Consider the following 144,179-nt stretch of genomic DNA (forward strand, 5'->3'; position numbering starts at 1 on the left):
TTGAATCTGCTCCTCCCCTGCTGGGATCCAAGGCCGTTTCCTCTCCTCCAGAAAGGATTCCATGCTGATCCTTTGGCATTTTGTCCATGAGGATCGGGCACACACAGGAGGTGTTGCTCCCAGGACACAACCTCGCAGTGCTGGACTGTGACACACCCAATTCCTACAAAACCAAAGAAATTTAGGTTTAAGAAACAGTAGTAGTAAAGAAATAGTAGTAGTAGTAGTAGTAGTAGTAGCAGTAGTAAAAAACCCACACCAAAAAAAGCACAAAACTCCCCCAAAAACCATAAAAAGTATAAGAATAGGAAAAAAAAAGTAAGAAGAAGGTGAAGCAGATGAAAAAGTAGTAGTACTACGAAAGAATAAGGATAAGAATAGGCATGTGAATGTTGTCATCTTATTGCAAAAGTCCCATGCCTTCTTCCTTGCTGGTGCTTTCTCATGGGCAGCTCCTCACAGCACTGATTCCTTCTTCTCCACAGCACAGCCAACAAACTCCACCTCTCTCCTCACCCAGCTAACCCTTTTGTAGTACTCTTCTTCTTATTGGACACAGCTGTGGCTTGTTAAGGGCAGGCCTGTTCCTAATCTTTGGTGATTGGTACAGCTGCAACTCCTCAGGTGTGAGACTACCTTTGCACTGTTTTCTTACATTCTATCCCTCCACATGTGAACAGGAATAATAATAATAATAGTAATAGAAATAAGAATAAGGGTAAGAAAAATACGAAAATAATCAGACTAAGAGTAGAAATACAGAAAAGAATAAGACAAAGAAACTAGATTGGGAATAAGAATTGAAAGAAGTATAACAAGAACAAGAACAAAAAGTATAAAAAGAAGAGCAAGAAGAACAAGAAGGGTAACAGGATGAAGAAGAAGAAGAAGTATAACAAGAAGAACAACAAGAAAATGAAGAACAGGAAAAGTAAGAACAAAAAATGAAAGAGAAGGAGAAGAAGTATAAAAAGAACAAAAAGTATAAAAAGTGGAAGAAGAGCAAGAAGAACAAAAAGTATAACAGGATGAAGAACAAGAAAAAGAAGAAGAGCAGGAAAAATAAGAACAAAACCAAGAAGAACAAGAAGAAGAAAATGAAGAATAAGAACAAAGAAAAAGAAGATCAAGCAAAAGAAGAACAAGAAGTATAAAAGAAAAAGAAGAACAAGAAGTATAAAAGAAGAAGAAGAAGCAGAGGCAGTGAGGATGTGTCATAATCTCCCTGAGAGCCCCAAAGCTCTCTGCAGGCTCATTGCTGAGACCTTGCAGCACAGCACTGCACAGGATGCAAAGCCTTTCTTTTTCTTTTTCTCTTTTTTTTTCTTTTTCTTTTTTTTTTTCTTTTCTTTTTTTTTTTTTTTCTTTTTCTTTTTTTTTCTTTTCTTTTCTTTTCTTTTTTTTTTTTCTTTTCTTTTTCTTTTCTTTTTCTTTTTCTTTTCTTTTTCTTTTTCTTTTTCTTTTCTTTTTCTTTTCTTTTTTTTCTTTTTCTTTTTCTTTTTCTTTTTTTTTTCTTTTTCTTTTTTTTTTTTTTTCTTTTTTCTTTCTTTTCTTTTTCTTTTTTTTTTTTTTTTTTTTTTTTTTTTTTTTTTTTTTCTTTTTCTTTTTTCTTTCTTTTTCTTTTCTTTTTCTTTTTTTTCTTTTCTTTTCTTTTTCTTTTTTTTTTCTTTTCTTTTCTTTTCTTTTCTTTTTCTTTTTCTTTTTTTTTTTTTTTCTTTTTCTTTTTCTTTTTTTTTTTTTTCTTTTTTTTTCTTTTCTTTTTTTTTTTCTTTTTCTTTTTCTTTTTCTTTTTTTTTTCTTTTTCTTTTTTTTTTTTTTTTTTCTTTTTTTTTTTTTTTTTTTCTTTTTCTTTTTTTTTTTTTTTTTTCTTTTCTTTTTCTTTTCTTTTCTTTTTCTTTTCTTTTTCTTTTTCTTTTCTTTTTCTTTTTTTTTTTTTTTTTTTTTTTTTTTTTTTTCTTTTTCTTTTTCTCTTTTCCTTCCTTCCTTCCTTCCTCCCTCCCTCCTCCCCCCTCCCTCCCTCTTGCCAATTTTTATGTTTTCCTTATTTCAAGACTAACATTTTCCCTTTTCCCTCACATTCTCTAAGTGCAACTGTGGGGTAAAAACATGGGGAAAATGTAGAAGGATGGGAAAAAAAAATTAAAACTGATTTTGTGACACTGATTGAATTTTTGAAAAATAATGTGTTACTTCTAAGTAACAGTCATCCTTTAATATATTCTATTATGTTTGGCACAAAAAAAAAAGATTGATTACCCATAACTGAAGAAATATTGCTTCCACACTAAGCAATTCAGCATCATCGTGGTTAAATTTGTCATTAATTTTCAGGTGGGAAGGGCTCCCATTTTGTTCACATTTATACACCACAGACAATCCAGGTCAGTTTCAAACATACAGCAGACCAAAGCCATTCAAAGTAGCTCAGAGGGTGCAGTGTTTACAAAGTGAGCCAATCCAGAATTTTCTTGATCACCAGCAACAGAGAAAAAGAAGAAACCAGCCAAAGTCAGAAGGGCTTGAATTTGCATCAACTTGTGTTTCCCCAGATTTCCACTATATAACTCAGCTGGAAAGGAAGACAAAGCAAGATATTTGTGTATTATCTCAGACAGCTTTCAAAGCCACTGCAGAATTTGCCCATTTAGTGATGATTCCCATTCAAGTGGGTTTGAAACTTGACAGACTTCCACTTTGGGTCACATTTCCTGAGGTGGCCCCAAAATGCGAATTGTCAGATTGCACAACCCTGCTAGACCTGTTCCAGCTGTGGCTGCAACTGCTTGGCAGGGACACTGCAGCCTGGGAACACGTGACAAAAAAATATGCCAGATAGTGCCCACAAAAGCAGAAAATGTATATTTTCCCCTTTGGGGAAGATCTTGTCAGGATGGTGGGCTGTACACATCTCAGGAGCATGCAGATATAAAGAATATGAAGGAAAATATATAGAATAGATAAAAAATTAATAAGAGAAAACACTGAACTCTTTTCTTCTGGCTAGTCCTCTGTTGTCTCCTGTAATCAGCATTTTGGGGACTGAGATAATGGTTGCCTAGGTGCAGTAGTCTTAAGCAGCCTTTAAATTATATATTTCCCATTAATACATCTCAACCCTTAGAGAATTCATTTCTACATCTGTCTTCAACAATGCCCTGCAGCAACCTGTCCAGTTTTTGGGGAGCCACCCAAAAAATTGCCAATGCTTTTTTTCCTGATTAATAATAACTACATTAATCATTTGTCTTTAGTGTAAGTATAGTGAGGGGATTTGCCTATAGGATTAATATCATCAAGTTTCCTAGTAGCCAATCTTGAAAAATATTTCCAAAAATTTTTGCAAATAGGTATAAATTTAGCTGCCCAGAACCAACTGCATATCAGCAAACCTAATTATGTCATTTATTGTTCCTTTTTCATACAATTAATGGGTAAACTGAAAAATCTGGATCCCAGCACAGACATGGAGAGACTTTGTGAAAAGTTATCGTCTGTTTCTCTTTCTTTCCTATCTTCTTATTGCTTGAAAAGATTTAGGTTTTTATACCATTCCAGACCCATTTCACCAGGAAACTCCAGTCAGGGAGCAAAAGTTAAAATGCAACATTTTCTTCCCCAGTGAAGTTAAACATATTTTAAAACATTGAAACTATTTTTTTTTTTTTTTACTGGCAGGTGAAAAAACCTTTGTCAAAGTGAAACAGCTTTGGAGCTTTTGAACTCTTGTGTCATTTGTCTGTTTAGTGTCTGCATGGGTCATTTTTGCTAGGCTAAAATTCTGCAAGAAGGAGACATGAAGAGAGACCTTCCTACCACTCAACATCTGAAAGTTTTGAGATACTCGGGGGGAAAAGGCATCATACAACAGAGGAAACAACAGAAAGCAATGAGATAAATATGTAATTCAGTAAACAAATTTAGACATTTCCAAACTTCTGTCTGCTAGTCTTCAGAAGATGGCTAAATGACTACAGATCCACATTAAAATTCGCTTCACTTATCCCATCTCTAGAGTGTTTTCAATTACATGTTTGATGATAAGGCTGCAAATCCACAGGAGAAATGATGGAAATTGCCTGAAAAAGATTGATTCCAAGCTAGTCTCTCTCACACATGTTAAATCTGGAGATATTCTGGTAACTGAGAACAGATTTCAGCTTCATCATTAAGGCATATTCTGTCTGAGAAGGAAATTACCAGAGTCATTAAATATGGACTCCAAAAAGCACACATATTGCTGTGTATTTGCCCAGTCACCATATTAATGTGATGCATGGGTTTTTGTAAGGCAGAGGCTTTTTCATAAAGTGTTTCAAACTGCCTTTTATTCCTCATGCTGGCTCTCCATGTAATGAAATGTAATGATCACCATCTACACTCCAAAACCACATTTAGACCATGAAGGCCTAAAATTACTGTAGTTTTTTTGTGTAATATGAGTATGACTATAGCCCGGTCCTTTTTGTGTCATGAGAATGAAATAAATCATACTTAGAAATTATTGGTGCTCTTATTGAAATTCAAGTACCTGTTAAAACCCTGTGGAACAAATAGAAAGGTAACAGCCCAACCAATCACTGGAGCTCTTCCTACCTGAAAAACACCAGATGTTTATCAGGAAGAAGCAGCGGTCCTCACTAAATTTTTGCCATGATTCTACAGGGAAATGCCCTAAAAGATGCCTTCAATAGTCCATGTGTTCTCAAAGAAGTTGCCACAGGGTTAATTACATGAATAAATTTACATGAGAAAGTGATTTCAGCCAAATGCAGAGAGGCTCCTTTGGCTGTAAGGTGAAGGAGAGTAAATTCTTTTTGGATATCAGGAAGAAATTGTTCCCTGTAAGCATGGGCAGGCCCTGGCACAAGGTGACCAGAAAGCTATGGCTGCCCCTGAATCCCTGGAATTGTCCAAGGCTGAGTTGGACAAGGCAGGGAGCACCCTGGGATAGTGGAAGGTGTCCCTGCCATGGCAGGGGGTGGGACTGGATGGGCTTTAAGGTCCCTTCCAACCCAAATAATCTCATGGTTCTCTGATTTCAGCTACGCCAATAAAACCATGGGCTAGCTCAGATAAAGTCAATACTTTTTTAACAGCACAGATCACTCTGACAGGAGATATATCCAGAAAAACAACACAAATAGGGAAATGTGAAACCCAGGTTATAAGGAAGCACTCCTAATAACTCCAACCAGCCTCTGAACTGTAACCGGGCAGAATAACAAAAACTCTCCAGTGATTTAATCTTAAACATGGATCTGAAGAATGATGCATTTCACACCAGGTTCCCCTGTGTATGTTCAGGTCCAGCTTTGATGTATCAGCAAAACAAGCTCAGCTCAGCAGCTGCTGTGGGGATGCAAAACACTTGTGGCCCAGTGTCACCGAGGCAAGAGGTGACACGGGGCTGTGCTGGAGGGAAGGGAAGCCCACCTAGATGCAGCCAGCCTGGACTCTGCAGCTGCAAAAGCAAGAGGATTGTCCCTGCTGCAGCACAGTCTGTGCCCCCCAGCCTCTGCCAGCCCCCCAGCCTCAGGTCAGGAAATTTCCTTTTTGCCTGTGGTGCAGAGGAGCCTTGAACTGTCTCAGCATGGATCCGAGTGCAGATGGAGCTGCTCCTGCAGCTGTGCTCCAGAAACTTCCAGTGGCTCTGTTCTGCTGGGCATGTGCTCCACAAGGTGGGCGCTGCTGCAGCCATGCAAGAGGAGAAAGAGGAGCTGCTGGGTTTACAGCCTGAGCTGGGAGTCTGGGAAGGAGTGAAACTCAATAGGCAGTCATCTATTCCAGCACACAATTTTTCCTCTGTTGAAGAATGACCTGTCTGTAGACTGCGTAGTTCTTCCTCATGTTAAGAGGCTGGAAACTTTCCTCCTCCTCTATAATGCACTCAGTCCATAAAGCTGAAGGGAAAAAAAAAATCTATTGTCTTCAGTGTGCTACAAAACATGCAGAGGAAGAAAGAAAATGCTGCTTCACATTGGGACGGGGAAGGAGAAATCAATTAAAGGAAAGAAAAAACATATGTGGATGTTTTGGAGAGGGACCAGTTTGTTGAATAAGTTATATTGATAAATTAGGCATAGATATATTATGCAAACCCAGTAGTAAATCATGATATGCCACATGTGTCTTTCGTCCCAAGTACTACAAAGGCTTTACAGCTCACGAACAAACCTGAACACCATCAGCTACACAGATGAGTCTGGGTTGAATTTGGCAAAATTTGGCATTATAATGTGTGCTAACCAGTGGAAAAAGGTATCTCAGTTGCTTTAACCGATTATATCAGACTGTAACTGGGCCACTTTGTAAGAAAGTACTCCCATCTTGCAAGATTTCTACAACTAGGGTGATTGTCTGAAATAAGTATAACACAAAACAATGGTAGAAGTAAATGGTAAATATATGGTAGAAGTACCAGATGTAGATAAAAACTCAAAATGACTGTGTGAATAGGAAGTAGGGAGTGACTGACTGGAGACCAGTGAATTCAGGAGCTGGGGATTGTCCTAGGCCACAGATAAACTTGAAAGCTGAAAAACTGAGATGACAGAAAAGAGAAGATGGCAGAAAATAAATTACTTCAATGGTGTAAATCTCTACCCTTTCCCCTTACATGTAAGAAATATTGTTATATCCAGTAACAATGGAAAATGTAGACTAAGGCAAGTGGGGAAAAAAACAAGAGGTAGTTTGGCCCAGCCCTGACATAAATTGATTAAGGATGTTGTTTAACCTTCAATTCATAAGGATATTAAAATGAGTTTAGACTTATATTACTGGAAAGAATTTAAATATTGTGTAGGAAACTATCTTTTCCCATGCAGGTTTTATGAAGAAATTTCACACATTTCTGTTTCCTCTGGCTGAGGTTGGAGGGATAAGCTAGAGATCTTTGGTAGATGTATCTTCCAAAACCAGGTCCTAAAAAAAAATTGCCTTCTGTATGCTGAGTATCAGCATTTATGGGAAGAATTAATCCTTCAAATACATTCACATAAATAACATACCTTTTGAGGTGATTTCTGAGTGAGTGGTGGAAAATAAGCAGGTCAGAACACAGCTGAATAATGACAGGGGGTGAGGTCTTAGAAAAATATTCTTTGTTATTCTGCTGTGTTTGAATGACTCTCTTTCTTTTTTCTACTTCTTGACCTTTTACCAGGTGCCACCATGGAAGGATACAGTTTATGAAATCCACTGTTTAGGAAACACAACAATGTGGAGTTACTCCACATGTGAGCCACAGCAGCAGCTACATCAATCAAGACCCTTATTCCTGGGTTATTTGTACTCCTCAGTGTTTAAAAGGAACTGGCCTCCATGATTCTCAACACCCCGAGCACAAACAAAGCTGTAATAACTCAAAACTTAATGAAAGCAAACTCTGTATAATACACACAGACCCTGAAACTCACAGGGTCTTTCAAGAGAAAATCTTAGTTCAGCCAAAACACGCAGACAAAAGAAGAGGTTTAAATCCCTTCCAGACGCGGAGGCATGAGACACAAGGATATGTTCTGTTTATTTAACAAGCCAGAGCTGGAGCAAGAGCCCTCACAATACAATTACAGTGGTAACAATAAAAATGCAGCAAACCAAGTGCTGCAGCCCCAGAAAGACGAAGCCAGCGGCAAGATTATGGAACCTGCACACCCAGACGTTTTAATACCTATGCCAGACATAGAGCTGTATGATAATACGAACACAATAAAACATGAGGAATCTAAATCCAAGGAACAGATGGAAAGGCATGACTTCTCTGGTGAAGCTACTTTTCATTGGAGGCTCAGCTCCCAGCTTTGTGTGGAGCAGCCACCCATTCCAAGTCGCCCTCGGTTCATCCTCCACAGCAGCTTGGACATGCTGCTCCTTCCTGTTCCATATGTGAGGAAGGCCAGGATTAGATTGTTCTCATGTGGAAAAGACAGAGTATTCCTTGTATGATGTCAGGATTGACCCTGGAATGGCAGCATCCACGGGCAGCATGGCAAACACATCAGGAAGGGCTGACTGGAGAATGCATGCAAGATGAGTACATGAAGCCATTGCCACAAAATACCTCCAAGAGACCAGCCAAGGGCCTGGCACAACAGAAACTCTGCTGCTGTGACACAGGATTTTACCCACAGCCTTTCCTCACAGCCACACCCAGGACTGGAAATGCAAAGCAACAAAAAAGGTGGGGCCAGGGGAAGTTTAGACCTAATGGGCAGCTCAGAGAAATTAGAATAATGCTCCTGGTTGCTCCTGAATGATACACAGCAGGTTTTTTTCCCCAGAAATGTGAATCATAGAGAATCATGGATCAGATTATGTAGAGAACTGTCATTTCAGAACTGCAGGTAGCTAGGCTGTGCCTGAAGAACACAGGTCTGATGATGGAGCACTGGTGCTTCAGATGTTGGATTTTGCTTTGTAGAAGAATGCAAGGAGGGCATTTCTTACTGAGTCATGTGGATTAACTCCAGAACAGTAACTGGGTTTTAGTGCATTCCCATTAGTGTTTGAAAGACATCGTTTTATACAGCATACCAAAAAAAAAAAAAAAAAAAAAAAAAAAAAAAAAAAAAAACCCCCCAAAAACCCAAAAACCAGAAATGCAATGGGTTTGTGATAAAAACATTGTTTCTGGACATGGTTTCCTTGACAATAGTTCCAATTTAAGGGCATTTTAACACTGTTGATGCAGAGACTTGCTTTAAATGGCCCATTCTTGAGCTGGTCAGTTTAGAACGAGAAGCAGCAAGAAAGATTAATTATCTTCTTTCAGTTCAGAGAGCAAGGAGAAACCAGCAGCAATACAAGGTGGTCTTCTCAATGCCATCCCTGATGAAGTCTGAGGATCTGAAGGCTGAAAAGAAAAAAGCAGCGTGAAGAAGAAAAAAAGAAAGAATGGAGTGGATAAGTGCTAGCGGTGGAGGTTGGTCACAGTCTCACTTTAAAAGCTTGACTCCACATTCATCATAGAATATAATACATGTCTCCATATTTAAACACCATGTAAAATTGTAAAGGGAGAAGATTTGGCCTCCCACCCCTCCATAATTTTTTTTTTTAGTCTTTCTTCAATTTCTTTCTGCTTTTTATGTTCACTTACCACTGGAGATGGCTCCTGCAGAACCAACAGGGCACACAGTTAAGTGAAGCTCACAACAAGTTTGTGTTTGGGGTATCACTGCTTTAATCACAAGGGAGTATTTCCTCTTTTCTACTGGTCAGCACCAGACCCAAGGAAGGTCTAAACTCCATGAGGCCTAGATATCAAAAGTGCACTTTCAAGAGGAAGAACAGTAGATAACTGTGAAGGAAGTTACAGCTGTTTGCTATTTAATGAAGTCAAATGCACATGTAAATGTTTATAGACTCCAGGCTGAACTCAATTTTTTTTTTGGAAGCAAGACTTTTGCAACATAATTACATGCCCCATGATGTTTTCCTGGTGGATTGTGAGTTATGTATAATTCCTTGTGATAATCTGTAAATGGGTCATGGATCTGAAGCAGCTGAGACACCCATTACCTGACTCATTCACATGAGCACTACTGTTATTTATTCCTGAACATAACATTTATGCAAGCCTCTCACACTTAACATGATTGGTTTGGGGTTTAATCTTATATTTTTCCTCCACTGACAGTCAGATACTGTTTGAAAACAACAGCAGCAACAACAAGGAATCCGCTCACGCTTCTGCGTAGAGTCCAAGCACTCCTTGAGGATTGAATGAATGGTTTCCTTAAGCCAGGAAAACTTTCAGTGTCTCATCCAGGAAATATTATGTGAGCAAAAGCTCAGGTCAACTGTTACCTGCCAAGTCTGAAACTGTTGATTTTTTTATTCTTTCACATGGGGGTGGAAGCAACACACACAATTAAAAAAAAAAAGAGTTGAAATGGTCTTGGTAACCAGGTGAGTGTAAAAATCTCAAGCAATTTACAAACCACCACAGAAACCTGTTTTAATTTAGTTAAATTCAGGGAAAATATTTTAACAATATGGGATTTTTTTCATTCCTCCATTCTCTAAACTCTGTGTTCAGCTCAGAGAACCAACTCCATGTACACTGAACCTAAGATATTTTGCAAAGAGACCTCCAAGAAACCCCCACCAGCCCTTCTGCACTGCTGCTCAATGGTTTTCCTGTAGGCATGCAGCTAGGAAGAAAATTTCCATAATAGCTGTGAGATTAGAGGCATTTTATGCTTGAGGAGCCAGAATGCATAGCAGGCAGCACTAAGGTGAGTGTCTATAATTAAGTAACAATGATATCAGGTACCTGAGCAAAACTGACAGTAAATTTCTCTCCACAAAAGGCTGGTTAATCCCAGTTACAGCTACTGTAGAAAAATCAGACAGGCCTCTGTTTTTCCCATTACATCTCACTCTTGGCTTCTCTCTTAAAGCTTTCTGTGCTCTGCTTCCATGTGGTTCCTCTGTCAGAGCCCCGGCACGCTGTTTGTGGGCGAGGAAAACAGTCCATCTTTCATCAGAGTGGCCGCAGCAGTGAAGAATTGCTAGCCCCTGCAGTGGCACTGGATATTTCATGCCACCCCTGTAAAGGAGAAGGAGAAGCTGGCTCCCTTTGAGAGGGCTGCAGCATCCCACAGGATGGGGCATCTCAGGGTGTCCATGCGATGCATTAGGATTTAGGTTTTATATTTTTTTGCTTTATTGTAAAATTCTAAACTCCACACCCTGTTTTCCCATTTTATTCAGACTAAACAATTCCTCTCTAGGCCTGAAACTCAAGGACACCTTATTGTCTCAGATGCAAACAACAGTGAATTGAGGGGGGCACACCTGGAGAAAATGACTTCATTGCGTGAAAGTGTAATTGGAGGATTAACCCCTGAGATACATATATATGAGACATAGATACATAGATTATTTATATATGTATATATAATAATTGTGTGAATATATACATTATAATTGTGTGATATATATATATATTATAATTGTGTGAAAAAGTCATGATCATTGTCCATCTTGTGTGCAGCCTCTGGGAGGCTTCTGACTGCCCAAGGTGTACCTATTGAAGGCCTTTAATAAATATCCACTTTATTCTCTTCATCTTGTCCAGTCTCTGTTCTAGGCAGCCACTCCAAGGCCTCACATTTGTGGCCACCCTGTGGCCTCCATTTGTGTCCCCACAGCCTCTGGACACAGGCCCGGCTCAGTTCCAGGGCCTGGCCTGACAGGCCTGTGTGAGACCCACAAAATATTTTGACCTTTTATGCCTTTTTGGGGCTACCTAAAAACAGAGGCCAGACAGGATTAAGAGAATAAAAAGCTGTTATGTTTATTGAAGGGCCTTCAGGTACATTTTGGGCAGACAAAGCTCCCTCAGGGGCTACACCCAAAAATGGACAACATGTCACAGTTTTCACACTTGTATAAGTTTCATCCATTCGTATCTATTGGGGGGTTAATCTCCAATCACAGCTTCAGCTAATGAAGTAATTTACCCCAAATTTAACCACCCAACTCATTTTTGTTTAATTTCTGGGCCCTGAGGCAGTGAGGTGTCCTTGGTTGCCCGGCCTGGAGAGAATTGTTGTGTCTGCCCAAAATGGGACAGCAGCAGCTGACACTGTGGAGTTTGGAGTTATACACTAAATAACTTCAGGATCACAAATACATGGAAATTATAAAAGCGAAAATCCCAAGGCATCACCTTGACCCCCACCCCCAGCAGAAGGCAGGAGAGTGGCTCCACCACCACCCTCAGTCCTCTCTAAATTCCCAGATCTGCAAATGGCTTTGCCAGTCCCAAACAATCACCCCAGCTCTGCAATGAAACACTTCCCCTTGCCCACCCCCTCTCCTTCCCACTCACCCCCCGAAACAAAACACCCCTGTGTCTCTTTCCCTCAGACCAGGAGACTACAACAGACATATTTAAACCCAGATAAAATAAAGGCACGTCCCTTATGGCCAAAGTGTAAAATGTCATTTAAATAAACTTTCACCAAAAAAAAAAAAAAATTAAAAAGAAAATTACAAAGTGCCCTGCCATAAATGAGTGATTCTTAACTCAGCTAGTGATCAACAAACTCACTTCCTAATTAAGTGTAGGAGCATAATGAGGAACAGGGCATCCTTTGTTCCTCCAGCGTGTGTGAACTCCAGCCACAAGTCCCCAGACTCCCCTAACTCCTGCGTTCAGAGCTTGTAATTAGTACACAGGGAGCCAGGTAGTGCAGCAGCAGCCCCTCGGACAGTGGCTCCATTCAGCACCAGCCAGATGTGAGGGGCGTTCAAAGGGCGCCGACTGACTCACACACAGCCTGGTGCTGTGTGACACCATCATCTCTGCTTTCCAGCCCCACAGTCAACAGCCACTGTCATTTTTTAATGCATTCTAATTAGCTGGTAGGCTTTACAGAGAGGCTCAGCCATGCAAGTGGAGCTACTGCTGGAGGGCAGGTTGGTTAGGGTGCCTAATATTTCTAATTTCTAAGATTTCCTAAACCCCGGCTTCATTAGGTATTATATATTTGTGCCAGCGTGATAAAAATTGGATCGTGGCATATGAAATAATTTTAAGGCACTTTCAGATGTGCCTGTTTTAAAAGTTAGCCTACAAAATAAAAGGGAAAATGGGAAAAATATACACAGAAAAGCATCGTGAGCAGCAAAAGTGAACCTCCTCCTGAGGTACCAGGGAACTTCACTCAGATGTCCACCTCTTTTATCACTCTCTGAACAGTAAGCCACTGTTCCCCTAAGTTTCCATCCCAGAAAATCCAACCTCTGAGGCAGCAGACAACATTCAGAGGTCAGGAGCCACTCTTACCTCCCTTGCAGCGCATCTTAGCTCAAGGGTTTGGATGATCCCAGTAGACTCAGCCAGGCTGGCAGCCACCAGCTAATGGGCATATCCCCTCAACCAGTCAGTAGAAGGTGGTGGTAGAAGGTAGAAAGTGATAATAAACTACTTTATTAAAAAGTAATATTAACACTATGTGGTGTAAACTGCTCCTCTGGCAGCAGGAAAATGGATTCCTCCTGTATCTGACAGCTTTACTGCCCTCCAAGTAAGACAGGGTGTGTGTGTGTGTTCAAAGCCCTTTCCCAGCCACAAAATCAGCAGCTTTCTCTTTCTTTCTTTTTCTTTTTCACTAAATAAAATTTCTCATAGAGGAGTGCTGTGATGCAGCACTTAATGAGCTGCGTAACTCCCTTAAATGATTTGCATAAGCACCTATAAGAGTAGCAGTCCAAGACTGACCTAAAAGGGGATGTTACAGAAATGTTTGTGCAGATTTCACAGGCCTGCTCTGGTCTGGGAAAATATTGTCACAGGGTATAAAAGAGCAGCAGATAAATTCGTGATAATTACGGAGAACTATTAACAAATTATGAACTGCAAATGAACTAAGTTAGCAAATAGACTGAGGGGCCACTGGCAATTACATGTCCACATTAATAATTTGCTGAATTAGTCAGAGTATAATAATAATACATTCAAATAGAAATATAAAGTTCAATTGTAAAATAGGACAGAAAGCAAAACTAGATTTGCTGCATGTTAATTGTACCATTTGATTTAATTCTAATTAATGGTGAAACAGAGATGTAAGGGAGAACATTTTCTGAATCTGTGTGCACATATCAGATGTCATCACATGAAAAATCCTTTTTGAAGAAATTAATTCTCTATTCTTATCATGTGTTGCAGCAGCAGCCCAGTACTCGTACTTGCAGACAAGCAGGTCATTCATCCAGAAGCAATCTTCAAACTGTGAAGCATTATCGAGTTGTTCATTCACTTTGTTCATTCACTTTTCTTTTGCAGATGAATGAGCTCAGGCTACCTCTGGAGTAATGTGGTGATAAAATCTTTCATCTGGTCTGTACCTCTCAGCCACCCAGAGATAAATTGCATTGCCCCTTACCCAGCTGCCCCAGGTTAGTCTGATTTGCTCCAGGCTGCTGCAGCACAGAGGATCAGAAACAAAAAGCTTTCCCAAACACCATCCCTGAAACCCACATCTGGATGGAGTCTGAGCAGGAAAGGATTATGAAAAAACTCACCACTCCCATCCTTGGCAAGACCCATTTATCCTCTTAGCCAGGCATACCTGTGCCTCAAGCAGCTTTCCTCCAGTGATGATCTAATGATTGATAACACAAGTGTAAGGGTGGGGGGATGCAGTGATGAGGAAGACAGCTTTTCAAGTAGCACCTCTCTTCCAGAGAGGTGATTACACATTCTCCACAAAGTGAATAATGCTGCTTATTATGTGCTAGGCAACAACAGGCACCACTCAGATGCATCACTCATCTCTTTTTCCAGGTCAAAATAAATGTGAGGAAAAGTGATGTGAGATGGGCATTATAGACTTTTTAACAATACTGATACAGAGGAATTATTAATGACCCACCCACTGACCTCAAAGGAGACTGGTGTTTGCTCTCAAGATGCTGGTTTGAATGCAAAAAAGAGGTGGGCTGCAGGAGCTCAGAACACATGTTTTCAGGGTCTGACCTGCCTTTTTCTGGAAGTGTTTCCTCCTGCTGTAGTGGGAGGACATCAGAGGCCCACACCCAGATTATCTGGAGCTAAGTGATGGCAGGTCAGAGCTCTGTATGGGAATCCCCTGACCTGTCCCAGCTGCCACACAGGAATCATACTCAAAGAAGCCTAACACATTAACAGGAATTTATATTTTTTGTCAAAAGACAGGTATCCCAAAACCTGGCACAGTTGTGTGTTCAGTAGATGGTGAAAGAAAACAAATTTCTATAAAATGAAACAGGCACAGGTTTGTTTAAATCAATGGGTCTGCACCACAGAGCTTGGCTGGTTTTCCTCTTGTCCCTTCTTTCCACATCACCTGTCCCTGCAATTCACATTGATTGGCTTCATTTGGTCCTGTCTCAATATTTCCCCCCTCTTTTCTAAAGTGCATTTTAAACTCAGAAAAGTTGGCATTCAGGATGTGCTCATGACTCACAGAATCACAGGCTGGAAAAGACTTTCAAGATTATCAGGTCCAGCCCTAGACAGGGCACCACCATGTCACTAAATATGCCACAAAGTGCCAATGTCCACTCTGAACACTTGCTAGGAATTGTGACTCAAGCATTGCCATGGGCACCCTGTTTCAGTGATTAACCACTCCTTCAGTCTAAAAAAATTTCCTAATATCAAATCCACTTGATTTCATATTATAAAATATACTACAAAGTAATTAAATACATGAAATTTCCTTTGTGTTAAAACCAGCACAGAAATCATAGACTTCTGTCTGCCAATGACTAATTTTTATTATCCTCAGTGCTGCTGTTGAAAACTTCAGCTCAGTGGATGAGATTTTTGCAGGGCTGGATTTCCCTAACCAGGAATCCTTGAGACAGGAGGAAATCTCCATCCAAAGTGAGCAGAAAGCAGGGGTGGGCTCCCAGCTCAGTTTATGAACAGCAGATTGATGGATCTCCACTGATGCCTTTTTGTCTCACCCTAAAGATGTGAGTCAGACACAGCTAGGGTGATAAAAGGGATATTTTTATATGAGGATCCTCAGGTGCACAAATTTGTCAGGTAGAAAAGGCCCAAAATGCACATTCCACATAACACACGTGCAATTTTTATAGATTCTGCAAATTAGCATATCTGACAAGAACCCCCCAGTTAGAAACCCTCCTGGTGAAGTAGTTCTCCCAGTTCTAGCACCTTCTAGAATTTTCCCCCTCAGGATGAGATCCAGGCCCTGTTTACAAAAGTCTATCTTGGAAAGGCTGGCTTCAGCCTTGGTTTCTAAGGACAGCCAAGACAGCACAGGGATCTTGGAATTTGTTTCGTTTTTCTGCCTAGGAAAATGTTGAAGCTAAGCTAAAATATGAGGCTACAAAGCTACAAGTGTATGAGTAAAGGACAAAGAGAATATATTAAAGAAAAAAGAGGGTAAAACCCAGAACAGCATCACAACCATTCATGTGGAAAAGCCTGGAGGGCATGAAAAACAAGGAGAAGGAGACATCCCTGACCTGGAATCCTCCCGAACCCATTTGGGGTGTGCTGACAGGCAGTAGCTGGGAGGGAAGCTGTGGTTATTGCTATGTTAACAGGTCTCTGTAAATCCATCATGTTCTGGGGGTCCTTATGCGACGTGTGGGAATTGAGATAGGTGGAAAACAGGAAATACACACCAACAATAAAACGGCGTTTTAATCAGAAACATACTTGGTGAGAGCAAGGGGTGATTTCAGCCTGGAGGACTGCATGCAGCCCCAAGCTGGGCTTTTTGAAATGAGCCACAGCAAACTTTAAAGATCAGACCAAGAAAATATCCCACCATGTGGAGACAAAATCCCACAGACAGGGTTAACCACAGCAAATCTAAACCAAATCTTTATTGTTCCAAACGATGCTTGCAACCTGACTGAAGAAAACACAACTGTGTTGCTAATAATTTAATTTAATTCACTTACTACTGCATTATTGAAACTTCTTTTGTACAAGGCACTTGAAAAGCTCCATAGTCAAGAATGGCTTTTGGGAATAAATCATTAGCTGTTAAATGTAGTGACAAGTATTTTTTGAACTGATTTCACAGCTGTCATTAGCAGGGAAATTCTGCTTTAATTTGAGTTGTTATTAACAGATTCATATTTAAAAATGCCACATTTAAATGAGCATTTTGTGAATCCCAGTTAGTGCCAGATTGCAGCCTCAGGGAGTTGCTTGTCATGGAAGTCCTTCAATGTTTTTAATTTCCACACTCCTTTAATGTTTTCCACATTTTAATAGACACAGGTACTATTAACTTTGGGGCAATTTAGCAACTGACAGATATACTTTGCTGGTAAAAGTTAATTATTTTACCCAATAGCATATGCCCATAAAAAATAGAAACGGCAAAAGCAAAGAGTAAGGAAGGAAGAGACATAGAGAAGGAACAGAAGTGATGATTTATGGTAAAATGAGGTATGAGGCTGGCAAAGAAATTATATTGGCATATTAATCTATACAGGTCTTCTCTTGACCATAACTCTCGTAAAGAGCTGCTATGGAAAGAGAAGGGTGAGGTTCCCAAGAGATTAATTGATCACTAAATGAAACAAAATAATTCATCACAAAATGAAACAAAACAAAATGCTGCAATCACAACAGCAGCCATGCTGATGAGTCACACTGAAGGCGCCAGAATCTGCAGAATTTAGTTAAGAAAATAGATGTCACTGAGGAGTGGGGTTTTCAGGATCTCTTTATCCATCAGTCATCACCAGGAGCCAGTTGATAACACTGTGGGCGTGGATGTTTATCTGGCATACCCAATATCCAGACACACAGCAAGGTTAAGCTACTCTTCAGGGAACAGCATAAAAGTACATTGTCCTGACAGAAAAAAAAAATAAAATTGAAAACACACACACAATGTCATATTTCTTGTCCTGAGTCAGCTGCGTGCAGAATTCTGTAAGACCACAGCTTTATGTAACTGTGCTTCTGTGCTTGAGATCACAGTTCTGAAACACTGCAGAAAGTGGAAGTTTTAAAAGTACAAACTAGCTCCCTGAATCTTCCCACTCCCTGCTGGAATTCCTGAGGGACAGCCTTACTCTTCCAGGCTGCTCCAGCTGTTTGAATAGACAAAAGAGAGATGCAGAAGCACAGCTGGCATGGTACATCCTCCTTTTAAATGACAAGTCATATCTTCACATGATTTCACATCATTAACTGATTGTGCACCCACAAAACTTTTCCTGCACCCACAAAGCTGCTGTTCCAATGCCCACAGGAACAGTTGCAGGCCCCAGAATAATCAAATTACTGATTTTCTGAAGGCTTATGAGAAGGTATCTTTTCCCTCGTGTCAAGACAACCACACTCTCCCAGGTTTGGTTTTTTTCACATTCACTTTTCCACTTCCCAAAAGACTGGAGAGTCAATGTCTTCTTTCAATTTAAAAAATGGTCATTTTAATCAAAATGGTGTCTTCCCAACACCCTGTGCTGATTTAAATGCCCATCTCTTCCCACTTGCCTCGTATTATAACCACAGACTGCTTCAGTTTGGAAGGGACCCCTGAGGATCACGGAGTCCATCTTCCTGCTCCTCTCAGGACTACCCAAAACTAAGCCACGTGCCTCAGAGTGTCATCCAGATGCTCCCTGAATTCCCACAGCCTTGGTGCCACGACCACTCTCGTGGGGAGCCTGGGAACAGGGACATCCCTGGAGGAAGGACTGGAAGGGAAGTGCCGACTTCTTGGGGTCACTCAGTGTTTTGTCCCTCCATAATTAAAAAGGGAGTTCCATTCAAGGCACTGCAGCCATCTCTGTTAGAGAAATTTTTGGAAATCTCCTGGATTTCCATTTAGGAAATGGGATTTTCAGGAATTGGAGGGATGGGTATTTAAGCACGTGCTGATCAGATGTATGGGGCTCAGTAAGCTGGGGCTAAACTTTCAGGATCAGCATCTGGAGGGTGTGCAGGCTCCCAGACAGCTTGCAGGAGGTTCCCTGGGGGGTGACTCTCTGGATTGCAGCTCCTGTTTTAGGAGGAGTTTATGCTGAATTGCTTCTTTCTTGCTTTTTTCAAGGTTTTTGTTGATAACCCTGGAAGGTCTATCAAGCATCAGAACAGGGCTCGACTTCAATAGTTATCTCATTTTAAGGTTAGTGTGTACATATTGCAGTGTTCTCTAAGGATGGTAGAAAAAAATTGGCTATAGTGAGGGGTATTCTAATACCATACATTGGTGAGGAGAATGCTACTGGTTTTTTCTGACAGATTCACCATCTACTTGATATCAACCTTATAATTTTACTGATATTTGCCTTTTCCCCCTGTGATCTCACAGAACATCCCTTCTAAGACAGTAAAAAAAAATCACATTTCTTAAAAGCTTTTTATGCTGTGCTGCAGGCACAAGGAAATCACTTCCAAGAAGCACCAGGAGGGTCCCTTGCACAGAAGTTTAAGAGCAAAATTAAACCAGGAACTCACAGCATTGAATGTGCTTGCCTGCAAATAATTAATTTAAGATACTCAGAGGTGCTGTTTCATACTAAGGCTAGTGCAAGGTGAAAAGCATAAATCCTATCACTGATTAAGGTGAATGATCTAAATCATTAAATATTTTCTTTGGCTCCTCATGGGGATAGAATATCACTGAAGATAAAAATGACAGGACCACTGCAAAAATGGCAGATAAATTTTCCAACCAGTTATGCAAGAAGAGCAGATATTGAAAAATAGCTCTGTGTAGTTCTTTAAAACAACTTAGGCTCCTTGTGATACCTCAGTGTCCACACCACTCTGAGAGACTTTTTGGATGCCAGACTGTGTGATTGTCTGTTATGAATTGGAAGGCAGAAGTGATGAGAACTTGTAAGAAGAATTATCCTTCTTGGTAGGATTAATTTTTAAGCCTTTATGTTTCTACATTTGGCATTTGCTCATGTTGCCTTGTGGCTTTTAGGTACTCCAAGTAAGCGGGTTTGGAGATTTACATTATTCAGGAGAGGGAGCCAAGAAAATGTTGGTGCTGTAAGGAGAGGCAACAGAAGTGTATTTTTTTTTTTTTTCTTTGAATTTGCTTTGAGTGATAAAATCTACTTGTAGGAAGGGACATACATTATTGAAAGTTTCATCTTTCACATGGTGGATAAATCTGAGGCATTAACCACATATGGTTATCAAATAACTCCTGTGACTTTGCACAGGAGCCTCAGCATTAAACTGCCCTGGGTCTATTGTGCCTGAGGAAGAGGGGAAAAAATAAAAATCCTAAATGTTTGACCTTTCAGCTTCTTGTGTGAAAGAGCATTTGAAGGACTCCTGACAAGGGCCACAGCATGCACCCTGTGACCCTGGAGCTGAGCACAGTGTCTGACCACATCCTGTGGTCCACCAAAGGTGGGGTGTGCCTGGGTTATCACACTCTTTACGGGGATTTCAAGTGAAAACCTCTCCTTTGGGTGCTTCTGGAAGGCTGGCACATCCACGTCCTGTGGCGTTCACGTCCTCTGAAAAAATCCCTTCACCCAGGATTTTTCCCCTGGGAAGCTGAGAAGCCTCAGAGAAAAGGAAAACAATTCTTATCTCGTTTGCTTCTCCTGTGTTGTGCTCATGTGGAATGTGTTTGGAGATTGTTTACCCACAGGTGATTGATCCATTGGATTCTGCTGTGAGTTGTTTTCACTCTTTGGCCAGTCAGGGCCAAGCTGTGTCAGGACTCTGGAGAGAGTCATGAGTTTTCATTATTATCTTTTTAGCCTGCTGTAAGTATCCTTTCTGTATTCTTTAGTACAGTGTAGCATTCGTTAGTATAATATAGTATCATAAAATAATAAATTAGCCTTCTGAGAGCATGGAGTCAGATTCTCATTCCTGCCTTTGTTGGGGCATTCCCTGTAAATACAATAACCTCCTCCTTCCCAGTCTATAGCAACAGCTCGAGTGTCAGGCATGGGGCTGGGGATCCTTTCACAAGCACAGCTGGAGGACAACAAAGAACTGAAAATAGCTTCAAAAACACGAGGCAAATCTGAGCAGGGTGGGCTGAAACCTTAGACCCATGAAGAAGTGTTCACAGAGGGCTCCTGGGTCTCTCTTCAGTGATGGCACCAGCATGGACGTGGCACCTGTGCCCAGTTTGTGATGTGCTCCACATCAGGGGGAGGTGGCTCCTTCCATGGGGTCCTCCAGGCTTCCCCAGGCTGCAGAATGAGAGAGGCAGAGCTCAGGGAGGGCAGGGTCGGGGCAGGGTGGGTGGCAGGGGTGTCCCAGGAGTGAAGGATGGTCCCAGAGATGTCCCAGGGATACCAGAGCAAAGCCACAGTGCTGGCTGCTGAGCAGAAAGTCACAGAGCTGGCCCAGAGCCGGGCTCACAAGGAGGGTGAGAGGCTGGTGGCAGCCTTGTTTAAAAACCTTTTTATTCCTACAGCCTCCTCCCTAGCAGCTAACACTGCTTAAAAAGATACATTGCGCCGTTTCATTTTCTTTTTATATTCAAATAAATACCAAAGTCTTGTTCTTAAAAGCCTTTTTAAGGGAATTCAGTACAAGGGAATGCTCCAAGCAGACCCATCTCAAGCCACAGATCGTCTCACGACACCATGAAGGGACACAGAGTCCTAGAGCTGATCCAAAGTGGATTCCAATTAACAGAAGCAATTATTAGCCACCCACCCCTACCCTTTATTTAACCCGATTAAAACTGCATCTCAAGTAAGTGAAAAAGAGAAATCTGTCGATGAAACACTATAAATAGGAGATTCTTGTGTCTTTAAACTGTCAATACAAGTACAGTAGCTGAAGCAGCAAGGGAAAACAATGGCAACAGGAATGCAGCCATCTCCTCTCACAGCCCCTCACTGATCGATCCCTTCTCCTATCTTTTCTCCCTTCTGTCATCTCTTTGCTATGCTAATAGCCACAGCCTTCAGCTGTCTCTGGTTTCTGAAGATCAGCTTAAGCTGAAAAACCTTTAGATGTTTTCCCATTTGAAGAGTTTTTCTCTGCCAGGGAAAGAATTCAAAACATATTGTATTTGACTGTTTTAAATTGAAAATTACCTCATCCTGTAGCTTCCTCTCTTGTTCCTCACTCCAGTAGTCCTGGGCTGTGGTTGTGTGGCAGTGATGAGCGTGCTCTTATCACACTCAGGACAATAAAAAATTCTTTCTAATTTAATAATATTTAAAATTACTGAAAAAGAAATTAAAATGAGGATACCATCTCAGGAAAGGAGGGAGACAGAGGTACCTCCAAAAGGAGAGAGAAAAAACAGTAGTGAAGCTTTTCATGCACTTATAATACAAACACCTCTTTCAGGAGGGTTTGCCCCAGGCCTTGCAATGCCCCCAGAAGCAGATCAGCAATTGTTCTCACTGCTACTCTGAGTTTTGGGAGAGGAGAGAACTCCTGAGCTGTATTAGCACAGCAAGACAAATTCCAGGCTCCTGTCTCCCCTGTGCCACATGTGCTGACAGCCTACAGACAGGTCCAAGCCTCCTCCACCTGTGTTTTCACAGGAGTTCCTACCTGTACACCACGCACAGAGGGCCAGCAGGGCGGTAAATACATATATTACCACTCTTCTCACCCAGTGCTGGCCCACAGAAAATGCAATTCCCTGCAGAACTGGAAATCTGCTGTTCCTGTTGTGAGAAAGCATGAAGCACGGACACCATTAGCACTGGCACTCACAAACAGCACCAATATAAAATTAGACAATAAAATTGTTTAACCTTCAAAAAGTAGCTAGTGTTTCCCCATCCATCCATCATCCATCCATCCATCCATCCATCCATCCATCCATCCATCCATCATCCATCCATCCATCCATCCATCCATCCATCCATCCATCCATCCCCCATCCATCCATCCATCCATCCATCCATCCATCCATCCATCCATCCATCCATCCATCCATCCATCCATCCATCCATCCATCCATCCATCCATCCATCCATCCATCCATCCATCCATCCATCCATCCATCCATCCATCCATCCATCCATCCATCCCATCCATCCATCCATCCATCCATCCATCCATCCATCCATCCATCATCCATCCATCCATCCATCATCCATCCATCCATCCATCATCCATCCATCCATCCATCCATCATCCATCCATCCATCCATCCATCCATCATCCATCCATCCATCCATCCATCCATCCATCCATCCATCCATCCATCCATCCATCCATCCATCCATCCATCCATCATCCATCCATCCATCATCCATCCATCCATCCATCCATCCATTCCATCCACATCCATCCATCCTCATCCTCTGTTGGGATGAAGAAACAAAGCCCCTGGTGTTGCACTGTCTCATCTCTGCACAACACACAGTAATTCTGCAGCTTGTAATGTAGCAAATAATTTGGCTTGTGAAAACATGAGTTTCCAGAAGCTCAAGCCATTTGACCCCAAGATACAAATTCAGACAACAATATAATAATGAGAGCACAACATAAACCACATAAACCAAATTCTGTTTCCTAGGCTAGATAGTTATGGAAGGGGGCAGGCTCCTGAACTGGAAAGGAGACAGCAGATTTGCTAAGGGCTGAATCAGAGTGGGGAAAAATTTAAATGATAGATACTACGAGTTGTAAAAGAGCAAGAGTAGCTCTTTTGTCAACAAAGAACTTGTAAGACCAAAGCAGACTGTCAGAAACACTCAAAAAGTATTTCTCAGTCCTTTGAAGTGCCACATTTAATAGTTTCTTATCAGCAGAGGGAGAACCCCAGGAAAGACAAGATCAGCATGTGGATGTTGGAGCTGGCTGAGGAGGCGACCCACTGAAAAGAGCCTTTGTGCTGTGACTGAGCACAGAGACCTTGCTGCTGTCTGAGGAGACACAAAAACCTGACTCCAAGGAGGAGCTGAGGAGAAAATATGATGCTAGACATACATTTTTGTATCGTACTCAAAGTCACAGAAGCCACTAGAGCAGCCCTGCAGTCACTGACAAATTGCTTGAGCTCATTATTTATGTGGAACTATATCCCCAAGCACACCAATAACAGGGGTCATGGTTCCAGTGCCTAAAACTGAGGAAATAATGTCTGGATATGGAAAATGCCAAAATATTTTCAAGCTCTCATGCCAAAGGTAAAAGCTGCACAGCAGAGTTACAAGTTGCATAGGAGGAGTAGGTGGAGCAAGACACTCTGGGGACTAGCCAGGATGAGTGATTATGCATTTTGTAACCCAAAATCACAGCAGAATTGAATCAGTGGCACCAGAGGAGATGTCACAGAGCTGTCACAGCCCATGGTGTCCCGTGACTGAGATGGGGCACTGGGGTGACTCAATTTGCAGAAACTAAAACCTCACCCCAGCCTGCCTGCAGGACACAGGGCAGCAAGAAATGAAACAAAAACAAGTCCATGTCAATGCTGTAAAGGTATTCCATCTTTGCTACTCTGAGGGTGAACACAGTTTTAGGTGTCCCCTGCAGCTTTAGAAAAACAGGATAATAAGACCCACAAAATTTCCACTCACAAATGGATGCAGCTGCCTGAGAGATGTGCTCTTCTGACCCTGAGAAAAAAGAGAAAGACATTTTTCTTTAGCTCTGAGGCTTATTTTCCTTAATTCCTGCTTCCTACTTCCGTGCAGGAATTTGCTTTACTCTCTTTTGGAGGGTTTCTTCATCTCAGTGCCTGCAGGGAACCTCCAGCACACATGGAGACATCCCCAGCTTCATGCAAACTACTGACAATGAGCACCTAAAGGAACAGGAGGTGGTGAATATAAAAACGTGCAGAGAAAATTTCAAGCACAGGAAGAGGCTATTGTTCCTGTTTCACAGGAGAGTGACAATTCTCTCTTTCTTGGTAAAATGGAGTGGAGAGGTTACTGAGAAAAAGCTCAAGATTAATTCAAAGTTTTGTCTTGAAAGCTAAGTCTCAAACAAAATACATAACAAGATAAATATAAATGAATAGGGGGTTGATGTCTTTTTTTTTTTTCCTCCCAGTGAGGAAAAAAAACCCAAACAACAATAGCATCTCTTAATTAAACACTGATGTTTTTTCTCCCTTTTTATTTACTGTGGTTTCTTGAGATCCTGGGGTATTTTGACTGCAGACAAATCTCTGGTTTATAGCACAGACTACATATCAGGGCTGCCATCAAAACACACCTACAGCCCCTCTGTGCCCTGCTGAAGGCCAGGTGTGCTGGCAGCTGCAGAGCTGTGTCCCCCAAGGAATAAAATGCAGATGTGGGGATGGTTCCTGCACGGCATGAACTGATGAGACACAGCCAATCTCCTCCAGTTTGGGCAAAATCTTGGGGGTTTTGGCTGTTGTGCAGTAGGCAGGCTGTCCCAGGCAGCTTTCAGAGCAGACCTGCTTTGAGGAGCAGCCCAGAGCTGAGTTGTGTCCTCTTGGTGCCTTGAGAAGGCTGACCTAAAACAGAGACCACACAGAGTTACAAAATAAAGCAGGGATTTATTCAAAGGATCTCCTCCATGGATGCACCTTGGGCAGCACAAGAGCCCAGCCAGGGCTGCCCCCAGGATGAACCAAAATGGCCCCAAAATGAACGAACAGGGTCTGTCACGGGATCAGTTCTGCTCCATTTGCCCCTTGCAGTTCATTGTCCCATTCCAGCTTTAGCCCAGGCAGTCCCACCCTGCTTGTTTTTCTCTCTCCAGCCCACGGTGTTTGTGCTCTTGGGCTGAGATTTGGGTCATTTGTCCTTGGTGCCCACCTGGAGCAGGAATTGTTTTGTCTCCCTGCTCTGTGCACAGAGCTCACCATCCCCTCATGCGAAGCTCACACGCTAAAGCAGCACAGAGTCTGAAAAATATCAAAGCTAAAACCTGAGGCATCACTCTGAGTCACTGTCTGAGTGCTCCTGGGCTGGATCTCTGTCCCCCAGCCCAGCGCACAGGGTGGGAAGGGATGTGTGACACAGCCGGAGTCACCCACGACCCCCCTGCCCCTGCAGCTGCCACACACCAGCCTGGCAGAGCCCCAGCTCCCAGCCAGCCCTGCCTCTGCCCTGCGCTTGATCTCTTGGGGTTGGCAGCCTGACACAAGGAGCCAAAACAAAGCCACGAAAAGCTGGGAGGGGCAGCATTAATTGTGCCACAGCCACTGGGGACAAAACAAGGAGAGAAGTGATGAGAGCAAGGTGGTTTTGCTGCCTCTGGTTCTGGCTGTGCTGCCAGTCACACATCCTGCCCATGGGATCTGTCCAGGACAGAGGTGACAAACCATAAAAGAAGCCATTTGAGGTTGTTTTTCACCAAAAAAAACCACCCCTCCATCTGACTGAACACATAAAGAGTGAATCTCCCAACTGTTAGAAAAATCAACCCACAAACAGCAGAGGTTTATGTCCAAAAAGGAGACACAGGAGTCCTTTGACTTTATTCCAATCAAGGCAGAGGCCATGGGGCATTCCCTGGGGTCTCTCACATTTTTGGAGGACACAGCCTCCTTTTTATCCCAATTTCCCAGCCACATTTCCCTTCTCTCTTTCCCCATTTCTGAGGCACTTGAGAGGTTCAGACTTCCCAGAGCACCTGATCCCAAAGATTTCCCTGTAATGTACAACCCTCCCTTTTCATTTTTAATTCTTATGGAATTCAGGGGTTTTTCTTCCCCATTGTTTCTTTCATTTTTCAATGTCTAATTTCATTTATCAGCAAACCTAAAGTTTATTTGTAAAAGCAAAATATCTTGTTCCATTCATCAATCAGTGGAATCCTTTCCATTGCTTCTTTTCTCTCCCAGTGCTGGTTTTATCTACCAGTAGACCCATAGCTTGTTTGTTTTATTCCTTGCAGAACTCTGGTTATTTCTTTTGTATCATGTTGGACAGTAATTAGGGTTTTCTTTCTGCTTTCTTTGGTTTTTTTTGCAAGATTCTTAGTAGGTCTTGGTGCATAATTAATTGTTTTACTAATGTAAGGTCCATTCCAATAGGAGTAGGTGGTAATTGTGTAATTGGTTTTAATCAACAGGTGGGATGTCACTGGGGCAAAGTACGAAAAATCACACGCGATAATCTTAACAAAATTACAAATACTAAAATTAGAATGATTTCTGCTAGACGAAATCACATCGTTGTTATGAATTTTTACAGCAGCACAAGCAGTTCTCAGTCTTTGTAAAGACAAATCCACTATTCCTCCCACAACCTTTAATTCAAGCCTCCAACCCTCAAGGTTTTCCATTCCTAAACAGGAAGCTCCTCCCCATCCAGGTGTTGGCAGGTGCCAGCTGTGCTGCTGCTGGCGCCCTGTCCCAGGGCACAGCTCTGCTCTGACTCCTGCCCATCACCCTGGGACCAGGAGAGGGGAAGGGACCCCCCAGACTGACTCAGCACTGGAAGCAGAGGCACCACCAGGCAATTCCACCCTGCCTGCCAGCTCTGGCAATGAGGCTTTTTATATTATGGATGGCAATTCATTAAAATCTGGACCAGGACCAGGCAGATGCAGATGGAAATGCCTTTTTTTTTTCTTTTTTTTTTTTTTTTTTTTTCCCCTTCTCATGGACTTGTTCCAAACCTGAGCTCTAGGTCCCAGTGTATACCCTCTTACCAGCAGGTTCCCAAAGAAAAAGAATGGCTTACAACAGTTTTATAAATCCCAGCTGTTTAGAAAACTCAGATCACTCGCTGCAGCCCCCAAATCCATGGATTACAGCCCAAACAACATATGTTTTTTCACTAGTGACAATGCACAATAGGCATTGAGATAACCAAGAATGCTGCACTGGGTAGTAGTTCATTTGTGGGTGAACTTTTAAACCCAATTCCCTGCTTTGTTACACAAGCTAAACACAGCTATTACACTCCAGAATTACCTGATATCAAGTTATCCCAATGAGATTTGGCATGGAACAGCAAACAGACAGATGCTCCTCCATATGAAAGGTCTGACATGAAGCAAGAGTAAATGTTAACTCCTTGCTTGAATGTCGAACTTCTGTTTCCAGCTGCAGTAAGCAGAAATAGCAGCAACTGGAAACCAGGGGAAAAGTCATAATTTTTTATTTTTTTATTTTTCTTCTTTATTTTGGAGACCTTGTCTACCTCTTGGGTTGGCCTCATGTGCTAGTTTAGGATTCGTACTCTCTGCAGGATAATAAATGTGTTCAAGGCCATAAATATCCAGAAAAGAGAAGGAGACACGTGTTTTATGAGGAAACTTCGTGCTTAATTGAGGTTTTCCTGTGTCAGTAGAAATCAGGATTGAGACTTTTACACAAATTATGCTCAGATTGAGGAAAGAAGGCAAGAAAATGATAGATTTGCCAATCCCTGGAACAGCCAGACATGAGGCTAAAAAGGCTCATTAAACACATTTCTCCAGAGAAAGGTGCAAGTGCATTAAAATCACCAGGGTTTCGAGATAATTAATATCTCTTTCTTTTTTTTTTAATGGGGGGGAAAGAAAAAAGAAAAAAAAAACAAAAAAAAAAACAACAAAAAAAAAAAAAAAAAAAAAAAGAAAAAAAAAAAAAAAAAAAAACCCAAACAAGCTCAGAACAAAATTTGAATGCAGGAGGAAGGTTCACCACAGCATGCTGCCCTGGATCCTTATTCTGGGACAGGGAGCACCAACCATCACCCGGCTGCTCTCCTCGCTGGTGTGCTGTGAAAGAAAGGGTTTAATGAGCCTCAAATTGTGCTTTGCTCTCTTTATGGATCACGGCAGCGAAAGTCCTGCGGGTAAAAGCGGCCGGTGTTGTTTCTGAGCCCTCGGGGGTGCATTTTCACCGCTGCTCGTGTGGATTTGGCTGCTTCAGCCCCATTGATGTTGATGTAGCTAAAATCCCACCAAGTGCTTGCAAATGTGTCCCCGAGTGTCTGTAAAGCACCCTTGTCTCTTCAAATAAAATTGACCGACCCAATCTGGCGGCGGTTCCCATCCCCAGGCAGCTCTGGGTGCTCTGGGGGTTTGAGGATTGCACAGGGATGCATTTGGGAATTCCTGCTGCACCTCCCTCTCCAGTCCTGCCTCTCCCTGGCCTGGTCCTCTGGGTCAAGGCAGCAATAAATGCTGGAAGAAATGCCAAGAGATGATGACAATTTGCTTCATACAGGTCCAATTCTAGTGTCTGGAAGTGCCACTCACCCTGGATGCAGCACTAGAATTTTACTATATCTATCTATATCTATATCTATATCTATATCTATATCTATATCTATATCTATATCTATATTTATACCTATGTCTATATAATGTATATATATACATATATATACACACACACATATATACACATACATTTTATATATGTATATATAATATATAATATATAATATATAATATATAATATATAATATATAATATATAATATATAATATATCTATTACATGTAATATATATAATATCTATTATATACATCCATACATATCATATATTATATAATAATATATTATATATTATATAGTATATTAAACATAAATATTAAACATTATATATATAATGTTTAATATATAATATATAATAGATATATATATATATAATATATAATATATAATATATAACATATAATATATAATATATAATATATAATATATATATTTAGAATAGATTCCAGAATACCACAGAAAATATGAGCAGAGACACAATGATGTGCCCAACCCTCTCCTTCACCTCATGGTGGGAAGAGGGGGAAGTTTGATAAAATCTCTCCTTTTGCAGTGGATTGGCACAATGAAATATCTGACAGCAGCCTGAGCATGAGCAGTCCCACTCTGGCTTGTAAAATTTATTTTAATTTGTTATTGACCTTTAAATTGTTATTTTACCTTTAAATTGTTATTTACCTTTTTAAGGACTTAAAGCCCAGCTTTTTGTCTGCTTTCCAGTTTGTCATCATAGCCTACAATAACCAGGATATGACACAGGCTAGTAATGTTAATAATATTAATAATACTTCCAGAGCTGATTGTGTGCTATTCAAAATGGCCAAGCATTTCAGAGTACAGACACTTGTGAACTGTTTAATGTGGTCTCAGGTCTGAATCCATCCTGTATTTCAGGTCAATGTAAGGTTCTCATGCAGAGCTGAGACCTGAAAGTGGCTAAAATCACCGAAAAAACTCAAAAAAGAGAAGGCAGGGAAGGAAGAAGAGGCAGCAGTGCTGGTGTTAGGATAGTGGGGTTTTTGTTAATTGCCCATTTGTCAGAGTAATGTGCACAGAAATGTCCACATGGGGTACACACAGGATGGAAATGTCTGCTTAAGCCTGCAGTGAAACAGCTCATGAGCACATGGTGAGAATCAGTTGTTGCTACACGGGGAGAATAATTGGAAATTAAAGCTGTCAGAGCACAGGAAAGGCCTTTTTAAAGGGGAGGGAGAGCACCCTGAAGGATCTTGAGCTGCTCTCAAGGAGCAGAAGAGGGAGAACCCCAATCCCCTGTGACACTGGGATGGAAGGAGCAGAGGCCAACAGTGGGGATGGAGCTGGAGCCTGGGAGGGTCTCAGTTCAGCTGCACACATTGTACATGGCATTTCTTACACCTCTATCCTTCCTTTTCTTTCTTTTTTTTTTTTTTCTGACTGTTGTATCTTTCTTTGGTGTCACACAAGCCACAGAAGAGCAGTTGGGAGTTGAGGCCGTGACTGTCAGGACCCAGGACATTCCTCTGACTGCTCTGGGTGATTTGAGCCCCTGGCAAAGGCCTCAGAGGCCTTGGCACGGAGTCACAAACACCTGTGCCTTTGATTTTAGCCCATGGAAACAATTACCAACTTTGTGTGAGGAGCTACAAGCCACAAGGTTTGAGTAGAATGACAGTGAATTTGTCACAGGGTGGAAATGGACGAATTTTGGGGTGTTTAGAATGGGGGTTCAGGAGGCAAGATGGAGGAATCTGGGCACGTCCTGCCCTTCTCCTTCTTATTGTCCTCCATCCTCTGCTGTGGTGGTGACACTTTTGGGTTGGTTTAAGGTAGAAACTCACTGTCTAACATTGATGATAGGTATTGGGAAGTTATTGTAAATAATGCACACGTAGTTCTCAGTATAAAATCTAACACCACCCCAAGGGCAGGGACTGTGCCACAACCCAACCTGCCAGAAAGACCTCAGCAGGTCAGAGTAAAAGAATGTTGTAAATAAGAAGAAATAAACAACCCTGAAAGGCAGAACTGATACATCTTGGGTTTTTCTTTGGCCTGGAGGCTGGGAAAAGGAGACTTTCTGACACCTGGGGGTCACCTCAACCACAGAAACCCGAGAATGATCAGGCTCAGAGCACGTGTGAGAGTCACCCAGGGTGAGCTTAAATGTTTGGAATAAAGGAAAATCCACAGCTTTCCCTGACAGCAAAGCAGGCTTGGATCTCAGACACTTTTTCTGAAAAATCATTTTGCTAGGATCTTTTCTCCTGAGAAGCTGGGAAGCTTCAGCTTCTCCATGTTTGGCTGCTCTGGAATGTGATTTGGAGAACTGTTTACTCAGCATGTGAGTTGTTTTTGATTAATGGCCAATCACAGACAGCTGTGTCGGACTCTCTGGTCAGTCACAAGATCTTGTTATCATTCTTGTCAAGCCTTCTGATGAAATCCTTTCTCTTTCTTTAGTATAGTTTTAATATATAATTTTCTTTCAATATAATATATATCATGAAATAATAAATCAGCCTTCTGGAACATGGAGTCAAGGTTCTCATCTCTTCCCTCATCCTGGGGACCCTCAAACACCACCCCAGGCCTGGGTCTCGGGGGGCAGAGTCAAAGCTCCACCTGTCAGCAGTGAATCCTGCTGCACCCACCAGTCCAGCTCCACAGGGGGCTGGAACCCCAGGCAGGCACAGGAATGACCCTCCCCAGTGCTGGAATATTCTTGGCAAGGCACAGGGATCTCTAAAGAGGTGCCTGGCCATATTCTGTGAATTTTGATGGCCTTTGTGGTGGAAAAGCTGGTCCAGAACAAATAAGAGCAGGACTGAGTGCATGCAGTAGTGCTGAAAACTCCTCTTATTTAAAAGCAGACTGCTTTATAAGTAGAGAAAAACTGTAATCTGTGCGCTGCCTTCACTTTCAGACTTCTCAGACATTAAATGTTTAATTGTGGAAGTTTATGCTTCAGCTTTTATCTCAAATTTACAAATGAGGTGTGTGTTTTTTTCAAACAGTCTGCATTGTGGTCCCTCCCATTTTGTGTCTGCACAAAGCCTGGGTTTTGTGGTAATTTCAGTCAGCTGAATCTGCCACACAACTCCACTTTAACAAAGGCAAAGATTATTGCTGTTTAACCGAAGTGACTCAATTCCATGAGTAGCAGAGATGGAACTGAGGAAGAAAAGGAAAGGAAAGGAAAGGAAAGGAAAGGAAAGGAAAGGAAAGGAAAGGAAAGGAAAGGAAAGGAAAGGAAAGGAAAGGAAAGGAAAGGAAAGGAAAGGAAAGGAAAGGAAAGGAAAGGAAAGGAAAGGAAAGGAAAGGAAAGGGAAAGGAAAGGGGAAAGGAAAGGGGAAAGGAAAGGGGAAAGGAAAGGGGAAAGGAAAGGGGAAAGGAAAGGGGAAAGGGAAGGCAAGGCAAAGGCAAGGCAAAGGCAAAGGCAAAGGGAAAGGAAAGGAAAGGAAAGGAAAGGAAAGGAAAGGAAAGGAAAGGAAAGGAAAGGAAAGGAAAGGAAAGGAAAGGAAAGGAAAGGAAAGGAAAGGAAAGGAAAGGAAAGGAAAGGAAAGGAAAGGAAAGGAAAGGAAAGGAAAGGGAAAGGAAAGGGGAAAGGAAAGGGAAAGGAAGGCAAGGAAAGGCAAGAAGAAAGAAAGAAAGAAAGAAAGAAAGAAAGAAAGAAAGAAAGAAAGAAAGAAAGAAAGAAAGAAAGAAAGAAAGAAAGAAAGAAAGAAAGAAAGAAAGAAAGAAAGAAAGAAAGAAAGAAAGAAAGAAAAAGAAAGAAAGAAAGAAAGAGAAAGCAAGAAAGAAAGAAAGAAAGAGAAAATGGCTGCACTGTTTCATGTGAAAATGCACAGGATTTCCTTAAATGAAAACATCCTAACCATGGAAATCTGATTTCCACAAACATTTTTACATTTCTTTAAAAATCAGTTTTAAAGAAATCATTGGTTTTTTCACTCAAACTGGTTGATTGTATTTTAATTTGGTAATTGGAAGCAGATCCCCAGTGTCCAAACTCCTCTATAGGCACAGCAAATATAGTGGGACAGGAGACGCACTTCTAAGCTCCAGACATACCTTACAAGGAATTTCCAATTATTTATCTGATTGGTGCTCAGTTCATTTGATGTAAATGAATATTTATCCTTCACATAGAGGTTTATTTTTTTTTTAATCTGGAAGTGGCAATAATAATTCTTTAGACATGTACTGAACCAAATTTGTCACTGTTTAACCTTTGTCACGAACCTGAAGCTCAGAGCAGCAGAGCCATTTTGGCTTTGGGTCAAAAACCTTTGGAGGGCACTTGGGACAAATGTCTGGAGTACCTGGGCTCAGTGGCAGAGCTGCAGAAAACTCATACAGTATTTACATTTTTCCATGGTGTCAGCAAAAAAACCCCAAAAAACATACACCAAACTGAGCAATTTCAAAAGAGGTCTGCTGTGCATTTTCCTGCACTCAAACTGAAAGCTGTGCTGGGGACAAACCCCAAGATGAGTGGCTTATGTAAAACCTTGATAATCATCTCGTGTGGGTTTTTTCACAGAAATTTGAAATATATTCCTGTATGAAATTTCCAACATACTCAGTCCATATTCATGAGAGTTTGTTGGGTTTGTGTGTTTGGTTTTTTGTTTTTTTTTTTTATTGGTTTAAGTCTTTATGTGAAAAGGCAGAATCTGAGTAAGGTTTGCTTTTGAAAAATGCCCAACAAAACCAACCACTGCCCAAAGACCCAGTGGGGAGGGGATGGATAAAATCCCACTCTTCCTAAATTGAGGGACATCCCACCTGGCATGGCACATGGCAGCAGGGTCAGTTTTCCTCCCTTTGACATGGAACCTGCACAGGGATTGTGCTTCAGAGCAGAACCAGGAAGGGCAGCAAATCCTCACATCCTCCCCTGAGTAACGAGTCCAGGTCTTCTCAAAGCCCTCTTTTTTTTTTTTTTTTTTTTTTTTTTTTTTTTTTTTTTTTTTTTTTTTTTTTTTTTTTTTTTTTTTTTTTTTTTTTTTTTTTTTTTTTTTTTTCTTTTTTCTTTTTCTTTTTTCTTTTTTTTTTTTTTTTTTTTTTTTTTTTTTTTTTTTTTTTTTTTTTATTTTATATTTTTTCTTTTTTTCTTTTATATTTTTTCTTTTTTCCTTTTTTTTTTCTTTTTATTCTTTTTTTCTCTTTTGCCTAGTCTAGCCCCAAATCAATGCTGCAGCCCCAAGCCCTGTGGTGTGACACCTGCTTTGCAAACACATCTTTTACTTGTGTTTATACCCACCTACCACTGTGGCCAGAACAGGGTTTCATCAAGCTGGCCCTTCCTGGTTTGTTTTCTTTTTCCCCTCTGGTTCTTCCAGAACTTTACAAGCTCCTGGAGAATGACTGAAGCACTTGGAAACTTTGTGAGACTCTTCTGGAGGAGGTAAAAGAACATTATTATTCTTGGGCTGGTACAATAGTCCTGAGGTTTGTTCTCACCCCTCCAAAGTGAGAGAATTGGTTTTGCATCCCAAAATAATTTACCTTATTTCCTGTTCCAGCCCAATCCGAGAACGCTGTAGGTGAGAGATGTTGCAGTAATCTCACTCAGAGTTTCCAGACAAAAAAAGACAGATGGGTCCTCATAATGTAAATAAAGTATGGCCTGTCGTGTGATCTTTACTAGAAGGCAAAGAGGTAAAAAACAAAACTTTTGGAAAAGGTGCTTGAAACAGCTTTTTAGATCAAAAGGCATGAGCTGTTTGAGCATTTTTTCTTCTTATGTAAAGATATAAAACCCCTCACCTCCTATTAAAACGTGATTGTCTTTTGGGGGACAGAAACATTGTGTTTGTAGGGTTTCTTCATTACTGCGTTTATAAATCTAATCCTATCTTTTCTTTATTAGCATATGTAAAAATATTTAATGCTGTTGAATAACTATTTAATTTTATTCATTGCCATTTTTTTGTTCAGTTGCAGATGGTCACAGGACTTCTCTCTGACCTTTCAAACCAGCCTCTGCTCCCCATTCAATGCAGACTTGTCAGAAAAAAACAGTAAATTTGAAAGTCCTGTTTTAAATTTGAAAGTCATGTTCTAAATGCTTAATGAAGCTAATAAACAGATAAACTCCAGCCTGTGAGGGGTTTGAATAAACCTTCCACATTTCCTGTCAAAAGTGGCCATCCAGAGATGGATGAACAAGTTCTTCCAAAGCCTGATTTTGTATTATCCCAGCACTGCTGCTAAAAAGAATCCTCACTGAGACAGAACAGTCTGTGATTAAATTAAAAATTTCTCAGTTCCTTTAAAAAAAAACCCAGCAAATACATGTCTGAAAGGGATGACATCCAGAAGGTCACAATCACAAATGAAGGAAAATAGTTTTGGATCTCCTGGTGAAATGGCTTAAAACAACTTCTGCGCCACCACAACAAAATATGTGATAAAGAGGGAGGCAGAAATTTGAAAACTTTCCCCCCCACCCTCCCACCCAATTCAAATAAAGAAAAAAAATATATTCTCAAAATACTCAAAATTGGAAATTCATATATGCACCCAAAAGTCAACAGGGAGCAATAAATGTGTTCCTTTGTAATCACTGACACTGAAATATACATTGAAAATGGATTGTAATAACATTATCTTCCTCTAAAACATTGTGACATTTCTGGCCAGCTCTTCAGAATCTTTTTCAGTGAATATTACGTTTATAAGAAGAAATTACTTTTTATTGAAGAATGCAATGAGAATGACAATGCTGTAGTCTCTTCCATACGTGCCATTGGAAATTGTAATTTTTTGGATTGGTTTTTTCTTGTTTTCTAATTAGCTCCTTTTTAATATTTCAGTGCCTGAGGCACAAAACACCCAACAGAGCAGAGCCCAGCACCTGCACCTTGCTCACCCCTGGCGTTTCCATGCTGGAATTCCTGGGCATGGATGGAAGGAGCTGTGCAGCTCTGGAAGTCTCCAGTGCCCAGGCTTTAGCTGTGCCTCTCTTTCTTTGTTCCACTGTGATCCAGCTGGAGCTCAGAGCACTCAGCTTTCCAGCACATTGTGCGTGGCTGTATCTGCACGATTCGAACCATTTGTTCCAAAATTATGGGGCAAAAATTATGGGGGGCAGGCTTTGTGGGGAAGTGGAATGTGGCCCATTACAGCCTAATCAAGGATCCTCTAGGAGAGATGAGGGGGACATTTGTGTTTGATAGGCTTTTGTCTGTTGTTTGATTTCACAGATTGTTTCAAGGTAGGAGGATGCAAATCCTACTGGGTTCAGTGCCTGACACCCACAGGGGCTTCTGGACCAAGACAGAAGGAGTGCTGGAGTGGATGCAGGTGTGTCAGCCAGGAAACACAGACAGTTGCATGCTCATACACAAAAAGGCACAGCAGAAGCTTCACTTCCTTTCTGGCCCGAGGAAAAGGAAAAAGTTCAGCTGGGATTTCACGGGTCATTTCACACCATCAGTCAAACTTTCAGAGAAGCTCCCTCTGAAACCCAAAACCCCGTGAGTTTGTTCAGCTCTCAGAGCCCAGGCAGTGGGACAGGACTTCCTCGTTTCCCTTCTGCAGAGGAACAGCAATCCCCAGTGCAGCTTCATTGATGAATTTAGGAGCACCAGGCCAGGAGAAGCTCCCAAATCTGGCTGCCATGGGAGCCTGGAGCAGCAGCCAAGCTCTTTGTGTGCTCCTCAGCCTGCACTGAGTCCTGACCCTGTGCACAGAGGAAGAGGAGACCCAGAGGGTGTTGGAACCCTGGATAATGAGAATTTTGGGCTTTCTGAGCTGACAGACTCTGCCCCCCAGGAGAACGCTGCATTGACCTGGGGCTGTGCAGAAGGATCTCAGAATGGAATGGCAGAACTGGGATTGTGGGTGTGGGGTTTGGATAGAAGTGTGTGATATCACAGGGTGGAAAACTTAGAGTTTAAGGGTTTGGAATACAGTAATATACTTAAAGCAAGATGGAGGTTTTAGGGCAGAGACTGGTCCTTCTCCTTCTCCTTCTCCTTCTCCTTCTCCTTCTCCTTCTCCTTCTCCTTCTCCTTCTCCTTCTCCTTCTCCTTCTCCTTCTCCTTCTCCTTCTCCTTCTCCTTCTCCTTCTCCTTCTCCTTCTCCTTCTCCTTCTCCTTCTCCTTCTCCTTCTCCTTCTCCTTCTCCTTCTCCTTCTCCTTCTCCTTCTTCTCCATGGGTTTGGGTGTTTTTGTGTAATTGGATAGAAAAATCCTCATTGCAGGACACGAGGGATTAGTTATTGGGTTAAAAGTGAAAATAATTTAGGTGTAATTTTTTAATTGGACAGTTTATCCTTAAAAGATCTAGTAGAGAGAGGGATGCAGGGCCATGTTTGTGGCTTGTTAGTGGAATGTGGTAGAACTCACGACTTGTAGGACTGTAACATAGATAAGAAGTAATAAATATCTGAGTCTGAACGCCAAATATTGTCTCTGTGCCTTTAATCTTGACCATGATCAAGGGAGAAAAAGAAGATAAAACTCAACAAGAGGTGACCTTATCACTCTGCACAGCTCCTGAAATGTGCCTGTGCTCAGCTGGGGCTGGGCTCTTTCTCCAGGAACTGACACAACCAGAGCACACAGCCTCCAGCTGCACCAAGGGAAATACAGGCTGGATAGCAGGAAAAAGTTTTTACTGAAAGAGTGAGAAAGTTCTGGAATGTTCTGCCTGGGGAGGTGGTGGAGCCCCCATCCCTGGGTGTGTTTAACAAAGCCTGGATGCGGCACTGGGTGCCAGGGTTGAGTTGAGCTCTTGGGGCTGGGCTGGACTCGATGGTCTTGAAGGTCTCTTCCAACCCAGTGATTCTGTTCTAGACCAGACTAATTCTAGTCCTAGACTCAGCTGCAGCTTCCCCTCCACTCATCTCCTCTGCACCCAGGCCTGGCTGTTCCTGTTGAGATGGACACAACACACACACTGGTGCAGAGACAGCAACAGCTTCTTCTTCATTACAAGGTGTTCTCAAGTTTTTGTACCTGTAACAAAGCGTGGTCTTGAGTCATTACTTACATCAAAAAAGCTCATTATATTCCTTGGACAAAGCAATAGCTCATTGGATTTTATTGGGCAAGAGTTTACAGCAAATTATTTAGGCCTGTATGCGGCTCACTAAGGCACGTATCCTCTAACTCCAAATACCCCTTATGTGTCTATTCCATCAGTTTCCATGCTAATGTCCTTGTTTTCTTTCTTGCTACGGATAAACTCATATTTTATCAATTTCTTCATCTGCTAACTCAGTTGTTTAGCCAGCTGCTAAGTTTATTCACATCTGGCCACACTTTGATTCCCTCCAAACCCATGGCATGCCTGAGTCTGAGATGACAAACAGGGTGATGCCAAAATTCAGTCTCAGGATGTAAAAATGGCCATTTCACACCAGTGCTGGAAGCCAAAGTCCTCATGCCTCCCTGCAATTTTTTTTCTTTTCTTTCTTTTTTTTTTTTTTTTGGAAGGTGTATCTTGGTCTCTCTGAGGTCACAAATATTGGTTTATGGTGCCTTCATTCAAAAATTCTCATTCCTTATTTCCTTCCTTTCCTTCCCTTCCCTGCAATGATTTATGTAAAGAGACAGAAAATATCAATTGAGTCCCCTCTGTTGTTTCTTGGATTTTTTGTCCAATCAGGCTAAATTGTCTTGAGCAATGCCTCCTGTGAATGATTATTTTCAGCCAGTTCTACCTCATTAGGAAGCTTTTTATTTTTCCTTGACAAACATCCCAAACCCTCCATTTCTTATTTCCACCCCATTATTCCCGCTTATCCCCTTACACAAGCAACTTTTTGTTCCCCAACTGTATCTCAAATCCCTGTGTTTCAGATACCAGTTTCATACAGAATATCACATATTCAATTAGCTCTTTCCCCCCCTTCTTATATATAAAAAAATTAACCCACAACTTGAATGTGGTTGCATTACAGGAATGTAAAAAAGGCCTCATCTCTAACAAAGCAAAAGGCCTGCAGCAGTAACTGCAAACAGAATCAAGGTGAAAACAATGCCTTTTTGGAGTTTGCAGTCACATAAATTGTGCAAGTAATTTACTTAGAAACTACTTGCAGACTGGTTTAATTTGGTCACTGATTTATTCCAAGTAAGCAGCAATTTCTGAGAGCTGCAGCCTCGTTACTCTGTCAAATTTCACACACAGGAGCATTTCCATGAGAAAAGAAAAAAAGGTTCCTTCACTTCTGCTACTGGCACAAATTCAATCAACAAACCCCAGTATTCCCTACATGAAGTGTACCTCAAGCAGGAAGTTTTTCCCAGCTGATCTGCCCACACATTTTTCAGTCTGGACTCCCTTAAACACCTTCTGTTTGTGTCTCAGCTCCTCACTCACCTGTGACAGAAAACATCACTCAAACTTCTCAAAGTGGCAACTTTGATTCTGGTACCTGTGAGAGAAAAATATCAATTTATATCACAAATTCATGAGCCAGAATTTATAAACCAGGTGCTAAACCTGAGTGATTATGATCTATCAGTGCATTGTCAAAAGGGTGATTCCCATTATTTTATAACCCTAATTTCTAAATCTGACCCCAGATTTTAATCTGAACTCTTCAAATGTGCCCTTTTAAAATTAACTGTTGTAGAAAACAGCGGATAAACAGGTGTTAGCAAAAGAACTCCAGAAAAATTGTCATACACTTTCTGTCACCTTAACTAAATAACAGATAAAGAAACCTATTCATCTGTTCTGATATTATTATTTAGTGCTCGTCATTAATTTCTTCCTTAGCATTAATCAAGGTTATTTTAAATTTTCCTTAAAATAGTTCACCCAAACCTTAGGAGAGGGGAGCTTCCCTTCAAAGCTGCTTTTGGAAAGAATGAAACCACTCGAAACTCTGGAACCTTGACTCATTCAGAGGTTCAGCACAGCACAATTTCACATTGATTCTTTTTTTTCCCCCTCCATGGTCAGGCAAACTTGCACTGATGTCACCTGTAATACCTCATCAGCTGACTCGAGACACGGTGTCCCAAGATTTGTAAATATTTGCAGCCGTGTCAGACGAGTGGCTTTTGGAGCAAGTGGAAAACACCCAGAGCTGCCCATCAGCGAGGTTGTCTCAGGGCAAAACTCAGGCAGGGGAGAAAGGAGAGGTGATACCCTGTCCTTATGATTTACTGCTGCGAGAGAGCTCAAAACACTCCATCCTCAAAACATCACCTGTCTGCCCCCAGCCTGCCTTGCTTCTGAAACCCTTCTGCACTCTGTCAGCCTCCTAGCCAGCAAAGTCAACACAACAGCTATGGAATTTAAGAAAAAACTATTTTAACCTGTTTGGTTTGGGGTTTTTATTTTTTTGTTTTGTTGGAGGTTTTCTTGTTTTGTTTTTTTTTTGGTGGTTTTTGGTTTTGGTTTGCTTTTGTGGGGTGGGTTTTTTTTTCAGTTTTTGCTTTTTTGTTGTTGTTGTTTTTGTTTTTTGTTTTGGTTTGGGTTTTGGTTGGTTTTGGGGTTTGGGTTTTTTTGGTGGTTTTTTGGTTTTTTGGGTTTTTTTTGTTTTGTTTTGGTTCTTGGTTAGTTTTGGTTGGTTTTGGGGTTTGGGGTTTTTTTGGTGGGTTTTTGGGGGTTTTTTGTGTTTTTGCTTTTTGTTTTGGTTCCTGTTTTGTTTTGGTTGGTTTGGAGGTTGGGGTATTTTTGCAGCTTTTTGGGTGGTTTTTTTGGGTTTTGTTTTTTGGGATTTTTTGTTTTGGTTTGGTTCTTGTTTGGTTTTGGTTGGTTTTGGGGTTTGGGGATTTTTGTGGTTTTTTGGGGGTTTTTGGAGTTTTTGTTTTTTGTGGTTTTTTTTTTGTTTTGTTTTGGTTCTTGTTTGGTTTTGGTTGGTTTTGAGGTTTGGGGCTTTTTTGTGGCTTTTTGGGCGTTTTTGGGGGTTTTGTTTTTTGGTTATTTTGTTTTGGTTTGGTTCTTCTTTGTTTGTCATTGGTTTTGGAGTTTGGGGTTTTTTTGTGTTTTTTTGGGGGTTTTTGGGGTTTTTGGTTTTCGGGGTTTGTTTTGTTTTGGTTCTTGGTTGGTTTTGGTTGGTTTGGAGGTTGGGGTTTTTTTGCAGCTTTTTGGGCGGTTTTTTTGGGTTTTGTTTTTTGGGTTTTTTTGTTTTGTTGTGGTTCTTGTTTGTTTTTGGTTGGTTTTGGGGTTTTGGGTTTTTTGTGGTTTTTTGGGGGTTTTTGGAGTTTTTGTTTTTTGGGGTTTTTTTGTTTTGTTTTGGTTCCTGTTTGGTTTTGGTTGGTTTTGAGGTTTGGGGCTTTTTTGTGGCTTTTTGGGCGTTTTGGGGGGTTTTGTTTTTTGTTTTTTTTTTTGTTTTGGTTTGGTTCTTGTTTGTTTTTGGTTGGTTTGGGGTTTGGGGTTTCTTGCAGCTTTTTGGGTGGTTTTTTTGGGTTTTTGTTTTTTGGGGTTTTTTGTTTTGTTTTGGTTCTTGTTTGTTTTTGGTTGGTTTGGGGGTTTTTTTTGTGGTTTTTGGGGGTTTTTTTGGGGTTTTATTTTCGGTTTTGGTTTGGTGTTTGTTTGGTTTAATTTGGTTTTGGGGTTTAGGTTTCTTTGGTGTTTTTGGGGGTTTTTTGCTTTTTGGTTTTTTTTGGTTTTTTGTTTGGTTTTAGTTTGTTTTTGGGTTTGGGGTTTTTGATGATTTTTTGGGGGTTTTGGGGGTTTTTTTTTGGAGGGAGGTTTTTGTGGTGCTGGGGATTTATTTTTTTTTTTTAATTTTTATTTTTTCAGTGGCCTTTCCTTCTGTGGTTGCACGTGGCCTCAGCAAGGACAGCTCTGGGTGCTGGGTGGACCCTGCTGGGATCAATCCCAGACGGAGCAGCTGAGGCTGCAGCGAGCGCTCCCAAAGCGGCACATCCACACACTGCTCCTTCCCTCCCTCCTCTGCAGATCAAGCAAGAAACAAACCAGATCCCCTCTGCCTTTTGTTATCAGCGCTGAGCATAATCCCACCCCTGCTAACAACCCATGTGGCCAATAATCAATCAAAAGGAGGGGATTAACAGCGCTGAGAAAATGCGCCGTGACCAAACACTTCTCCTTGCGCCTTTGCTCCTGCTCAGAAAACTGTCAGGACAGGCACCTTCTCAGGCTAATTGCTGACAAATGTGAGATGAACAGCCTGTTGTCGCAACCAGCTCCCCTCCCTTTCCGAGGGAAGGGATGCAATTAAAGCTCAAATATTACACAGAACGCGACATCCGTTTATTGTTCTTGTGCCCCACAAACGCGGCTTTACCTCCTTCCACACGCCAGATGCTATTGTGAAACACTCACATTTGGGGAAGGCCTGGGAAATTCTGGGCGAAGGAGTTGCAGGAAGGACAAGAAATGGCTCATTTTATTGGCCATTATTATTTATTGGCCATTATTATTTATTTTATTGTGTCAGAACCTGGCCGTGGCAAAAGGTGTGGGATGAGTCCGGGTTGCTGCGGCTTGGAGACACAACAGCCCAAAGCCAGGGGTATTCCTCTCCATAAATTCCTGGAAGAGATGTGCTGTGCTTGCAAAAAAACATGTGAAGAGACAGAAAACACCATATTGGGTGCAACCAGAACTCCGCTCATTCTCACATCAGAGAATTTTCTTCAATGGGCATTGCCCAGCGCTGTAAGGTGAGTTCTCCTAATTAGTAAGGATGAGCCAAAGGTGAAATCCTGATATTTGAACTGTTTGAACAAAGACCAGGATATTTTCCCTGCAATCCAGCTGCTCCTGCGTCTGGCAGCCCATGGTTTGTCACTGTTCATTGTGCACAGCAGCCCTGTGCACTCAGAGGGTCTCAGCCCTTGCCCCACCACCCCACACCACCCCTGGGTTGTGTAAAAACCCCTCCAGAGCCAGGATGTCACACAGATGGACAAGAAATCCTAGTTTTGCACGTATTTTGGGCTGGAACGGGATGATTATCGCTGGCTGGGATCTCTGTACAAATCCCAAACAGGACAGGGCTGCAGGGAAGGTGCCTTGAGCTGTTTGATTTTCCAGCATCACTCTCATTCCATGGTGATGACAATGGGAAGCTGCCAGCAGCTCACATCCCAGGCAGCAGACACAGAACTCAATGGCACAACTCACTTGATGAGTTTTTTGCCCAATCACACAAAGCAAAAGCACACTGACAGTATTTATATCTGTACAGTATCTATTCTATATTGACAGTAGTTCTGTCCAACCACTGTAAGCACAGGTACCTGTGGTTAAACAATGCTTGCTTATTTCAAATGCAATACCTGCTTGTGAGCCTTCAACCACAACACACAGAGCTCCATTATTAAGCTTCAACCTTCCTAATATCTTGCTAGATAAACTTTTCTGTCGCTTAGAGAGTTATTCTAGACAAGTGTTAATACACAGACCATCGCTCCACTTGTCCTTGCTTTTCTACATTTTAAATAATTTTTCTGCTGACCAGTCTCATGGCTGCTGCTTAGCTCCAATCCCAGTTCTGCTGTCTCTGAGGCCTGCCTTTTGCTGCTTTCCCAATTCTGTGGATTCCCACAGATGATCTTTAAGGTCCCTCCCAACCCAAAGCCTTCTGTGCCTTTCTGTCTCCTGTGCACGAGCCACCAGGCTGTTGAGAACAGTGGAAAGTGGGATTTGCCACTTTTTATCTCTTTTAACAACAATTAAATCAAGCTCTGAACTGCTCCATCAGGTATTTTACTCTTACTTCACACAGCCTGGCTCATCTTTGCCCTTAATTTCATGTGTTAATAATCAGACATTTAGAAACCTGGTCAATTTCCCTTTATTTCCATAATTTCTGCTTTGTGATAACAAGAAGAAGAGTGGCTAAATATTATTGAGCAGATTTGTGGCAAAGGAAATACAAATTTTTTAATGCCTTCTTTTAGACTTCATGCTCTGCCTCCTGCCTTTCCTCCTCCACTCCCAGCATGGAGGAGCCCTCAGCAAAGCAGAAGGATGGGTTCATCTTTTCTACGCCTGCTACCCCTTCTAGGTCAATTTATTAAAATAATGGAATATATTTAGTATCTGAATGTATTTTTTAATATGCAACAAAAAAAATGCTATCTTATACCTGTACTTTACACAAAACTAGCAAAGTTATGTTTGCAAAGAGAAGGGCATTTAAAATTTAACCCTCATTTGACTCAAGACTTGGAGAAATCTCCTATTTTATTGCAAGTTATGGAAGACTCTTACAGTAAAATGCTACAATTAAAATCCTTATAGCTGTGTGGCTGATGGAGCCCAGAGCACAGACTCCCAAAATTAATTAAAAACATTTCCAAGGGGCTCATAGACAAACAGGGGATGTCCCCAGGAGGAGTTTTTGAGTTCCCATGCCCTCTGAACACAACCCTGATGCAGGCTCATGATGGGAGATCCCAGGCAAGGAGAGCTGCCTCATGCAGCTCTTGCATCTAGTCAGGTCATGTATTTTCCTTGATCAGCCTCAAAAACACATTGGAAATTCAGAGGGAGCTCTGGGAAGGGAATTTTTTGCCTGTTCCAGTCAGAAGACTTGGGGTGAACAATCCAGTTCTATTCATTTCTCTTTCTGAGAGGGATTCTGGCAGAGGGGAGCACACAAGTGATGGGGTGAAAAATGGAGATTTTAGTACAAACATCCTGCCCCATCCCTGGGAGCGTCCAAGGCTGGCTGGGACAGGGTTGGAGCAACCTGGTCCAGTGCAAGGTGTCCCTGCCCAAGGCAGGGGTGGAATGGCATGAGTTTTAATGTTTCTCCCAACCCAAATCCTTCCGGGCCTGTGATCTTCACTAGGAAGAAATAAACCATTATAATACCTCTGTTTCTTCCAGCTATCTGTGATTCCAGCCTTTGCTGGGAAATTAAGGTTTGCCTTAAACACTCAGAGTGAAGATAAATCCACCATCTCTTGGGCAGCTTTTTCAGCTGCTCCAGTTAATTCAGTAAATTATTATTTTTTAACTCCCCCAAGAAATGTTCAGGCTCTGTTTTAGGATAACCCTAATTATGCTTTAGCATTTTGCACAGCTGAGCATCTATACTGCATAGAGAATTTGCTTTTTTTGGGGGGGAATCACATCAAGCTTCACATCTTAGAGCACCAATCGGTCACTGGAGTTGACCAGGAATTACCTGCAGGTTTGGACTTGTAATGAAGTTTTCCTTCCTTTGCACACACAGTGTGAAATTCCATGGATTTTGGGAGTTGTTATCTGTCTCGTGGTGGGAGTTGTCATCTCTCTCATGTCCTGGGCCCTTTTGCAAGCACATATTTCCTACAGCACAGCAGTTTTTCTCCCTTTCATGGAGGGGCAGCAGGCTGTGGTGCCCAGATCAAGAGGCAGAACACAGCTGGACCCAAACACCACAGCTGCAGGTGCAGATGTGGATTAAACCTGCAGCAAAACACTCCCCTTTTCTGAATGTAAATGGTTTTTAGAGCTTTCATTTCTGGAGAGCCTTTCCTTATTCCCCTCAGCAGGTTTTGTGCTGCCACAAGATAATGTTCACCCTGAATTTAAGAAGAGAAAATCAGAATCTCTCAGGTCAGTGATTTTTTTTACTTCCTCTATTGTTTGCAGCAGGGATTGCAGCTCCTCTCCTGCAGGCTGAGCTCCCAGCAAAGCTTGGTTTGTGGTGATTGATGTTGTGGATTAGGATTTTCCCTTCCTTCCCCCTCTCCCTTGTCCAAGGCTTTCATAAATGGCAATCCTGTGGTCAAACACATCCTCACCTGCTCGTGCTCAGGGCATGTCATGCTGATAACTCTTGCCCAGCACCCAAAATTGAAATTATTGTATTTTAGAGATAGGTGGTTTAATTAATGCTGCAAACTCCTTGGATGATGCTGTTTTCAACATAAGGATAAAATTTCTTCCAGCTTTCAATCATTTTTGACAAAGACAATGCTTCTCTTCCCACCTCCTGCTGGCAGCCTGCAGTTCCAGCTGTCCCAGGCTAACCTGCTTTCTCATGAGCCATGCTCTTCACAAAATAGGCAGAGATACATCTATTTCTTTGGAAAAGAGAGAAAAAAAAGGTTATTTGCTTCTTTATGGGCAAAGGCTTTGGAATGAAAATAATCTGAACCAAGCTTTAGAAGGTTATTAAAAAAATAAATAAAACAAACAAACAATCAAGCAAAGCTGGCTGCAGATGGCTGGGAGCAGCACCTCATTTTTCAACATGGGGGGGGTGGTTGGTGGCTTTGTTTTTCTTGGCCCTGAGAAAGGCCAAGCATTCCTTGAGCCATGTAAATACCCTCGCCCAGTGCAGGGTGAGCACATGATGCTTTGGTGGCTTTTTGTTTTTTCCATCAGACACACGCTGGCTGCTCCCAGGCTGAGCTTGCAGAGGGGTGGGCACAGGAAGGGGTGACAGAGTTCATGGGAGCCTCTCAAGCCCCTGCCATTCCCAAAGGAAAATGTTTTCAGAGAGGTGAACACATCTGTGATGCTGCCAGGGCAGAACCTCAGGGGGAGCTGCTGTCCCATCTGGAACCTTGTCCCCAAAAATCAAAGGGAGGTGCCCAATTCTCCAGGCCACCCATGGAGGAAACTTATCCCCAGCTCTTGCTGGCCAGGTGTGGGAATCCACAACATCAGAGGGTTTTGGGAAAGCAGCAAAAGGCAGGCCTCAGCGACAGCAGAACTGGGATTGGAGCTAAGCAGCAGCCATGAGATTGGTCAGCAGAAAAATTATTTAAAATGTAGAAAAGCAAGGACAAATAGAGCAATGGTCTGTGTATTAACGTTTGTCTAGAATAACTCTCTAAGCTACAGAAAGTTTATCTAGCAAGATATTAGGAAGGTTGAAGCTTAATAATGGAGCTCTGTGTGTTGTGTTTGAAGGCCCACAAGCAGGTATTGCATTTGAAATAAGCAAGCATTGTTTAACCACAGGTACCTGTGCTTACAGTGGTTGGACAGAACTACTGTCAATATAGAATAGATACTGTACAGATATAAATACTGTCAGTGTGCTTTTGCTTTGTGTGATTGGGCAAAAAACTCATCAAGTGAGTTGTGCCATTGAGTTCTGTGTCTGCTGCCTGGGATGTGAGCTGCTGGCAGCTTCCCATTGTCATCACCATGGAATGAGAGTGATGCTGGAAAATCAAACAGCTCAAGGCACCTTCCACAGCAGCCCTGTCCTGTTTGGCATTTGTGCACAGACCCCAGCTAGTGATAGCCAGGGATGGGTCCAATGTTTTGGGGATTCTCTCTGGGAGGACACAAATCCTTTCACCTCCGTGGTGTCACAGAAGCCACCGCGGGCAGAGCAGGGGAGGGCAGGATAAAGTCATTTAAATGACTTTTAAATCATTTTCTGGTGGAGAGTTTGCAAATCAGGCACGGAGAGCACATGCTGCACTGCCCAAACCAGAGAGCTGTTAAATGGTATCACAGCTGGCCAAGGGGAATTCTCCTCTGGTGGGCAGAAGTGCCTCTCCTGGCTGGTTTTGTGGATGTATTCCTCCTCCCTGTTGTTTATTGCCTGAGCCGGCTCTCCTGTCTGTGGTGAGAGATCCAGGCCCCTCTTCCTTGTACAGAACATATGAAAGAAATGAAGAAAACAAAATTACCCACAGCAGATTCTTCCCTAGTACTCTGAATATGTAAAAAGATGTTATTCTTGAGTTATTGTTATATATTGTTATTGTGAATATTCTTAATAGTAAATATATTATATGTTAACTCAAGATGTTATTCTTGAGTTATTGTTATATATTTTTATTCTGAATATTCTTAATATTAAATATATTATATGTTAACTCAAGATGTTATTCTTGAGTTATTGTTATATATTGTTATTCTGAATATTCTTAATATTATATATATTATTGTTATATATTGTTATTCTGAGTACCCTGAGCTGCCTCTCCTGTCCGTGGCGCAAGATCCAGGCCCCTCTTCCTTGCACAGAACATATAAAAGAAATTAAGAAAACAAAATTACCCACAGCAGATGCTTGCCTGATACTCTGAATATGTAAAAAGATGTTATTCTTGAATGGAGTGAAAGCACTTTATCTGGTAATTCTAAGTTAGTGGTCGTTTTTCTTGAAAAGAAGCATCTGGATCGCCCAGGCAGCTCTGCAAAAATCAGCCTCAGCTTAAATGTGGCTGTAAAAATCAAATTCGAGCTCTTGGCAGTCCTTTCTTCCTGGAATCCCAAGAAAAATCTTATCTGAGTATGAGGGCAGGAGTCAGAAGGCAGTGACAGAGCAACTGAACATTTACAGCTGAATTTTGCAGAGTAGGGAAATGTCAGCGTTCTCCTCCACAGCTTTCAGGGTACAAAATATCTCCCTAGCACTTCTTTTTCCCCCTAAGCATTAGAAGGTTTTGGCCAACAAAGCAGTAGTTTTGCATAGGTTCTCTTTTTAATCCCTTGGCTTTGTGTTCAGGAAGACATGAGACAAAGGGAGCTTTTAGTGTGGATGACAGCACAGGAGATCCTAATTACACCTGGGGAAAAACAATTCCTGGCTTTCCATGAACAGCTTTTTCTTAAAAGAGGAAGAAAATATGGTGAGGCTGAAAAGACAGATCTTCAAGCATTTTTTTTTTTTTTAAGGATCACTCAGAAAACTTGACATTTTGAGGCAAGACACCTCTTTCATTTAGCTCAGAAGACCTTTTCGTCTTCTGAACTTACATCATTTGAAAAAAGAAAAAAAGATAAAAAAAGAAAAAAACAAATATTTTCTTTTTAAAGGTCAATATGCTTTGACAATTTTTAAAAATTTGTTTCATATATTTCAACATTTTAAAAAAACCTTCCTTTTCTTAGCTAAATTATCAGCTGGATTTGCCTGCAAGTCCATCCTGTGAAAAGCAACTTTTGACACTTGTATGATTACACGGTTCTATTCCCATGAGTAGAAGGACCAGAGATTCCCCAATGCAACCCTGAACTAAAACTAAGCCTGGTGATTCATTAACAGCATCCACATTAATTGATCTGAACCCGTCGGAACCCTGGGTGCTGAGAATTTTAAATTTTCTCTGCTGAAAGGCACAGACCCACAAGAGAGCACTGCATTTGACCTGAGGCTGTGGAGAAGCCTCCCAAAATTGATTGATAGCACTGGCATTATGGGTGTGTGATTAGTTAGAAGTGTGTAATATCACAGGGTGGAAAACTTAAGAGTTTGGGGTTTTTGAATATAGAAATAAATATGAAGCAAGATGCAGGTTTTAGGGTGGAGGCAGGTTGTACTTCTTTACCTTCTTCCTGCTTCTTCATGGGTTTGGGTGATATTTTGTTATTACACAGAAAAGTCCACATTGCAAACTTTGAGTGATCAGTTATTGAGTTAAAAAGAAAAATAATTAAAGTGTCATTCTTAATTAGATAGTTCAGCCTTAAAAGACCCTGTAAAAAAAGATACTTGGCCATTTTGTGCCTTGCTAATAAAAGACTACAGAACTCACTGCTGTGAAGCTGTAACATTGATAGGAAGCAATAAACACCTGAGTCTGAATGCAAAATATAAGCTCAAATATCTTCAAACCCAACCCCAATAGAAGTTAAAAAAAAAAAAAAGAAAGAAACAAAGAACCCACAAACTGGTGAGGATATAAATAAAATTATGCTATTGCAGGAGTGGGCAAGAGCTGAATCACAAACAAACCTCTTTTTTATTTCACTCCATATCAGCAGCTGGATGTCTCCACTTGAGAACTGGGTGGGTGAAACACAGGGAACTCTGGGCTGAGATAAAGACAAGGAAGGCAGAGCTGTGCACGCAGGCAAAGCAAGAGGAGAATTCATTCCCTGCCTCCCTTCAGCACGTCCCAGGGAGCAGGGCAGTGACAGTGACCTGGGAGGACAAACAGCGCCCTGCCATCATCCCCTTCCTCCCTCTGCCCTCCTCTTCCTCATCAACATCCCCTTCCTCCTCTGCCCTCCTCTTCCTCACCCTGCCAACATCCCCTTCCTCCTCTGCCCTCCTCTTCCTCATCAACATCCCCTTCCTCCTCTGCCCTCCTCTTCCTCACCCTGCCAACATCCTCTTCCTCCTCTGCCCTCAGCACAAACCCAAACTCTGCCCCACTGGGGAGGAAGAGGAGCTCTACCCAGCCAAAACCAGCACAGCCCCAAAACAGCTGCAGCGAGTTCCCAGCAGCACAAACCTGACTCTCACTGTCCTGGGTTTTACCAGGAAGGATCCCTTCCATGAGAAGTCACACTTTCAGGTAGTGAAAATTGTTGTTTTTCCTTTAAATGAGCAGAAACATAACAATTCCCCAGTGTGGCAGGCAGGAGCAGAAAATAATGGGATGGGGTGTGTGTGTTCTGCTCCAGGGTCCTCAGGATCACAATTACATTGGACCTTCAGCTAGGAGGTTTGCAGTCATGCCCCAAAACTTCCTTTATTAATAATTATATTTCAGAGTGCCCCCTGATCTGGATTCAGCTCTGTTTGAAAGGAAGGATACCACGACCAAGGCAGGGCGCAGCGCAAGAACTTGTGCTATTACCATCTTTTTTTGTCTTTTCCTACAGTGGCCCCTCTTATCTGCCCAAGGAGCCAAACCAATCACATCATAAAGGAGATGAGTGTTAAGATGACAGGAGGAAAATCTCACCTAAGGGACAGAGGAAGGGACACAGAGCATGAGCAGAAGCAGGAAGCAAAGGGGGAGGACCCAAGACTGAAATGGCACCAGCAGCAGGAGTCATGTAACAGCACTGACAATGTCACATCAATTGTAATAAGATAATTATTGCATCCCCATTTCCCTTTCCCCACAAAATAACTCTTCTTCTGGCCTGGCATTTGAAAGCTGAGTTGTTTTGTTAGTAATCAGGAGAATGGTGAGAAATTGCAACAAACCTGTTTGGCAAGAAAAGCTCCCTCGAAAAAAATCGAAAACAAAGCAAATTCTCAAGACAGGAGACAAAAAGAGAAGAAGAATAATAAAAGTCAACTGAGAAGTCTCCAAGGGAAAAAGAAAAAAAAAGGAAGGCTTAATTATGCACTAGTTTCTTTTCCTAGCATGTTTCTTGACTTGGCACAGCTGGAAAATGGAAAGCTGGCTGCCAAAATATCAAATGTCCCTGGTGTGGGCTCAGAGCTCGTAAAGTTGTGTGTGTGCCTTTTCCTCGCTCCCCGTGCGATTGCACAGGAGGATGAAGCGAGGGGCTCAGTGAGATAAATGCTGGCAGCTGTCTGGAAGCTCTCTGCAGTGGGCAGGGTCCCTTGCAAGGAGCCACAAGGGGCTTTTTTTGGCTTTTTCCAGCTTTCCTTTGGCCCAGGAAGCGGCGATTTTTGGGAAGTGGGTCCTTTGCAGAGGACGCCGCTGTCAAGCCCCCCGGCCCAGTTGCCATTTCTCAGTGATGGATTGCCGTTCTGTGGACATGCTGCTGCTGCTGCTGAGGGATGTGCCACGGAGTTAAAAGCTGTTTTGTTCCATGAAGGAGTGGGCTCCTCTCCACAGCTTGCAAACAATGAGCTTTCTGTGCAGCCAGCCCTGTGATAGGACTGTAAAAGGATGTGGAGTTTAGCACTGAAACAGGCCCCAGGCTCTCTGGTACAATTCACCCATGAAAGTGCTGACCTTTCCCATTCAAGTATTACACAGAATTTATGTATTTAAATCGGGATTACATACCGTTTTAGCAAGAAGCTGGAGTTCTGTACATGATAAATTTTCCAGATTTCTAGTCACTGGGACCAGGAACAGTATTTTTCTGCCCAATTAGTGTGTATTTCTTCAAAGAGATCTTCCCCAGACTGCATTTCATTTGGCTTAAAATCTTTTGTGACTTCACTTCCTTTTTCACCAGTTGATGGCAGGGAATAGTTCAGAGTGTTACAGCTAAAAATAACATTAAGAAATATTGTGATTTATCTTGAGACTTGCAAAGATGACCATATATCCTTGTGACACTGTGAGATATATAAAAATGTGGTTTTTTAGCTAGTGACAACTAACTTAGCCCTGACTATATCAACATCAATTAATGTGATGAGCATGGTGCAGGGATTTGCAAAATGAGCGTAAAGGGTGCTGAGATTTTTGTCAGGCAAGTTTCAGGATGGGATGGGGAACAGAATAGAATAGAATAGAATAGAATAGAATAGAATAGAATAGAATGGAATGGAATGGAATGAATAGAATGGAATGGAATGGAATGGAATGGAATGGAATGGAATGGAATAGAATAGAATAGAATAGAATAGAATAGAATAGAATAGAATAGAATAGAATAGAATAGAATAGAATAGAATAGAATGGAATGGAATGGAATGGAATAGAATAGAATAGAATAGAATAGAATAGAATAGAATAGAATAGAATAGAATAGAATAGAATAGAATAGAGAATGGGTTGGAAGTGACCCTAAGTCTCCTCTTGGTCCACCCCTGCCACCTTCCATTAGACCACATGGATTGTGCTGCTGGGAACAGGGAGGAAACACCAGCTGGTACTGTGGAGAGGTAGCTTCAGACACAAAATAGGTTTTTTTTATAGGTATATTTCATATATATCTGGCAAGGTTACATCACACACTGCTCCAGGAACAGGATGAATCAAGATTGGGTGAATCAGGGGGACAGTTCAGCACCACCAAAATGTCCTTGGAGGCACACACAGAGGCTCCTCCTCCCTCTGCTGTCACTTTTACAGCCTTTGGCTCCCACTGGCTTGAACAGTTGAGAGTGCACCACTGGTAAACACTCCAAACCATAGGAAAGGCTGGTCAAAGTGCTTTTCCCCCACAATTAAAAACTCCTTTGGTAATTACATTTGTTCTTGAAGCTCTCTACAGAAGGCTTTCCCACCATTATGTGTGACTCCTCTTCATCCTCTATCATGTGGATGTTTTATTGCAGGAACGTGGGCTTACCCCATTTTGCATGGCACCTCCCACCAACACTTGGCTTAGGATGATTATTTTGCTCATATTTTCCTTTCATGTTTCTCAGCCATCCCTGGCTGGTTTCCACTTGAGCTCTGGGAACAATGATGGAACTGAAATGTGCAGAAGCCTACTGAAACAGGCAATCTGCTGACAGGATAAGATGTGATTAAAAAACAGTTTCAAGAGTTTCAATAATCCATTCTTCTGAAGCTTCACAATGCAACAAATGGGATACAAATTTTGGGAAACAAATCAGCACAAATTGCCTGAAAAAAGATAAATGAGTGAACCCACAAATGAGTGAAAAGATCAGCTGGATTGCTTTTGGAACCCTGCAGATGGATCAGAGCCTCACCTGTTTACATTCTGCAGGAGAACATGGACCAAAGAGTTGGAAATGTGGAGTTTGGGACTTTACCAGTTTCTCAGAGGAATTCCCAAGGAATGCCATGTGCATGGACAGACAGAGCACAGTGAATGTGCTTTTATTGGTGGGTGTGATGCCCTTAGGTTATAACTGAGACAACATTTTCAGGGAAGAGCCAATAAATAGCTGAGGTAGCCAGTTAACTTACATATCCAAGATCGTTGCCCCTTTTTTTCTGACTGAAACTGTTATTTTTTTTTTAATTTTTCACACAAACCTGCTGCAGATGTTAATTCATCTCAGGCAAGAAAAGATTTGACGGAAGAAAAGATGGATGGGCTGGGTTGACAGCATGATTTGTTTGTATTTGTATTCTCCTATCTAGAAAAGTTAATTCAGGTGGAAGCTGGCACCCATAAATGCAGTGGAGTCATCCTGCTTCCTCTGAAATGCATCTGGAGCAGCGAGAGGCACTTGGAAAGGAAAATAGATGAATACCCTGTTTCTTTCACTTTTGAATTTACCCCCCTGCATCTCCACCACAAACGAGACACAGCACATGCCCACCTGTGACTTTTCCCACTCAGCAGAATTATCCAGGCTTAAAATATAAGATATGTTGAAAACCTTACAAGCTGCAGACACTGAGCTTGGGGGTTTCCTACTGGGAAGGTATTTCCAAAAGAGGAGATAAAAGATGCAAGGAGTTCCAGTCAGAAAGAGAGAAAGAGAGAAAGAGAGAAAGAGAGAAAGAGAAGAGAAGAGAGAAAGAGAGAAAGAAAGAAAAGAAAGAAAGAAAAGAAAGAAAGAAAAGAAAGAAAGAAAAGAAAGAAAGAAAAGAAAGAAAAGAAAGAAAGAAAAGAAAGAAAGAAAGAAAGAAAGAAAGAAAGAAAGAAAAAGAAAGAAAGAAAGAAAGAAAGAAAGAAAGAAAGAAAAGAAAGAAAGAAAAGAAAGAAAAGAAAGAAAGAAAAGAAAGAAAAGAAAGAAAGAAAAGAAAGAAAGAAAAGAAAGAAAGAAAAGAAAGAAAGAAAGAAAGAAAGAAAGAAAAGAAAGAAAGAAAGAAAGAAAGAAAGAAAGAAAGAAAGAAAGAAAGAAAGAAAAAGAAAGAAAGAAAAGAAAGAAAAGAAAGAAAGAAAGAAAGAAAGAAAGAAAAGAAAGAAAAGAAAAAAGAAAGAAAGAAAAGAAAGAAAGAAAGAAAGAAAGAAAGAAAGAAAGAAAGAAAGAAAGAAAGAAAGAAAGAAAGAAAGAAAGAAAGAAAGAAAGAAAGAAAGAAAGAAAGAAAGAAAGAAAGAAAGAAAGAAAGAAAGAAAGAAAGAAAGAAAGAAAGAAAGAAAGAAAGAAAGAAAAGAAAGAAAGAAAGAAAGAAAGAAAGAAAGAAAGAAAGAAAGAAAGAAAGAAAGAAAGAAAGAAAGAAAGAAAGAAAGAAAGAAAGAAAGAAAGAAAGAAAGAAAGAAAGAGAAAGAAAGAAAGAAAAGCCAAAACCCCACAGCCAAACAAACAAACAGTAAACTGCAGGGAGAGGTGTTGTCCAACAGTAAATGAAGTCAGCATGGATGTGTCCAAATGTGTGATAGCAGCAGTGACATGCAACAGCCTCTGCCCAGAAACACCCTGGAGAGACACAAAAAAATAATCATAATAACGAGTTTGTCATTTCACAGACTCCCACTAGAAGTGGAGGGCCTGCAAAGAATGCCAGAGAAGAGACAAAGAGACCATCCTTGGGTTTTTGTTTGGTTTTTGGTTCTGTCTGGTTTTCTATTTGAGCCTTTACACAGTGGGATGATGGCTGAAGAGGTTTGAGGTTTGAGTCTTGAGGTTTGAGTCTGGAGTTCCAGGCAAGAACCATCTCTCTCTGTGAGTGAAACCTTGGTGCCATGGAAGCAAAAGGGATTTTTGGTGATTCCTTGGGCTTTTAGCTTTTGTCATTTCCATGTGTTTGTGATTCTTTGGTGTATAACTCCAAACTCCACACACGGTGTCAGCTGCTGCTGCTCCATTTTGGGCAGACACAACAATTCTCTCCAGGCCGGGCAACCAAGGACACCACACTGCCTCAGGGCCCAGAAATTAAACAAAAGTGAGTTGGGTGGGCAAATTCGGGGTAAATTACCCCATTACCTGAAGCTCTAATTGGAACAGATTAAACCCCAACATGCAAAGGAATCAAAATTATAAAATTATGAAAACCTGTGACCTGTGGCCTACTTTGGTTGTAGGCCCTGGGGAGCTTTCCCTGCCCAAAATGTACCTGAAGGTCCTTCAATAAACATAACCACTTTTAATTCCCTTCATTCTGTCTGGCCTCTGTTTTTAGCCCCAAAAGGGCATCACTTGCTGGATTTAACAGGCCAAAACTCATCCCAAAGGGTTTCCACGGTTCCAAGCACAGTTTTGTTCTCACCTCAGGTAAGCCCTGCAGCAAGGGAATCAATAAAAAATCACCCATTTCACCACAGGTGCCTCCCAGTGCTGTGCTTAAGGCTTCAATGCTTAAAATTTGAAAACCAGAATCTCTACAAGACCAGTAAAAATTAAAAATTTAGACAGGATTTCTTCTGATGTTCTGTATGTAACATTATGAGAAGAACAGGCACTTCCATAATCCTAAAATACTGCAGCAATAACTAAGAATAAAAAGATGCTACAATTTGCTTTTGGTAAAGATGATTGTTGTTGATTTTTCTTCCCAGGTACAACAACACACCAAAGAGCCAAGCCTTAGGAATAGCATTGCCCGCAGCAGAATATCTGGAAGGGAAGGTTTGTATTTGCTATTTTTAATGAAAAAAATGAAAAATATTTAATTTTTTTCCAACACAAGATATTCTTCTGCTGCAAAACTTTTTTTTTTGAAAGTGCTTTCACACTTTCTCCAAAACTTAAGTTATAAATTGTGATTCAATATTAAAAATGACATTCTAATCCCTTTTAATTTCCACACATATTTTTGGCTTAAAATTATGGCAAAAAATTATTAATGCTTCCTTGCAGTAGGTCATTATATATAGAGCTTAACTTATTATTAAAAAAATTTTTTGAACTCTAAGAACAGTATTACTTTAATGAAGGAGCATTTTTTATTAAAGATTGCAGACAGGTGTCTCCAGCCGACTAAGGTTTTGGGTTTTTTTAAATTTTATTAACACTACCTTCTTTTTTAACAGTGAAAGTGTGCCTTGGGAAGATTAAATCTGAATTTTCTCCAGCATAATTGCATTTCTGCTCCTCTCTGATGTCACCACAGAGAAGTCTGGGGCACTGCTGTAGCGTTAAGTAGAAATTGTGCAAATTGTGTTGATATTGACCAAGTTGTGGGGGTAGAAAATGTTCCGTTTAATTGCAGTTCTTGTCCAAATCACTCCCCTGCTGGTTTTCAGCTCTTTTTCAGAGCATGCTCCTTCCCAAAGCGCTGAGTATCCCCAGGCCAGTCTGTGGGATGGTGAAATCCATGCTTTTACCCCAAGAACAGGCTCCACCTTGAGCAGGAGGTCTCCAAGCCCTTCCCTCCTGATGAGCCCCAGTGTGCCTAGAGCAAGGACAAAAAGCATAAATCTGCCCAAAAAAAACCCTCCAGGCACTTTTCCCTCCTCAGAAATTCTCCTGTGTGACACCTCAGCTGGGATTAGACCTGGCTGTGGGGTTCCCTTCTCTGTGTATTTCACCAAGGGCCAGTAATTTTATTTATTTTTCAATTTTTCAAACATCAACGCCGTCACTTTCCAGAGCAGCTCCTGAATCAATCAACATTTCAGCAGCGTTGGGTGATAGGAAAAATCAGCTGCTGTGCCCTGGCTCTGAATTAACTCCTGCCCTGAGAGGCTCTGCCTCCCCCCAGGAGAATGGCCCTTATAAATACAGAGAAACTTTTAAAAATATTTATCCAGGATTAGGTTCCATTTGCCCAACAAATCGTGCAGCCACAATAGCTGGAGCTTGTTCCTGAGAACAAGGATCAAACTTGTGATTAAACTGCAGGAACATTCTCTGCTTTTCCTGCAAGGGGAGGTACAAAAACAGGAATGGGCTGCGGGATGTGGGTGTTGTGTAGGTACAGGTTTCAAGGGATGGGGTTGGAAGGTTCTGGAATGGCCTCAAGAAGAGCTTTTTGCTTCAAGCACGTAATCTTGACTTCATTAATAGAGAATTTTGGCTCTCTATAGGAAAATGGGTTACTATGAGTGTAACTCACATGAAATTTGTTATTTTTAATTACTTTAATTTCATGGATTAGAGCTGTTTCTCCATTCTGAAGAAATTTTCATTCAGATCAACCAAACCAAAAAAACACAACCCAAAAACAAAAACACAAACAAAACCAACCAAGAAAACCACAGGAAATTAAACAATCCTACGGTCACTAAAGCCCACCAGAGTTTTTCACCACAACTTCATTCATACATTTATTCCCTCATTGCTCTTACACCTCCTTCCTGCAAGAGGAAAAATACTGGACCAACTAAAAAAGTGGAAAAGCTGGGATTTAATGAAACCTTTGTATGCACCAAACTGGACAATAGTTGGAAAGCTAACCTGGAGGAACAAATGTTAAGAAGTTTAAAATGTCAAACGTGGGTGTAAAATACAGGTAACATAATTCATGTAATTTATATAACCTATATATGATGTATAGCAATGCAATCACTGCTACACACCATATATAGGGTACATAAATTACATATTATGATATATATGTTGAATTTTATGCTAAATGTTATCTACTACTCCATATGAAATTATGCATTACAAATTACATGTAAAATAAATAACAATTAATACAGAAATATAATAGCTGCAAATATTGCATATGCTATATAAATGCAAAGTATTATGCTGTAATATGAGTCATATATTACTAATTACTATGTAATATATAATATGTAAAATGCAATATATAATATAAAAATGGATCTATAACATTGTAATAATTTGAATCCTATATATAATATGTATATTATGAGTTATGCAATATCATTATATGTTACATATGATGTATTTTATATTGTAGATAATAGATGATGTATTATTTATTATTAATTTTGACTGATACATTGTATATTATATAAGATATTTTACTGCTCTGGTTTATTCTATGTAATATCTAATGTATAAGAAATAATATATAATTTATAATAACAGGCTTGTTTAATATAGCACAGAGGCCATAAATTCTCTAATGATCCATGGAAGGGGTGCTGTAGTAAAAAGAGACTAAAATGGAATTTAGTAGCACAAGGGTGAAGTAAAACCTCATAAAGACGCTATGTTCATGCTGAAATGTTTTGCTGAAATTTATTTACAGGGAATAATTCTTTTAAATTTCAGTGTGGGGCTGTGCAGAAGAGTTTCAGAAGGGCTGGGCAGTAACACACCAGGTGCCCTGTAAAATCTCACAGGTTAGCTGTGCTCACACAGGGTTTCAAGACATTATGGTATGGATTCCTTGAGAGCCAGGAGGCAGCTGGCTTACAAAAGAAAAAACCTCTCTGGTACTCCATGGAGCTGTGCAGGCCAGGAAATAAAGGCACTCTGAGGATGGTCAGGTATTTAATTCATCCTCAGCCTGGAGTCTGGCAGGGGCTGAGCAAGTGAGGGTCCTGCTCTTTGTCACGGGCATATTTTATGAAAAATCCTTTTGCTAGGATCTTCTCTCCTGAGAAGATGAGAGGCCTCAGAAACAAAATGTAAACAATGGTTATCTGCTGCTGTGGAATGCAACAGGTGCATCTGTGATTGGTCTCATGTGGTTGTTTTTAATTAATGGCCAATCACAGTCAGCTGGCTCAGACTCTCTGGTCAGTCACAAGATTTTATTATCATTCCTTCCTTTCCTTTCAAGCCTTCTGATGAAATCCTTTCTCCTATTCTTTAGTGTAGTTTTAATATATCATTTTCTTTTAATATAATATATATCATAAAATAATGAACTAGCCTTCTGAAACATGGAGTCAAGATTCTCATCTCTTCCCTCATCCTGGGACCCCTGTGAACACCACCACAGCTCTTGGCCTTTGAGCTGGGCTTAGACAATCCCAGGATTATTTTTAGCCTGGAAAAGCCCTCTGGTGTCATCAAGTCCAGCCACATCCACACACTTCTGGAGGTCTCCCAGGGGCAGTGATTCCACCATTCCTCAGGCAGCCCATTCCAACCTTTCCCAGCCCTTCCATCCCTTCCCAAAATCCTGCCCTGGCCCAGCCTGAGGCCGTTCCCTCTGCTCCTGTCCCTGTTCCCTGGAGCACAGCCCGACCCCCCGGCTGTGCCCTCCTGGCAGGGGCTGTGCAGAGCCACAAGGGCCCCCTGAGCCTCCTTTGCTCCAGGCTGAGCCCCTTCCCAGTTCCCCAGGAATTCTCCAGCCCCTTCCCAGCTCCATTCCCCGCTCCAGCCCCTCAAAATCCATGAGGATCGATCCACCACCTCCAACAGGCTCCAGTGTGTGCTCTCCATTTTTCATCTGTTGCACTCTCACTTCCATCCCCAGCACCACGGCAGGTAACTGCAAATTTTACAAGGAAAAGTGGAACTTTTTGATGCTTTTGACCTCTCCTTAGCAGGAAATCCTTTTCCCCTGAGCTCTAACCAACCCTCAGCCTGGCTTAGCCACTAGCTTGTGTTGTGAAGACTGAGAAGTCACCACCAGAACAAACCCACTCCCCAAAACCAACCTCAAACCTCCTCCAGTTCCCATGACACGAGGTCAAGAGAAGGCAGAAAGCTTCAGAAAACTCCCTCCAGGATGTTTGTGCAGACAGGGCACAATCTGAAGGTGTTAAGGGAGGTTTTATTTGGCTGGTGCTCAGCTAAAATTCCTGTTTATCCTGGGAACTCAGGATTTGTTCTACTCCGCAAGGAAAACCCCAAGAAAAAAACTAAAATAGGAGTAAATAAATTGATCTAATAAACAGAATAAACTAAATACTGATAATTCATCTCATTCTGTCCATCACTGCTGTGTCAGAAAAGACAGGGCAGAGCAATGTACTTTTCAAATTATGTGTTCCTGGCAGTGATGTGAAAATTGGTTAATTCTGTTTTCTATCCAGGACAATTATTCCAGTTTGGCATTGGGAGGTAAAAGAGGAACTGATAGCCTAGATAGGCTGAGCAGCAGTGGGAAAATCTGGAAAGGACATCATAAGAAACCAGGAAATAGATCTTGAACCTCTAGTCTTAATTCAGATCTCTTTTACTCTGACCAAGGACCAGACAGTTTCAATAATTTGTGCAACACCAGGGACAAATTTGGCCTCAAAAATGCTGGAATAAGCTCTTAAAGGCAATTTCAGGCTGCACAGGGTGGTAAGAAACGCACTATAACCAAAAAATGTGTCTTGACTGAGGGGTGGATAAGAACACATCTCCCTCACAGTAAGGTTATGTTTTTTAAAAGTACACTTGAAGTATATAACTTTCCAGGCCTAAGGTTCCCTTGATGTTTTGGGATGGTTGGTTAATCTGGACAGAAAGTGATAAGGGCTGAATATGAAATGCAAGAGAGAGAACAACAACAACAACAACAACAACAACAAACCCCAACCAACCAAACAAAACAAAAAACATATATTCACTTCTATTCCAACCCTGTGAACTGCTGCAGGGGCAATTTATTTTAATACATTAATGTACTGGTATTTTAATAAATTACTGTATGGGATTATATTGGTCATAACCAGTATTTTTTCCTCTCTCAGTGACTGGATGAATTTCGAAGTGGCAAACACTCTGTTCAGTGTCTAGACACACATCTTGGGAATTCATAGTATTGCTTTCACTCACTTGCAAAAAAATCCTTATTTTTACTCGTTCTGCCCCAATCTGTGGCTGAGGCAGAAGCAAGCAGAGCTTTGCAGATGGGAACACTTGCAGAATCAGGACATTAATAGCAAAATAAAAAAAAAAAAAAAAAATAAAAATAAAAATAAAATAAAATAAAATAAAAAAATAAAAATAAAATAAAAAAAATAAAATAAAATAAAATAAAATAAAATAAAATAAAATAAAATAAAATAAAATAAATAGAATTTCAAATAGTCAGGTGGGTTCTTGTTGTACCAGCATGGCTCAGAACTGGTCCAGGGAGGGTGGAGGAGGAGGAGGATGGAAGGGCAGAGGCTCTCAGCATCTCCTTGGGTGGGGAGGGAAGAGAAAACCCCCCAGGGGAGCTGCACCAACCTCCAACCTCTGCCTGCTTCCTCGCAGAGCCTCTTGTCATTGTGCTCTGAAATAAAACGCCACAAACAAGAGCAAAATAATCCTGGTGAAGTGGCTTGATTCCCCTTCAAGGCTTTTAGCAAGATGCGAGGCTTTCATTCTGGTTCCAGCTGTATTTTGGAGTGGAATTGTGCACTTGAATCCTTTCATTGCTGGTTTTTGGGGGAGTAGCTCTAGTCTAGCCTGCCCTCTAGTGCTCTCTGGATCCAGCTCCTGGAGTGAAAACCTGGAAATCCTGGAATCAGAGGGCTCAGGATGCTGTGGGCAGCATGCTTGGATATGTTTGGATGTTGTACCGGCACCAGTCTGCCACACATGCCCTAATCAATGCCTTTCCACGTCATTATTATTATTTTTTATTATTATTACCTTATTCTATTTACCTTATTATTATTACTTATCATTATTCCTATTTTTACCTGATATTATTATTATTTTTTTTACCTGATATTATTAGTAGTAGTAGTAGTATTACATTATTACTGCTATCATTATTATCATCATTATTATCATTATCATTATTATTATATTTACCTTATTATTACTATTATTATTATTATTATTTTATGTACCTGATATTAATAATTTTTTACCTGATATTATTAGCAGTAGTAGTAGTATTACATTATTATTATTATTGTTATTATTATTATTATCATCATCACCTTATCATTATTATTATCATTATTATCAGTATTATCATTATTATTAACCTGGAATAGTAGAAAGGCAGACTGTAAATACAGGTTCACAGTTAAGAGGAACTGGCCTCTCCTTTTTTATTAAGCCACAGTTTTCCCAGCTCTCTACAGAAATCCCAGATTTGGCCCCTGCTGGCAAAACACAAACAGGTAATATTTTACCTCCTGCCCTTGTGTACAGGATGCCCAAGCATTTGTGCTCATCTCACACAAAATATGACAGTGCTAAAAATCTTACGTATAACTCACCCAGAACGTGTATCAATGTAAAAACAATTTTGTTCTACAGAATCTCGAGGTTTCAGTGCCAAGGCTGTGGGTGTAGCAGCGCACCGATCTGCAGATATGGCAGAAAGAGGAGTGATAATGAAAGCAGATAGCTGGAGGAGCAAATTTCTGATATCAGCAGACACGAACACACACATTCCTAAATTAATCAGTAAAATTTTGAGATGGGCATCTCAGGTGGGAAATACTTCTCTCCAAAAAAAGGCCCTGGTTTGTGAAAGCATTTACATTGAGTAATGCACGTTTTTGATTTTATTCTTTCCTTATCAGCACTTTAGGAAATAATTTAAATAAATATATTGTTGCCAATTTCTGACTGTTGGTCTTCTTGGTACAATGAAAAATATTACTTTCAGTAAAATAATGCATTCTGTAATCAATTCAGAGGTGGTTTCACCAGTGTTTTCATTATTTTTATATAATATTTAATATAAAGCCATATATACGTATAGAGTCTACAAATCCTTTTGAAAACATAAAATGGATCCGCTGCAGATGATTTGAACTAAACCCAACCCCAATGTTTGATTTTTTAAGTAGGTTTTTGGACCATCTGAAGAAGGACAGATTGTTTCCACTTTTTGCCAGGGAAGCAAACTAGCACACGTAGTCACTCACTGAGGGGACTCTGCCTGCTCCAGATCCTCTGCTCCTGTTTCAGCATCCACGGCAAAACTTATTTCTCCTTTTTTCACCAGCCAGACGAGTGAAACCCACACCAAAAGCCTCCATCTGACCTCATTTTTCCTTGAAGAAATGAAACCATTTAGAAGGGAACTGATTGATTTCAGCCTGTGGCAGATGGTGGCCCTTGGGCAGGGACCTGGGCCGGGGGTCCCAGACCACCCCAGTGTCCCAGCACCGTCCCCTTGGCTGCCCCCACCTGTGAAAATCCCCTAAAATGCCCTTTGGGGCAGGCAAAGTTGGGGTAGGGTTTTGTTTTTGTTGTTTGGGGTTTTTTTTTTTTGGTTGGTTGGTTGGTTGGGGTTTTTTGTTGTTTTTTGTTTTGTTTTGTTTGTGGTTTGGTTTGGTTTGGTTTGGTTTGGGTTTTTTTTGGGTTTTTGGGGTTTTTTGGGGTTTTTGTTGAGTTTTTGTTTTGTTTTTTAGTTTTGTTTGTTTGTTTGTTTTGTGGGTTTTTTTGGGTTTTTCCTGGGGGGGTCTTTTGGGGGTTTTTTGGTGTTTTGTTTTGGTTTTTTTTTTAGTTTGTTGGTTTGTTTTGTGGTTTTGGGGGTTTTTTGGGGGTTTTGGGTTTTTTTTTGTTTTGGTTTGGTTTTTTGGGTTTTTTTGACTGGAGTCAAAATGAGTCTGCAAAAAAAAAAAAAATTTAGGAGTGTTCATAGCTGCAAATTTCAGGAGGAGGGAGGAGAGCAGCCCTAGCAGCCTTCACCCTGCACAACCCTCCACCCATCACCCCAAAAATAAAACCCAACCTCTGAACCCTCCACCTGAACTTTCTCCCTCATCCAAGGGCAGAAATGAGCTCTTTGTGTGCATGTCCACCTCCCCAGGGCTGGGGAGATGGATCTCAGCTCACTATGGCTGGATTTGCACAGGGATCCTCTCCTGGCAGGGCAAGCAGGGCAGAGAAACACCAGGAGGAGGGAGCTCTGTGCTGCCCTGTGTGCAAGAGCTGTGGGAATACATTAATTTTGTGTAAAAATCACATTTTTCACCAAGGACAGAGCCAGACCAATGAGCCTTCAGTGGATGGGATGTAGATTTCCTGAATGTTACAACTCTTCCATAGGAAACAATAATTTCACTTTTCCATGAGCAGCAGGTACAGGGCTTGAGACAGAACATGTTCTAGACACAATTATGTAATTTGGTGTTCTCACCGTGTCCGAGCAGCAAAAAAGAAATTATGTTTTTCATCATTCTTCATGTAAAACATCTCCTTGAGTGTAAGGAACAATCAGAGCTTGGTCCCTTTTGGGGAAGGATTATACAAACATGGCAAATATACATAGGAATAAATTTCATCCCCTCAGAACAGGCACTCACAGCCCATTAATTCCTATTCTTCTTTTCCCTCAGGTGTTTCTGCACCCCATGTTTTTACTTTTGTCTCCACAGAAACTCCCACCACCTTCATTTCAAGGCACACACACCCACACGTGTGCCAGCAAGCTCCTGAGCTCTGGAGGTACAAAGGCACTTGCAGGACATCAGCATCTTCCCAATGTTGAAAATCCCAAATGGCTGAAATCCCCAAATGGTTGGAAATCTGACCAGCCAGTGGAATAAGTTGATTCCAGCTATGACTTATCATTAATTCTGACAAAAATAAGACAAAATTCATAATTTCCCGAAGCGCCAGCAGTCGTCATCTAAAGATCTTGATTTAGGCCCTCAGAGCATTGGCTGCAGCTCCATGGGGATTTTAAAAATAGTGTTGGTTTTTTTGACAGACTCAGCTTCTTGTAAACAGGTTTTTGAGGGTCAGCAATGTACCCTTCCTTCGACACAAAATGTGGTTTCGACCTCAGAGCAAAATTTGGGAGCTGAGTCTTTAATCCTAAAGCTGATAATAACTCTGAAAGCACTGACAAAACTGCTGTCTTCTCCTGCCTTTTTGCAGTTCACACATCCCATAGAGAGCATCAGGGCCACTGACACACTGACATGAGAGATCTTCCTTCCTTCCTTCCTTCCTTCCTTCCTTCCTTCCTTCCTTCCTTCCTTCCTTCCTTCCTTCCTTCCTTCCTTCCTTCCTTCCTTCCTTCCTTCCTTCCTTCCTTCCTTCCTTCCTTCCTTCCTTCCTTCCTTCCTTCCTTCCTTCCTTCCTTCCTTCCTTCCTTCCTTCCTTCCTTCCTTCCTTCCTTCCCAAAGCAGGCTCCCCTGTTTCTCTGCCTATTTGTTTTTCCTGAATCTCAGATCATTATTTGCATTCTCCTGCTTTCCTCAGGCGACAGACAGATCTGAAGTCAGATTTTAAATAGTGGAGAATAACAGCAAGATCAAGTTCCACATCTATGTTGCACTTTGTGTTGAAATAACCACGGGCTAATAGGAGCCTTACAAATGAACGAATGAAAATCAGCCAAAAGACAGAAGAGATGGGGGAAAACGAATCTATTAGCATTATCTGGAAACTTAATCTTGGATTTTGGCTGCCCTTTTGTCAGGTTAATAATATAATCAGATAAGGCTGTGAAAATACAGATAGTAATTAGCATCTTTAACTTGGAATAAATGAACAAGTAATTCAATACTGGAAATATATTCAGTTTTTTCTCCATTTGTGCAGAACATGACAAAAGATTAACTATCTCCAAGCTTTCCCAGTTGCAACCGAGAGCTATTTGTAACAATGGGAGGACTGTGGTATTTTACTCCTCAGAAAACAGTTATGTGATTTCTCCTGTGCTGAGGTACGGTGGTATTTCATGTATAAGGAGTCCCTGTTTGATAGATCACAGAGCACAGCTGGCTGCAAAACTCCTTTTCACCTCACATAAATCTCCATCATGGCAGCTGCTGCCACAGTACTCATTTTTACGTTCTTTGGGAAAAGAGGGGACCTTTACAATGAGAACATTACAGATTTTATATATCTATTTCTTTATTTCCTGCACTAAAAATCCTTACGTGCAGCTCAGGGAGCCCCGTGCCCCTCTTGAAGATCCGTCACTCCCATTGATTCCACTGGCACCACCACGCTGGCTCCTTGCAGATATTCTCTGCTCTGATTTGTCTCCTTTTGCTTAATTTGACATACCTAAACTATTTTGTCTCCTCTCCAGCCACCTCCTTGTGAAAGGCCATCTCCCACCTCCCAGGCACTGGGACAAAGCTCAGTCCATCTGGGATCTCCTGCTCACCCCTGACTTTCAGGCTGAAGGCTGGGATCAGGTCAGACACCCTGCTAAACAATCCCTTTTTGCTTTTCATTTCTAGCAGAGCACTTTTCTGCTAATCTAAACCTGTTTCTTCTCACTCCTGGAGTGGCAGTGTGATGTTTTCCTGGCACGTGAGGTTTCTGTGGCCCTGCTCCCCTGTCAGACATGCTCATGCTGACCTCAGGAACCATCCCTGTTCCCATGTCTTCCCCATCCTTCACAAGATGATTTTCCCTCTCTCCTGCCACAAGATTCATTGTTTTCAGCTGGTTTGGGGCATTGGTTGTCTTCTCCTTCTTGTCCACATGTGTAGCTGAAGACCCCTTCACTTATTTCTGACACTTACATGACAGTAAAAGCTGCTAATGCCTCAGCTGAGGCTCCAATTAACACCCACATTTAATTATTGTGCACAGACAAAGTATAGAAAGAAGACTTTTTCAGCTGGCAGTGACAGAGTAAACTGACTTCTTCATTTATGAAGCTGTTGTTTGGGTTTCCTTGTCCTCAGATCCTCTTTGTGAATTTAAAGGTTAAAATAAAACATTTGGTGAAACAATTCAAAAGAAGGTTTCCTAGTTTTTCAGTGAACACACCTTCAAAATCTGAATGTGTCATTGATGAGCCCAGTATCAGGTTTGCCTCTGTTCTCCTGTGCTTTCCTGACAGAATAGTCAAAGACCTGGGGAAAGATGGGGGGATTTTACTTTAATTTTTGAAAGTTTTTAGGTAAACCTCTCGGTTTAGGAGTAGAAAGTGCACATCAAAAAAAAAAAGAACACACATCTAGAAGAACTGTACATCTTGTTCTGCCTAATTCCTCTCTGACCTTAAAGTTCCCAGCCTCATCTGTACCTGAAATAAAAGCACTGCACGGGTGGAGGCGTGATCCAAGGCAAGGGGATGTCATGAGATGCTGAAATCAAACTGCAGACCTAGAAAGGATTATTATCTGGGTCTGATAAGCAGGGTCTGGACTGTCAGGACCCTAAAGCTGCATCCTGACCTCACTGACCAGCTCCTCTGCCCCTCTGAGCAGTGCTCGCAGCAATCACACCTCATTTATCCTCCCAGCCCCTGGCAAATCAAACAGATGTGATAAAAGGGGAGGCAGATGGTGGGCATGGAGCTGACAGGTCTCTGGTGGGCAAAAAAAAAGCAGCGTGCACAGCCCAGCAGCTCCAGCAGACCCTGCCCTGGCACCTGCAAGAGGCTCTGATGCCTGGCAGGAGCCAGAGACCCTGGCACAGGATGGGGCTGGGGGTCCTGGCGCCATCCAGGCACAGAGGATGCCTTCAGATTTCAGCTTTTATATTTTTCAAATCCTGTGCTGCTTTAGGGTATAACTCTAAACTCCATACACAGTGTTAGTTGCTGTCTTCACGTTTTGGTCAGACAACACAATCTCTCTGGGCCTGAAACTCAAGGACACCCTACAGCCTCAGGCCCTGAAAGTATAAACAAAAGTGATTTGGGGGAGCAAACGGGGGGTAAATGACTTCATTAGCTGAAGCTGGAATTAGAGGATTAACCCCTGAATTGCAAATAAAGCAAACTTAAAATTGCCTGAAAAATGCGTGACCATTGTCCATTATGGGGGTAGCCCCTGTGGAGGCTTCATCTGCCCTAATGACCTGAAGGCTCTTTATTAAATTAAATCTGGTTTTATTCTCATAATTCTGTCTAGCCTCAGGTTTTAGATGAGCCCAGAAAAGGCATCAGAGGCCCCACCTGCCCTGGCACAGAAGTGATGCCCCCTGCCCAAGCAGCTCTGGGCAGCCACAGCCCCCCCAGCACATTTTCTCCCTGGTGTCACTGCCTGAGCCCTCCGGAGCACAGACACCTCCTTGTACCTCTGAAGTCCATGTTTGGTGCAACCTCGTGCCCTCTGACTCCCTCTGGCTTGGGCTGGTGCTGAGCCAATGAGCTGATCAAGGGGGTTCTGTGGAAACAAATTTTTCTGCTGCAAGGAAGGATAGTGAAAAACTGCTATTGTAGCCCTGTGGGGGGGGAAAAAAATCTATTTTATTAGTTTGTTCCCCCTGGACAAGGCTCATGTGCTCCAACAACTTCACATTTTCATATTCACACAATAGAATCAGAGAATCATGTTGGAAAATACCTTTAAGATCACCAAGTCCAGCCCTTAGCCTACCCATGTGTCCCTTAAGCAACTAAACTCCTTCTAGACAGCATAAAAAGGGGACAAGAAAACACACAGCACACAGTGCTAGGGTTTCAATGCCCCCACCTGTTGATATCAAAATTTGAGTTAAAAACCTCAAGGGTAATAAGTAAACTGGGGTGTAAGTTGGTAGTAAAAGCAGTTTTAGTGATTTAATTTAGATTTTTAGTGACTGTGTCATCTAAGGACTTGAGCAACAAGCTTGGGATGTAACTGAGTCTCACAAATGAGATTTTGTGTGGATACAAGAAGAAATTTTGCCAATTTGTCCTCAGCTCCAGTATCAAAACCCTCTTCCAGAAAACATCGGCCAACTTCAAAGCGAAGATGGTTTTGACATGGCTTTCCCACGGCCCTTGCTGCACAAAATAAAACTCAGGAAGCAATTCCTCCGAAGATTCCAGGGACCTGCATAAGGAAAACTCTTCGGGAGTGCTCACAAAGCCTTCTTGTATCACAAGGCAAAGGAAGCTGGTGGATGTGAAACACAGAGAGCATTTTCTCTCATTTTCTTGTTTCCCTGTAAAACAGATGAAAAGCATAAGTAGATTAACACCTGTGCATCTCTTTCCAGAGGGGAGCAGTTATGTGAAGGTGACATTAAAACCAGCGAAGGGTTCAGCGTTACGTTCGGGTTTCCAGAAGTGGCTGCTGGAAGACAGGAAACAATAATGTTTTAAAGAGGTCTGTGAAAGGGTCATTGTGCTGGTGTTTCTCCACATTAAATCACACACATTTGTCAGTGCGTCTGTAGACCACAAACCATCCCAAACCTTCTTGCAGTTGCAACCTGGAGTCCGTATGGTAAAAACTCACGTCCCCGGGAGCGCACTTCACAGGATACCTTTCTTTGTTAAAACAAATATACTGTTACCTATTTTTCCTTGGCAAAACAAAGGTGATTGTTGAATCCACGAGACCTCAGGTTCCAAGGGGTAGACGACAGCAGCCTGCTTGTAAGAGCCCTTCTCTACAGCAAAGCATGCATCCATTCAGCTGCATAGCTTGGGCTGTTTTCAGCTTGGGCCTTCAATGCTCCACAGTCAGCTTTGCCTCAAAATTCCTGTACACACCTTCACGTATGAAAGTGTTGGTTTGTTTTTCTCCTAGGGGAGGCTCAGTGCTGAAAACCCAACTTGCTTAAAGGAATGAATTGGAGGTAAAAGTAATCATTAAAAGGCCAAGATCTTCAATGAATTGGTTTTCTGTACAGTGGACCAGAGTATAATGCCTCATTATTTGCTTGCCTGTGTGTTCAGAGGCAAGAAAAAGGAAAAGAATCATCTCTCCTCGAGTCCAGTGGCTTGGCACTGAAATTGCAGGAATGAAATAAAGCGCAAGTAGCTGCATTCTTCCCCAAAGGCATCACTGTACCCCCCATGCCTTAAATACAGATGTCAATGAGCCCATGCAGATCTAACCCCTTTCTGTCTACTCCCCTTAAAACACCTTCTGGTTTACTGACCATATTTAGACCCTTTGGCAGTCTATAAAAAGTGCTACATGATCTTAGCTGCACTAAAACCAGTCGAGTTATACCCTATTTCACACTTATGGTGAAAAAAACCTCATTTCCTATGGAGGGATTGTCAAAGGTGCCTGAGGGCTGGATCTACAAAGTGATTTTAAGATCCTAAGCCAAATTTCCAAGCGCAGCTGGCATCTACAAAGGGGCTGGATTCACAAAGGGGATTTAGGTTCAGCTTTTCAGCAGCTCACTCCTACCAGGACCCATGGAGCTGTATCTAGGGCCCTCATGGAGCAGAGGAGGAGATCCACAATGAGGAAAAGCTCCTGGATGAGCTCAGGATGAGAAGAGCCAGAGCATCATCCTCTCCCCTGTTCCTTGAGCGTCACAGAACAAGCCCATGGGTGTTGACAAACAAGTGACAGAGCCCTCTGCCATAAACATACAGGCCATTCCCCCACACAGGGAATTTTGTGCTTTCCCCCAGGGAAGAGCACAAAAAATACTAAAAATCTTAATCTACAAAAAAATTTAAATCTGTGTTTTTTGCCAGAGACACCAGAAGAAGAATTCCATGCTCTTTCAAAAGTGAAAGGCTCTTCAGAGCTTTTGTCACCTGTAGTACCTGAAGGCTCTTCATTAAATGTATCTGGTTTTATTCTCTTAATTCTGGTGTCACTGGAGCTAAGCACTCAAAATTCCAGCTGATGGAACCCTCCCAGTGCAGGTTATGTTTATGAAAACCTCCAAATTCTTCTGCTTCGTGGTCAGCTGGCAATCTGTCCAAACCTTACAAACCAGGTTTGAAAACTGCCAAGGAGAAACTAAACAGGCCGTGTGGAAAGGAAGTATTTATTTCTGTGCATTAATGAGAAGGGTAAAGGAAAGATAAAATTTACTTAGCTCAATAGGATTCCACAATTAAATGCAAATAACATGCAACACTTACTCTTTTAACATCTGCCAAGAATTATCTATTTTAAAAAGACTTATCATAGTTCAACAGAGTTAATTGTCCCACAGAGGTGCCATTTTGAAAAAAAAACAGTTTCTGTTTGCCAAGGTTCCTCCTAAAAACTATCAGAATTTTACTGGAGGCTCCTGACTTCAAAACCCAATCACTCCAGGATGAGATTTCCCAGCAAACTGGGGACCCCAAGTATAGCCAGATGCCACAGTTCACCTCAGATCCATGTCCCCCTGCAATGCCACTGTCCCCTGGGAACACCAGAGAGGGATTTATCTCCCTAACTTCAGTTGTGAGATGAAACAAAACCTTAAAAAAAACAACAAAAAAACAAACAAACAAAAAAAAAAAAAAAAAAAGAAGCTTTTTTGCCCTCCTTAGCTGTGGAGGATATCTAAGGTGATTAGAGCAGATGCATGAGTCCCTAATAAAGCAATGAAAAGTTGGAGTGTCCTGGAGCCTTGCAGCATAATTAACCCTGCATCTGGGTGGTGACAGGTTAAATCACCCTCTCCACAGAATTCCCTCCACGCCTTGTGTGGAGGGGGAGCCTGGGCCAAGAGACAAAGCTCTGAAAGAAGATTCTGGCTGAGGTGAGATTAACTAAATTATGAGGCCACTGCTGTGTGAGGGTGTGCAAAGAGGAGCTAAAAGAAACAGGAGCAAGGATTCAAGAAAGGAGGCCAGAGGAGAATACTCAGGGCTAGCAAGGCTGTGTTGGGTGGCTTGGGCAGGTACAAAAGATGATTTTTGGAAACATGAACGATGTTCACAACCCCAGTTAGGGCAGAACAGAGCCAGAAGGCATCCCACAACAGGCACCCCAAATGCTCCAGGTTTGATATGAAGCAGGGCTGTGGAAAGGCACAGATTTCTGTCAGAATGATTACATTTCACACTTTAATCCACAGACACTGTAAAAACAAGAGATTGGGTTTTATTCAAATCTGCTGAGTAAGTCCTATTCCAAGGCATTTCCAAGATCCACTGAGCAGTATCTTATGGAAAGGTTATTACTTTTATGTGGCTTAAAGCCATGGAGAGTGGGGCAGTTTGGAAGTGTGAGAGCTTCTCAGATAGGCTTCCTCTCCCCCAAGGGATGAGTAATCAGGGTTCACATGACACCAAATTTAAAGGGTCACGAATTCAAGGTGCCAGATTACAATTGCACTGAAAACACACAGCTGTTTTCACCCAAAAGCTAGCTTGTGGTTTTTTGCCTATTTTCCCAGAGCTGCCATTGACTGGAAGCGACTCTAAAAGAACAGTGCTGCTCTGAGGCAAACCAACCATGCAGCTGAGAAAGTTCTCCTATCTGATCATCTGAGGGGGTTTTCATCAGTCAGCCAGAAAGATGTCAGCCCTGCAGGGGATAAAATGTGTGCATTAGTTTCTTTCATGCTTTGTCCTTTGCTGCATCAGGAAATGGGAGCAAGCAATCAGGTCTGTGTTGGTGGATGGGCAATTCAGCTCATGTCGCATCTTGCAGCTACCAAAAGTTTAATAGGCTGAACCCTGACCTGTCTTCTGACCAGGCAGTTCCAGAGCTGTCAGACGCACTAAAGCTTTCCCGCACTGGTGTAGAATTTAAAAATGTTTTCTAAGGAGTCACTTCGTAGAGAGATCGCGTCAGCGGTACAGAATTAATTCAGAGGAGGAAACTCACATACCAGAACAGCCCTTGTTGTCTCATCTCGCGCATCAGTCAACAATAAATCTGAGATAAAGCCACAAGAAGCATGAAGGACTGTGTGCAATCACTGGAGTGTACCCCAAGCTCCAAAAATGCCCCCTCGTTCACCTTTAACGTATTGAATTCCCGGGTTGATTCTCAGCTGCACATTTCCTTGACCTCTCAGTCACTTTGTCTCAGGCACTTTGTTTCCATTTGATGATGATGGAATTAATTTGGCCTGTGTGCTGGGATGCTTGCTTACTGGCTGGAACTCCAATGGCTTGAGAAAAATCCCACACAGCCTTGAACTTGAGCTCTCTTTTCATGAGGTGCATGACAGAAGAGCTGGAACTTTTATTTATATAAAAAATATATGTAAGCAGGAGAAAGCCAAAGGGTGGTGACAACTGCAGCTCTGCCCAGCAAAGAGAAGGTACAAATGCTCCTATAACTCGGCCCATCACTTATTTATAGTGTGCATTCCACTATGAAACAACCCCAGTGAAGGGATTTAATAATTTCTGTGAAAGGACGTGGATCTGTTTCATTTTCCACCACAGCTGCTTCAGGACCACTTTTACATCCAGTTCTTTCTTTTTGAATTTTGCCTTCCTTCAGCAGGTTGGCCAGTTCAACAGTGCAGAAAACCTGTCACGTTTGGTTCTGAGCTGCAGAGTAGACATAGTAGAGAAGTTTAGGTCTTTGTGCAGAAAATACTCAAACCTGCTGTGCCCGGTTTGAGTTTCTCACTTTCCTTTCACTGCTCCCTTCAAACGCTGGACCCTGGTGACTGTAGAGGAGCAGAGACAAAGTGTGAATTGCCCAGAACAGCTGTGGCTGCCCCTGGATCCCTGTAAGTGTCCAAGACCAGGTTGGACAGGGCTTGGAGCAGCCTGGGACAGTGGAAAGCGTCCCTGCCCATCAGGATACCCAGCACACCAAATGTAGGCTGATGCTGGGATTTGAAAAACAATTTGTCCTGGCTTTTGCTAGTGAAAAAAAAAACAACCAACCAAAAAAAAAAAAAAAATCAATCACTCTATGGTTGACAATGAGGAAATGAAAATTTATGTTCAAAATTTGCTGAGTGTTGCAGCAGCTCTTCACCATCTCAGGGAAAGGACACAGAATCCCAGAACCATGAAAGCTGGAAAAGACCTTGAGACCATCAAGTCCAGCTGTCAACCCAGCACAATCCCTGTGCGCAGCATTAACCATGTCCTCAAATGTTCAAACATGCTTTTGAACATTTCCAGAGAATCTACCTTTCCTCTGTTCCACGAAGAAATTTCTCCTGCTGTCCAATCCAAACCTACAGTGCTGAGAGTGAGGGCAACATTTTAGTAAAATAATTATTTTGCACACTACAAACAACTTGCTGCTTTGCAGCAGGAGTGGCACTGAAGGGAAGCTAATGCCAAATCAAGGTGAGATTTCCATTTAAAATCACATAAATTGGTTCTACCCCACTGAGGGTGACACAGAGACATATCCAGCCCTGCTGCTTCCTGCCACATTCTCTGTCTGCCTCAGGTTTTGGATTTGTATAAAGTTAAAAAAACAAACTGCAGCTGAATCAAAACTGCTGCATTTCACAGGGCTTCTAGGAAAGCCCTGGGGATTACAACTTCCTTACTATTTTGACACAGAACTTTACCTCTGAGCTGCTTCCTTAAAAAATAGCCTAAAGTTTGCTCAAGAAGTAACAAATGTTTTGATTAAACCAGTCTGAGCTTGAAACCAAAGTATAAACTCAAGAAGTATATGTATTTTCAGATCTCACATAAACATTTCAAATGGATTTTTAATTGAGCTCTCTTTATTTCCTCTCACTTCCTTGAGAAACATACTATTTCATATTTTAGAAAGAAAACTTACAGAAAGTAAGCACTCGAGGTGTCCACAGCCACAATTTCAAATCTTGATAGGACAAATCCATGTTTCTGTCACACATATACACCTGATTTACTTGTGGCAGGTATTTTCACACACCAAAGTGCACATTACTTGAATGCAGAGGGACTTTTTAAATCCTGAAAGCACCAGTGTGTTTCACTTCTGGTGTTTTCTTTCTTGTCCCTGAAACAAAGAGTAACACAAAAATGATTTCTTCCCCACCATCACCTTCTGTAAAAAAAAAAAAAAAAAAAAAGAAAAAGTAAAAAAGGGGGATTCTATTTCGGTGCCTGGTACGTGGGGGCTTTGGAGAATTCTGCTGTGATGGTGTGTGAGCTGAGTTTATTTGGTCATACATTATTCTCACTTGATATTTACGTGCTGCTGTGCTGTGGGGGAAATTAATCACACTGCATTTATCAGAGATAAGCTAATCCAACCAGAGCCCACGGTTTAGCAGGCAGAGAGCTTCAGAGGACAGCAGTAAATTATAGCTGGATTTGATTAAGAGGTAATTAGCTAAGCCTGTTTACCTTAACCTTTGCTGCAACTGTTGTTTTTACTAGGAGAAGAGTGTCATTAGATTGTGCCTGGGATACAAGTTATGGAGCAAACACCACTTCTCACTGTCCAATTTTCATCTGTTATTCAAGGAAGAGGTAGAAAGGTCAGGATCAGATTGCTATTGTACAATCCTCCTGAGATGGGAGCAGAAAGTTTCCTTGACAGAGACAAAATAAGCCATGAAGAACAGTAGTTTATTTTTCAGTAGGATGGAGGGGGAGTCAAAAGAACACATGTCTACAGCCCTAGACAGACTTTTGCAATAATTCAACTGTCTCAGTAGATTTGAGAGCCATTTGAACTCACTGAGCATTTTGCAGAAACAGGGGGGGAGTAATGCCAATTTGCTGCAGACTGCAAAATAGTGCAGCTGAGAAAAGAACTGGGTGAATATATTTTCCAGTGCACTGCATTTTCATAAATTATTTCTAAATTTATTCACTCAAGAGAGTTCAAAGAACCATAGGAAACCAGGCCTTAAATTGCTTTATAGTCATTTAATTGACCAGTTTAGATAACTTGGTTAAAATAAGGGTTTAGATCAGCCTGAATTCTTGGCTTATTCATAGCATTCACCTAATTTGTAATCACATTTGAGAACAGTGTAGATTTCTCTTCCTTGCCTGAAGGAACATCAGCTTCATAACAGAAGTCAGATAAAGGTTGCTGAAGGACAAGAGATAAGCTTGGTTTGCAGCTTTTTTGGTTGAGCACGTGCAAATCTAATTCCCCAGTTTTGATCCCTAGAACCATTCTAAAAGAGCACTCACCTACACACACATATGAGCACAAATAATGGCTTTTTCCATTGAAATATGATGGTGGTTTCAGATCACATCTTCAGGCACAGCTTTTCCCATGAGCTCCCTTACATCCCAGAAAAAACAAAGGAGATTTCCAGCAGGCCCACAAGGTCTCACCTCAGCCAAGCTGTTTCTGGGTGAGGAGAGACAGTTTTAAAGCTTTGAAGCATTACCAACTCAGTAAACCTTTTTTTTTTTTTTTCTGCTTACCCCAACAGGGGTCAACCTCAAGGATCCAGAACCTGTATTGCACAAAAAAAACCCCCAAAAAAACCCCAAAAAACAAAAACAAAACAAAAATCAACAAAACAAAAAAAAGCAAAAAATCCCCCAAAAAAAAAAAAAAAAAAAAAAAAAAAAAAACAAAGCAAAAAAACCAAAAAAGCAAAAAAAGATAAAAAAAAAACAAAAAAAAAAACACAAAAAAAAAAAAAAAAAAAAAAAAAACCAAAAAAAACCCACAAACAAACAAACAAAAAAAAAAAACACACACCAAAAAAAACCACACACACACAATAAAACCAAACCAAACCAAACAAAAAAAAACCCAAAAAACAAACAAACAAACAAAAAAACCCATACACACAATTTTACATACAGTTATACACAGGCTCATGTAAGCTCTGCCATAAAACTGATAACTTAACAGCATTTTTCTACTTGAGAGCAGTGCTGATTGATTAACTTTGTTTTAGCCTGTCCAGCTAAGAAGAGAGAACTGCACAGTGCAGCCTGATTCTCACCCAAAGGAATATATCACTTATTCTTTCAGCAGAAAGGTGGTACACGTCTCCCATCTGCTTTCCTGGAATGTTATTGGCGCCAAAGGGGAGAACTACTTGAAACATGGTAGACTCTTGCAAAAAAAAAAAAAAAAAAAAAAAAAAAAAAAAGAGAAAAGGGGGGATTGACTTGCTGCTCCATGAGTTTCCAGTGTTGTTCAGCCTTTTTGTGGGCTGGGGGAAGCACTCCAGACCTCACAATCAGGCTGCTCCTGATTGTCCCAAGGGGCAGAGTTTTACATCCCCTGGCACAGTGGGCAGCCCAGTTCAAACCTCCACTGGGTAACCACTGACATGGCTAAAGCTGGTTTTCCACATAGCTGTTGGAAATGTCAGTGTTTTGAGCCACAGGGAGGGGTTTATGGGCTCAAAATGGTCTATTAGTGGCATATTGTTACCATTTCTTTGGAGCTGAGAAATAGGTGCTCTGCCTTTTTCCATCTGCAGGGGTTTTGTCATTCCTGGTCAGACTTGCTCTTCAGGGGAGCCTCTGGACAGAGAGAACAGAAAACACTGGAGATTATTTCTTTGTTTGTTTGTTTGTTTGTTTGTTTATTGGGTAGCATTCTCCTTTAAGTCAAAATATGAGACCAAAACTGAGAGGGAATTGTCTCTTTGTGTGTGTGTGCACATGCACAAGTGAGTTGTCCATGCAGGCAGTGACTTGATGTCCTCCTCACTTGGAACTGAATAAAATTCACCACAACAACAGTTCGGAAATCAGGGGGTTTCTTAACGTTGAAAAGAACCCCAATTCATCTCACAAAGTAATTTTTTTTTTAATTGATGCAGGAGCTTCAGTTAACCCTAGAATTATTTTAAGCATCAAAATTCAAAATGACTTGTTCTGAGCTTTCTAAAAGAATAAGGAATGTTCTTAAGTCTCACAGGTGTCAGGTAAATTGCTGATTTCTCACAGGCACTCTCTTCTCCTCAGGAACTGGCATAAAAGTCACTTGATATAAGCTCAGTTGCAGAAATGCTGTGATTACAGGGACTCCTGCCAAATCATACAGGCTTATTTTTTCCTTAATGTGAGATTTTGGAGGGAGAGAATCATCTTTTCATTCTTGGGTTGGAGAGCACTCAGCTCAGAAGTGTTCTTGCTTCTGGCCACTGCCATTGCACAAATGAAAACAATAAAATGGTTTTAAATTATAAACCAAATAATAAATTAAGTATTGCAATATAAAGCATTTTAAAATATTTTATAATTCCATAATTAAAATGCAATGAGACTATCCCTTTGATGTGCATTTTGCTATGACCAGATATAAACAAAAAATAGATATCAGTACAAAATTAATACTAATGTCTTCCAACCCACAAAATTAAACAAGATGCTAGCTCCAAACTTTTTTTTTTTTTTCTTTATTTTTTTGTCATGAAGCAAAGCAATTAATTTTGAAATCAGTTGTGTTTGGATAAAACTCTGTGTTCTTAGAAAGGCTTTCCTATGTCCTGGCATCTTTAGTGGAACAGAAATGCATGCCAGTATGACAATATTAATAAAGTCTATTAAATACAGCCAAAACTTGTTATTCATCATAAACATAAATGTCTAGAGGCAGAAGGGTAGATCTCAATTAGAAAAAGGAGATGTTCAAATGTTTTTTACATAAAATTTTATCATTTATGTTAAGAATTCTGAATTAGTGTATTCACATTGGATTTGATTGCTGGCTCCTGATTTTTTAGGCTATGTGGCTCAAATAAGGAGCTTTTCACTCATTTATAAAGAAAAAATCCTGCTATTTTCAGTAAGACAAATACTAAAAACATCTTGTAAAAGCTATGGAAGTGAAAAATAGATGTTGTGATTCCAAATTTGTGTGTTTGTCTCTTCCATTCACCCCCTGTGCAGCTGAATGGCCATTCAGAGCACCAAATACTACCTTTTGTGTCAAAAAAGTATTGTGAAGGGACATATTTTGGCTGCCCATGAAAGAGGTTTTATGGGAAGCAGTAAGGCATTTCATGCTGGTTCCCCCTTTTTTTAATGTGTGCTCAGCTTCCATTTTTCATTTAATATTGTTAATTATTCCTCACATTGGATGTGTGAACTGCATTTGCAGTTGCTCAGGTCCTTTGAGTGTGTGACTTTACAGACCCACACTGGAATTATTTCACATTTTCCCTTGCATCAGCAATTTTGTGCTGGGTTTTGAAATCCTTGGATGCTTTTATTAGAATCCCTTTTATTTTCTCCTTTGCAAGCCAGATCCTTTAAACAAGATTAGTCAAGGCTGAGCCTGTGCCACTGGCTTCCAGTGCCAGTTCATGGGGATGTCTGGTGGCAGAGTTGGTTCTCATAGACATTTCCACAGCTGTTTTCCACCCAGGAGTATGAATTTGCGAGCCTTGCATTTTCTCTCACATCTCCACTTTTTATGTACTGTTTTAAGGGATTATTTATGGGACAACACCAAGAAACTCTTTCTTACATCAAGATAATCACTGAATGAATTATTTCTCTCCCTTTTAGATCAGTGACCACAGAGCAATCAATGCTCAGAACAAGACAGTTTAGTTTTAAACCATCTTTAATGCATCTGGCAGGAGGCGTTGGATATTTTGCACTCAGAAAATCCGGCACATCATAAAAATATGAGAAAACATCACATTATCCTGGTGAGGGAGAACCCCTCTCCTTGAGGTGTTGACCAATTAAGGGTTCTCTAATTGAGGAAAATCAGGAAAATCAAAGTAGGTGGAGTTGGGCAAAGAAAAGTGGCTGTGGATTTCCATGCAGACACACACCTGAGGCTTTCACAAGTCACGACAAAGTGAATTATTGGCTGCAGTCTCCAGTTTGGTGCATTTGGTACCTGAGGTCCATCTAACTGTGCTCGTGGTGACTCCAGGGGGAGGAGGATGGCTGTTGAATTTAGGAAAAACAAAAAAATAAAAGCCTGCTGAATTTGGGCAAAGCCTGAAAACACCTTTCGATGCTGAGAACCAGATGCAGAGACTCGTGTGGATGCTGTGGGGGGACAGTATGAGTGGCAAGAGGAATTGCATCCCAAAACAATGGCTGCTTTAGGCATTATTAAGTGTGAACAGAAATCTTGTGGCTTCCTGGCTTCCAGGACAGTGACACTGCTTTCAGCCTATTTGCCATAGCAAATGTCATGTATTTTCTGAGGGCAAGCCTCATCCCACCCAATTCCATTCACTGGAAACCCACAGTCCTGCCTAAACCAGCAGCCTCCTCTTCCTCTGTGGTCAGAGGGCAGAGAATTCCCCTCCTGATGACTGATGTGTCCTGTCCTCAGCCAGGACGGGTGTGAAAAATCCCCTCTGGAAGTGTCTGCTTCTCTTCACTTCCAGCTCCCAGCCACTGCAGCTCAGCCCTGTGACCTCCCCTGCCATGCCAGCACTGTCATATGGGAATCACAGATTTATTAAGGGTGGAAAAGTCCCCTGAGACCATTGAGTCCATCTGTTTCCCCAGTGCTGTCAAGCCCACCACAACCCACATCCCCAGGCATCAAATCCACAAGCCTTTTGAACACTTCCAGGGCTGGTGACTCCACCACTGCATTCCAATGCTTTTCAGCCCTTTCAGTGACAAAAAACATCCAATTTAAACCTCCCCTGCTGGAACTTGAGGCTGTTTCCTCTGGCACCTTGATACCAAGGTGAAAAGATTGACTGGAAACTACAAGGACAGATGAACCAATGCATGTGATAAGTGCTCAGGGATAAAAAGTTTTCTCTCACAACCCTTCTCATGCCCAGAGATGTCCCTGAAAATGCCACAGGGATCAAGGAACCTGCCCTGGGTTGCCCTCAGCCCACAGCAGAGATCACCACAGATAAATTCTTTGGGTCAGCAAACTGGGTGCAGCACACCCTGGCTGATGCCAATTATCACAAACCTGAACAATCGCTAATTACATAATGAAAATCACAATATTCTGCAGCAGCACACTATGAAAACTTCAGAAAATCACTCAGCAAGCTTAAAAGGACGTTTGAAAGCCTCTCATTTGCTAGCAAAGAGAGGGTGCAATTAATTCAAAGGCTTGTCAGACTGCAGGCTAGCTCCAGGCTTGGTCTGAAGACAGCTTGTTCACAGGCAGGGCTTTTTGGACTGCTTTAAACAAATATATTTTGTTTCCCACTGGCTTTCCTAGATGGAGAACTCAGATATAATAATAATAGAAGACACATTTTCAAGCAGTCTGGCATGCAGAGATGGGACCCATACTAAAACATTGCTCAGTATTTGTACTGAGGCACATTGCATAAGTGGAGTGGAGTTCCAGGTATTTCAGTCCCTGAGTTTCAGAGGTGTTAGTCAGACTCACTCTCTTAATTTAATTAAACTGCCATGAGAAACTTCAGGGAGGGTGTTGTGAGCCGCTATTTAAGGAGCTGTTTTAATCTGTGTTTCCAAGGCATTCTCTATCCTAGCCTGGTCTCACGCAGAGATAAAACCACTGAATTGCTAAATAATTTGTGGGCTTTCAAGATTCCTTGCTTTTTGCTCCAAACCTAATAGAAGAGGGAGCTGAGCTATGAGTTTGCAAGATTTTATTGTTCCTTTCCTTTTTCTTTTTTTTTTTGTCCCCAAAAATGTAAAGACTCAGCTGTAAGTATCTACCCAATAGCTAATGCTTCTGACAACCAGATCTGAACGGGTTGTGCAGAAAAAAAAGAATATTCCTGACAAATTTTGGGTGTTGAGTTCCACTCACCTGTGCACAGAGTTCTTTTGCTGCCTGGAAGGAGCAGCTCAATTTGTCCATTTTGGTGATGTTTTGCTGCTTTTTTGCAGAAGTCAGCTTCCACGCACTGAAATACAGGACATTTAAATTCTTCCCTGTGCTGCTCAGCTCTGCTGCCAGTGTCAGGTGTCCACAGGTTCGGGCTGAACCTTGGTTTTGAGTCACAATCAGTTTTCTTCCTGTGAACAGATGGTGAAAGGACATGGAGAAAGGGAGTTAAACTAAAAGAGAAGAGATTTAGGCTGGATGTTAGGATGAAGTTCTTTACTCAGAGGCTGGTGAGGCCCTGGCATAGGGTGCCCAGAGAAGCTGTGGCTGCCCCTGGATCCCTGGCAGTGTCCAAGGCCAGGCTGGATGAGGTTTGGAGCACGCTGGGATGGTGGAAGGTGTCCCTGCCCATAGCAGGGTTTGGAATGAGATAGACCTTAAGGTCCCTCCCAGCCCAAACCAGTCTGGAATTCTCTGATTCTTGTGATATGCTGGAATCCCAAATGCAAGGAACTCTCTGATTTTTGCCTGTAAGCCAAAGCTTAGGATTAAACATAGGATTTGATCTGAGACCTTGGAAAAGGCTTCCAAACTCAGATGCTAGAAGTGAGAATATGGATTTATAATTTAAAGCAGGGACATGTTAAACAAAGGAAAGTTTAGAGTTTTAAAGTGTAGTAAGTTTGTGTGCCATAACACGATTGGCTAAGAACGCTTACACTGTAGCACGAGCCCATATTTACAAAATGGAACAAATTATTTAAGGATTGGGCCAAAAGCATAAATATCCTTGTTGGCAGTGTTTTATTAGTCAATAAATCCTTCAAAGGTCTTGTAAGTAAAGGTCTTGTGACCTTCTGAGCCATGCAGTGAAGATGTGAGCCGAACTCACACTTCCTGCCTATGTCGGAGATTAAAAAAATAAATTGCACCATCTAAAACAACTCAGAAATCCCATCTCTAACTCATTCAAAATTTCTTCAAAACTCTCACAGTGGTATTTCTCTGCTAACAATGGTTTGGTGAGACCACGGGGCACTGTGGGAGGCTGAATTTCTGGACACACCCAATGCACGGGCAAAGTAATCAAATCGTGTCCAAATAATTTATATAATAAAAGGAAATACAGCAGGGTTCTTGGGTGCCACCATTCTGGTTTCCCACACTGCTCTGAGAACAGCTCCATGATGTCTGTTCAGAGGAAGTTCACAAGTCCATCCTTGACAAGGCTACACCCACTTCATAACACACTCACCACCCTGAGAGTACCCACTGCTGCAGGTCTATCTGCCACCTTAAACTTCTCAGACACAAGCTCTGATCTTGTCCTCCCCACCTCTTCCTTCATTTCCAGCATCATCATGGGTGGTTCCCCCACATTCCCATCAAAAGCTCATAACCTGAGCACTGCTGTCAGTCCACACTCTGCAGGTCCTGGCCTTCACCTGCCGCCTCCAGACTGAGAATATCTGAATATTAAATCATTCCTGCATACAATTTATTTAGGACTGTATTATCCCTGTATGTCTACACACAGTGGTGGTGTCAGGCAAGCACTGACTTTCCAAGGCATGAGGCAGCTGAGCCTCAAAACCCTGCAGAAGCATTTTAGGAATGCTGTGCCCGAGCTAACGTGGCCTTTGCTGCTGCCCAGACGCCTATGACAGCTTTTCCTGTGGCCGTGGCATCAGCTGTGTCACTGCGACTCACAATTCTCACCTCCACTCAAAATATTGCTGCTGCTGATCATGGCCTGGTACTCCAGCAGCAGCAGCATCCTCTGCATCCTTCTCCTCCTCTTCATCAGACATGAATGCCTTCTTGCAGCCATCATGCCTGACATCTCATCACACAGACAGCAGGAAGGAGTTATTAAAGTTATAAGTCAGACCCGAAATACTCAGGAAAAAAAAAATAGACCAAACGTGACTGTCTTGAAAAGCATGAAATAAATCACCAGTTTTACAGCCACCTCCTCAGCGGTTTGGCCCTCACAGTCATGGAGATCTCAGGCTAAATCCTTTAAAGTGTGCCTTACAGGGCGCTTTGCAGCAGCTGGATGCTTCAAGGTTTTGCTACTTAAAACTCACCCTTTGATTAATTTGGAAAGCTTTTTTTAATTGTACTTTTCTAATATTATTAACCACAAGAACATGTGTGTAAGGTACAAGCAAGCAGCCTGACGCACCAAGAACTTGTTAAACTGCAGATTTTGGATCTCCTTAGGTTAAACAGCTTGCTAGAGCATAGAATCACAGATTCAGAGTCACAAAATGGTTTGAGCTGGGAGGGACATTAAACTCTGTCTCATTCCACCCCAGCCATGGCAGGGACACCTCCCACTGTGCCAGTGTGCAGCCTGGCCTTGGGCACTGCCAGGGATGCAGGGGCAGCCCCAGCTGCTCTGGGCACCCTGTGCCAGGGCCTGCCCACCCTGCCAGGGAACAATTCCTCATTGCCAAGATCCCAGCCAGCCCTGCCCTCTGGCACTGGCAGCCATTCCCTGGCTGCTGTCCCCGCAGCCCCCCTGTAGGAATGTGCCCCCCGTTGACAGAGTGACAAAACTATCCTTTGTCTCCTTAAAAAGGAAAAAAGCCCAGAAGTTTATTTCCTCAATTAGCAAAAAAGACACCCCATAGCACCTGGAGGACTTCACCTCAAACTTAAGGATAGCCAGTTGGACAGAAGGTATAAAGTCTTGACTAAGCAATTTACTAGAAAAAGAAGAGAACAAAGAAACTAATCATTTTTGTGAGGTGTTGTACCAGGAGCAAGAACCTCTTGCACCTCGTTTGGTTTTTCTCTGTATAGAGTTTTGTTATTTTGCCTTTTAGTAAAACGTTTTTGTTTCCAACACTACCACAGAAGCCTTTTTTATGCCTTCTAAGGCAGCCGAGCTATCTTCAGTGTGAAATAGATCTCCAAGAGCTTATGAGACCTGGCTCAAGGAGAGCCCTATTTCAAACCCAGTCCCTCTCCAGCTCTCCCGGAGCCCCTTTTAGCCCTTTTTCCTGAGGTTTCCCCACAGCCTTCTCCTCCCCAGGCTGGACATTCCCAGTTCTCCCCGCCTTTCCTCACCACGGCCTACATGAAAATTAAAACCGATGGGTGCCATCAGCGTTTCCCTCATTTTCTTTCTGAAGGGATAACAGCAGCCACTTCATGTGTTCCTGAGGAGCTCCAGGAGGTTTGAGAGGAGTTTCTATTCCTTTCTCGGCCTGCCTTTTTTCCCCCCGAGCCACGGGATCACGTTGCAGAGGGTTTGCGGCCTTGGCTGGGCGTCCAGGCCTGGAAACAGATGAGTTAATTCCCCACAGCTTCTCATGACATCTCAGTAATTAATGCCCCAGATCTCGCTCCATCTCCCCTCTGAGGAGTGCAGCTCTCATTTAATTGCCTCATAATGCATGCTCAAAATGAGTGCTTGCTTAATTGTCCCTAGGCAGATCCCTGGATGAAAGTCGGTGAGAAAGTGTACAGGCCGCAACGCTGAGTAAGAACCCAAAAAGCACAATAAAGCACCAGCTTGTAACTCTTTGTTACTCTCTAATACGATCAAAACAATAAATTTATTTTTTCAGACATTCAAGAAACAAATTAAGGATAAAATCTTGCTGCATCCTCTGTTTCCTCACCCCCTCAGCTGTATACAAAATAAGACCTTGAGGCGGATTTTATGGAATCGCAAGATGATTAAGGTTGAAAAATATGTTTCTTTAGTGTAACAGCTTCCCCAGGAAGGGATAAAGTTTCAAAGCACAGTGTGATGCTTGAGCTGCGCTACTGCATTTTGTGGGGTGGAATTGTCATTCAAATGGTTTTAATAAGATTTTTAAAGGGCAAAAGTCCCGAGTGAGGTGAGTTACCAGAGATTTGATATCTGCAGCAATAGTGGTCTTATATCAATAGCCTCCAGCCATTGTGCCAAGGCTGAAGGTAAAGAATTGGATATCACACTGTAAATGAAAACCCTGCAAACACCAAAAATTTCAGTAAATTTTTCAATATTCACTAGGATTCAAAATTATTTAAAATATACTCAGCATCTAAACATCACCACAGCTCAAAGATTCAAGGCCTTTCTCTCTGTCTCCAATAAATGGATGCATTAGGGCTATAAAATCACTTATTTCTAGCTGTCTTACTTTGCTCAAACAAGTAATGTTTCCATAATTTCTGTGCTAGAAAGAGTTCCCTCTGGACTGGCATCCCTCTCTGCCCTCATGTCTATGGAAAACAGGGTCCCTGGACCATTATTTTTGCAGTTGTGGGCAGAAACTTACATTAAAATTCCTAATCTATAATGCAAAATCATAATAAAGACCATGGTCAACTGCCTACAAAAGCTTTTAACCAAGTAAAAGAAAGAAAAATTCACCTCTTCATTTCAATTTTTTAAATATTTTCTTTTTTCCTAACAGCACATGTGAATGTTTCACTTTTAAATGCTTTTTTGTTCGCTTGCTTTTTTGGGGGTGAGAATGGGTTAAATTAAATATTAATTAAACTGCTATTTAAGCTAAAACACATTTTCATATTTTTTGTTTGTTTATTTGCTTGGGGTTTTTGTTTGATTTTGTTGGGGTTTTTTGTTTTGTTTTTGGTTTTTTGTGGGGTTTTGGGGGTTTTTTTTTAGTTTTGGTTTGGTGTGGGGTTTTTTTGTGAGTTTTGTTTGTTTGTTTATTTGGTTTTTGGGGTTTTTTTTTGTTTGGTTGGTTTTTTGTTTGGTTTTTTTCACTTGAAAAATTCAAATATATCCAGGCCAAATTTATCCAGCCTTATATTCCCCCTACAAAAAAAATAAAATTGTGTTTTCAGCTCTTCAGCCCATCTGTAGAGGTGAAACACAACCATTGTTGCAGTTCTTCACAGCAAAATCCAGCCTTGGTTGCAGTCCCATCTCACGACCCAGATTTATAGTGACATTTCAGTACGCACTCAGAGTTATAGGATTGCTCAGCTGACCCCTTCAAATCCTTACATGGATGATGTAGCTCATTTCAACACATGCTGAATCACAGAAATGCATAGTTTGGTTGTGCTGCTCCAAACCCATAACTGTGAACAAGTGCAGGCATCAGGAAAACCCAGATTCAGCCCAAAATTAGATCCTGGTGCAGATTCTGGTGTTGACTGATTGCACACCTGGGGACTCCTCTGAAACTGAGTTACAGCATCCCCAAATTGCCATGGGGCAGCAGCTTTGGGTGCTGCTACAGTGCAGAAATCAAACTGTCTTAAACTGGATTAATTTAAAATGTCTCATAATGGTCCTTATGCTAACAGGTTTGTTGTAAGTTTGTTGTTTTGTTGGGTTTTTTTTTTTCTTTTCAAACTGCTTGAAAACCTCATTTCCCCCCATATCATACAATTGAAATAAATCTGCTAAAAGGTAAGATTTTATTAACATGACCTTGGTAACTTTTCAAGGAACCGTGTGCATAATATTTAACAAGAAAACAAAACCACTTGGCCAAGCACTCTTTTAAAAATGGACTAAAACTCATGAATTAGATTTGTTGGTAATCCAAACAGCAGAAATATTATCCTGTCTGCAGTCTGTTATGAGACATTACATATGCTCTGCTGGGAGTCAGATGAATTTAAAGAACAGGGCTTGTAACTCCATTTACTTCAAAATGCAGTTCATGCAGAGTACACATGTAATGTGCACTTACTGTGATGTTAAGTGCTAGAAATGAGCTGTTGCTGTGACTTGGAGAGGTATGAGGAGGTCCTCCCCCCATCCAAAATGAGGATTTTGGCAGACTTTTCTTTCTGCAGTTGTTTCTACATGTGCTAGGAGCTCAGGAGAAAACCCCAAGGAGGAGTTCAAAACAATTTGCAAACACCAAAACTTAGCTCCCTAAATATGAACATCTTGATATGCTGAGCAACATGGGCAGAAGAAAACAGATGTTTTTATTTCTGAACGTTGTATTTATTTTATTTTTGAAGATATATTTGACTTTGACTCCATAATGGCCTGTCTCCATACTAAATTTATCCCAATATCAGAGCACCACCTCATCAAAGAATTGCAGTTGCGAGGGATTTCTTTAAAGAAAATGGTATGACCACGGAAGAGTTTCCTCCAAATAAAGTGTGGACAGTTTTCCTTTTTTTTCTTTTAGAGCTTCCTCTGATAAGTCAATTCCCTATAAGAATTTCCTAGAGATACTAATTATTTTGTGTTGTAAAGTACTGGAATAATGCGAATTGATAAAACTTCAGATTCCTATATTGCAGATTTGTTAATGAAGATATTCCCAGCAACCATTATAGGATTTTAAAGACCAAAAAATTTTAAAGTAGTGATAAAATCTTTGTTCTTCTGAGATACAAAAACAATTATGATTTTGCTTTTGATTTCATTAAAATTTCGAAGAAAATTTTCATTTTTTCAAGGGAAAAAAATGGTGGAAGTATTTTAATCTCAAGCCAGCTCTCAATTTTTAAGGAACAAAAAATACTGAATTTTTAATCTCTTAGCAAGTAGGAGGTATTGTAAAATTGTGTACAGTGGAAAAATACTCCTGCACAGTATATTGCTACCAGCACACAAACTTGGAAAATTAGGAAAGTTTCCCCTTAAGAAAAAGAAGAGGGATTTTGCAAAACTAGTGCCTTTTTGTCTACATTGGAACTATGTTGTTTTTTTTTGTTTTATGCTACTATTCTTATCATAGAGGAAGGGGTTGTGGGGGACAGTGTTATCTTTTTTAATTACTTACCTGGAAGCAGGTTGATAATTGTTGATTATTAGATAAATCGTACATTTAGATTATTATGTTATTATTATTTGTAGAATTATTATGTTGTAGATAATTGAGATTATCTAAATTATCTACAATATGATTTAGGCTTTAATTCACATTTGTCCATTCTGAAGCTGTCGAAAATGAAATTGAAAGCTTTTTATTTAACAGCTTATTCAGATTTCCCACCCATTTTCTGTCTCTGCCCCGAGGCACAGCTCCATCTCCCTTTTATCTGACAATGCCCTGGGTTGGAGCAGGGACACTCTTGAGGGGTTCTGCACCCAGACCCTCCAATAAATCAGGAGAAACTCCAGTGCTGCCATTTGAGGGGCACCTCCAGTCAAAACCCAGCGAGGCACGACTGGAGCTGGGGGAATTCTGACACACAGCACAAGGTGAAATAAATGCAGCTGGACCCTGAGGCAGCTGGAGCTCTCTGGAGAGGGTGGAAACAGAGACCTGAAAGTTGAAATTGTTCTGGCAATCCTGGCAAACTTCTCACTTGAGTAAACTGTTCACAGTGCAAGGTAGCAAGGTGCTGGCACTGCTGATGCCTCAAGATCTCCCTCAAAATAAAATTCCACAGCAAACACAAGACGTGTGTTTCCCAGTTGCTCCAATGCAATTCAGTCTGGAACATTCCACAGTTTTGCTTTTTTTTTAATACTCTAATTAACTGGGAAACTCCTGCAGTCTTCCCTTGCTTCGTTCCCCAGCCAGCTCAGTCATTACCCAGCTGAAAATTAGGTCTACCAGAAACGGGAACAGTTGTCAGTCTAAAGAAGGCAGGTAAAATTATACCTCTCTTGACACTATGCAGAAAGTTAATATTTTATTTAATATATTTAATATTCAATATTTCATCTGTAGAGCAGCCTGTCCTCTTGTCCCCTGGGAAATGTTTGTGGTGTTGCACAAACCACGGCTCTGTGATAGACCCCCAATATTGGCATAAAACAAAGAAATGAATACCTTGAGAAAAACCTATTACCCTAAATTTTTCCATGTAGTATACATATTCAATGTTTCAATAGATTATTTTCACAGGAAATGTCAGACAAGGAGAAGAAATAGTTAGGACAGAAATAGATGCTATTCTGCAAAGGCACTGTACTTAGCAGTAGAGAGCTTTTCAAGAACATCTCTAAAGAAAGAATTCAAGTATGGTAGAAAGAGCCATTAGAAGAGAAAAAAAAACAGTTAGGAATAGAGGCAAAATTATTCCAATTTGCTGAGATGAGAGAACACAGGCAATTTGAAAAAGCTACAGTTATACACCAACATGGCTGGGTGAAAGAGATAACAACCTGTAGGTACTGTAAGAAATAATGTCTTATACATCAGGAAAACAAATAATGGAAAAAAATCTGGTGACACCATGGAGACATCTGTGCAAATATCTTTTGAAATGTGCAGGGACAGATGTGGGGTTTTAAGGATACATAAAGCACATGCACATAAAATCATGCAAAAGGGATTATGGAGTCAGTAGATTAGTGGAGAACTCATCTGCAACACTACTACAAAAAACTTAACAGAAGGGTCTCAAAAGGATGGCATAAAAACATGGCAAAGGCTCCACAAGAAGAGAAACTGGCAATATCTGGCACATTTATTTCAGAGAGGGTACTCAGGGAAGATAACTGATAGATGTATTTCAGGAGTGCATTGACTGAAAGAGCCATTGCCTTGTGTTTTCTCAAAATCATTATAAAACCATAGACTGTTGGATGGCCTGGCAGCAATTAATTAAAGGCTATAATGCTTTATTCTACACAGTATAATAATAAAGGTGTGAAATTGATTGTCACTGGGCAGTAGTGCAGCACAAAACATACCACAGGTCCAAAATGCATACAACTTCCTGCAAATAACGTAATTATCTCAAATTATATAAAAAGCAGCAAAACCACTCTTAGGGAGACTCTCATTCTCCTCAGGATCACAGCCGGTCTTAGAACATTTTTAACTGGTCACACAGCTAATTTTACATCCCTACATTAATCATGTAAACACCCATGGTTAGACACTTACTTATGAACCCAGCTGAGCCCATTATAACATTCCAGGCCAAATATGATATCTTTATTATACAATAAAATTAATAAGATAATGAAAATATCTTGCTTTGTAAATTAAAATTAAAGATAACCAGTAATGATGTTCTACATTCACCACAGAGAGAGAGTAATTTATAATGAGGAGGAAAGGAGTACAAGTAATAAAATTGTTAGATTAATCAATTTATCTTCACTTTGTGTGTATGAATTCTAAACCACTCAGATTTTAAAATCTACAATTACATGATAAATTATAATTACCTGTGGGGGATATTTCTGTTGTTTGCATTTTGGGTGTGTTTTTAATATTGAAGATGTATCACTAGAATTCTCTTTGATTGATTGGAAGAGCAGCAGCAAAATCCAAGGCAAATTTATTTTACTGGACATGCACATATCTACACTTGCTGACTAGTTAAAAATTATTCTGAAAGTACAGTTCTTCAATTTGACCCTGGAAAACTCTTCTTACACATTCAAAAATTACCTGACACAAACCTTCCCTGTAAACTGATTTCAAATTTGTGGGGATTTCTTGGCACATGTAGCAGAAAAGCTGAGCAAATGGGTGCCATGCATCCTCAAAGAAAATTCATTTTATTTTTTTTTCCATTTCATATTTTCATTTTCCTGAAAGAAAATTAATTTTTTTAATTTCATTTTTTCATTTTCGTTTTCCTCAAAGAAAATTCATTTTCAGACACCAAGAAAATGTTGCAGTGCTCACCCACCCGCGTGATATTGAGCTGTCACCCAAACTGCATAATTGCACTAATTCCATGTCCCAGGGACCTCCCAGTGGGAAATGCATCTCTCCATACTAATGAGTCCCAGCACAAAGTGCAACTCGGGAATTTGCATGTTAATGGGGCTTTGTGCACGGGGCTGTTTATTCAGCACGCCAGGATCACTGAAAAGAAGGTGTTAACAGAAACCTTTAGCCAGAATTAGACAGGGTTAATTAGGACATATGGAATAGGATCTGAGTAACGAGAGACATTGAAATTAACCCTGTTTATCCAGCTGTAGCAGGACAAGGGAGGGGGTGGGGGAAAGTCCCTCCTCTGACCCTCACAAAGGACTTTTCTGCCATGGGATTTAGGGGCAGTATTTTCCCACTGGCACAGCTCCACTCGTGGCTGGGAGAGGAGGAGGTGATGTGGATCCATCAGGAGGAGAGGAGGGGGTGATGTGGATCCCTCCATCCCTTGCCTGACTCCACCCAAAAACACTGTGAGAGACTCAAAACACAGAAATGACAAGGTGGAGTTATCTATAAAGGTAGCAGCAAGGTATTTTTGGCAAAATAATGCGAGTTTCAAGCCAATTTTGTAAATATGTGCCTTGACCTGCACACTGTACAGGCATTTTTTGATGTTAAAAGCACTTGAGGAGACCTTGAGGACAATCAGGGGCTCTAGTTAAGAGCCTTCATCCATGCCTGGGTCTTCCAGGATTTTTAGGAGAAGATAGTTGAAGGGTTGTTATGATTAACCTTATGTCATAGGGAAAAGAGAAGGCAAAATAAAATTAACAAAATTATGCCCAATTCTTTTAGCACAGATTGATAATTTTGTAATGGTGTTTTCAGACTCTGTGCTATGACTTTCTTTCAGGATAGGATGCAAAAAGAGCTTTTTCTTCCCTTTTAAGCAGACCATACTCGGTGACTCTTCTCTTACTTAACAGTTTTCCCTAAGTATGTTAGATATATTGCTCTTTGCTGAGTTCTTGGGATAATGACTTCACCCAAGGAATAGTTGACCAGTATTTCCACTAGCTCACTTCTCAGATGTTGCTGCCTTCTTTGCTCACAAATCGGTAATTGATTACTACAATCAAAGCAAGAGCAGAGCATTTGGTTACTCCCTAGTCTGGTATTTCATACTTGCATTTCAGACCCTGAAAAAACTCACTTTTTTCTTTTTTTCCCCATGCCCTGAAGCTTGTTTCTTTTAGTATTCTACCAGTTGATTTAACAAATACTATAGCTCCTCCTATTTCTATTCCTACATCTTCCTACCCACAACAAAATTCTTACTACCATATTTCAAAGCAGATTTTAAAATTGGATGTTCAGTTCCTGTTTCTTGCAGAAGACTGATGTTTTCCTTATCACATCTGGAAAGGCTTGTTAAAAAAAAAACAAACACAGGTTTTATTTTCCCTTGTCTTTTTATTCTGGTGTGTGCCAGTAAATGTATAGCTCATTCAGTGTAAGCAGAACTACATTTGACTGATTGATAAGAAGCCCCTGCTTGCTCAGAGCAATGTATCTGTCATCCTGGAGGAAGCAAAGTGACAGAAATGACAGCCAGCATGTAGGACGAGGATATCAAGAGAGGTGCTCTGTTCCTTGATCATAATGCCATTAAAGTGGAAAAGAAAAAGGGAAAAAAAATTGAACTGAAATATCCAACAGTCACAAGCATCTCTATTTTCAGCACAGAAGCAATTGCTGTGTTGATCACTTAAAAAAAAAATTAGAATGATGCAATGCAACAGCAAAGTTCTGTTAGGAATGGACAAAGGTAGGAACACCTTGCTCCCTGTTCTGTGCTGTACAAAGGGCTCAGGGCTCTGTGGTGTAATGCAAGGACTGGCCATGGGGCCATCTGTGGGGAATACTGATATTATTCCTGTGTGGAATATTCTCTGGGCTAGGTCTGTTGAAACTTACTGTGTTGGACCAACAGGAATCACATTTACACTGCAGAAATGGATGTAAAAGAGAATTATGACCATGTTATTATTGGGACTATTATGTCAGCATGGAGAATCAGTAGATAAAATGTGGAAAAGAAAGTTTCTGCTTTTTTTTTTTTATGAAAAAAACTGCCTGCGTTTCATGATGGGTGGGATGAAAGAGGCAAAAAAGGAGTGTGATAATTAAAAGTGCTCAGCCAGGCTCCTGATGCCTTGGAGCGGCTACCTAGAACAGAGGCTATACAAGGTTACGAAAATAAAAGTGGGTATTTATTAAAGGCCTTCAAAAGGTACATCTTGGGCTGTCAGAAGGCTCTGAGAGGGGCTACACCCAAAATGGACAATGGTCACAAGTGTTCCACTCATTTATAAGTTTGGTCCATTTACATATCAGGGATTAATCCTCCAATTCCAGCTTCAGGTAATGAAGTCATTTACCCCCAGCTTTCTCCCCCCCAGTTCACTTTTGTTTATACTTTCAGGGCCTGAGGCTGTAGGGTGTCCTTGAGTTTCAGGCCCAGAGGAATTTTGTCTGACCAAAATGTGAAGACAGCCGCTAACACTCCATATGGAGTTTAGAGTTATCCACTAATGCAGTAGAGGATCTGAAAAACATAAAAGCCAAAATCCTAAGGCATCACTGGAGCTGTAGAGCAGGACAGGATGGGATATGATAATCTTCCTGCAGCACAGCTCTACCTGCCAACCCCTGCCCACATGGCAACTCCTGCAGAGCCACCAGGAGCCCTGTTTCTTTTAGAAAACCTTCTGTTCTCCCAGGAACCAGAGGCATCTGTTGTATGCTCCCCGCGGTGCTGGGTGCCTCAGCAGCAGAACAAAGGAGACTTTTTGCCCCGAGAATGAAGCCACAAAAAACCTGTTCCCACCCCTCCCTCTGTGAGGAGGGTACATTTGATCCCACCAGCACAGCACCAGCAAACCCCGCTCAAGATTTTGCAACCCTGAGGCGTGTGGCTGCTTGAAGAGCAGGAGTTTTGGCAACATTTGTGGGGAGCTCATGAGTGCAGGATGGAGGTGATTTATGGGCAGCACTGACAGTTATCTGGGTTGCTTGCCATGACACAGGCCAGTTACATCCGTGATAGATTGAGGTCGTGGAGGGGGGGTGGAGAGGGTCCTGTCATATATCCTTCATCAGGTTTTCATTTGTCTGTGAGTTAGGGTTGTGGTAGCAGTGGGAAAAGGGTCTCATCTGAGTGTTTATTTTTCTAGCCTGGAGGGCTCTGTTCCTCAAACATGCTTGTGTTTGATACCTGAAAGGGAGACATCAGCATGAGGGATTTGTGACTCGACTCCCTGACCTGTGCTGCCAGTCAAATTTCAAAAGTAAAATCTAGAGCTTGGGAGCTTAAAAAAAAAAAAAGTAAAAAAAAACTAGACAGAGCATCACAGGTCTTTGAAGAGCCACACAGACCAGCCTTTGAGCATGGTGTGCCCCCCACATGTGTGCCCCATGCAGGTGCTGGGTCAGTGTGCTCTGCAGTGCAAAAACACCCAGAAAAACCTCTAAAGAACAGATCCATGTTGCACGTCCACAGAAAATGCCAACAGTACTACTCAGGGTTTGCAAAATCACGCCCTTCACTTGTTTCTGGTGGATGGAGCATTCAATTCACTACCCTGCCTCACACAAATAAGTACAAATAGTCAGTCAAAGATCTTGGTTGCAAAATTATGCCCAAAACTCAGCACTCCTCATTTCTAATGTGCCACTCCCTCCAGTGACAACTAAATAAATTTTATTCTCTAAAGGGCTTTTTTTTTTTTTCCAAAACATATAACCTCCAAAGCTTTAAGCTCATTCTGCTACTTTATCTTCTGCATCAGGTCTGCTATCCCAGACATGCACAAATCAAGTGGGAGGATGGTGCTTTCAGGTCTATATTCCCAAAAAAATTTTAAGGTAGAATGGAAATGGTGCACAATCACCAGAGGCTCCAGCATCACGGCCCAGGAGCTGTAAAAAAGCACTGGATGCAAAACTGGGGTTTGGTATTTCAGATATCTCCTAGTGAGGGTCTGCACAGCCGTGAGTGTGGTGATCTTTGTGCAATACCCAAGTGAGACCCTTCTGATGGCACAAACAGCTGCAGAATAACCAATAAAACATCAGCCTGTGCCTGACATCTGTCCTTGTGGCTTTGCTTCTTCTTGAGCTTCCCTCAGGATAATGAGGACTAATTAAAACCAGCCCCTTTTCCACACAACTCTAACACGCACCCAAGGCTCCTCACAACCCAGGTGTGTTTCGCTGTTATTAATGACTTCATATTAATTAAGACTAAGAGGGAAGGGGGTGATGTCTCATTAGCAGCAGGCACGAGCTGATGAAGCTGCCACGCTCTGCACTGGTGCTATCCTGAGCAAAAGGAGGGTGTTTTCCCCCAAGGACCTCACAGACTGTGCCCATCCCTTCAGCACTTGTGACCAACAGCCCAAAAACCTTCCCAAAACCCTGCAGCCCCTCAGGAGCAGGAGATCTCCCCCAGTTTGCACAGAGATGCTCCCCCAGAGCATCTCTGCTGGGTGCAGCCCAGCCTCAGCTGTGCCCTCTCACCCCAGCTCAGGGATCCCATTTTCCTACCTAATTAGGCAGCCAGGGAAATATGAAAGCCAAAGCAGCCAGGTATAAATAGGAATCCTTCAGTTACTGAAGGAGCTAATAAGGCCTGAACCTTCTCTCATTTGTACTTTATCAGATAAATGAAAAGGGGGGGGGAAAAAGACACACAGTTTAAACATATGCTTCCAATTTTCTCAGAACTAGTAAATGGAAAATACTGCTCTGCCATTAACCATTTTCATATTTATTCTGCAGTATATAAGGTTAGAGGTGGGTCATGTTTCTGTGGCAACTATTGTGGAAACAAAAATTCTTTGTGCTGTAGTCTTATGTTAATTAAAACTTAGAGCATAAAAACACCTCAAGTACCTCAATAGATATTTAGTTATTTAATTCAAATTTAGGACTGTGTTAGTCATTCAAGTCAAATATAATCTGCAACCCAAGATAAAGACATATTAGGACTTCCTCAAAGAGAGTCACCTTTATTACATTCCCTATTACACGAGAAAAGTGAGTTAAAATACTCTTTTTAAAATAAAACATCGCTTTTATTAACCCAAATGGATATCCAAAAACCTGCCAAACGAAACCAAATTTGCTGGGTTTTAGGTAGAGAAATCAACTTGTAACAATGCACTCAAAAATCTACTCACTTTTATTTTAGAGAAATATCAGGAGTCTTTGATTTTGGGTTTGGTGGGGGTTTTGGGGGGTTTTTTTGCCTGTTGGTTTGGGGATATTATTTCTTTCTTGCGGGAAAAATAATTCCATCATTCTGCAATGCAAAATCTCTGTGTTTTATCCAACATCTCCAGAGGTTTATGTCTTTTCAGCTGGTTCCCAGATTTCCAAACCTCTCAGTTGGTTCCCCAGCTGTTTCTGTCCTCCACTCGCCTGCCCACAAAGTCACAAATTTATCTGTTCACCTCTCCAGTACCAAAACAGTCAGTGCAGGATGGCAGGTTTCACCCTGATAGACTCCAAGGGATACCAGACATCTTGGTGAGAACAGAGCAGGGAGAAAGTGGTTATTAAAAATACTTTCCAATTTAACAAACACATCCACTAAATCAGAATTTAAGAAATTATGTTGAAAACTCTTTATTTGTGTATTTCTGAGAATTTAGTACCCAGAACCTGATCCAGATGAGCCACGTTGCACTCTTACACAAGTTCCTTACTTTTAATTTGCTGTGCTAGGAAGTTCTGGAGGCCGTTGTAGCTGATGGTGACAGGGTTCCGTATGATTTAATGTCTTTAATTCAGGTTATTCTAATCCTCCTGAAGTTATTAGATCAGATTTAATCCTTTTCATACACATGGGTTCAGGAAGCCTCTTCCTGCTTAGACTGCCACAGCATAGGAAACTTTGGGTTCAGACTTCTCTGAGACAGCAACTACATCCTACTGAGGAGAAATTTAACTTTCTTTTGGATTTTCACAAAGACCTGTGAGAGGTATAAGATTTTGTGGGTGAAACACCTTCTTCTGTGGATAAAACACCTCATTTTTTGGACAAAAACAATGTTAAAATCCTAATAATTTTTAATTCTCAATGCCCCCATGGAGAAAAGGGCAGCAGAAACTATGTCCTGAGACTGTTTTCTTTGGTCTTCCTGAGGTTCTTTTCAGTATTTTTTTTAAATCTCCTTTGAAATGGAGATATATGACGTAACATTGACAAAACTGTAAATCCAGTGGTGATGTCATCCAGGAAAAATCCCAACTGTTGGGTACCAGGAGCTGCCCACTTTGCAATGCTGGACAGCACAATGTTCTCAGTGGTTGATTTGCACTGGATATTTCATGCATTTCTTATTTGCTAAAGTAGGTGATCATCAGTTTCCAATGACTTGTTTTGACCTTATTCAATGGAAAATGAGGTGCTATTCCTGGCACGCTTATGAACCTACTGTTTAGCCCTAAAAGTTTTGCAAGAAAAGGGATAATAAATAGTTATTCACTTCCAGTGAATAGCTTTGTAGATTATGTGCTGAGGGCAGTAACAGCTGCTTCTCATTACCAAAAGGCCTCCTACCATGTGTACTGCTAACACACCAAGCTAAGGTCAAGCTGAGTAGCAGGTTTTTTTTTCCCCCCAACATTGTTTAAAAGCTTTTAAATAAAACCATATTAGAAATACAGTCACCTCTGGTAACTGATTTTCAAAAGCAAAGTCAGAAGAGCTGTGAGTTTTTTTTTTTAAATCTTCTTTGTTTCTGATTTGGAAGGCTTTTTCTTTTCTCTGTTAAAGGTTCCCTTTATGCTGCTAAACTCTGGAGATTTTCCCTTGTAGTTCCTGAAGGCTTTTTTTAAATCTCCTCCTTTCTTCCTTTTTTTTTTTTTTTTTTTGTTTGTTTGTTTGTTTGTTTTATTACTCTACGTTTTCTTCACAATAGCACTACCACAATCCAGATGATTGTTCTGCAAGTTTACACATTGCTAATTCTGCCTGCCATGTACAGGGCAGGGTTGGGCCATTCCCATCCCTGTGGTCCTGCATGGTCTGGCTGAGTTTGGACAGGAGGACGAGGAGGAAGAGGAGGAGGAGGAGGAGTAGAGCATCCTCAGAAAGCAAATCTGGCCCCAAATCAATACAGAGAAAACAGAGGAAGACTGTGGCTCCTTTCTAGAACCATCTTCCAGACGCCATCACATCTCCCTGGGTGAGTAGTTTTTCCATCTGCCCCAGAGGAAGCTCATTAAGGGCTGCTATAATTCATAAAATTGTGCAAAATTCATGAAATTGGAAGCAAGAGCCACACTCCTGACAGAGGGTCCAGCCCAAAAGGTACAGCATAAAATCCCCTCTGTCCTGGGGGCAGTTTCTTGTTTATAAATATTTGTATTTGTCCCTCTTTAATTTGCAAGGAATGTGTGAAAATAAAGCAATCCATTGCACTGTGACAGAGAAAGGAAAAGCTCTTTGTACTGATAGGGAAGAGAGAAATCTGAAGCCATGGCTCTGCTGTTGTTTCTAATTATAAAGGGTCTTGCAAGAGCTGCTAAAATCTGTGTAAGCAAGTAGAGATTCTTAATAAAGCTGCCAATTAGTACCACTCCCTTATGACCCATGACATTACCTCTTTCTACATCAAAATCCACTTAATGCTGATATTAACACAAAAGGTCATAATATTTTACCTGTCGTTCCCAGCTGGTTCTCAAAAATGGGAGGAAGAAATAAAATTTTTTATTGATAAAGCAGCAAACATTTTGATGTAATTCCTACCCAGGCCAATATCACTTTTCTATGGGTAAAAAACAACCCAACCAGAAAACTTTTTACCCCTTATTTTTCTGCATTTAAGTTTCCAAACTGCCAAGACTCACATGACAGACATAGAAAAGCAAAGATATATACTGCTTTATAAGTTATTTGCATCTCCAATATCTTTTGTAGGACTTTCAGCACTTATCACTGTGTTTTTATTTGAATACAAATTGTTCTAAAGACGGCTCCAAATGGTTTAGTTCACCCAGCCATGAGTAGGCTGGAAAAACTGTCATAAATTGTTGGATTAAAAAAAAAAAAAAAGAAGAAGAAGGAAATTGGCAATCTGTTCTACTAGAATAAATTCATTTAGGGGGAAATAGAAAAAAAATTAACCAAGGGAAACACCAAATTCCTCATTAGGGAAGGCTTCCCCAGTGCAAATGTAGTTAATAAAGGAGATGGAAGAGAAATTAAATACTTATACCAAATGGGGACACTTGGCAGCAACAAATGAAGAGACAGCCAGGTGATAGAGGTATTTATTCCCTTTAGCCACAATGGAATAAATAAAATCTTACCTTATGACTTTTCCAGTCCCAAATAAGGATGATGTCTTGTCCATCACAGTGCAGGAGGAAAAAGGTCTCATGTCATCTCAGTGCAGAAGTAGATATTGATATCTAGACAGGTATTCTAGAATCAACTATGAAGGTGTTAAGGTAAAAATAACAATTGTTACTCATTAAAACAAAAACGTCAATAGCATCAAGGGAATAACTGAACTCCTTACAGGTAGAGAAAAATACCTTTAACAAAGTTCTGGATGACTATGAAATTTCAAATGTTTAGGGAAAAAAAATAGAATATTGTGCTAGAATTTAATAAGCACACACAACATACCAGAGCCCAGCTAGAATGATTTGGATCGAAATAAAATGTGTGAAAGGCTGATATGAGAGGTATTCACACAGAAAGCAGCAGCATGGTTAATGTCAATGCCAATCATGTTAGTTTTATGGGAAATGCATCTTGGCAGGAAAAAAAAAAACACATTTGTCGTGAGATTATAAATATTACTGGTAAAGGTAAATATATTCACATGACAGAAACAGCTGCACTACAGCAGTTGACATTCTGCCCCATGCCCAGGGCATGAAAACTTGTTTGTTTTTAGCCACAGCTTTGCAGCAGCCTTTTAGCAGAGGAAATCCATGAGGAGGAAAGCAGCAAAATTCTTCCCAAAACCTTTGTTGTACACATGATGTGCCTGGTGGAACCCTAATCAGAAACACGGCCATGCATTTACCTTAGGCTGCATCCTACCCAAAAAATTACAGGCCCGTGGATATTTTAATTTTCTGGTATCATGAAAAGCCACCAGGAAAGGAAATAATGAAGCATAAAAGTGCATGGAAATCCAAGCCACAAACCACAGTACATCTCTCAGTATGTAGCAACCATGTCAAAATCATTTTATAGAAAAAGTGGGGGGGAAAGGCTTGCAACCTTGTTAAGAATTTTCACGGTCTAAATCTTATTTTCTTTTTCCCCTGTGAAACTTCACCAGTGAGAGGGATTCTTTGAAAATTGCTAAGTACAGGCTGGAAAAATCAACTGCACCATGATGAATCAAGATACCATAAATATATTGCTAATCTATGTGGTTTGGAAATTCAATTAGAAGGAGATTACGAATTAATAATTCTTGCATTCCACAAAGCAAAATGTGTTTCTCCCTAAAAATCCCCAGAGCACTCCTAATTTCCAGACATACCACCGCCTTCAGCTCATGCAGCATGATGAGTATGTGGCTTTATTCCTATTTTATGAATTCTGTTACACTCAAGTTTCATGGACTCTCACCAGTCTCTGGGTGTCTTGGAATTCCTCTGAGTTTATTACGTGGGAATGGAACACTGAGCACATAAATATTTATTGAAAGCAGACAAATAATTTATTCTTTTTTTTAATTTTACAGTATTATTGCGGTTTTGGACAAACACTTTTACCAAGTGTTTACAGCTTCTACATAGAATGGTTCTGGAGTCAAGAATATTGTTGCAATAGCAATTGCTGTGAAAATTACTCAGTTACAGTCTTTATTCATAGCTGAGGTGGATCTGAGTTACACATTTTCACATTCTGCACAGATCTGCTGATTCCTCGTTTGATCCTGGAAATTATTTAATTATTTCCTCTGAACGTGTTGTGACCTTACTCTGCACCTGCCCTCACCTTCACAAAAAATATTCATCAGAAAACATATTTTGCTGCTTACCTGGTAATTTATTTTTATTTATTCAATGCTTTCATTAAATACCTTTTGAGATTGCAAATAGGATACACATGTCTGGAGATATACATACCGATGATGTTTCTTGACATATTAAAATCTAAAATTCCAAATTCTGCAGCAGGAAAACGTAGTCAGGAAGAGTATCAGGATTTCAAATTAAATCCTGAAGAGAGAATGAGGTAAAAGCTTTCCAAATATCTCTTTCCCTCTCTACACAACTGAGCAGCTCGCTCGAGAGAGGGAAACCGCAGAGCCGCTGAGCAGAGGCAGATTGGGCTGTGGGAGGAAAATTAGAAAGCAATGTTTCTCCAAAGTGCATTCCATGGCCAAAAATAAACATATTTTCAACTTTAAAAAAATACAGTGTAGAAGTAGTGAGTGGGCCACCAAGCTCAATGTTGGCCAAGCACTCCCAGATCTTTATGCAGAGTATGCAATGTATTCCCTGGAAATAAATCAGACATTTCCCTGTTTCAGTGACTTTCCAGCAGGCGTTTTAAATCTGGCATAGGTGATACCCACCACAATCCACTCCCCCTGTCAACAAACAGCTCTGGCTCTACTGGACAATTGAGAAAATAAACAGCATCCAAAAGCTGAGTTGCCATCACCCAGAGAAGCACAAGGGCTACTAAAATAGCCACAGACTATTGCAGAGAAATGCATTTCCTCAAGGAAATTGGTTTATCATGTTGTTAAATTTGGAGGGTATTTCAATGTGGATAAACTGAATTATTTATCGTTGAATTCACAATGAATCTGGGCACCCACTTTCACAGATAACTTGTAATTGTCAGCTGCAGCCAGACATCACTGCTCAGTTTCTTTCTGGCACAAAACCAAAATTTACCATGCAAATTTAGCTGGTGTTGGAGGCCTGAATAAAAGCTGAACAAAGGAGTTCTGCCATCCTGATGGAAGAGATATTTTCTTCTGGATCATTTAGGGGAAGTAATGTCTCCAAAGGTAAACAACTGCAGGTAGAAACTCGACAGGAAATCAGACAAATACCAAAACCACCCAAATTTACCATGGGCCCTTCCTCCAAATGCTTTCAGAATGATCAAACCCCATTCAAACATTTTCTTGTTTTTCTAGCAGCCATAGAGCTAAACCTCCAGTTTGTTGAGCATTTCTGATCATCTCTGTATTCCACAGAGCTTAGGATAATCCTAAATAGCCAGAATGGATGAATGCTGCAAAGTCCACACCTTGCAATGGTCTGGGTTTTCAAACTAGCATGAATGTAAAAAATGTCATTCCTTTAATTTACACCATTTTCTTTCCCAAGAACAATTCCGTTCTAAAACAGAGGCTTTTGTGTCAATAGTTATGCCAAATAATGCAGAGAATCGTGTATGTATTCCTTCAAAATAGCTATGCAAAGTGAATTCTATTTTATTTCAGATGTGGAGTTCTTTTTTCTCTCTACCTGGTTTTATGGGAAGGGAGAGAATAATCTAAGAGAATAATCGATCTCTTTGTTTTGATGCCCCATAATCTTTCTAATACTCCTTTAAATTTCTATATTGGATTGCCCATAAGCCTTTTTTTCTCTTATTTTTCAGTGTAATCACTCATGAAAAGCATAAGCTCAAGAAAATTTTAGCTTTCACCAAACTTTTAAACTCTGTATGTTTAGGGATGTTAGAAATAAATTAATTTTTTAAAATTAAATTATAATCTTCAGAAAGTATCTTTATGTGTATCACTTATGTAGGGAAAGGTAAACAGGTGATGTGTTGAAAATGTAGCCAAGGAGGTGAGCCCTGGGAATGGGATCTCTTTAAACAAATTGAATTCTCTCATCAATGCATCAGTGCAGCACCCACAGAGGAAGAAGCAAACTTACTAACTGGGTCCCAAAAAGCTAATTTGTTATAGGTACAGGTTTTGTACAACCAACTGGAAACAATACAATTTGGGCCATAAGGTATTTTGAAAATAAGCCTGAATTATTGGGACCTTGGCATACAGCAACACTTCATTCCCTGAACCTTCTCTTCATTTGAATTCCTAAAAACTCACCCGCCAGTGGCCCTGCGTGACCACTATACCACAGGAATGACCTAGCAACATTAATTTTTCCTATCTACATTTAAAAAGCCCCTAAATACCTTCACTGCATACAGCTGTTTGCACAGAACTTCATGAACTTGCATTAAAAGAAAAATTTGCTTCTGGTTAGGTCCATTTCATCCAAACTCTAAATCTGGATCAGGAGATGACTCAAAACACCTAAAATCCTTTGGAACTTTATCTCACTTCACATGATATTTTAGTCATATTCCCCTGCTTCAATACTCTATATATCTGGTTTTCTGCTTTGGTTTACAATTGTTTATTTATTTTGCCTGGGAATAGATTGAAAATTACCCTGAAATGGATATTGAGAATCTGTAACCCCAGATTCTGCCTCTTACTCTCCCTCTGCTCTTGGTCATGTCATCAGTGAAAAGGGGACAAAGACATAATAGAAAGAAATGGTAACTTTCTCACCTTAAGAAAAATCAAGAAATTAGCAAGAAAAAGTTAAGAAAAACCTTTAAAAAATTAAGACAATTTTTTATAAAATCTTTAAATCCTTAGTATTGTATGAAACTACCATGTATACTACTAAACAAATGCAGCTCATTAACAAATCTTTAAAAAACACTTGGTACAACCAGTAGCTGTTGGTTTGATTACTTATAGTTACTATTCTGCAAAAGCAATAATTTTTTACAACAAATGAAAGTTTCTCTTAGCAGCTCCCAGTTGGTAGCCCAGGAAAACCTGCGTAAAATGAGTTCCTAAAAGTATTTCAGCTAGATAATAAAGCATATTAATCCAAATTATAATCTCAGGCCTTTCACACGGGAAAATTATTTTTGCTGTAGACATCCCACAATTGAACAGGAATGAAGATTTTAAAATATTTGTCATGTTCAGTTCACAGATCTTGCAAAGAAAATGGTGAAATCCTGAGCTCTGGCATGGAAGGGTTCCTCTCATGTAGTGATGCAGTGCAGCCTTATTCCCCCACGGACAGCTGGGGCAAGAAAATGGTAATTTTTCCTTCATTCCTAGGAGATGAAGACAGTAAACTGCAGAAAAATTGATTCAATATCAAGTAACATTGTTAGATTCTTTTCCAGTTTCAGAAAATAATGAAGTGACTCTAAGAAGCTGAGTCTTTCCCTTTTTGGGGCTATATCACATAACAGGAAAGGAAATCAAAAACATTTGTCTGCCTAACACGAGCACAAAACATATTTAATGCCTTCCGTTCCTCTGAAATGAATTTGGTGCAGGAGATGAGAAAATACATTTAATTTTTTTTTTTTTGTGCGGATGTGAATCAAATCCTGGTGAAACAAGGCAGAGGGAAAAGCAGGAATGGAGTCACAACATGAAAGTTTGTCTTATTGTTACACACCTGCTGTCAAAAGATATGTCACAAAGGTACATAATTCTCACTCAAGGATGCAACTGTGATTAATCTTACCCCAGCAGTCACCAATGAAATAGTATGTTTCACAAATTTGAAGCAATGCCTCTGAAAAAGCTTTAACAACTGCTGGAAGATTCCCAGAAATTCAATATATGAAGTTTGAAATATTTTTAAATTAAGTGTTGGCAGATACTACACAAAAAATAAAAGTTCAAAATCTGTAAAGCAAAATAACATATTTTTCTCCTGGTAACTACTGTGGCTCAAAAATAAAATCACTGAAAGACCAAGAAGTTTTCAATGTTGGGGTGGAAGGAGTTGGATCATCATCAAAAATAACCTCAACTCCAAGACTGATGGGGAAAAATATCTGTAAAAGACAGGTACAACCTAGAAAATGGCCAAAAAATTATGTGGAATCACAGTTTTAGAGAACACATGTGACATGCTACAAACACCATCGTTTGTGTTATTTTTTGCATATAAATAAACAACTTTAGGTCTATTTCCATATCTGCATATTTGCATACATCAATGCAAATGTGAGGGGCGGAGGGAAAGAAATTAAAGTCAGCTCCCTAAGAGCTGGAAACAGCATCAGAAAAACAGCCAAAAAGCACTTTTGTGGCACCATAATGGAAATATTTTTTTAGAAAGCTACCATCTCACTTTCCACCACTCTTAGTGCAGCATTTTGTCAGAAGAATCTCGAGGAGTCTGAGCTTACTGAGAATTTCAAATGCAAGGGAATATGAATATAATTTTTTCTCTGAGAAAAACTTAAAAGCTAAAAAAATACCCCAAACCTAGCTGGATACAAGCTCAGTTGATTTTTAAAAAACCCAACCTGGAGCAGAAAGAAAAATGTATTTGATTGGCAAAGCCACAATTGAAAACATTGATGAAACGGCAATAATTACAGACCAAAACCTAAGTCTTTAAACTCTGTTGACTTTCACCTCATTTTAATACACCTACTTTAATGGGGTTCTTGCAAAATATTAAATATTTCACAAAATCTGTACCATACAACTCTATTAAGGGAGCCATATTGGCCTCTAGTGGTATTTTTATTACTCTTACTACGTCATTCCTATTATTTTCAGGATCCCTGTTACTTTACAGATCTTTGGGACTTGCTGAAATAATAAAACATCTGAACGACCTCACTCGGCCAAGACCTGGAGAATAGCTTGGACTCTGCACAAAAATTACTGTACAAATTCCAGTGTAAAGATGTTGGTCACTTGAAGAGTGACCAAATCACACTCTTCGAGGTTTTGGGTAAAGAACGGCCTGGAAGGGGTGTGAGACACACCTGAGGGTCCTTTAATAGGAGAAAGGAGTGTAAGGTAATTTTTCTCTTTAAAGCAGGTAATTCCATAGGGAGTCTGTCACCGTCATATTTTCCGTAAAAAATCCCTTTGCCAGGATTGCTTCTCCTGGGAAGCTGAGAAACCTCAGAGAAAAATGAAAACAATAATTATCTGATTGCTTCTCCCTGTTTGGCTGCTTTGGAATGTGGTTTGGAGATTGTTTATCCAACAGGTGGTTGTTTGATTGGTTTCATGTGAATTGTTTTGACTTAATGACCAATCACAGCCAGCTGTGTCGGGACTCTGGCAGCAGTCATGAGTTTTCATGATCATTCTTTGTAGCCTTCTGTCTGTATCCTTTCTCTATTCTTTAGCATAGTTTTAGTATAGCATTCTTTAATATATCATATCATATCATAAAACAATAAATTAGCCTTCTAAGAACATGGAGTCAGATTCACTCATCTCTCACCTCATCCTGGGGACACCTGCAAATTCCACAGGAGTCATTACTTTAAAGGGTTTAATTACATTTGCAAGTAGCTTTCAGAATTGACTAGCTCTAGCTAACATTCATTCATGCTAAATATTGCAGGCGGGTTTTTTTATGGTAAATTTCATCTTTTGGCCGGCTAGAAGTAACAAAATGTCCATCAGAGGCAATGCACTCATAGGAAATAAGGTGTGATAAACCCCAATTCTGAGCTGTTACATTAAACATTAACCATTGCTCTTGCAAGCACATCAGCAAGGTGGCCATCGATGCCTGTTGTTATCACAGATCTCAGAATATCAGACAACTTCCACTGGCTAATTTCATTAAACTCTGCAACAGAGGAAGGCCCTAGCCCCATCCAGGAGAAGCAGAGACCACATCACTCAAGCAGATTTCCTCTCCCACTGGTCTTCCCCTCTTTGAAAGTGAAGTAACCCACGGGTGGCAGTCAGCTTGGGAACCCTCACAGCTTCCATAGAGGTGCATGGAATGGTAGGTGTCACCGTGATATTTCCTGAAAAATCCCTTCACCAGGATTTCTTCTCCTGGGAAGCTGAAAAGCCTCAGAAAAGGATGAAAACAATAATTATCTGATTGCTTCTCCCTGTTTGGCTGCTTTGGAATGTGGTTTGGACATTGTTTAGCAACAGGTGAATGTTTGATTGGTTTCATGTGAATTGTTTTTACTTAATGACCAATCACCATCAGCTGTGTTTGACTTTGAGAAGTCAGTCATGAGTTTTTATTATTCATTCTTACTAAGCCTTCTGTCTGTATCCTTCTCTTTCGTATAGTTTTAGTATAGGATAATATAATAAATATAACATAACATAGCATAACATAACATATGATATATGAGATGACATGGCATGACAATGTAATGTAATGTAATGTAATGTAATGTAATATTCTATTCTATTCTATTCTATTCTATTCTATTCTATTCTATTCTATTCTATTCTATTCTATTCTATTCTATTCTATTCTATTCTATTCATCAGCCTTCTGAGAACATGGAGTCAGATTCTCATCTCTCACCTTGACCTTGTCCTGGGGACCTCACAAATTCAAACACCACAGGCAGGGACTCTCCTCAGCTGCCGACCCCATCCCCTGGGCTGCCCTGGCTGCACAAACCATCACCTCTGGGGCCCCCACCCCTCTCTACCACACAGCCAGAATGAGATAAACCATCCCTGCAAAGAGCACTACAAGCTTTGGAGCTTCCTGTGTTATCGTCCAAAGCTGGACCCAAGCCCTGGCACTTAAATGTAGATTAACTGTCTCACGTGTTATTTATTTGTTGCTTCCTGAGTTATTAATATAATAAGCCTTTCCCACTTAAAGTCAGCACACACAGGCTGAAAAAGCCCAACAAATACCTCTTAAAATGGCCCATTTCCTGAGCCTTCTTTGCTTGATTTCCAGGGCTGGCATAAAGTGATTGATTACGTGTGTACATGTTAGAGAACATACACGCCCATTGCTTTTCCTCCTCACTAAACTCTCACTGCTACCCGAGATAAAAACTACCACAAAATAAACACATTAACATTGAGGAACATGATCCCCCGGGGCCAGAGCACACTCAGAGTGACCAAATCCAAAGATTTTTCATCTCTGGCTCTCTCTCTGCTGTCGGACATGGACAGCTTGAGGGTGACGTTGACTTTTTTCACGCGTGCACCAACTCCTATCAAAAAATTTTGGAAAGGTTTTTGAAGTGCAGAGGGTTAACTCTTGCCAGGTACCTGTGAAGTCATTGTCCCTTGTACAACTGTGCAGGGGGAAGGCTCAGGTTCCTACTCTCAAAGTCATTCCAGTTTTAATGTAGGTGTTATTTAACAGTAAATGAGAGAGGGAGAGAAAAGTTGGAAGGTGGGAAGGAGGGAAGGAAGGAGGGAAGGAAGGAGGGAAGGGTTCAAGGGTTCCACTGTGGGGAATAGTGAGGAGTTCTTTTAAAACTATATGTTCTAGGATGAAATTAAGTCACAAGAGACAACTGTATCTGTGCAGCATTTATTGGTAAAGGAAATAGAGGGAGTTGCTCGAGGAGAGAGGGTGAGAAAAGACAGGAAAGAGGGGAAGAAAAAGGAAAAGAGTGGGGAGAGAAAAAGAGAGAGAGAGAAAGAAAGAGAGAGAGAGCGAAAGAGAAAGAGAGAGAAAGAGAGAAAGAGAGAAAGAGAGAAAAGAAAGAAAAAGAAAAGAAAGAAAGAAAAGAAAGAAAAGAAAGAAAAGAAAGAAAAGAAAGAAAGAGAAAGAAAGAAAGAGAGAGAGAGAAAGAGAGAGAAAGAAAGAGAGAAAGAGAGAAAGAGAGAAAGAGAGAGAGAGAGAAAGAGAGAAAGAGAGAAAGAGAGAAAGAGAGAGAGAGAGAAAGAGAGAAAGAGAGAAAGAGAGAAAGAGAGAAAGAGAGAGAGAAAGAAAGAGAGAGAGAAAGAAAGAAAGAAAGAGAGAGAGAAAGAGAGAGAGAAAGAGAGAGAGAAAGAAAGAAAAAGAAAGAAAGAGAGAGAGAGAGAGAGAGAGAGAGAGAGAGAGAAAGAAAGAAAGAAAGAAAGAAGAAAGAAAGAAAGAAAGAAAGAAAGAAAGAAAAGAAAGAAAGAAAGAAAGAAAGAAAGAAAGAAAGAAAGAAAGAAAGAAAGAAAAAAGAAAGAAAGAAAGAAAGAAAGAAAGAAAGAAAGAAAAAGAAAGAAAGAAAGAAAGAAAGAGAGAAAGAGAAAGAAAAGAAAGAAAGAAAGAAAGAAAGAAAGAAAGAAAGAAAGAAAGAAAGAAAGAAGAGAAAGAAAGAAAGAAAGAAAGAGAAAGAAAGAAAGAAAGAAAGAAAGAAAGAAAAGAAAGAAAGAAAGAAAGAAAGAAAGAAAGAAAGAAAGAAAGAAAGAGAAAGAAAGAAAAGAAAGAAAGAAAGAAAGAAAGAAAGAAAGAAAGAAAGAAAGAAAAGAAAGAAAGAAAGAAAAGAAAGAAAGAAAGAAAGAAAGAAAGAAAGAAAGAAAGAAAAGGGAAGTTCAGAGACGGGAAGTTCAGGGGAGGGGAGGCAGCTTCAGGCAAGGCATGTTTAGGCAAGGCAAAGCAAGTTTAGGCCAGGCATGGCAGGTTTAGGCAAGGCAAGAGGAAAGGAAAGGAAAGGAAAGGAAAGGAAAGGAAAGGAAAGGAAAGGAAAGGAAAGGAAAGGAAAGGAAAGGAAAGGAAAGGAAAGGAAAGGAAAGGAAAGGAAAGGAAAGGAAAGGAAAGGAAAGGAAAGGAAAGGAAAGGAAAGGAAAGGAAAGGAAAGGAAAGGAAAGGAAAGGAAAGGAAAGGAAAGAAAGGAAAGGAAAGGAAAGGAAAGGAAAAGGAAAGGAAAGGAAAGGAAAGGAAAGGAAAGGGGAAAAGGAAAGGAGAAAGGAAAGGAGGGGAAGGAAGAAAAGAGAGAAGGAAGGGGAAGGGGAAGGGAAGGGGAGAAGGGAAGGGGAAGGGGAGTTCAGGCAACTCCAGGTAACACAAGCCAATGCAAGCCAAGCCAAGGCAAGCAAAGCCAAGGCAAGGCAAGGCAAAGTGGAGAGGGAAGGGAAATTCAGGGAAAGGAAGGGAAGTTCAGTGAAGGGAAGTTCAGGGAAGGGAAGTTCAGGAGAGGGAAGTTCAGGAGAGGGAAGTTCAGGAAAGGGAAGGGAAGATCAGGGAAAGGAAGGGAAGATCAGGGAAAGGAAGGGAAGTTCAGGGGAGGGAAGGGAAGTTCAGGAAAGGGAAGTTCAGGGAAAGGAAGTTCAGGGGAAGGAAGGCAAGTTCAGGGAAGGGAAGGCAAGTTCAGGGAAGTTCACAGAAGAGACAAAGGAGGATGACAATTTCTCCCCTCGGTGCATGCCAGCATGTCTGGTTGAGGCTCTCCATCAGCTCTCCTTGGTGCTGAGGGTCCCCCAGAACATGGAGCACAGCACAGGGACAGACCCTGGGGCCAGGGGAGCACCCGGGTGGGTCCCTGCCCTGCCTGGGGGAAATTTGAGACAGTCTCTTGTAGCAGACTCTGCATCTGTTGCATGGCTTTGCATCCCATGCAGTGCTGTGCTGCAAGGCCTCAGCACTGAGCCTGAGGAGAGCTTTGGGGCTCTTGGAGGGATGAAGAGTCATCCTCACTGCCTCTACTTCTTGTTCTTCTTCGCCTTTTCTTGTTCTACTTTATGTTCTTGTTTTCCTTGTCCTTCCTTCTCTTTTTATGCTTTTTCTTCTTCTTCTTCCTCTTCTAGGTATTCTTGTTATATTTCTTGTTCTTCCTGCTCTTCTTCTTCTTTTTATACTTTTTGTTCTTATTCTTCTTTCAATCCTTAATCTTATTTCTTTTTCTCACTCATTCCTTTGGTTATTTCTACTCTTAGGCTAATTATTTTCTTATTATTACTCTTATTTCTATTCTTATTCTTGTTCCTGTTCTTATTCTTACTCCTATTCTTATCCTTATTCTTTTTTGGTACTACTACTCTTTCTTCTACTGTTGCTCAGCGGGGGCTTCCCCGCTGGGTGCCAGCATCTCCGGGCTCAGCAGAGCCTTCCTTTTGGGACGTCTCCTGGTTGCTGCTGGGCTCATTTGGATTTGGAGAACCTGGTGCATTTTCCCCCTCAGCAGCTCCCTGCTGGGCCTTTTTGTCCTTCCCTAGGGCGCTGCAATCTTTTTCTTCTGGCTCTTTCTTGTACTTTTCTGTTTGGCAGAAGTGCACTTGCACATCTTCATCGACGTGACACCGATTCACGACTGGGTCTGGCCACGGGGACAGCGGTCGGCACGGGGACAGCACACAGGATGGGGACGCCGCACGGCACGGGGGCAGCACAGAGGACGGGAGGCCAGGCGGCACGGGGGCAGCCCACAGGATGCGGGCACCCCACAGCACGCGGGCAGCACGCAGGGTGGCACGTCAAGGCACGGGGACACCGCACGGCACGGGGGCAGCACACAGGGTGGGGGCACCACACGGCACGGGGGCAGCACACAGGGTGGGGACGCCACACGACATGGGGGCAGAACGCAGGGTGGGGTCACTGCACGGCCCGGGGGCAGCACACAGGGTGGGGACACCGCACGACATGGGGGCAGCACGCAGGGTGGCGTCACTGCACGACATGGGGGCAACACACATGGTGGGGTCACTGGACAACATGGGGGCAGATCTGGGCATGGGGACAGCACACAGCACGGGGATGGCTCTGGGCACGGGGACAGCACGCAGCACCGGACCAGCTCTGGGCATATGTCGTCATCATCACAGTCCCATTGGCATGGCTCTGGCGCACACGTTGCCCACGGGCACAGCCGTGGGCCTTCCACCTCTTCTTCCCACAGGGACACCTCTCGGCAGCTGCCATCATCGTCACCCTGCACTGTCACACGTTCCCCGCACCGGGACAGCTCTTGCTGTGTCCCATCTGGCCACTCCACTGTCGCACCAACCTTCCAGTGGTGCACCTTCTGCTCTACCACAGCTCCACATGGGCGGAGTTCCTGGATTGTGTCTTCTTCTTCCCACTGTTGAACATCTTGCACCGTCACTTCTTCCCACAGGCAACGCTCTGGGCAACAGACATCTTCATATGGGCAGAGCTCTTTGCACTCCTGGTCCATGGTGACAAAGCTCCCTTTTCTGACAAAGAGAAAGACTGAGCTGCCTTCTGACAGTCTCTGACAAGGGCAGGACTGAGCAGCTCACTGCCCCCAGCCACTGCCCACTGAGGGCCTGCTCTTGCAGCCAGCTGGGAAAGGGGCTGGGGGGCTGGGAGTTGGGCTTGCCTTGTTCTCCTGTCTGTCTGTCTGATGTCCCCTGGCACAGATGAGTCCTGGAACACACAGCCACGCCGCTGGCACTGCCCAGCCCAGGCCCTGCAGTGTCCCTTATATACCCCCAGCCAGGGGGGCTCTGCCATGTCACAAAGGGCTTTGGGCACCACAGTGTCCCACAGCGTCACCAGGGCTGTGACACAGATGCCTGTGTCACAAACTTTGGCACCACATTCCCGCCACCCAGGCTGTGTAGTCTGTGTAATTTATGTCACTTACAGTGTACACTGTGACAAGTTGGTTTTATATAAGCCTGCCATGTCACAAAGCTTTGGGCCACAGTGTACCTGTACACAATGTGTGTACAGTTTGACTGTGTCCACAGTGTATCACTGTGACACATGCTGTGTACAAAGGGCTTTGGGCACCACAGTGTCCCACAGTGTCAGCCAGGGCTGTGACACAAGGTGTCTGTGTCACAAAGGCCACCCCAGCACCCCCTGAGCAGCCCCTGGTTGTGAGGTGCTGATGGAAAAGGTCAGTGAGGGCTGTGCCCGAGGGAAGGGGCAAAGGAGACCTTGTGTCAGAGGCAGTGCTGTGGGTTTGATTGAAATAGGCATGGCAGAGACAAGGGGAGAGGGGGGGAAGTTCAGGGAAGAGAAGTTCAGGGAAGGGAAGGGAAGAGGACAGACCAGGACATGCCTGCCAACGTGTCCCATTGATGCTCTCCATCGGCTCTCCTTGGTGCTGAGGGTCCCCCAGAACATGGAGCTCAGCACAGGGACAGACCCTGGGGCCAGGGAACACCCAGGTCCCTGCCCTGCCTGGGGGAAGTTTGAGGCCGTCTCTTGCAGCAGACTCTGCATCTGTTGCATGGCTTTGCATCTCATGCAGTGCTGTGCTGCAAGGCCTCAGCAGTGAGCTGGAGGCGAGCTTTGGGGCTCTCAGGGTGATTACGACTCGTCCTCACTGCCTCTGCTTCTTCTTGTTACACTACTTCATTTTCTCCTTTTCATCTTCATCTTGGTCTTCTTGGTCTTCTTTTTGGTCTTCTTCTTCTTCTTCTTGGTCTTCTTCTTCTTGATCTTCTTGGTCTTCTTCTTCTTCTTTGTCTTTGTCTTCCTCTTTGTCTTCATCTTCTTCTCCTTCTTCTCCTTCTCCTCCTTCCTTCTTTCATCTTCTTTTTATATTTCTTCTTCTTCTTGGTCTTGTTTTTCTTTTTCTTGCTATTCTTTTTCTTGTTCTTCTTTTCCTTGTTGTTTTTGTTCTTCTTGTTCTCTTCGTTATACTTCTCGTTCTTGTTCTTCTTGCCCTTTCTCTTTCTATACTTTTTGTTCTTGCTCTCATTCTTGTTTTCATTAGGCATTCTTGTTCTTCTTCTTCTTGATCTTGTTATACTTGCTCTTCTTCTTTTTATATTTTTGTTCTTATTTGTGTTGTTCTTTTTCTTCTTGCCATAATTCTTTTGATCCTTATTTTAATCTTATTTCTTTTTCTTTTATTCTTTTCCTAATTTCTACTCTTAGTCTGATTATTTTCTTATTCTTTTTATTACTCTTACTTTTATTTCTAGATGTATTCTTATTCATATTCTTATTCCTGTTCACATGCCTGTTCCTATTCTTATTCTTGTGTAGTACTACTATTTTTTCATCTGCTTCAGCTTCTTCTTATTGGGTTTTTATTCCTAGTCTTTTTGTGGGTTTTGGGGGGGAGAGGTTGTGCTTTATTTTGTGGGGTTTTTTTTTAGGGTTTTGGGGGTTTTTTTCTATACTACTATTATTTTTTAAACCCAGTTTCTTTGGTTTTGTAGGAATTGGGTGTGTCACAGTCCAGCACTGTGAGGTCGTGTCCTGGGAGCAGCACCTCTCTTGGGGTCTCTAGCTGGTCACAGTAACTCCGACATAAGTTAGAAAGTCTCTTTTCAGAGCCCGGTGCTCGAAGAAGGAGTCAGAGCTCTTCATTTCTCGGTCTCAAGGTTGTTTATTGTACCTAATCTATAAAATTCTTTCTCCTGTCCTGCCCAGGTCTGCTCAGCAGGACAGACAGAGGCACACTGCCTGTCCCAGGGAGGTGTTATCTTTTTATACTAAAAACTACATGTGCAATATTTGCAGTTACTTTCCAATACCTGTCACCGATGTTAGACAGTGAGCTTCTACTATAAACCTGAAAGTGCCACCATCACCCAGAAGATGGAGGCCAAGAAGAAGAAGGAGAAAGGCTGGTCACGCCCAGCTTCCTCCATCTTGCCCCCTGAACCCCCATTCTAAAAACCCCAAAATTTCTATTTTTCACCCCGTGACAAATTCACTATCATTCTACTTAAACTTTCGTGGCTTGTAATTCTTCATATAAGGCTGGTAATTGTTTTTTCCAAGGGCTAAATCAAAGGCACAGGGGTCTTGGGCTCTGTGCCAAGGCCTCTGAGCCCCCTGACAAGGTCTCACGTCCTCCAGGGCATCCAGAGGAATTTCCTGGGTTCCCACACACCTCCTGTGTGTGCCTGATCCTCATGGACAAAATGCCAAAGGACCAGCATGGAATCCTTTCTGGAGGAGAGGAAACGGCCTTGGATCCCAGCAGGGGAGGTGCAGATTCAGTATCAGAAACAATTGTTCCCTGACAGGGTGGTCAGGCCTGGGAAGAAGTTCCCGCAGGGAGGAGCTGCAGTCAGTGTCCCTGGAAAGGGCAGGAGCCGTGTGGATGTGGCCCCTGGGGAAGGGTTCAGGGCTGACGATGGCGGTGCCAGGCCGGCAGTGGGAGCGATGCCTTTGAAGGTGCCTCGGCAGCCGGGTGAGGGGCTGGGACGCGGCGTCGAGCCCCCGGCACAAGCGTCCCCCAGGGCCGGGGCTCTGGGCCGGCCCCACGGGTGCCCTTTGGCCTCGGGAGCCGCCCCAGGGTGCCGGGCAGCAGCCGGGGCCGGCCGGGCCGCGGGGGCCATGCGCAGGCCGAGGCGGCCCGCGGCGCCCTCGGGCGCCGGGCAGGCCGCGGGCCGGCCGCCATGTGCAGGCGCGGTGCTGCTGGCAGCGGGCGCTAACGCCGGGGCCGTGCCGCCAGGCAGGGGCAGCGGAACAGCGCCCGCAGCGCCTGCCTGAAGAGCCGGCGGCGTTTCCTGCGGGGCACCCCCTGCCCAGGGCACGGCTCCGCTGCCTGGTGCTGCACCCGAGCCTCCTGTGGGACAGGGAGCCCATCTCGGGCTAACGCTGCCAGTCTTTGCTGCTTGGCCTCCTCATCTCCCTCATTCTGCTCCAGAACGCTGATTTCATCCCTCATTGCCCTCCCACAGCCAGGCCTTGAGCCAGGGCCTCAGGGTGCCGCTGCATTCCCAGCTGTGAGGGGACAGCTCTCAGTCGCTGTCATCTTCCCTGCTGGATTGCTCCGAGGGTCTTCTCTTCCTTTGCCTTTGGGCACCTCCTGGCAAATGCTCTCTTCCCAGTCCGAGTGCTCTTCGCAGCTGCCGCCCTTTCTGGGGAACAGCTCTTGTGGGCTCTGTTCTTCCCAGTCCGACACGCTGGGGAGCTCGGCGATTCTCCTCCGAACAGCCCCTGCTCCGTGCCTTCTTCCCCTACAGAAACCTCTGGTTGGCTCCTGGCTTCTTCCTGGGGCACCTCTTGCTTGACACCAGAATTCCACTCAGACAGTTCCTGTGGGTTTGTGCCTTCTCCTGGGGTCAGCAGCCACTCAGCAGATTCCTCCCAGCCCGAGCATTCCCGGCAGGGGTGCTGGTCTCCCTGGCACAGCTCTTGCTCCCCGACACTCCTCCCAGCCACAGACTGCTGGGCAGGTTCCTTGCTCCCTGCATTCTTCCCACTCTGAGAAGTCCCAGTAGCTCCCACATTCCTCCTGGCACAGCTCTGGCTCAAGGCCCTCATCCCAGTCCAAGGCCTCTAGGAGGCCACAGGCATCTCCTGGGGACAGCTGTGGCTCAGCACAGCCTTCCGCTGGAGTCCCCTGCTGCCCTTTGTCCCTTTCGCAAGGGACAAAGAGACGGTGCCCAGGCAGGGCCCCCCTCCTCCCTGTCCTTGCTCCCCCTGAGCTCCTCTCGGCCTCCTCCTGCGCCCCCACTCGAGGCCTGGGCTCTCTCAGGGCCGGGCGAGGGCCTGGGGGGCTGCGAGTTGGGCTGTGCCTCGTCCTTGTCCATGGCTGCCGTGCTGTGGCACAGACAGGGCCGGGACACGGCGACACAGCTGCTCTGCTGGCACCGACCAGCCCAGGCCCCACAGTGTCCCTTATACCCCCAGGCGGGGGGCTGTGCCAGTGTCACAGGCCCCACACACAGGGTGCCTGTGTCACAAAGGGCTTTGGCATTGTACCCCCAGCTTTGGGGGCCACAGTGTCACCCAGGGCTGTGACACAGGGTGCCTGTGTCACAAAGGGCTTTGGGCACCACAGTGTCACCCAGGGCTGTGACACAGGGTGCCTGTGTCACAAAGGGCTTTGGGCACCACGTAGGCTGTGACACAAGTGCCTGTGTCACAAAGGGCTTTGGGCACCACAGTGTCCTGCAGTGTCACCCAGGGCTGTGACACAGGTCCCTGTGTCACAAAGGGCTTTGGGCACCACAGTGTCCTGCAGTGTCACCCAGGGCTGTGACACAAGGTGCCTGTGTCACAAAGGCCACCCTGGCACCCCTTGAGCAGCCCAAGGCTCTGGGAGTGGCCGGAGCAGCTCCAGCCTTGGGGCTGGCAGCTGGAGACCATCTGGGAAAGCCAATTTTTTGGGTTTTATTGAACTGTTAATGGGAGAGACAAGGCGAGAGAAAGAGAGAGAGAGAAAGAGAGAAGAGAAAGAGAGAGAAAGAGAGAAAGAGAGAGAAAGAGAGCACGAGAGATAAAAGTTGCAGGCAGGAAATGTAACCCCCAGCTGGGCTGGATCACTGCAGTTGGGCTGATTCTAGCAAGACTCACATGAGCTGAACACAAACAGCATTTATATGTACATTGCAACTACAAATTATGTTACAGTCCGGTTAGATTTACAATGATAATAAAGTCTAGCATACAGAGAAATGACCAGCAACGACCAGCAATCAGCATAAAGGCCATTATTCAGCTATAAATCCAGAAAATAATGGGTTTTTTTCCAAACCCCTCTTCAGTTTATTGCAGGAGGTTTTTTACATCCTAGAGATAAATCTCAGGCAAGCAGGAGCAATGCATTAAAACAATTCTCTCTTCCAAAGTACTAGGCAAGTTAGTAAAGGTTACTACAATGACTTCAGGAAAACAAAAATCATACCCGCATTGATGTGCTTGCACTCCAGAGATATAAAGTCCATGTACTGAGCAAGAAAACTTCATATCTATTAATAAAGAACAGATCATAATTTTTTTAAAACCTGCTGATTTTCCATTCCAGGCATTCTCACTGTTATTTCAGTGGTTGTGCCATAAACAAAGTAAACAGATACATGGGATTGGCTGTCTGAAAGAAAATATTTATTGTCCTACTCCTCTCTTTCTACCAGGGATATTTCTCTCCTAATGAATCAAAAGAGGACATGACTGTAATCACTCTCCTGCAGGAAGGTCCTTATAGAAAAGGCTTTGCTCAAAAAAGTGCCATGGACTTGTCCACCTGTAGATAAAACCTCTGTGTGTGTTGTGCATGTAATTACACATGTGTACTTAAATACTTGATAAAAATAGTGAAAAAGCTGTTTCTCATGCAAGTACAGCATTTGACAATGCTCTACTTGCTTACATGTTTTAATTACAATAATTTGTAATTAAAGTTTTAATTACAATAATTTACAATTATCTCTGTAAAGAAGGCTGTCCAGAGGTATTGCTGCAGGGCAGATAGCTCAACAATCTTACATTTGGACAGCAGATCATACTTTGCCCTCTCAAAGGGCATTTATTTGCAGCAAAGAGTGCTAAATGGTACTGACAACATGCAATCCTGATTCTCTGTCCCTGTGTGGCCAATTTTGTAGCATTCAAATTCAGGTAACATCAGTGAGACTCACACATCAGCAAGACTGATGAGAAGGAAACAGAAATCATGCTGATCTCACAGGGCTGAAAAGCAAACCACAGCCGCAATGGCTGTAACTACTATTTTTTGATTACTTATATGAGATTCACCTGCAAGATGATAGGACACTGTAGAAGACCTTATTAGAGTATCTTCAAAGATTATTGCCACATTTACAGGCTACTAGATAGGAAAAGTGTCTTTCCACCTAAGATCATCTGTTTGGATTGGAAAGGACCTTAGAGCCCATCTAGTGCCATCCCTGCCATGGCAGGGACACCTCCCACTGTCCCAGGCTGCTCCAAGCCCTGTCCAACCTGGTCTGGGACACTTCCAGGGATGCAGGGGCAGCCCCAGCTGCTCTGGGCACCCTGTGCCAGGGCCTGCCCACCCTGCCAGGGAACAATTCTCCCTTAAACTCACTTAAAGCCATTCTCCCTTGTCCTCTCACTCCATGTCCTTGACAAAAGTCCCTCTCCATGTCCCTTGTGGTCTCTTTAGATGTTTGCCATTGTCTGTGGTACGCACTGGCCTGCAAAAGGGAAAATCAACTCCATAAATACTTTGCAGTTGTGAATTCTGCACAGGCAAAGACAGTAAATCTGTATGTGTCCAGCTGAATCTGCTTGAATTGTAACCCTTTAAAACTGTAACAAAATCTGAGACTAATCTGAGACTTCTCTGAGTAGTTCAGACAGGGGGGTGTCACTGAAGCTTCAAATTCAACAGGAGGGACCAAACCTGATTACACTGCAATAGTGCCTAATAGATGATAGAGCTGTTATGCAGAAACTGTATTGGCAATAAATATAATAATAGTCATCCTCACAATCATAATCACTGCATCCTACTTCATCCCCAGTTTGGATCAACCCCAGGGGTTGCCCTGGCCCACGTGCAGCACCAGTACTTGTTGAACTTCAACAAGTTCCCACCTCTCCAGGCTGCCCAGGTCCCTCTGGTTACACCCCTTCCCCTCCTTTTTCCATGTAAAAAATTTGCAATTCACTACTAAAAATGAGCTGAAATCATAATCGGGGAAATTGCAATCCTCCCTTCCAAATTACCTATGAAAAAATCAACTCTTTTGTCCACCTACATGGGCAGTGAATTTTTAATGGAATTCTTTATACTGTATGTACAGCTTAGGTTCATCAGTGCTCAAAGGAGCATTGTTACTGAAATTTATGCATCTCCAAAGCCATTCGATCTTGCTTTGAGACATGCCTCATTTTTATGAGTGCTGAAGCGCTTTTCAAAGTAGGAATCGCAGATGCTTTACACATTTAATAAATTGATCTCTCCCAAGTTTTAATTTATGCTTTGTTAAGTAGTGCTCCTGGCTCATGCATTACCCAGTCTCAACGTCTCTGCAGATTTGACTGGTTCCAGGTCAGCAGATCTTTCTCACTCCCTGTAGCACACTTCTGCTTTTCATCCTTGTAACAGACACATCATTACAGAACTGGGATTGCAAGATGTCACGGGGGTTGCGTGGCAAAGCACAGGCATGTCGTTCCTCTTGCTGATGCACAAGCTATACAAATATATGAGTTTTGAATATTAAAACAGGTAAGTCTGCCTGAGGAAAATAAAACACTTATTATTCTGCTTCTGAAACTTCAGAAAGGGAGAAGGAAAAATTGAAGCTGCAGATTAATAAACTGGTGGGCAACTTTGTAAACAGCAACCTTATATATATATATATATATATATATATATATATATATATATAGTTATATAGTTATATATATAACTACAAATACATTACTATATATAAAAACTATATATATTACTATATATAAAAACTATATATATATATATAGTTTAAAACAGATAAAAATAGCTATAATTTTTTTCATTTACCTCATCATCAGCATTGATTAGGTAATTCTGATCAAGATTTTTTTAATGAAAAATCATTTTAATGTAGTCTCAGTACAAAATTAGGGTGGTATATCAGGCAGATTTTTGTTTAATTTATCTGCTTGGAACAATGTAGAAAGTGAAAAGCCTTTTCAGGTAAGTGCAGGGCTAATGAGGCTGCAGGTATCTGACAAAGTCTTTCACTTTTGCACCTCTCATGCTACATATGATAATTTTCTCTCTAAAACCTCTCAATATGCAGAATGTGGCTTCTTGTAAGTGGCTTGGGCAACAACAGCCTTGTCCAGCACAAAAGCATAAATAAACTTAATTTGCTAGAAATAAACTTAAATTGCTAGATTTTATTTAAAAGAAAACAAAACCAAAATATCCACTGGCTGTGGAAGCAGGGCAAAGCCCTAACACTCCCACCTTCTAAAAGGTATTTATTTATGTCTGTGTTATTCCCCAGCTGGACACAGACACACTCAAGCAGCCAAGGCAGTGAGTTTTCCTCTGGAATACTGGGGTATCAGCAGGAGTAAAAAGGTGTGGCAAGAGTCCTAGGAAAGAGAGAACACCTCTCACATTCACCTTGAGAGGTTTAGTGTGATGCTGTCCCTGCCCTAAGTCTTACCCAAACCATTCCCAGGCCTTTTCCAAACCTTTGCCAGTGGCTCTGTCAGGTCAGCACGTTCCAGGTAAGGTCCAGGCCAAGCTTGACTTTCCCAGCATTGTCTTCTGCACGGCCAAACTCCTCCTTGATAACCTCCAGACCTCTCAGGCCTTTCTCTGCAGACAACTGGCAGTAATTCACATTTTGTGTCTTTCACCAAGATCTCAACTTTGTTATTCTTGCTTAGCCCAGGATAAATCAAGAGGAAAGGTCTTGGAATAGGGCTATATAATAGTGTTAAATCTAAAAAAGCAGAAAAGCAGGGATGTTTATTAAATATTAAATAGATGTTTCCAGATTTTCCCAAGACTGGTACAGTGGCTGGCAGGAAGAAAAACAGCTTAACCAATATTAATATAGCTTGGTTTTCACATAAAAAAACATTACCAGAGTTCTTTTTCTCTCTTATGTTTTAAGTACATTTTCAGAGCTACTACTGTAAGGACTTTTTTCTATTACTGTATTACTTTCTAGCCTCAGGTAATGACATTTTTTTCTCCCCCTCTAAATACAAAACAAAATTATTTCCTGGAGTTTGCATTAAGATGGGATTTCTGCAGTTTTTCTCAGAGCTTTAAACGAGCTCCAGCCTGCACAGGGATGTCCTTCATGCTGTCATGTACACTGGCCTTTCAAACATGAAAATGAGGAAAAAAAGTATTTTCAAGTCTCCAACAACATAAGGAGAAAATAATCCTAATAATTCTTAATAACCAAGTACTGAGTCCAGCCTGCCTCAGGGGAAAGGATAAAGAACACAGCACAGCTACTGACTGTAGATCCCTCCTCAAAAAATGGTGACACTGAGTGCCACGAGGAGCTTTTTTATCCAGACTTTCACCATCCTCAAGTTTTGAGGGAGGATTTTCAGCTGTCATCATTTTCTGGCTCAGGATGCACTGACAGCCCGTCAGGTCCTGCAGCCTCCTCCTCTGTAAGGTCTGTCTCTTATATCAGTCTCAATTTCTTTTTCTCACACTGGAAGGCCAGTAAAAACTTTTAAGTATCCTGGCCAAGATTATCTGCTTTAAAGATAACTATCTCAGCCCAAGTTTCCTAAACTGTAATTTATACTTCGATACATGCTTTGATAGTGGAAACTGAACCTTGGGATATCCTATCCCACCATCTTATTCCAGAAACTGACTTGCAAAGTAATTAGAAAAATTGATTAAATGTCAGTAAACACCGCTCTATTGAACAAAAAGGATCTTATTTTAAAGACACTTGTGCTGTTCTTTTTCACTTTGGCATAAAACTCAGAGTATTTGGTATATTTCTGTATAACTATCACTCCCATTCCCAAGAATCTTTGTTGTACAAGCATGAATTTATTAATCTTCACAAACCTGCCTGAAACATAATTACTATCTTTTGAAGATAAGGACAGATTTATTAAAATATCATGTTCCACTTCAAATCAAAATCTTTTTTTCCCCCCATCCACAAAAACAAAGGTAAAGAAGAATGTCACTTTTATACCAGAGAGAGAACACATGCAGGAAAAGGATTATCTTTGTTTATTGACGTGCTGTTGAATCCTCCACTTGTAGCTGAAAATTTTTCTAAGCACTCAGCCAAAAGTCTTTGGTGTTCCCCGTAATACGGTGCAGATGGACACTGTGACATGGGGAGAAGAGTGTAGGACGTGGCATCCATCACTGAAAAGGTCATATTCAGACTAAACTGGTCTCACTAAAATGAAACCACATGGAAATATAACCAGTTTTGGTTTGGGTTGTTTTTTTTTTTGTCCCTTCTTCAATTTCTGAATCAATTTGCTCCATTGGGATGGAATCGGTCAGGGGTTGTCTGCCTGCCACAGTCACTTCTGCCCATAATCTGGCAAGATGTGTCATTTCCTGCATAAAAAATTCCATTACTAAACATCATCACAGTGATTTGAATAAAAATAATTTTGGTTCCTCTTTCTGGGGAATAAAGATGCTCAGAAAGAGGAACAAAACTCTCCTGGCTCCTCTGAAAAAGGTAAAAATTACTCTGGAAACGTCATACTAAGTTCTTAAACATTTTTAAAAGTTTTTCCACATTCCTTTGAGTTAAAGTTGTCTGCCATTTTTCTTCCACAGCAAATTCTACATTTTCTTTCCTTTCATTATTGGAGCAAAAGGATTGTCCCCCTGGAACTTGTTTGAGCAGTGTTGCTTCCCTCAGAACATTAATGAAGGTTGGGGTAAAAGAGGTGTACCTGATCCTACTGTCATTGAACTCAATGGACATGGATTGGCTGAGGAAAAACCCAAAGAAAGTTATTTATTTATTTATCTTATATTTTTTTAACATCCATCTCCAGTTAAACCCTCTGATCCCTACACATTCCTTACCAGAAGATTTTTCCATTATTGCAAGAATAAATCACTTTCAGTGCCACATTTACTTCTCGGTTGATACTGTCATGAATTCAAGTCTGCAATATTAAATAACTCAAAGAAAATATTAATGTTCATATCAAGTAACTTTTAATGACTCTTTAACAAATTCCAAGTACTGTTTATTCTTGTGAGTCACTGCAGCTCCCCAGATTTTAGCAAACTTAAAGCATTGGCCTTCAAGTTACACATGGAAGGGCCAAGTATCTTGTTGATTTTGGACTGCAAGGTGCCAGAGAGTTCTGAGAATTTAATGGGTTTATGTTCTGAAACATAGGTGACAAATATTAGTCATGACTTTATATTTTGGACACTGCATATCCTATTTTGACAGGACAGCAAGTTTGGGGTATCTGAGCTGTAACAATCTGTGTAAAACATATGAGAAGGAACATGGCAAGGCGTTGTTGAATGTAATACAAAAAGCAAAAGTGGTTTCATATTTATCAGAGGAATCACAGAGTCACAGAATGGTTTGGGTTGGAAAGGATCATAAAACCTATCCATTCCGCCCCAGCCATGGCAGGGACACCTCCCACTGTGCCAGTGCCCAGCCTGGCCTTGGGCACTGCCAGGGATGCAGGGGCAGCCCCAGCTGCTCTGGGCACCCTGTGCCAGGGCCTGCCCACCCTGCCAGGGAACAATTCCTCATTGCCAAGATCCCAGCCAGCCCTGCCCTCTGGCACTGGCAGCCATTCCCTGGCTGCTGTCCCTGCAGCCCTTGGCAATTGTCTGTGTCCATCTTTGCTGCAGCCCCTTGAGGCCCCGCAAGGCCACCCTGAGCTCAGGCCAAAGCTTCTCCTGCCCAGGTGAGCAATGGCAGCTGTGGCAGCCTTTGCTGCCAGCAGAGCTGCTCCATCCCTCTGCCCATGCTGGAGCCTCCTGTGGCCTGGCTGCAGCAGCTCCAGCTCCTTGCTGGGCTGGCCCAGGGCTGGACACATTAAACCAGTATATTGAGAAAATCACCAATACAATATATCCCTGCAATTAAAAGAATTCCAAAGGGAGAGATGGTAAAAATCTCCCTCACTCACCCAGGATGGTACATTTTCTGCTTAGTAATAAAATAATATTACATATCAGGAACTGGGCATAAACTGCTTGGTCATTTACTGCTTGTGCTGAAGAGGGCATTTGTCTTCTGCACAAATTGTTATGAAATTATTTTTGTGTGCTCCATGCATTTCCAAAGATAATTTTGCATTCCAGTTGCTCATTAACAGGGGCACTGGAAAATATAAAAGACTCTCCATAAAAACGTATAAAAATTGTACTGTTTGAAATCATCAAACCTTATAGCATAGTTAAAATCTAAAGTGCAAATAACTTGCAAAATCTTTTGCAAGAAGTGCCAGCGGAGGAAGAAGCTGTTCTCAGTCAGCTGTTTGGGCTGCTGGCTCATGGCACACAAGAAATCATGTGTAGCAGTAGGAGAGAAGAAAACCTGTGACCAATTCAGTCTGAAACTTCTAGAGGAAAAGGGGCTCATGAGGATGGGTTTTGTCCAGGTTTCATCCTATTTGTGGGCTGTCCCCAGCATTACTGAGGAAAGAATGGAAATAAAAATTAGCACCAGAAAAATCAATAAATACCAAACCCAGCTTGGCAGTATGCAGAAAATATAATCAACAATAAAATCCTATTTTAAAGGGTTCTTTTATTTCTACAGTGAAGTCACAGAATCTTCTAGATTGAAAAAGACCTCCAAGATTCACAAAGCCCAGTTTTTGACCAATTTCTGATTTGTCAGCCAGACCAGATCACTGAGATCCAAATCCAGCCATTCCTCTTCCTCATTCCTTCTACAGCTCAGAACACAGGGCATCAGTCTAAATTATCTTTTTTTCCCTGTTTCCCCTCAATCTGCATGCTGGCCCACTGTTCCTCATCCTCACCAGCTCCTGATCATTCCTAAGTTCCTCAGTCACATTATTTTAACAATAAATATTTCAGCTTTGTTCATATCTCTCTTCACACTTCTTTTCAAAAGGTCACTGTTTTTTCTCAAGATAATGAAAATTGAACCAGGTCAACACATCTTCCCTCATCTTTGTTCCTGGGGTGCTCTGTACCCTCAGTTTTTTCCCCACATCACCTGCAATTTAAAAATTACCTTTTTTGTCATCTCCAGGATCTTCTCAGAGGTTTCCACACCCTCTCCAAGGTCATTCCCACAGTTGTCAGGGTGTTCGACTCTGCCTCTCGCAGTGACTCCAACACATTCTGCCTTAATTTTCAGCAGCAAAACTGATATTATGGACCAGGCTGTTTCGTTTGTCCCCTGGAAAATTATTCCATTTTTTCCAACCCGCTTCAAAAAGTGACAGGACATTGCTTTTGATGTCTTGTGGTTAATGAAGATTGCCCAGGAGTGAGCAGCTAATTGGGGGCCAGGTCCTCTCTTTGACTGGTAAATGCCTCTGGCTTTCTTCCAGACTCGTTGCCACAGATTTACAACACTTGTAGAGTGAGAGGTACAGCTGGCCTAGTAAATCCACTAACACATAAATGCTGAAAAAAATGACAGAATTGTCACCATTTAAGTGAGTTATGCTAACTTCAGGATTTCTGGCTGTGCTGGGAGAAATGTGGAGCTCTATATATAACATCCACCACTTCAGGGGGTTCACTGCTTTTTTGTTATCAGGAGCTCAGCAATAAAAACACAAAATGTTCTTGTACTCCATACAACAGACAAAAGTAAGGCCTTGTGCCCTCCAGCTATGGTCTAGATCACATCAGATTTCTTCCACAAGGCCAAATCAATGGCCTGTGTGACATCTTTCTGCTAAGGAATGAAATTCTGCTATCAGACGTTTCCCCAGGCTTCAATAGACTTCAACAGGAACAGCGTGTTCCCATCCAAAATCAAATCTGACCCTCACAAATTGTGCTGTTCCTCTCTACATTTTGGAGAGAGCATCAATGCTGTCAATAAAAGGAGAAAAAATAAAAAAAAACAGTGCCAAGTTTTGCCAGAAAATTTAGCAGATTATAGCATGCAACAGCTTGGAGTGGGTATGTGTCAGAACTGCGAACAGGAATCACTACAAAAAATGAAAAGCGGTTATTTAGGGAGGTGGGGGAAGCTAGCCTAAGAGACTTGACAAAAATATTTTGTCAAATGTGTGTTGCCCCGAGCTCCAGACCCCCTCGGCAGGACTGCTGCTTGTAGTCAAGCTGGACCTCCTGGGGGAGTGTTCCTACACCAACATTTCCGTGTGCTGAAGAGTGCAGAGAGAGACAGGAACCATCCCTCCTGGGAGCACAGGTGGGAGCCTGGTGGGAACTGATCATGGATTGGGCTGGCTTGGGTTGGAAGTTGGAAGTTGGAAGTTGGGAAGGGAAGGGAAGGGAAGGGAAGGGAAGGGAAGGGAAGGGAAGGGAAGGGAAGGGAAGGGAAGGGAAGGGAAGGGAAGGGAAGGGAAGGGAAGGGAAGGGAAGGGAAGGGAAGGGAAGGGAAGGGAAGGGAAGGGAAGGGAAGGGAAGGGAAGGGAAGGGAAGGGAAGGTGTCATTGGAACAAGAGGTCCCTTGGATTGAAGGTTCCTTCCAATCCAGGCCACTCTGTGATTCTGTGATGGGGTTGTTGTGCTCCCAAATCGCTGCCTGTGGGATCGTCTTCTCTGGAAACCTCAGCCACGGTGCAAATCTGGTCTGGTTAAGGAAAACCATTTCCACTAGAAGGTAAAGCAGGCAGAGGAAAGAAGGGACTGGAAGAAGGGGACCGAAAACAGTAGGCTGCAGCTGCTTTAATATCCTTCCTGAGCCAGGGTGGTGAGGTCCCAGCAGTAAAACAAGAACATGGAACCCTAAGATTTAATAGAAATAGCAGCAGCCAAGGGCAAAATTTACCTTTTCATCCACCAAACTTGTCTTTGGTAACTGCTGCAGCACAGATGTCCACCACAAGGACACAAATCAACCATATACCTTGTCACCAGAGCTTTGGCCAACACTATTTGTTGCTAAAGGTACTCTTTTTCCTAATAGGAACATACAATTCTGTCTCCTCCCTCGCTAGCTTTGCAACAAATAGAATTTTAAAATAGTCCTTCGACACTATCAGTTTGTAATCTCATTGATATTTCTTACTTTCCCCTGGTAAATTTTACAAACAATTTGCGCACAGTACTTCTAGTCAATGTTCTGTCACCCTTGACAGCAGATCAAAAACTCTTTTCCAAATTTCCCAGCATTTCCCTTCCCTTCAGCTCAGAGAAGCCCAGGTGATGTTCTGCAAAACAGAGGGACCATTTGGCAAGGGCAGTAAAAACAAAAGTTGGCAACCAACTGCCAGCAGCAGAAGGGATCTTTTCAGTAAACATTTTCAATAAATTCACAAATAGCCAAGCCAAGAAGAGAGGAAAAAAAGTGCAGTCGGATTTGCAGTGCCCCAGAGAATAACAGTTTGATTGTTATTTACAGGATGGAAAGGATGGGGCTGGAGCTCTGTTACAGATACTCTGAGGTTTGTTGTTTTTCTCTCCCTCTGATCTCACTTACTTTTACATGTTGTCATTACAGGCATCCACACACCAACAGTCTGATAGCAAGCATGCTCAGCTCTTTCAGGCAGCAACTGCTACAACATTTTGTTGATACTCTCTCACAGTGAGGAATTAAAAAAAAGAAATCAGCTTGATTTTAAAGCCTGCTGCACTAAACATACCAGTGTGCTCAGTAGATTAAATAATGTGCTAGATAAAGAGACATCAAACCTCAGGCACCATTTTAATCAGAACCAAATACTGCAACACCAACTGCATGGGAGGAGAGAGAAATGGCAACTTTCAAGTTTAAATAGCTTATTCTTCTTTTTGATGCCCTGTGCTTTGGGCTTATAAAGTGACAGTTGTGTCAGTGCAGTCGCTCACTTCCCAGGTGAAGAAAACTTCAAAACTCAGCAGGATGCCCTTAGGAAAGGGAGATAATTGCCAAATTAAAACCTCCACTCGCGCGCTCTCAGCCACAAAGAAAGCAGGATGCTTCAGCTCACCAGTCAAAACACTTCCAAAGGAGAAGTGCTCAACAAGAAAAATCAAAATACAGTAACAAAAGCCTCTGATATCTATCTCCATCTCCACTTACGGTCTTATTTCTTTGTGAGCTGGAACAATAATTTTAATTAGTCTGGCCTCCAACCACAGCAGAATAACATTTTTCTAGCATTTAAAATAAAACCACAACCCATCTTAAATTACAGCTTGTCCAGCAAGAAATAATCTGAGACTACTGAACTGCAGAAAAAGAAGTCCACAGCGGGTGGTAAAAGATGGGACAGGTAATGCTGCTTCTAAAACATGAGACTGTACAACACAGGGAGGATACAGCCTGTCCTTTTGGGGAGGGAAACCATCAATAGTGTTCAGCCATGATCCCATTTCACGCCTCTTCTATTTCATTTTTATCTCATGGGTAGCTTCAGTTGTAGCAACAACTGGCTCAAAGGAGCTGCAATTCATGCCAGAAGGTTAACTCTTAAAAAAAAAAAAAAAAAGAAAGAAAGTAAAGAAATCAAATCCTCTGATAAAAGGAGAAGCCAAATAAATAAAAATTTTGGCAGATGTGTGAGGAATGGGTCAAATTCATCCTTGGTGTAACAATAGTCTGCTTTGCCTACATAACCACAGAAAAGAATACAAGTCACTATTTTAAACATAATGAGCAAAATGTGTTCTCGTTTTACTGGATTGCAATTGATCAGCATTTGAGATACTTAAGGGAGAAAAAAACCCAAAGTCCAGCACTCCAGATTTCACGATAATACTCATCACTTTCACTAGAGATAAATGCAATTGTAATGTTTAGAACATGTATTTGCTTTAGAACATTTATTTGGTAATGAACCCAGGCGAGCCCAAGTGAGCATCCCCAGGTTGTGACCATGTCTTTGAAAATCACCACTCTGGGCCCAGGCTGAGCCTTCAGAGCAGCTCAGTTCCCTGGGAAGAACCAATATTCCATATTTCTGCACACCCCCCACCAGTGAGCCCAGGCACAGAGATACTCCAGAGGCAAACAAAAAACGCAGGCTGTGAACACAGAGTAATTGCAAAGACAGCCAGGCATGTTCTGACTCACAGAGAAGCTTGAGTCCTGTGATTCAACCAGAAACACTGGTGCTTAATAGGAATTAATTACAGAACGCTGTAATATTGCTATAAAAATGCCTTAAAAAATAAAATAAGTAAATAAATAGATAAGCCCAAATTGTGAACCATTTTATCTAACCAGCTGCTAATGGTTTTGCTGCTCAGATAGGGTTAATCAGACACACAGAATTATTTCCTGGCACTTTTGGAAAGCTTCTCCAATGATGACTCCAGCAAGACGAAAGGTTTCAATTTTGCAGTGTTTATACTGGCCTAAAGCACATTAGGTTTTATTTTATCACACCCTGTGGGACATATCCACTCAAAAGTCTTTTTTAAGACAGCTTAGAGCAAATCTAGCAGCCCAGTCTGCCTCTCTTCTGTGAACACTGAAACAAAGATTAATAAAGAATTAAACCATGAAGTAGAAAGAAAAACCTAGGACAAGTACATTTTGTAATAACAGCACAAGTATTTATTTTGTACATGCTTTACAGGGAGTTTTCTGATCAGAATTAGACACCTAGGAGCACTGCTAATTCCATGGAATATTGTGCTAACGCAATCAGACTGCCTGGAAAACACATCTGGAGCAGCATTCCCGAGGTGCAGCACGAAAATCCTGAAGGGAAACTGAGGAAGAGTGTGGGAATGGCAGGTGGGGAATTTCTGCCACTGGGAAGATCCAAGGTTCCCCAGACCCAATCCCAGACAAGTCCTGCACTGTGTTCTGTGTCCCTGGGGTTTAACTGCCCCAGCTTTGCTCTCCCTGCTTTACCTGGAAAAGTCAAGGAGGTGTCAGTGACACCAGAGCCACCCGAGCAAGAGGTCCCTCATCATTAAAACACAGCTTTAAAATAATCAAATTTTATGTGCACCTCATGGGGGATTTACATCCCTGGAGCGAAGTACAAAAAACTGATGGTCAAGGTCTCATTCCTCTCTAGAGGCCAGGTTTTTATGTGTCTTTTGCAATAAGCTTATAGACTCCTAGAAACTTTTATTTTTTATATGAAATTGCTGCTTTTTTTACACATGCTTCCATTTAGAGATTAACCCCCATGAAATTAAGCAACTGTACTGTTGGGAAGAAGGTGAACAATTATCACAATTCCACATTTTCCACACACTGATATAAAGCCAACTGCGTAACAGCCCTACAGGGAAATAATGAATATATTTTTGCCCTGTAGGCAAATCCCAAATATAGCTTTTCTGTAATATGTTTAAAGCATTTTCCTGTGCATACAGTCAAGCTCCTTTAGGTTTTAATGAACTGCTTAATTGGGCACTTACCCCAATATATTAATTAGATTAAGGCATTTGTGGAGCAAATGTTATTCGTCCTTACTTAGTAAGTCATAAATAATTAGAGACCACTTCCCTGGTGTTGCTGTATGGAAGAATTTAGATTATGAACTCATGATGGTGAACTAAGAAATACTAAAATCCCAAAATCCCATGATATTGGGGGCTGGAAGGGATGCCTGGGGATGATCTGGTCCATCCCACAGGCAGGTGTCCAGCTGGGGCTGGGATGTCCCCAGACAGGGACACTCCAGGCCCTCCCTGGGCAGCTGTCCCAGGGCTCTGCTGTCCCTCCATGGACACAAGTTCTCCCTCCTGCTGCCCTGCACCTCGCTGCCCTTTCTTTGATGGCCCCTGCTGCTGCTGCTGGCACTGGCAGCACCGAGCAGAGCCCGGCCATGCTCTGGCAGCCCTGGAGATGTTTGGGTGCATTGATGGCATCCCTGGCAGCGTTCCCGTCTCCAGCCTGCCCAGCCCAGCTCCCGCAGGCTCTGCCCAGCCCAGAGGTGCTGCACAGCCCAAATACTCTCTTCTAAATTTTGTAAGGCACGGCCAAAGCCTGGGACATCACATTTCTGAAATGTGAATTCCTCCACAAGGAGAAAGGGACTCTTTCAGGGATGTGCCCCCTCTTCAGCTCTGCCCTGTTTCAGCTGCTGCTAAGACACTGTGGGATTTAATTTATTTATTCATTAGCACTCCTCCAAGTCTATGCCCATGGCTCTCCTGCGTCCCTGGATCATGCAGCAGATATGGAACACACTCATCTTCCCAAACTCCTCAGGCTGAAATTTCCAACAGTGGCTACTAAAGTTTTGTTTTCTTAAGATAGTGTTGGAGTTCCACAGCCACCCTTTGGGCTCAATTAATATTTTCTGCACTCGGAATCGGGGACTCTGGCTGCTAGACACGGGCTCTGTCAGCAGAACAACTTCAAATGCACAAAACAATGGGTGGAGACTGTTCCCTCCTGCCCTCATCAATACAACAGCCAGAAGAAATAATCCCCTCTGGGCTCAGGGAATAAGAATTGCTGCTGTACAGGAAGAGAACAAGACAAGTGTAAGTGGTTTAAATAGGAATTAAATGGGATCCTGATACTCAGCACTATGAGGCTGGACTGGTTTTGTCTTGATGAATGAAGTTCCGTGTGAACACTTATCAGCTTCTAGATATTTCACATAATTATATTCCATAGAATGCAGTAACATTCTGGCACCATCCATGTGTGAACTCTTCTTTAGTTAGATGGGATGCTGGCTGATTTTTAGGAAAAAAAAAGAAGGGGGAGAGGGCTGTACATGCCCATGGGTCTATTCAAAGAGATGATTATGGCAAGTAGAAGTCATTTTTAACTCTTTATCTAAAATTCTGGGCACAAAATTCACCTGCATTCTTTCATAGCTCCTGATTCTCCAAACTGCATTTTGCTTTCCCTCTAATGACCCTCCCCAGCCCTCTGAGTGCCAGTCACTGTCTTTGCAGCGTGACAGACTCAAACTATGCAGGATGGCCACAAAAAAACGAATTTCAGTGCTCCCTGAGGATTTCAGGGCTCCCTCAGAGCTGTGCTGGGCTACCAGAGCAAGGAAAGAGGAAAGAGGCACCTGCAGCTCCTATCCAAACAGGAAGGAAAAGAAATCCCTCCCTCCTTTCAAATTTGAGTGCCTTTGGTTTCTGGAGCAAAACTACTAAAAATAAGCTCTGTGACTCCTGAACAACACCAGACAAAACAAAAGAACAGAAAACATTTACTGTTGCTAGTAGGTGAGGGAAAAAACATTCGCTTCTCTTTATTTTTACTTATTTTTTCTGTTTATTTAAATTTTTTTCACTTTTATTTCACTAGCGTATACACAAAAGGAACATCTGCTTTGAGAAGGAGCATCTCTAAGTAGCTCTTTTCATTCAGGATTTTTGCTAAAGTTGCCCTGCTTCAAAAGCTGTTTTCCCAGAGAGCTATAAACCTAAATACATGGCCTCTCCTGGTCCTTTTCCTTGGAAGAAGACATAATTTGCAGCTTATCAGACAAAAGAAACCTCACCTTTATCTCATCTAATAACATGAGAATTTGGGGAGTTTTTCTCTTCTTTATCCAGGCAGGAAAGTTGGAATTTCACTGCCCACCCCCCCCAAAAAAAAAGTTGCAAAATACTTTCCAGGTGAGTAGAATCATATGTATTGTTCACCAGTCTTTTAACCTCAACCATGCTTCCCCTGCTGTATTTTCAAACACAAGCAATGACTAACCGCAATGTCTCATCAGTTTTAAATTTCTTTCTCCCCCTCATTTCGTGCAGTGGGACTCATCCAAGCTGAACTAGTCCCAAAAGAAATTCTCAGTTTCCACGTATCAAATGATCTCTCCTAAATCCAGCACTGCTTTATTGGTGCAGACGACACTCCACACCCTCCTTGTGAGCCCAGACCAAGGTCAGACTTTATCCCATCCCAACCCTGCTGCAGCATTTCTGAACCCTCTGCACAGACAGGAAGCAGGAAGAGGGAGCACAGCTGTCATATGAACTGTAAATAATAAACTATTAAATTAAACTTACATAGTTAAACTTATGTAATTTTAATTATTAAACTGCATTTTTTGAAAAATATATCTTGTCCATCTCTACTGTGACACTCTTCTTTTGGTGAAAGGTGTCTGAGGTTGGGAAAGACCTCCAAAATAATCAAGCCCAACCTTCAGTAGATCCCCACCTTGTCACCCAGCCCAGAGCCATGCCCAGCCATTCCTTGAACACTTGCTTATTGCCACCATCTCCCTGTGCCCCTTTCAGTGCCTTTCACTGAAGAAATTCCTCCTGATGTCCAACCTGAACCTCCCCTGGTGCATCTGAGCCCATTTTCCCTGGTGCTCTTGATAAGAATTTGTTTTCCCCTCTCCTTATCTGTTGGAACCCTGGATGCTGAGAATTCTTAATTTTCTCTGCTGAAAGGCACAGACCCTCAAGAGAACACTGCATTTGACCTGAGGCTGTGGAGAAGACTTCCAAAACTGATTAACAGCACTGGGATTATGTGTGTGGAGTTGGTTAGAAGTGTGTGATCTTACAGGGTGGAAAACTTAAGAGCTTGGGCTTTTAGAATATAGAAATAAATATGAAACAAGATGGGGGGTTTAGGGTAGATACAGGTTGTTCTTCTTCCTTCTACTTCCTTCTTCTCCATGGGTATTTTTTAATTGGACAGAAAAGTCTACATTGCGTGCTTCAAGTGATCAGTTATTGGGTTAAAATAATCTAGGTGTCATTTCTAAATTGGATAGTTTAGCCTTAAAAGACCTTGTAACAAAAGATAGATAGCAATTTTGTGCCTTGTAAATTAAAGACTGCAGAACTCACAGCAGTGAGGCTGTAACATTGATAAAAAACAGTAAAAACCTGAGTCTGAGCATGAACCATCATCTCGAGTGCCTTCAATCCTGACCCCAACAGAGTAGAAAAAAAACAAGCAAAGAACCCACACTTTTCAACATGGTGTTCACCCCAAACCCCAAAATCACCTGTTGGACCCACAGGACAGTTCAGCCCTTGCATGTACCCTCCTCTCTGGAGCAGGGATGCTGAGTGAGACACGGCCTCCAGCTTTAGGATGGCTGTTGAATAACCTAAAACACTTTAGTGGAGAAAAGAATGAGTTCTGCAGTAATAAACACTCCAATAAAATGTTAATTTCAGTAAATTCTAAGCCACCTGAATGGATACATGTTGCTCATCACAGTCTAAGAAGAGGGCTGGATAGGCAGAGCGCAACACATATGCAAAGACTTTATCTCTCTTTATTTTGACAATCCACTCACTGCCAGAGATGGAGCTCCCATAACTTCCCACAGGAAAAGTCAAAAGCCATGTTCTGGAGGGGAACACTCCAATTAGAGCAGGAAATTTTCCAACCTGGCTTTTTCCTTTAGAAAAAATGTCGATTCCATGAGATCAGCACGCTCCCTTAGAACGTTTTGATTTCATCCAATGCTTTGAGGGAAAGCAGCTGCCTGGTTCTGGGCCAGCAGCCCACCCTACAGACAGCCAGGACAGAAGCCACAGGGCTCAGGGCTCCTCCACCCTGCAGCCAAAATCCCTGTTTGCACAGCAAAAACCATCCTGTGGCCAGGGCTGAGGGGCCTTGTGCTGCTTCAGTGTTGTTTTGAAAACAGGTGGAAAGAAATGTTCCACCCATGAGAAGGTGTAAAGGTTTATGCCAACACAGAGCTACATTAATTTGACTTTTTTTTAATTTCCCACAGACCAGACACATTAAATGCCATCTGACTCTGTACCACCAGATGCAGCCATCACTGGGTTTGGTTTGGGAGATATGAATATATTAAATTTATCTGAGGTAGTTAGCATCACATTGAGAAAAGGCTCCAAGTGTCCTGTAGGAATGCAGGAGAGAAACACACATGGGCCTGTAAAGCCAAAGTCTAACTGAGAAGGATTCCTCTTTGATACACACCAAGCGAACAAAGATGATACTAAAAAAAAAACAAAAACAAAACAAAACCCACAAAAAAAAAAAAAAAAAAAAAAAAAAAAAAAAAATAAAACTACCCCCAAAAATTAAGATAAATAATTACTCAGAATAATTAATTTTGTAAACCTTAGAGAAACGGAACCATCTTGGTCAAAATAATAGGCATTTATTATCAACATAATTAGAGTTATTAGCAACATAAAAGTCATCCAGGAAAATGCCTTGGCAGAGCCTGTGGTTTTTTGGGCTCTGCTTCAGGCCCTTCAAAGAAGAATCCCATGAGTGCTGAGCAAAGGCTGCAATGAAATCTGAGCAAGTGGAAACCTTCTATCAGAGAGTCTAGAGCAGCTCAGAAGTGAAAGAACACAGAAATACACACATTACTTCTGTCTTCCAGCTCCTGTACTTGCTGGGCAGTAAATGATGGCATAATTAACAAAAAACAAATGGGGTTCAGCGTAAGTAATTGCCATTTCACCTAAGGCAGACTTTAAATTATGCACATGCTGGTAGATGGGAGCAGGAATCAGGGCACCTCCATGACCCGAGGAGAATCAGGGAAACCCCCTCAGCTCACACCCAGGGATATAATATATATTATATAAATCACCTTTGCTATTCTTATGCTTTAAAAAGTATCAAAGTAAAAAAAAGGAAAAAGCTGCAGCTTTCCTCCTTGCAGGTTTTTCAATAGAGTCATAGAATGATTAAGGTTGTGGGGATCAAATACTGGCAAGGTGAGGGAAAGGTTTGTAACAGAAAGTGCTCATTGCCATGGAAAGCCACAAACAGGGAACACTGCTGGGAAATTCAGGATGTTACCCAGGGATCTCCTTTGGCAAGCTGTAAGGACCAGCACTACAGAAAAACAGGGCTCAAAGGCTCATCTTTTGAAGGGCTAAGCTGAGTTTGAAAACAGCTCTTGTGCTGTAACTATCAAAGACCTGATCAGACACAGCTGCACTGTGCCATGGAAATCAGACACAGCCACCACCACAACAGGGCTCAGCTCCAGATTCCTGCTGAACTGACTAAAGATACCTGAAAGAGAGATTCCCCTATGAAATATTTGAGTTGAGTTGCCTCCAAAGAGGGATATCAACCAAAGAAATCCCTGGGCACCCGTATCCTCACAACCCAATTTCTCCACCCCTTCCACCATGGTTTTGACCAGAGCTGATAATTGAGCCTGGAGTCTCCCCATCCTTCACTGGGCCCCTCTTTTTGGGTGGTTTATTCTTCTTTATCTCTAAAGTGGCAGATTCTCTTAATGAACGTGCCTTCCTCATCCTCTGGCTTGGGTGGCTCTGGGGCCTTTTTATTTTCCAGGTAAAAATTCAGCACAACCAGGTGAAAGTTCACTGCCTGCAGCCCAAGGCTTGGGCAAAGTTAGCTGCTGCTGGTGAGCAAGTTCCCTGAAGTGCTAAAAATGTTAACATGTAAGTGCAAACCAAGTCCTGCCTAAGCAATGCACCAAAATCACAAACAACTGGATAAAGCATTGACAAGCTTGGAAAACAAATTGCCTCAAATCTGAGGCCACAAGAAAGGCAGGGACCAGGAATTGCTGTGTTGAAAAGAAAGCCTATGAATTAATCATGTAAGAGTACTAAAACGTTATTAGTTTTGAACACTGAAGGTGAAAGAACATTTGTTCACCAAAGGTCATTCTCCCAGCTCAGGGGGGAGTTTTAAAGAACACATGTTGGAAAATTTGCCTCAGTATTCATGTTATTTCACCCCTGGGCATCGTTTTCAGTGTAAAGAAATTAGTCTGGTAGCCAATGAGCATCCTGGTGTTGAAACCCTCCAGGAAAAGTCAGCATCACTTAAAGTAACAATACCTCACTGCTGGTTCTCACCAGTATTTACTCTTTATTTTAAAAAAAATAAAAATAAAAAAATTATCCCAGGCAGGAGATTGAACAAGCCAGACTGATATAAAAACTACAGATCTGCTGCCAGCAGAAGAAAGGGAACTTCAACTGCGATTCTCGAAGCCATCACCTTTGGAAAGGGGAGGAAATTAATGGCAGCATTGTTTTAATGGGTGGAGCAGAGTGTGAGCACATGTCTGGAAAAGAGGATTTTCTGAAACAAACCCGGTGTGAACGGGGCATCCCACGCCCAGCTAGGGTTTCACAAGGGTTTCTGTGGAGGGAACACATTTAGAGAGGCTGTGACAAAGGGACGTGGTGAAACAACTGGGGAGAAAGTCTGACTGCAATCCAACCTCCTTTCACTATTTCCCTGTCAGTTTCAAAGGAAAGCTAACGTAAAGTAGATTTTTCCCCATTTAGTTCCTTTTAACGGAGGCAATAGTAATCTCCTTGGAATTTGGTGCCTCTCCAATGTTTATCACACCATTTATCATCCAGATTTCCAACGCGCAGAGATGTATCATGTGAAGCACAACTGTTAAATCACGTTACACTTCTGGCAAGAGATGCCATTTATCGTACATGAAAGGAGTCCAGGGGCTGATTTATTCAAATGGTTACATTAGTTACTTAATCCAACCAAAAAGGCAACAAAAAAATGCTTTAAACTCTGATAAGGTACCCTGTATGAATGTGTCTAACACAAATACATACCAAAAGTTATTTCTAAAACTAATACACTGTATTACTGTGGAGCATGGTTTTTTTTTTTCAAATGTGCACTCCATATATTTGGGGGTTTTGCCACTGTAATTTTATGAAGCATCCTTTACCATCCCAAATGGACACTTTCTAATTCCCCTTTGGCAGAACCAGAATTCTTAAGAAAAATGTTCCCAAAAGATTCACTAAAATAATGGATACTGACAGCCTGGCTGGACCATGCTGGGGTTTTTTGTACACTTCCAGCTCCTGGAAGATGCCTTGGAGGTTTTCCTGAAAAAGTTGGATGCACATAATGTACGGACTCTAATATCTACAAATAATATTACAAATTTTTCAATTTAAAGTTATTACAAATTATTGTTTTTTTCAATTTTCAAATTATTAAAATTTTTTCAAATTATTACAAAATATTACAAATAATTGTAATACATACAATTTATAATTACAAACAATTACATATTTGCAATATGTTCAAATAATGTACAAAAATGTGCATTTATATGTGCAGGTTCTTGTGTATTTGAAAAAAAATGCAAAAAAATGCAAATAATGCAAAAAAAAAAAAGCAAAAAAATAATGTAGTTACTGTCAGAAATCCTGTATTGGTCTCATAACAGACAGCACTGAGTGTTTAGTGCTGTGCAGCAATTTCTCCCTGTAAAAGAAAGGAGCAGCGTCTTCCCCTGCTCCCCATGGGAACAAATCAGTGTCTGTAAACAGATTTTAGGTATTTTGCGAGACTATTTCACTACTAAAATAAAAAAATTAACTTTTTTTCTTCGCTGCACAGCAGCCTGACAGGTGCCCTGCAGTTTTGCCTGATAACTAGTGAAGGACTTCAATAGCTGAACTGCCTCAGAGCAGCATTTCCAGCACTAAAATATAAAAGTCTCCAAATCTGAGCTGTTTGAACTGCAGGCTCCTGAAACTTGTAGTGCCTGGAAGGAGAACACGGAGCAAAAACACCAACCTAAGCATTCACTGGGGGCAGGGGAGGGGGAAACAAGGACCTGGAGAAGCTGACTGACTCATTTTCCATCAGCTGAGCGGTGCTGCAGCACCTCCACAAACCCCTCTGGCCTCGGTGTGCCCCTTGGCCAGACTGTCCACATGTGGTCAGTGACAGCAGGGCTGGGAGATATCACAGAGCAGGAAACACCAAACTGAGCTGAAGGGTGGGGTGTGGGGCAGCAGGAGGGACTGACAGGGAAATCAGGGGTTCCACGTGGACCAAAGGCTTTTTCAGAGTTGTCTTAAGTTACAAGATGTACCTGGGGGTGTATATTCAATTTCTATCTGTCAGAGCTGGGGCAGTTCTCTGCTGTTCTTGGGGCAGTGTTCTTTATCTCTCCCACAGGCAATCCTCCCTCCAGGAGATCTCTGCTGTCCATGGGCCATTAATTATTAATTACCTTCTGTCCATGGCCACTGAGTGTCCCTGCAGGGCTGATCCAATTCCAGCATCCCATGGGGAGATGCTGCGCCCAGGGGAGGAGCCAAGCATTCCTACCTGGATCCAATCTGAGCTTTGGGACACCCCAGCAGCCTTTGCCCCTGCATTGCCAGAGGAGCACTTTTCGCCCTGCATTGCCAGAGGGAGCCCAGGCCCATCTGCAGCAGCCCTGGAGCTGCAGAGGAAAACTCCCCCCTTGTGCAGGATCCCTGCTGCAGCAGCAGCACAGCTGGCACTGCAGGAGGGCTGAGCCCCCATGGGATGGGGCTGTGACACCCCTGACACACAGGGGACAGGGCATGGTCTGACCCTGGCAGTGCTGGTTTTGTGTATTTTTAATTTTCCTAGTACGGAACTGTTATTCCTATTCCCATATCTTTGCCTGAGAGCCCCTTAATTTCCAAATTCTAACAATTCAGAGGGAGAGGATTTGCATTTTCCATTTCAGGGGAGGCTCCTGCCTTCCTTAGCTGACACCTGGCTTTTCAAACCAAGACAAGGGTACAGACCACATTGCACAGTCTTCATCCTTCAGGAAAAGCTTCCCGCAACCCAGCAGCAGAAAAAACAACACAAAACACCAAAATGAGGGTGTAGCTCAGCTTGTTTTGCATAACCTTCTTATTAGAACAACCCAAAGGTCAAGGAAAGATGTGCAGCCATTCAGATAAATGTGGACCATGACAGGGTCATGGCTGAGCCTGTGTGAATGACAGGCTGGGATGAGTGATTGACAGCTCTTCAAAAGATGAAATCTGTTTGTGTGCCTGTTTCATCGAGAGGAAATGGCCTCAGATGCACCAGGAGAGGCTCAGGTTGGACATCAGGAGGAATTTCTTCACTGGAAGGGGCTGCCCAGGGAGGTGGTGGCAATAAAAAGGTGTTCAAGAAATGGCTGGGCATGGCTCTGGGGTGGATGACAAGGTGGGGATCTTCTGAAGGTTGGGATCTATTGTATTTGCTGAGAATGTCCCAGCCAAGGAAGGAATGATGAATGTGACTCCATGCTCTCAGAAGGCTAATTTATTACTTTATAATACTATATTATGTTAAAGAATAGTATACTAAACTATACTAAAGAATACAGAAAGGATACCTACAGGAGGCTAAAAAGATAATAATGAAAACTTGTAACTCTCTCCAGAGTCCTGACACAGCTTGACCCTGACTGGCCAAAGAGTGAAAACAACTCCCAGCAGAATCCAACGGAACAATCACCTGTGGGTAAACAATCTCCAAACACATTCCACATGAGCACAACACAGGAGAAAGCAAATGACATAAGAATTGTTTTCCTTTTCTCTGAGGGCTCTCAGCTTCCCAGGAGAAAATCCTGGGTGAAGGGATTTTTCAGAAAATATGAATGCCACAGAGCTCGATGGTTTTGGAGGTTTTTCCCAACCTCAGTGATTCTGTTTTCAGAGCACCTTTCACCCAAAGAGTGTCACTGTAGAGATGGACAACAGAACTTCTTTTTATGTGGTAACACTTTATTTTTATTATTTACAGTTTATATTTTTTTTAGAAGCATTGTGTTTGATTCTACTTGGTTAGTAACTTGTTATGGAGTTTATTGGTTGGTAGTTACTAGTGTATGTGTTTGTTAATTTTTTTTTCCTGAAGATGTTTACATTATTTTTTTCATGGGTAAAGAATTATTTCTACAAACACAAATTTCTTTTCTCACAGGTATTTGTCAGGCCAGTTGTTAATCATACTCAGCTGAAGTAGCAGAGTGAGCCATGATTTTACAAGGCCTTTTTTTTGGAAGGTTTTATCTATTTGCAACTGAAGAACTCTGGAGCTAACAGGCTGCTGTGGGTACTCGGGGTTTGGGTGAGTCCTCCCCAAGCTCAGCTCTGTCACTGTCATATTTTCTGGAAAATCCCTTCACCAGGATTTCTCCTCCTGGGAAGCTGAGAAGCCTCAGAGAAAAAGGAAAACAATAATTATCTGATTGCTTCTCCTGTGTTTTGCTGCTTTGGAATGTGGTTGGAGATTGTTCATCCAACCTGTGAATTGTTTTTACCTAATGACCAATCACCATCAGCTGTGTTGGGACTCTGGAAGAGTCATGGGCTTTTCATTAGTATCTCATTAAGCCTTCTGTCTGTAATTATTGTTTTCATTTTTCTCTGAGGCTTCTCAGCTTTCCAGCAGAAGAAATCCTGGTGAAGGGATTTTTCCAGAAAATATGACCGTTACAGAGCTGACTTTGGGGAGGACTCACCCAAACCCCGAGTACACACAGCAGCCTGTTAGCTCCAGAGTTCTTCAGTTGCAAATAGGTAAAATCTTACCAAAAAAAGGCCTTGTAAAATCATGGCTCAACCTGCTACTTCAGCTGAGTATGATTAACAACTGGCCTGACAAATACCTGTGAGAAAAGAAATTTGTGTTTGTAGAAATAATTCTATACCCGTGGAAAAAATAATGTAAACATCTTCAGGAGAAAAGAAAATTAACAAACACATACACTAGTAACGACCAACCAATAAACTCTATAACAAGTTACTAACGAAGTAGAATCAAACACAATGCTTCTAAAAAAAAATCGCATTCTATAATATAATATAAGTACATAAAATAATAAATTAGCCTTCTAAGAACATGGAGTGAGATTCATCATTCCTTCCTACCACTGGGGATCCAGAAAACACCACACAGGCCTGCCCAATCTTCTGCTCCTCAGCCCTGTGATGTGGCAGAGGAGCTGAAAAGAATGTTTGTGATGTCTTCCAGCATCCACATTTCTACAAGGTGGGTAACACTGGGGTGCCACAGAGACCCAAGCAAAGGAGAATCCATTCTAAGAATGACGAGGAAAATCAGCCCATGGAAACCACTAAGCAATAAAACTGTCAAGATGTTTGAAAATAGACCAATGCTGCAATTTTTCTCACCGTACCCAGTAGCTACTATGCCTCACAACACTTCCCAGCACAACCACAATTCCCATATTATCACTATGAAGGGTATAGCAGGGATTACAAGAATTTGGGAACCATATGTCACCCTTTGCTGAGCAGCAGATGCATTTTTTTACTCCAGGTCTACCATTTCCACTGTTGCAGTTATCAAATAGTCACCTCTGCAATAAAACACTTCGTGGTAACTGCAGCAAGCAGCTGAGGGGAAAGAATTACACAGTCAGGAAATGGGCAATAATCACTGAGGCAGCAGAGGAACCAGATGTTAATATGGGACTGTAAACCTGCTAAAAAAAAATACCCATACTCAGCTCTCTGATGCAAGGTGAACAGGATAACTGCATGGACTGCCGGCAAACAAAACACAACTGGAGAATAAAATTAGTTTTTCTCTGATATGCTATGGAGCATGAATTGATCAGGAATGATGTGACCACCCTTGCCACAGCCACTGATGCCTTTTGGGGCTGCCTAAAAACAGAGGCCAGACAGAATTAAGTGAATAAAAAGTGATTATATTTACTGAAGAGGCTTCAGGAATATTTTGGGCAAAGTTCCCCGGGGGCTACACCCAAAAATGTACCATGGGTCATGGGTTTGCACACTTTTATAAGTTTGGTTCATTTGCATATTGGGGGTTAATCTTGTCATCCTTATGTGGGATGTGACACACACACATGATCAGGGTCCAAGAAAAAAAAGTTTTTTATTCTGCATGTTCTCCAGTTTATATACTCTTAAAAAAGTGAGATCTTAAGTCATTATCTACATCACAATAACTGATTATATTCATTGGTGCAAAGCAATTAGCATCAATATAATTGGCAAAAGTTTTACAGAAATTTAATATGGCATGTATACACATCTTATGCACGTAGTCTAGCTTACAAAAATTGTCATGTATCTTCTAATCTGTTTCCATGCTGACAGCCTTGTCTTCTTCCTTGCTATGGATACACTGGAAAATCATCAATTGTTACTTTTTCTATTCACTCAGTTTTTCTTGCAGGCCAGCTGACAAGCCCCTCTGTACAATCTAACAATTACAGCTTCAGCTAATGAAGTCATTTACCCCGAGTTTGCCCACCCAACTCACTTTTGTTTAATTTCTGGGCCCTGAGGCAGTGAGGTGTCCTTGGTTGCCCGGCCTGGAGAGGAATTGTTGTGTCTGCCCAAAATGGGACAGCAGCAGCTGACACTGTATGTGGAGTTTGGAGTTACACACTAAAGAACTGCAGGATCACAAATGTTGGAATGTTGAGGGACACAGGACAGATGATGGACTCTGGGCCTGGTTACCATAAGAGATTTAATAACAGGATGCCTTGGCAAAAGCAAAAGAACTTTGAAAATTAGACATGTATTGCAAGAAGATTCAATCAAACAGGTTTACTGGCAAAAGAAAATCCCATCGAACCCTGCAAGCCAGAGATGTTGTTATTTGCATAAGTTTGTGTCTGTGATTGTAACCTAATCATTGTAGTACACATTACTAATCTCCCTAAAATGGTGTATAAGTGCTTGTACCCCACAATAAAATGCCCTGTCCTGCTGGGGCAGCTCTGAGCTCTCCAGGGATGTTCCTTCTCTCTGTGCTACCAAAACAGAGGCTGGAAATGAGCTTTTCATGGATTGCAAGAACGGCAGGCAGCCCTGGGTCTGCAGGTTCTGAGCTTTCCCTGGGCTGGGTTTTCCAAGGGTAGGGCAAGTGCCATGAGGGAAGCTGCTCACTGAAGTAATTCAGTGACACAGGCACTCAATCATGGAATAATTAAGGTTGGAAAAGACCTCCAAGACCAGGAAATCCAAACTTCACCTGAACACCCCCCATGTCCACTAAAGTGTTTTGTTGGTTTTAGTTTTGGGGGTTTTTGGGGGGTTTTGGGGTTTTGGGTTTTTTTTGGAGTATTATTTGGGGGTTTTGTGGGTTTTGTGGGGTTTTTCTGTGGGGTTGTTTTTTGGTTTTTTTTGGGTTTTGTTGTTGTTGTTGTTTGTTGTTGGTTGGTTTTTTGGTTTTGTTTTTTTTATTTGGGGGTTTGGGGGTTTTTTGGGTTTTTTTTTTTTGAGGTTGGGATTAAAAGTTCTTGAGACAGTATTTTGTGTTTCGACTCAAATGTTTGGGTTTTTTTTTAATATATGTTGTAGTCCTACAAGTAGTGAGTTTTGCTGTATTCTACTAACAAGTTACAAAATGGCTAACTGTTTTTTTCCTGCGAGGTCTTTTAAGGTTAAACTATTTAATTAAGGAATGGCACTTAAATTATTTTCACTTTTAACCTAATAACCAATTACTCGAAGTCCACAACGCAGACTTTTTTGTTCGATTACAAAATATTACTCAAACTCATGGAGCAGAAGGAAGAAGAATATAAAGAAGAAGGATTTAAAACCTCTATCTTGCTATATATATTTTACTGCATTCTAAAACCTTAGACTAAGTTTTCTACTCTGTGATGTTACACACTTGTAATTAAACTACACACCTGAAATCTTAGTGTTATTGTCAGTTTTGGAAGGTTTTTCTACGGCCTCAAGTCAAATGTATTGTTCTCTTGGGGGTCAGAGTCTGTGAGCACAGAAACTCTGAAATTCTCAGCATCCAGAACTCCAACACCATGTAGTGCATTGGCACGTCTGCTCATTTTTTGGACAATTTCAGGGGCAGAGGTTTCACCACTTCCCTGGGGAGGCTCTCCAGAATGACATGAAGTCGTTCTGAGTTGCTTTTGCCATTACTATTTGGATATTTGATATGTAAATGGGGGAAAAGAAAGGTCAGAAAAACAACCACACCTCTTATATTTCTGTACTTATTCCCTTATATTTGCATACACTTGTTTTCTAAAGCAACTCCAAAATAAATCTTTCAGAAGTACACATTATTAAAAGTAAAA

This window comes from Camarhynchus parvulus, chromosome Z, assembly GCF_901933205.1.
Source record: "Camarhynchus parvulus chromosome Z, STF_HiC, whole genome shotgun sequence".
NCBI lineage: Eukaryota > Metazoa > Chordata > Aves > Passeriformes > Thraupidae > Camarhynchus > Camarhynchus parvulus.